The 121,896-nt window shown below is 40.3% G+C and overlaps 2 protein-coding genes across 6 annotated transcripts; one reads left to right on the plus strand and one right to left on the minus strand.

Moving 5' to 3' along the window:
- Window positions 1–3,469: 3,469 nt before the first annotated feature.
- On the minus strand, window positions 3,470–114,755 carry RALGPS2 (Ral GEF with PH domain and SH3 binding motif 2). Of its 5 annotated transcripts, none has more exons than XM_065744910.1 (20): window positions 114,732–114,755; window positions 85,097–85,228; window positions 83,436–83,543; window positions 74,064–74,114; window positions 68,513–68,596; window positions 60,746–60,835; window positions 58,377–58,469; window positions 55,238–55,364; window positions 33,392–33,529; window positions 32,392–32,482; window positions 30,035–30,102; window positions 29,575–29,710; window positions 28,538–28,689; window positions 20,552–20,606; window positions 16,914–16,991; window positions 15,301–15,406; window positions 14,730–14,822; window positions 8,502–8,607; window positions 7,330–7,421; window positions 3,470–5,125 (listed from the first exon to the last, which is right to left on the minus strand). In XM_065744910.1, the coding sequence occupies exons 2-20, from the start codon at window positions 85,151–85,153 to the stop codon at window positions 5,096–5,098; spliced, it is 1,755 nt and encodes a 584-aa protein (XP_065600982.1). In that variant the 5' UTR covers window positions 85,154–85,228; window positions 114,732–114,755; the 3' UTR covers window positions 3,470–5,095. The 5 variants fall into 5 exon arrangements, with proteins under 5 accessions (XP_065600982.1, XP_065600974.1, XP_065600992.1 ...); XM_065744902.1 differs by lacking the exon at window positions 114,732–114,755 and adding an exon at window positions 96,790–97,244; XM_065744920.1 differs by lacking the exon at window positions 114,732–114,755 and adding an exon at window positions 94,904–95,036.
- Window positions 36,061–49,389, plus strand: ANGPTL1 (angiopoietin like 1). Its single transcript, XM_065744769.1, has 5 exons — window positions 36,061–36,448; window positions 41,189–42,043; window positions 46,069–46,262; window positions 47,899–48,169; window positions 49,069–49,389. The coding sequence occupies exons 2-5, from the start codon at window positions 41,221–41,223 to the stop codon at window positions 49,254–49,256; spliced, it is 1,476 nt and encodes a 491-aa protein (XP_065600841.1). The 5' UTR covers window positions 36,061–36,448; window positions 41,189–41,220; the 3' UTR covers window positions 49,257–49,389.
- Window positions 114,756–121,896: the final 7,141 nt, after the last annotated feature.

A 121,896-nucleotide genomic window follows, 5' to 3' on the forward strand; every position in this document is an offset into this window, starting at 1 on the left:
TAAGAAATAAATCCCCTCATAATTACAGCCTCCAGTGTTTAAATCAAATGAAATGGGACAGAGAAGCATGCTCCTTTCTAAACACATGAGCTCTTAAGCTTGTATGTTCCAGGCCACGACTCAGACAATCCTCTTCAGGTTTATTTCTCCACTATTACATCCACTCAGACACATACCAATTAAAAATAAAATTAATTTAAGGAAGTCTGAGCTACCTCTGATAAAAGCTATACAAGGCCAAGCTACTGAACACTGCTGCATTTCTCCTAAAGAGAGATCATTCAATGACAGAAGAATACCACAGCAACTCAAGCCACAACTGTTTTACACTGGCCAAAGCAGCTAAATTCTTCTGCAGAAACAATGACTGTAAGGAATGCTACTCACTGTAACACCAAGGACACAGCACACAAGTCTGCTGCCATGGTACTTGCAGCACTGAAGGAACAGGATCTGTATTCAAGTTAATTATTAGGCACTGATCAATGCCCTCCTTTAACCTGAACACTCACCCTCCTTCTGATGCGTAACAAATTAGAATGACCATTTTAGAAAGAGAATAATCCCTACAAACAAATTTTATGCCCATTCACACAGCTCCTTCTGCTATAACTTTCCCATCCCCATCAACTTACCCACAAGCCATCTTCGGAGGAAAAAATGAAAGAAAAAGGGCAATATATAGATAGTAACAATGCTTTTAAAACTGACCCTGTAGGTAGGACAGGCAGTTAGCTGATGTGATTCAGTACCAGCACTGGTGTCTTGATGCTTCAATAAGCAGCACACTACAACCAGCCATGGAGAAATCTTCTGACTTAGCATAAAAAAAAAACAAAAGCAGAAAAAGAAAAATGCTGCTAGCAGAGCCATAAGAAATGACATCCCGTGATTTACCTTGACTTGGATAAGATTTGCTAAAGTTAATCCAAAGCTACAAGATGGATTTGCTGCCTATCTAAAAGGACCTAACCTAGAGGGCCTTAGCAGCACAAAAAGCTGCAATTACTTCTGCTGGAACGGAAAGCATTTCCTTTTAACATTTGTTATATCTCACAGAAGAGGACTGTACTGCTGGAAACGTAGAAATGCAACTAAAAGAGGCTGATGCTGCAGGAAAAAAACAGGCAAGACACTGAAACCCAGTGAGGAAGAGATGGCTAATAAAATCCTGCTGTGCTCTTTTATGCTGCTTACTTTCTTAACACCAGTAAGTATTTCTTTAAACGTTTTTCTGGGTAAAGGTGCAAGCACTCTGCAGATGAATTTGGGGGAGGAAAGTCAATCAGCTGATCCCCCAAAAGAGACCCCGATTCCTCAAGCAACAGGCTGCAACAGCATCACTGGGGGCTGCCCAACGTGCAAGCTGCTGAGATGCAAAATGTCTGCTGCTAGTTTCCTGATCCAGTCTCTCTCTCATGTAGGACATGATTTTAACAGTCATTTTAAAAAGCTAACAGTAACACAATTCCAAAGTTGAGTGCCAAAGCTTATTAAGTATTTACACGCATTCCTGTAGTGGTTGTAGTTGTAATGCTCACAACTGGTACCTAAATACTGAATGAATCTTAGCAGCTTGAGCAATGTGCCCGTGCCATGAAATGCCTGCAGAATGAGATATGTGTCTGGGAAGAGCTCTATTTACTCTAATTAGTGTTTTTCAAAACTGAACCTCCTTATTTGCTTTCAAAGAATACTGAAACAGCAGTCAGGTTTGTAAAAACCAGCAAATGAAGCCAGAAAGATAACAGCAGTAAGTAATCAAAAATCAGTACTGAGGGCAATCGTGGATTTCTAAAGCATTGCACCAGTTTCACCAAGCAGCTCCTCATTGCTCAACGTCCCCCAGGATGTCAGTGAAGCTGACAAAGCAGTCAGTGCCCAGCAGGTGACTCTCAGTTACAGGGAAGCCTTGCCATGAGGATCTACGCTCAGTATTGTTCATTCACATGCTTGCAATCAAGGTACTGTAAGGGACATCTTTAATTTCTAAATTGAAGTATTGTGGAATTAAAGTGACAAATATGAGCGTCATCAGTCATTAACAAAATAAAGAAACAGAGCATTATGAAACACACAAACTGTCAGCTAACTGAAATAGTTTAGATAACAGTCTTACCTGAATACCAGGACCTTGCTGCTGCCCCTGCTTTCTAAGCACTAATTTTAACTCAATTTTTAACCTTTTTTTTTTTTTTTAAACCATGAAGGAAAAAAAGCAAAACCAAAAAACATTACTGTGTTCTTTACAGTGTATTTGACTCGTCCAAGTCCCTCTGAAGCTTAGCTGAGGCAGCTTTCCCTCAGGGAACCAAACCACCACCTCTTCATGAGCACCATGCATGTCAAAGTCTATAACATTTCAGTAGCTGAGTTGCCCTGTAAAGCCAGTTGAGCAAAGATGAGAACAACCATAGGAAAGTACTGAACTACTCACTGCAACAAGTGCCAGTAATACTTTCTGTGCTGTCATTAATCACTTCAATTATGGCAGCTACATATTTTAAGACACTATTCCCCACTGTATTCCCACAGAAAATAGCATTATCTGAGGGAAGAAAACCGAAGACAGTAGGAGGCTTAAGGACAATTACAACTGGTAACAACAATTCATTAAGCGATGATTTGCAAACTGTTTTTCCCCCACTGTCCTCCTACCACAAAGCCCTAATTCAGAACAGCTGGAACAAACAAAAACCCAGTAATAAATGACACCTTCAGACCTGGCTCTGTCTTTAGACAAGCTGCGTGATGTCAGGCTGCGGCTCCCAGATGCATGCTTCCTTTCACTGCCTGAAGAGCAGATGCAGTTATGCTGCAATGACTCTCTAAGAGCTCATTTCAACATTCGAAATCCACGGGCTGTTATCCACAATGTTTAAAAAAGGACACACACTGCTAAGAAAAAAAATCTAGCTGTTGAGAAAACACACATTAAATAATTTTTAAAATGAAGAACCCAAACTGATGCTGTGCAAAGTCTACTACAGTAACACTGCTGGCTACAAAGATGTCTTCTCTATACACCCAACATGGGTTAACTTGGGTGATGTGTGAATTGAAGAGGGACTCAGCACAAGGAACCCCTTTTCAAAATACAGGACTTCAGGATCAGAACGGACTGTTCATTCCCCAAAGCAGGGGAAAAAATAAATGCAGAGGGACACAAATTCCCACACTGCTTGTGGTGTAACTGACAGAAATATCCTCCTACTGTTCTCTTCCTACCAAGAGCCAATTCACAAGAACAATTTTTGGAAACATACTCCAGCTTATTGCCATTTAACTCCATGTAACCAAGCGTGTGGGTTTGGGGTTTGATGTTAACTACAAGACCAGATTCTCCTCATTTTTTTTTCCCCCTAGCAATCAGAAATTAATCATTTCCATTAAGAGATGAATTTACCTCTGGGGAAAACAAAATGTGACTTCATAAGCTTCTACTCTGATGCAAGAAACAAACTGTACATTTTCAAAATAATCACTACTAGTAGAAAACTTTATTACACAGTCAGAGAACTCTGCCACAAACTGGTAGGTAGTTTGTTTCTTTTTAAAAAGGAGTGTTCATGGTGGAATCTGCAAGCTTATTTATGGCCACTAAACCACAAGGTCAACGAAACATTTACTATTTTTCCACAGACTTCAAAGTTCTGATATCTCGGAGTCATATTTTGCATAATGGTTACTCGCTTTACAAAGGTCGTGTTTTTGAAGATTAATTGATGACTAATTGTCCAGGAAATGCTATCTAAGTGATGTCAAGGAAACCCAAACAAAGCAAAAATCAAAGTTTTTATGCATAAAACACATGTATAAAGCATGTTTCCCTTTTTACAATCATATTATTTTTTTCTGAGTAATTTCAGTGACCAAGAATTATTCCTGTCAAGGATGTAACTTTGATAGTCCCATATCTTTTTTTTCTTTGTAGTATCCTACCTAATAAATTATTTGACCAAAGATCAAAAGAGCTTCTGGTATGTAAGGTCTACTTTAGGCTACATTGTCAATACCACACGATGTCATACTTTGACCAAGACAGATAGTAAAATCAATTATTGCCAAATGAGATCATGAAAGCCTGAAATTGTGCCTCTATCATTTTAAAATATAGACTGTAAGTGATATTATGAAACACCATACACTGACAGTGGTCCCTAGCTGATTAACAGAGAAGTAAAACGTCTCCAAGAACAACATCAACATGTTGGCATTGTTGGTGTTTGGGTTTTTTTTGTCATTCAACCTTTGTCTGCAGGAGACTGAGTAGGAACAAACGGGAGGAAAACACTCAGTTCTGAGCCAACAGTGCTTTCAAGTTTTGTCTTTCACACACACCCCAAGCACCCGAAACAGTGAACTAAGCTCTAACCAGGAATTAGGTAACGCACCAAAAGCATTCTTAGTGTGTAAGTGCCTGCTCGTAGGGAATGTGGCTCCCATACAGTACTACAGTTTGCAAGTTCACTGCTACTTTGAACTTGCATTTATTACATTTCATATACTTCGTAGGGCTGAGAGAATTAACAGTGCTCCAGGCTCAGTGTGCCTGGCACAAGAACTCCTGGTATAGTCCGATCAACATCTCCATAGAGCGTGCAGCACCTTTTACCCAGTTCATACATAGCTTCTGACACAACTCTTAAATACCAGTTCACTTGCTTCCTTAAGAATACCTAAAAAGGTGGGTTATTTTCAAAATTAGTATAAAGTTAAAAGAAACTCAAACAAGCTACAATCTATTTAACTCAAGCACAGCACCGCCAGAAGTTTCACACACACTATTTGGTGTTTCATTGTTGTTTTTCCTTTCACTCTTTAAGGCAGTGGTTTCCACAGGTCAGTTCAGAGAATATAACGAAGCATGGTCCATGGCAATTCATGTTGCAACTCCATTTTTCATTCGGGGACCCTAATCCCCAGCCTTTACTTGTTTTGTTCAGGGCTCCAGAGTTCAGATCAGATTGACAGGCTCTGTTCTGGCACAGAATGCAGCTGGCACATCTTCCATCAGGACCTCATTCTCATTTATGAGATGGTGCAAATTGTTCTTTTTTGTTGTCGTTGTTCTGTTTTGTTTTGAATTAGCCTGCTACTCAAACGTCATCAAGTTGGCAGGAACCTGAAAACAAAAATACAAATAGCTGATATGACTTAGGTAGCAGCTACTTACATCCTAATGTCTCGTGGATGATTCAACCTGTTTAAACACACATCCTAATGCTCATTCTGTCAAAAAAAATGGGGGGAGGAGAAAAAGCTGGGAATGCAACCATCATTAAAGCAGCACAAGCATACTTACAGTTGTACAAAATGCAAGAAACCCAAAAAGACTAAACTGCTGCACTGCTTCTAATTTTACTACATGGCCTTAGATCTTATTAACTCTGATGAAATTTAAGATTTGGAGTTGTTGACAAAACAACTTTAACATGATAAATCTCAGGACTGAACTACACGAGCAGAACCTTCCCACTCGAGCCCCATGAGTTCAAAAATATTTGGCACAGGTCAGTGACTGATGTAGGACCTCCAGCATTTTTAGGGCTGATTTACAAAAGCAAGGCATGAACACTTGGCTGGGCTTTTCCCATAGGAAACCTGAACGTGTGATGCAGACATCACTCCCTTTCATGAATATTAAAGGTAGCTTGCATTACACAGCTTACATCCCCATTTTCCTCATCAGGAATCTGCCTGACAGCAACAAACCCTGTTTACTCAGGGTACTAAAGAGCCACTGCACTCCCAATGACTGTCAATAAATGCACAGTCTGGTCAGGTTTGAAGCAGATTATTTCTTGCCTTGCATTTGCCTGCAGAAGCAGAAATGATAACTGAGTTAAAATTACACTATTAAAAATCATTATGTACGATTAAAAATTATATACATGAAAATAGTTCCCAATAGTATTCAATTTGGTAGATGTCCATGCTCTTTCAAAAGTATGTTAAACATTCAGTCTTCTGCAGTTATACCCTCCCCATAAGCAAAGATCTGTTTTAAACAGATCTCTAAGGCACCTCTCTAGGGGACACACTGGTCAGGGGTAAAAATCAAGATCAGGAGAAATAAATCAAAGGATTTTTTTTTCCAAAAAGTTTTTTAAAACTCAGTTTTGCTTACTAACCAATCTTTATTGCCTAATGTTTGCAGGAAGTGCTGCAGCTTCTGTGGGAGACTCATTAAGAGTAGCTAATGCTGCAAGAATGCTTTTCTTACAACAGCACTCAGACATACCAGAAAACAAAGTATGCAATGAACAACAGTAACTGAGACTGTTGGTCTTTTTTAGAGGCAGTTTATTTTCATGACCCCTCTCTTCTTTTTTCCCCTTTTAAAAACTTCCATCATCTTTTCCCCAGGAGGCTAAACCAAAGCCCCAAAGCTTCCTGCTCTTGCATAAGCCAGGAGCTAAATGCTTTAGTCAGGTTTGCATTGAAAAGTGTTGTTTAGCCTTATAAAAGCTGTCACCAGAAGGCAGTTCTGGGGCCTGCCTGCCAGTCACTGTGTTCCTGCAAACTCCTTGCCACTATTTGCTACTATTTCCACCTTCTCCAGCCAGGAATACGATTTTCACTCCTTTGTACTGTCTCAGACACATTTCTGCAACCTTCTTATTCCTTAGATTTCTGTCAGAAACAGAACTGAACAAGAATACACTGAAGGATTTGGAAAGTTCTTCAGTTTCCCCTTATTCTTACGCATATACATGTAGAAGCAGACCAGTTCAGCAATACTCTTGCTTCAGGAACCAACAGATGTGGAACGAAATGAAGGAATCCAAAGAAAAGAGCATTAACTTAAAGGTGCACACTTGAGCTGTTGAAAAATGTCAGTAACAGTACACAGGGGAACAGAATGCAGCAGGGCTTGGAACAGTCTTTTTTTTCCTTTTTGATTAAAAGAAAACTCTATTTTTCTTTCCAAAGTCTTTTAAATATAACCAGGACTAAATCTTTATGTTTTAGAAATATACACAATCAACATAACTATAAAATCGCCATTTTAAAACAGGCAGTGACAAAAATACTGCATCTGAGACTGAGATGTTTCATCATCTCTTCCATTTCCAAGCTTTCCAAATTGCTCTAAGGTAGTCTCAAGATTTTTCTTCATTACCACAGGAGCTCTGAGGATTCATTTTGAAAGGAGAAAAAGAGGAAAGCTAAGCCAAGTCAATACACAAGTGAAATCAATGTCCAGGTGGGTCAGAGAAGATTGCTGTTCATGTGAAGTCATCAATTATAGCTTGGTCCTCCAGAAGCTCAGTCAGCTCTGAGCTTTTAACAGCTGCTACTTCTTTCTCAGTGTCTTTTTCTCACCTGTTGTCTGTTGCTTTGGCAGGCAGCACTCAGATGTTTAAACCAGAGCATCGCATTCATTCTATTTCCAGCTTGAAATTTGTATGAATTTCCTATGTGAGAAAGGTAGGGGGGGAAACAACAAATACTCCATTTAAGTCACATCTACAGTCAAATAACTAAATTTGTACACTAAGAAAACATGTAATAGCAATAAGTTCTTGCACTTTGACTGGCATATGTGGAGGAGCTTGAAGAATTTGACAGATTGCAGGAAGTCTCAGTTTGTCTTCCACTTGGACATTTTAGATTATAACTAACACCAGTGTCAGCTAGAAAAACAACAAAACATTTCTCAGCATTATATAACAAAAACACGTCTTTGTTTAACGCCATTATTTCAACTTGGTATACCATCACAATGTTTTTATTAAGTGCAGGACAGCATAGAAATGTACTCTAGAAAGCTACATTTGAAAATCGTTCCTAAATACATTGACCTGATAGACTATCATTTTCTGTATCTCATGTCAGACAGCGCTTACTTGGATTCAGAAAGGCCAAGTATTGCAAAAATGTTTCATGCTGCTGTTGCTGAGTTGAAGGTGACAACCTTAAACAAGAATAGACACCCAGAAATAAAATGTAACTCAGACTGAGGGTAAACAAAAGGAGGAATGTGAAGCTCCTTTATCACAACTGCTCATAACGCTCTCTGAGCACGGTTTGAAGTACTACAGAGAAAGAACAATTCGGTTTAAACTGAAACCAGGGCACTCGCTATGATGGAATAAAATCATTTATTTATTTCTCCCCTCCCTCTGGCTTCTCAGTGCAAAATAGTGAACGTCAATGTTTTTCCTGGCAATGGCACTGCATTTGAATAGCTGTTTTGTTTTGTGGTTTATTTTTCATCTGGAGGGGAGAGGGGCCTGGTCAAGCATCTGGTGTTTGCTGAATAGTAAACTCATCTCATTGCTACTTACGCTTCCATGTGTGTGAAAATGCCTCTGAATGGCTACACTAAATATAGTTGGAAAGAATGAAGATGAATACTTAAAATGAAAACACAAGTTGTTAGTTTGGACAGTACCTGGAACATAACGAAGGAAGACGAAAGCACTCAGGTAAACCTCAACAAAACCAGTGTTTATTCTGGGAAGCACTGTGCTTTTGGTGTGAGTGCTGCCTACCTTTCTCAGAATCTGTCAATAAGAAGAGATCTGGATGTTCAGGGTCATCAGCCATCATCACCATCCAGCCCACGACTGACACATTCTTACTCGGGGTGGATTTGAACTGAAAATACAAGCAGAGATGTAAACTAGCACAAAGCCTTAGCCAGACTGACCGACCACACAGAACAAGTATTCAAGAGAGCACTTCCTCAAAGTGCCACTGTTTAAAGACTATCATCAGAGTAAGTAAGCATAGCACTTAATTTGAAATAAATTTAATATTACATGGAATTAGTGAAAACAGAACTGAGCACAGTGAAATGAATTCAAAAGAAATGTAAAGGAATATCACAATTCATCAAACCACGCACGCAACATCTAAACTGCACTGTGTGAATACCACAGCATTCCTCTCCATGCTTCTGCATGTGTATGAATACATTGCCACTAAAAAAATGCATTACAAAACGTGAAGTTAATCCCCTTCACTGGTAACGAAGAAGAATTTAACTACACTGTGCCACAACTATTCAAAGTGAGCATGTATATTTCAGTAAATAAGACATTTTAATTGACAATTGATATCCATAATGATGGGGTTTTTCAGTCTGAGATTACTCATACATTGACATAACTTGTACCTCCATGTCAGAGCATGACAACTGTCTCTCGTATGCTACTCCCTCTATTGACAACTTATTTATTTTTGCTCTCCTTTTCATTTAGCTGGGCAATGTTATTTTCTACTTCTCAGTACTCCTTTCAGTTCCAGGCAACTTTACATGAGAACTTTAAATGAACAAATGTTAGGTCCATACTTGAAATATGAAAAAGTATTTAAACCAAGTACAAAAGAATTTAAGAGTCCACCCTCTATCTTCTTAACACCGCATTTACGTACTGTCATCATTATGTTGCTATAGTTACACTGGCAGGAATCATTCCACAACAAGCTCCTACCAGCCATATTCAGCTCAACTATTTAAACATCAGTGGAAATAAAGTTTGGGTAGTTTGAACGGAAGCTTGAACAGATAACTTAAGTGTAAAAAGGATAAAGACTCTTTCTTCCAACAGACTTGCCTACCAAACTTCACATGGATGGTCTCTTTTGATACCACTATGGATAAAACTGTGGAAAAAGACCATTCCTTGGAAAATCTGTAACACTTCAGTATATGCAGTTCTGAGTCATTCTTCTGCTTCTGGGAGACAGACAAGTTCGGTAACAGCTCATAAGATTAGGAAGTTATTTACATGGTTCTATCTATATTTACAGCTGGGTAACAATTTCTTCCCACTGCATACTCAGGACTTGCAGACTCAAGCCCTGAAAAATAAGATGCCAATAGACACTTCAAAGGGATCTGCAAAAGCAAACTTCAAGTAGTCTTACAAAGCATTAACAGGTTAGTTTTAACAAAGTGGAAATCTGTGCCCCTAAGAATTAACAGCATCCATTTCTAGAGTGTCATTAAAAATGACATGCTTGCTCTTTCCTATCGGAATCATATGTTTCAACAGTAGGCCTGCAATATGCAAAATGATTGCCAGAGTTGCTTGTTTCATTTTTACTGCCATCTCAAGAATGCTTGACACTTTCAAAACAATCAGTTAATCACAATGCTTCTCTGGGAAGTAAAAAAAGCTCCACACAAGGAAAGCATTTCCTGCTAGCATCAATCCATCATCACGTGAAGCACGTGTCAGTTTTCCATTCGTCTGCACTGCTGGCTTTGTACTGCATGTTTACACAGTCCCCCAAGGCAGTTCTTTCTCCACTGCTGCGTGGAGCCATGCTAACAGCTAAAGCTAAAGTTTGCTTTGTTAACGTGAAGGGTATGAATGCTTCATTGTGATTTAATGTTCCTGGTTCCTTTGCTTTTTTATATATGCCATTGGAACGAAACTCTTATGATATGCATAGAAATCCATAGCTCCAGTGTAAGGCTTCACAAAACTAGACTTGTTGTCGCTGTTCTGAGCTCAGAATATTTTTACTTAAGTTTCCAAATCAAAAATTCAATCTCCTGTTGAGTTAATATTCAAATCATTCTCTCAGCCCCTGAGCAGCAAGTAACAAGTTTTCTAGGGTGCCAATAAATGGACACCATCCTGAATACAGAATGCAAGGGAAGGCTTGGAATGAACAACAGTTCATTCTTGAGTGCAAGCTCAGAAAGTCTCTGTTGCTTTTCCAAATACCTACAAACATGGAAAAATCTCTTATGCATGCTATGTTGTCACAGAAACTGGCAAGATTTTTCCATCTCGATCATTATGAACAGCTTTTAATGGATGTACTCGCATTTCTCCAGAATACTTTCTTTTTTTTTCAATACTAATTTTAAGTTGTCTATTTTTACTACTGTCTTTTTTCTAAAGCTGTGCAACTACTGGTTTGATCATGGATGTGTGTTTGTTGCAATCATTTAAGCAAATAAGATAAAACTTTCAGCTTCTTATGAACATTCCTCTGAGATTCTCCTGTACCTCACTGTCTGGGCTCCAAAGTCCACGTGCTCAGTATAGGCAGTTTTCTACTACTTTAGTAATGACTGAAACCCACTCCTTATTTAAAATACAAAGGTCATTACATCTATGAGTCTGCCTTAGTAGATGCAGTACAAGAAAACTTGTCACATCCTGGTATCTACAGTATCCTTTAGAGTAGATGCATATCTACAGCACATCCTACACTGGAATACTCTTTTGCCTTGGACCACAGATGTGAGAAGAACAGGCTTGCCTGTGTTTAAAAGGGAGGTGATTTCTTGCCCATTTTGCTAGATTACATGCCATTTTTATGAGGTAATTTTCCAAAGAGGTTGGCTACTTTAAGCTTGGAATTGCTTTCTCTGTCAGTACATTCCAAGCCCTCAGACTCAACTGCCTGAAGCAATAGCAGCAGGATAGTCAAAAGCACACCTCTAATCAAGACGTATGTGGCATGAGAGCTCTAGCCAGGAACTTTTATAGAGCAAGCAACTTGGGCAAGGAAGTTGCAATGACAGATGTTTACACAGCAATGGTAAATTTCTAGAATGTTTCAGCTAGGTAAATCTCAGATGTATCAGTCTTAGAAAAAGAAACCTTCCAAGCAGACAGCATCACTCCTTTAATCCATTTAATACGGACAGTTACAAAACACTACCTAGATATAGCCTCCAAGCTCTGTTTTGCAGAATGGACCTCTGGGGAATATAAATGGACAGCATTTGCATAGTGAGCACATAATGATACACCAACTATCTACAGCTGGTTGACCAACTACAATTTATTCTACTAAAATTAAAGCTGCTTTCTGAAATTGAAACCAAATGTGAACAAAAGCACAACACATGAGGAATTTTCCTCATAGACTCCAGAACAAAAGCTGAGGCTTTGTACCCTTTGCCCTCAAGTGAAACAGACACTCAAGCCACCAAAAGCTGTACTAGAAGTGCAACACAAGTGAATTAGCTGAACAAAGTTCCTGACCATCTCTGATGAGGCTTTTTAATAAACTGAAGCCTCTCCCCCTCCTTTGCCAACTTTCTACAGCAGTTATTAAGTAAGCTTTTGCCTTCATTTCACCTTAAGATTGTACTCAGAACTATAATAAGCTCTAGAGAGCAGAAGTACACGTGTATTCACTGTGAATAATTTGTTTAAAATAAATGACAGCCCAAGCTGTAGCTGATAGGTATTACGTTATTTTCATCATCCCTGCAACTGAGCAAGCAAATCAGAGACCCCCACTTTGCAACATGCTTTGCATCTGTGAACAGAACAAGCTGTGTTCACTGCCCTCAACAGATAAAAGCAAGACATCAGTCGTGCACAAACGCAGGGCCGTACTGGACAATTCAGTCCAGCTCCACAGAAACAATCACTGAAGTACACAATTAAACATATAATTAAGACCAAATCAACTTGCTCTAGCAATCATTTCTCTCTGCTACCACTATACTCCATCTCCCTTTCCTAGCAGCTCTACACTGCTCAAACTCAGCTCTGACTGCTATGAGCAATGAAGCTTGCCAGCATTATGATATTGAATATGTCCTAGCCTCAGTACATCAGCTTGGTTAGAGGTCTGCTAGCTCATCCTCTGGCAAATAAATAGGGGAAGAAAAGGATGTGAGATGTTTAGTGTCTCAGACACTACTCTGTTTGCTAGCAGTTTAGTTGTTTTAAGCATTGCAAAAAAAAATCACTGATTTGGGAGATAAATATCAGTCCAACAGGTTAAATTAATAATATTTTTTGGAAAAGCATTCTAAATGGGTGTGACCACATTCCAAGACAAAAGACTTCTGCAGTAATGGTGACTCAAGATGATTCGATATCAACCTTTTTTTTAATTATTATTATTTTCACATTTGCTATCTTTTAACTTCATTTACTCTTCCTGAAGTGATCTACGCTATCAAAATTGTTATTCTGAAGAAAACGGACATCAAACGTTCAACACCTTGAGTTCCCAAACAACACAATTACCAGTCACACAACCCTTCCAAGTTCTCTAAATCCATATGTCACTGAGACTGCTTTAAAATATTTATACACAATCTCGAAATAACTTCTGATTAAATAGGTACAAAGATGGTAAATTATTCCATCATTCGCTATTTTAACATACAGTGGACTAGAAAGACTTACAAGATGCATGCTCTGTTCTTGTATGAAAACAAAATGTTATTTTGGCACAAGGCCTAAAGGCATCACATCATTTACAAGATGGCAAAGTCTGACATTATGAAAATTTCTCTTCCATTTCTTTGTGTTTCCAGAAAAACTAGCAATTAATTGTTAGTGACATTACGCCATTGTGAGCTTTCTCTTGCTTTAATAATTCACGTTTCTGCTCATAACAGTTCACAACTCTGCTCTTTCCAACTACCTTTACTTTTAATGAGACAGTCCTGCCATATGCCTTCCACTGATACCAGAGGTAAATGCATTCGTACAGATGCACTAGTCTGAAGACACTCTGGAGACAGAATGCTTGGCTCACAGACCTTTGGTCTTACCAGTTCTGCCATTCTTCACTAACAAATTAGGGATGCTAAGTTTAGCTTTCACCTAAGCCATCAAAGAAGGCCCTGGAGCTGATTGATACAGCAAAGAAACCTTTCTACCAATACTTAGCTAACATTAAATTACTTTGAATATTAGAATACTGTTTCCTGATTATTTGCTTTTGGTATAAGTGGAAAACTTTCGACTGCTTTGTAGATTAAGACAATACTTAGATATAAACTTTCCAAACGGAACAGAAAATTCAAATATTCAGGGGCCTACAAGTCTGAAACATTAAGCCTCAAATCTCAACTCTCTGAACATAAATACGTTCAGATTAAATCTCCGTATTTCGCACCAAAAAGAAAAAAGACAGTCCCCTTTCTAGGATCCTATAGCACATCTCAGTTTCTAAAATTACATAAACTTTATGCAAAGCAAATGTTCTTCAGTGACAGTTGTCATAAATTAAACTGAAACACTGGCCAAGGCAACTATAAGTAATGGTTCCAAGCAGAGAACGAACTTGGAAAAAGCCTCAAGTATCTCAAATTTTATCCAGTTTCCTAGCAGAATCTCTGGCACATCCTCTTCCATTATAATTAACCAATGAAAACAGAAGTGAACTATGCACATCATGACATCCCTGGAACGGCAACAGAAAATTCATTTTATTACTTTCCCATATAAGCAAAGTATTTCTAGATTCTTTCAAATTAAGTTGCAGCAGATGAAGGGAAAACCAGCCTCATGTGATATGCTAACTCTTTGTGTAACATATAAAAGTGTTTTGTAGTCACTTGTAGTTGATGGGATGAGAAAAAGAGAGCAGTCTCATTTTACCACATATACAAAATCAGTTGAAACTGGTGCATGTTTAATTCCATATCTCATGATTTCTCAGTGACTGTTTGGTTTTCAGGTAGCAAACTCTTGCCAGATTCAGAAACCATCAACAGATATGACTTCTACCTTAAAAAAGCAGACAGACCCCATGACATACTTTCCATCCTTACAGACGTACAAATTCATGGCATATGCAAAGCAGATGTTCCTGTTGCAGCACATCAGCATGCATGATATCTTCCCTATGGCATATCCATATGAGGTGAACCGACTGACTGGAGGACAGGATAGTATGTGCTAGAAATCACACTAAAAACTTATCTCAAGGTTTACATCAGGAAATCGTATTCTAATTTTGTTAAATGATACTGAAATAATGCCTATTTTACATACATGTTTTCTCTCTGTAGCCTTCAGAGATTTTGCAGCATAGTAAAAGAGCTGGGTTCCACACAATGCTACCCAGTACTTTGTCCAAGATGCTACCTAGAGAGAAAGGAGAAAAAGTAAGCATAATGTATAAAAGAAATGTTAAAATATGCTTGAGCATGCTTGCCCCTTTTCTTTTTCATAGCATGTTCCTTTGACATGAATACCTATTTTGGTTTGTAATTCATAATCAGACATTTGAAATGCAATCACTAAAAGTTATTACCTATCAATAAACCATTCAGGAAGATGAAACGTGTCCATCATCTTTAAAGTTATCAGTATTCGTACAAACTTTTAAGCTGCACTGTACTTCCACTTCGTACATCATGGACATATCCCTATAAACTGAATAAATCCACCCTGATAGAAGAACTCAATGTAGCAGTGATCCTAGCCTTTATCAGCAAGGCAAAGGGGAACTCAGGCACATGAATCAATTGCATATTTGCCATTTATTGTACATATAATTGAGCAAAGGAAGAAACTGAGAAAATGAGGGTGTTTTTTTTTCTTAGGAAAAAAAAAATCTTACTGTGGGTTTTTTGCCTTCTTTCAACAAAGTCTTCCTCCTGAGAACACCTTGAATAGTAACTGCTCCTGGATACAAATGAACTGCCAAATCTTCAGATTCTAGAGAGCTGAAAGGAGCATGTGAAAAAAAAATGTGTGAAAAGAATATATTTTTCCTAGTGAAGTCCTCCAATTATTACCTCAAACTACTGCAAACGTCTGCATTTTAATTTATAATTGCCAGCTTCTTATTTATTAGACTTCATTGTGGAAAAAGACTTTGTCTGTTATAAGGAATTGCTGCAGTGGAATTTATACTCACAAGAAAAAGTGATCTGAAAAATTAGCCAAGCAAGTAATCTTTAATTAGAAAAAGAATTAAAGCTTAGAACAACTGAAATTCAAGAACAATTAATTTTAACTGGCAAACATTTGGAGTACTGTTGCTCTATGTGTTAAAACATCTCCTTCAGTCCTTGTAAGAAAGATTGTAAACTTCCTTTTGTTTTTGTTAGAAACACTGGAATCATTAGCACATCAAAAAACAAAGCAAAAGCTCAAACATGCACAGTCTTTAAAATATCCAAGAGCAAGAACAGTGGGAAGGAGCAGTAATAAAGAGCAGAAACCCAAACCACAGCTTTAAGGTGTTTTAATGCATCTGGTGTGCTCCTGATCTAACACGCATAGGATATAGGAGCAAAGGGCAAAGACAAATGCCAGCTACAGCACTGAAAAATAAAACTTAGTTTTATTACAGTTATGGAATCATTTCAGTGAATGTCAATCAGAGCACACAACTCAATGCTGAAGCCAGCAGCTTTCTGGAAAAGCCAAGAAGTTAAACAGTGCTTGAGACTTGTTTTGAAGTAAGCCAGCATTTGCTGCTTTATGTATCCTACACTTGTACTTTCAAAGTAAACTGGACATCCAGCAAACCTTTTCATTGCAGTACCTAATGAGGATGAGGATGTGGAGACAATTTTGGACACCGATGGGAACATGAGTTTAACTCAGTGAGACAATGCTTGCTTCTTAATGTGAAAAAATGCATAGTTATCTGCCATTTCTTTCCCAATTACAGTGCCACACTGCTGCAGACAATGTTTAATTACTCAGAAGAATTGGTCCTATTAGTAGCGTACCAGCTTTCAAAGAACACTATATATTATACAGAATTGGGGCCAACTTTAATGAGTTATTCAGTTTAACCATCTCACTTATCTTGGGGAAAAGAAATTCCACAAATAACCACTAACAAAGAAAACATTTTGAGTGCTATAGCCTTTAGCACAAGAAGGAACACTGCTGTCTGCAGAACTACCAGCACTACTACACAGTGGCACGCAGTTAAAAAGCTACCCATGGTAAAATACCTTTAAGCATGGATACAGAGACCCAGTGGTTCAGAATTGGGATTTGCAGACCAGAATGAACAAAAGCCCTTGTGATGATACAGATTAAGTCACAGAAGGAGAGAGTTTTAAGTCTGAAGAAAAAGGTCTTTACCTTTATTTATTTGGGCACGTGAGTTAAAAAGAGAACATCAGAAAACACCACTTAATAATTAAACCAAACCAAATCACCAACACCAGAGGGAAAGTTTGACACCTCTGTGTGCAGTGGGGATTGTACCTGCTGGCCTTCATGTGGCCTCGATAGCCATTTCGTGACACTCTTGTCCCCGGACCGAGGGAATGGTACAACCTGTTCCTGTTGGATTCCATTATAAATTGTATGCATTACATATACTTTCATTCACACAAACAGCACGACTGCTAAAACAGCTTAGTAATTTTCTTTTGTGTCCGTATCACAAAGCCAATAAAAAAATAGCCACATAAAAAAAAAAGCAGAGGATAATTTTATTTACAAAAACACATGCAGATACCACGCTTTTTATTTGATTAGGTGCTCACTTTGGCAATACTCATAATACTGAAGTGTTTTATCAGCACTGTAGGCAACTGCTGAGAGAAAAGCCTGCGTTTACTACTTAGAAACTACATCTCTGTAAGGAAGGCATATTAATTACACGTTGAGGTCTCAAAATTTTGACTAAAATGTTTCTACAAAAAAAGAACACATTCTTAATTCTGAGTAGACACACACAAGTTGTTGGGTTGAAGGGAATCAAAAGCTCTACCAAAATACCTTGGGATTGACTGACAAGCACTGTTGCTATTAAGATTCATTGAAGGAAACCCAAGCAATGTCTCAGTTCTCCAATTAATGTCAACGTTCATCTTCACACATAAGCTTCACATTCTAGACCCCATAATTTGATCTATTCTGGTGTCCAGGATTTGGGTTCTAGACCTCCATTTTGAATACTGCTTTGCTTTACTGAAAGTTTATTTTCCGAACTGAAAATTTACTGAACTCCATTTAAATCAACAGAAAAACGTCCACTTTGCTCCCACCTCCTTTTTCCATCCATTTTTTTTTCTAATTGAACATATGCTGAAACTCAATTCTGCAGAAAGCAGGTGGTTAACAACACGATCAAGGAGCTTACAAGCAAAATCTCTCCCGTAGCATAAACCTAATAAATAACCTGCCACTCGTCAGAAATGCTTTGCATTAGCTAAAAAGATGTTTTTATATGGGCAGGGCAGAGTTTCTGAGAACGGGAAGCCTAAAGAAGTAGCACTGTTGTGTTCCAATCAGGATTCAGAATAGCAGGCAAAAAAGCCCACAGAAGTAAAAGTCTCACAAAAGGGATCAGTAAAAGTCAACAGCGCTGAACAAGAAAAATTAATGAGCTCATTGTTGTCGTGGCTTTCTTTTGAAACCAGCTGAAACTATTTCTTCTGTTGTATGAGGAATCACCAACATGTTACTAATGAGTTATCATCTACAAGTAAAAGATATCTTAAAATGTACAAAGTACTTTTTGTTTTTAAAGTACATTCAAGATCTGGACAAATCAAACAGTAATTAAGATGAAAGAAAACCTGTAAGCGAGCTGTACATATAGACAACACAGCTATTTCACATGCAAATTAGGTAAGCTTTCTTAATTTTACTTTTCTTTTTTTGCATTACAAGGAGGGCATCACTCTTGGATTTGAGCTACATAAAGTAAATCTATTCAGACACCCAGGTTGACAACTAATGAGAATGGCGTGGCACTCCATACCCTTAAAACGATATCACTGCTACAACTGGAAGTTAAGTTCTTTGGAGTAATTTTGATTAACTTAAAGAGACTCTCCAATGCTGAAAGCTCTCTCAAGATGCAGAATCTGTTTACTCTCAAAAGTATTCAAAAAATAGCACAGAGACTCTAGTTCTCCTCCCTTCTGCGTTCTCCAGTTAAAAATAACAGGAGAGACAGAAAAAAAAAGACAAGAATATTTGATATTCCATCCACTTCCTCTTGCCACCTGGGAAACATGCATCTCGTTTCTTCCTGTTAGGCACATTATTTCTATTTAATTTCTATTATTATGCTGATTTGAGCTCTCTTATCCAAAGATCCTGTTTCTAAATGGGAATACTGAATTCCCACTTGCATGGCATAGGCATGTTCATTAGGAACACTGACTATGTCCCAGTTTGCCAGTACCTGTCAATTCGAGACAACTGATGCTTCTCTCTTAATTAATAACTCTTTTAAGAGTGGTAGCCACACTGATAAAAATTATAGGGATATTCTTTCTAGTTATCGTACATCTTAATATTTGCATTTCAGCATATTACCTAATTTCACAACAAGCTTCAGCATCATATAAACCAAAGGGCAGATGCAAAGCAGTTGCATATCAAGGAATTTCACATTTTCTGAATGTCAATTAAGAAATCAATCCTTCTTGCTGGAAGCAAAGGAGAGAACCAGTTGTCAAAAACATGGAACTTCAAGTGGAGTTACCAAACTGCCCTTCTCTGGAGGATAGAAAATACTGAAGGAATGGGGAATTTAGAGGAAAAAGATGTTCTGACATACTTGTGTTGGACATGAAGCAAGACTTTAAAACTAGGAGTCCAGGCCAGCCAGTTCTCCTCACAACATGGATGAAAAAAACTGCTTTATCTCACAGGTCCATGCAAACAATCCTGGAGAGCGTTGCTGTCCTCCAGAATCACAAGATACACATTAAGACTTACTGAAAATTAGGGGCTTCCCCATGCCTTTTTTGACTAAACAATATCTTGAATTTGATTAATTCCATAATACAGCTGGGAAGTTTAAGTATGATGAAAACCTCTGAAAACTGCATGCTGCATCAGAGCACATAAAAGTTACAGATCTCTTTTCTGACCTTCTTTCTATGCTTCCATGCAATGTTCTTATTTCTTACCTAATGAAACATTAAGGCTACTTCCTCGTGCATATACTCATATTTATAGCACGAGATATTAAAGTGTTCACCTTTGGCACTGAGGTATCTTCAAAACTTTCAGCCAAAAAGCAACACAACTTGAACTGCTTGAATAAATTCAAGCAGAACAAGGTTTGTGATACGGTTCCTGACTGCAAGTCTCTTCAACAAAATACTTATAACAAGCATGTCTTCATAGCATGGCAGAAGTCATCCAAGGCAGTTCTGAAGTTGATGGATAACCTGAAATCAAGTTACTGAAGCAAACTAAGCACTTCATGGCTCATCTTATCAAGCTGTGTGAAGATGAAACTTCCACCATTTTCTACGAGGTGCAGATATTAGTCTTCCACATTCTCAAAAGCCATGAGAAAGGACTACAGTGGGCAATATAGCCCGAGTATTTGCAGGTATTTGGATAAGGGGCAACATACTAATTCTGAACCACAAAAGAAGACATAAATAAGGTTTGTTACTGTGCTTTCCTATGTAACAGAGAGGCAAGTAACAAAGAACTCGAGAAAACATGGGAGAAAAAGCAAGTGACGATGTCAATGACAAGAACAAATGGAATTAAACTGGATGGAGTACCTCAGAGAAAGTGAAAATCAACAGGTTATATGAACACCATACACAAGATATGCAAATATATAAAAGTTGAAAAATCAGTTGGGGGTTAATGATACGCTGGGCTGATTTTTTTTTAGAAGATTTGTGCAAAGAGTAGGCATTCAGTTAGACAAAAGTCTGTTAACTACTAGTGAACAGAAGATACACCTCTGCTGCTTTACCAGATTCAGCAATCCTCACAGTTTAATAAACTTTGGCTCTCAAATTCTTACAAGTGATCCACAGATCACTAAAATAAAAAATCATTTTCAGGACTGAGAGATCATAAGCAGCAATGTCTCAATAAAGAAATGCAGATTCTGAGGCAGTTTTTCTTACCTTTCAAATGCTGGCCAAGAAGTCTCCTCACTGAGCTCAGAACCATCACTGCTACCTTGAAAAAGATGAGAATGAATGGTAACTTCATTTCATCACCCACAGTGTAACTTCTTCAATTATGGCTGTTTCTCGTCAGAATATTTAAGATTAAATATATAATGTACTTCAGCAAAACAGTACAGTGAAAATGGTTAAAGTTTACTTCACGAATTTCACATTAAACTGAAGTAGAGATTAAAACGGACAGCATCTAGGAGCATGTGAAGGGGTTAAATATAAGGGAACAGACATTTTAAAAATTCAAGGATGATCATAAAAGCTGAGTTCTCTGATTAACAGAATATGCACTTTAAAAAAGTATTTAAATACTGTCAACAAGTTTTGTGTGCAGTGTTCTTAAAAACAAAAATAATAAAAAAAAAATCAATACGTCTACAGTTCTGTGATCAGCTTTCCAGCAACCTGAAGGAAGTATCTGACAAATATCTGCTTTATTTCATGGCTTTAACAGGTACAATTTTAGCTGCTTCATAATTATAACTACTTCTGTCTATGCTGATCAAGTAACTTCTGTCACTCTTTCAGGTACTTTTGAGGACTTGTTCCTGAAGGATCTGTTGTTTTGGCACTCTAACTTGAAAACTTGCTTGCTCTCCCACCTGAATATATTAAAAGGAAGAGGTTATTTAGAATTACTTTCAAGCAAATTTAAAACCACAAAACAACTGGAATCAGCATGCCTTACTTAAGGGTTCCCACAGCAAAACAAAGGCTGAAAATAATGACAATTTCCCTGTGATTTCATGCAGAAAAATCAGCAGGGCTGTCGTGCCCTGAAGAGTTAAGCAGTACAAAGAGGCTTGGATATTTCTTGAGTAAACGCAGAATAAAGATGGAAGCAATTCACACACAGCAGGAGTAATGCAAGAGCTATGAAAATCTCAGCACTGGCTGTACCTCTCCCCATGCAAAATCTAAGAGAAAGTACATGCCTTTACCTGCCAACCAATTCAACTTAGCCTGTTTGCCAAACATGAGCTCAACATCTTACTGACACCATCTAGTGCAGTGCATGGGATACTAGATTACTTCTCACTCCTTGATTCTGCCCCCAAAAGAACATCCTAACCTGCATCACATTAACATGAAAGGTAACTTACAGTGGAAGAAGCTAAATGACATAAAAGTGGTGTTCTGGTGGAATTACTGGCTCCTAAAGCCAGGCACAAAGAGCTGCAAGAAAGTGGAGTATCAGACTTCGAGATGACTAAACATTTTCTAGGAGTGTCTTTAATATTTTATTGCTTACACGCTTCAGCATTTAACCACTTAAAAGTCACAGCAGCAGGCCACTTGCTGCTAGACAAGAAGTACAGCTGACTTCTGTGATTGCTTCTTTGCCACATTTATGAAGATTTCATATTTCCTGATCATTTACCCTCTACGTGGAATAGCAAATCAGCACAAATCCTTTAGAGTTGCACCTGTATTCTGCACCACCTCTTGTTTTACAATAGCTGAGTTGTAAAGGGACTTGATGGAACAGAAGCAGCTTAAGAAAGATTCCAGTCAGTATAGATGGCATTATCCAGAAGCTGTGAGAACAGTGCATCTAAGAGCCACTGTTACTATAGTTGAGTAACAGATCTTACTTCAAGTAACTGCACAACAAATTCTGTATTACAAAGGTTTGCTTTTTTAATAAATATTTAAACAGGATGATATGTTTAAATTTTATCTGAAATGACATTTTGATGCTAACTACATTGGTTTTGTTAAGGAAGTTACATATCAAACACCATGCTAAGCATTCTAACAAAAATATTCAGCAGCTAGTGCTGCTTTTAGAAAGGCAAAGCAAACTGCTGTCCAAGAGCTGGAAGGTCATCTTTCAGGAAGCAATAATCCTCGTGACACATCCAGAACAGTGAGAAAATGTGAAAGCATTCTGGGGGCTCGACCAAAAGGTGTCATTGATAAAGCTATTACACTTTTTAAAGCAACTTTAATCTAGAAGAAAGCAGAGTAACCATCCCAGCTATGTAGATGCCTATGCAGTTCTCCAAAGAACTGTAACACAAACCTGGAAACAGCTGAATTTTAGCACTCGACTTACTCTCTTTAACACCTACACAGAACGCATCTGATGGGACTTCCTTTACATTCTGAGAAACTCAAGATTTTTTGCACAAAAAAATACACAAAAAAACCCACCTTTCCTCAAAAGAAAAAAAAATTATACCCCTCAATTCAAAACAACAGAGGTGAAAGGAACTGCTTAACATATTAAAAATTAGATGCCTAGCCAAATTCTGTTGAAACATTAAAGTGCACTATTTAACTATCACCTCAACTGGAAATATTTCATTCATTCAGTACTTTAAAAATATATCACCTTCTTAAATTTTTCACAAGTATGTACTCAATATTTGTTTTTTTTTCCAACAACCTCAAGCAGGTCTTCAGGTTAAACTCAACAAGAAATTCTAGGCAGTTCAAATCATTTCTATTAAGTAATCCTCTGCACAAGTTCTGGTTTTATTTAAGAAACCACCTGACACATACCATTATCTTCCTAGTTTTCTTAATTGCTGTTAACATGAATACTGTAGAGCAGGAAGGCCTTTTCCTTCCCTAGGAAGGGCAGCAATTAATAAAATGGGTTTTTGCTAACTGCGCTGACGATCATCTGAGAACTTTCAGGATTGTTTACACAGTTGAATACAGAAGTGAATTTGCCATTTGCATTTCTAGATACACATATACATGTCTCTGCTGCAGCCACCCAGAGAGAGGGGCTAGGCTTCCACTTCCGTGATAGGGAATGCCTATACCATGGCATACCCATTCCCCCCACCAATCACAGCATCCATTCGTTGCTGAAAGTCTGAGGATATGGAACATTTAACACAGGCTTCCTTTATCCATAAGTTAGTCCCTGAAGTTAAACAGGTGTTAATATAAACAAACCAACCCCAAAGAGCTTAAAAAGTATTCAGACTAAAAATTCTTTCCCCTTCTCAAATCTGCAACTGACACTCTTTTGGCTCCAGTTACACAGTGTTTCCAAAGCTCTAGTCACTATAGCCAGCAACTGACCTGACGGAGCTTGAAATTCTAATGCAAAAGCACATTAAAAAAATCACTCAGTAGGCCTGATCCTTGTTTGTTGTAGCATGGTATAGTCCAGCAAACAGCATGGAGATGGACTTCATGTCCTAAAAATTATGTTCTGCCTTGTTAAATCTATTACTATAACAAAAATTCTAAGATGTTTTAACTTGTTTGGTATCACGTATTGTTTGATAGTTTAAAGAGCTCAACTTGGCTTTCTAGGCAACAGTAATGGTGTTAAGACTGACTGACAACTCAATATATGGACAGAAAATCAACAGGCATGTAACATCCCTAATAACTACTTTCACAATGCTAACAAAAAGAGCAGAACCTAAAGGATACAGATGGGGCAAAAACAGAGGCTGTGCACAGCTGCACTGATCACAAAACACAGAGCAGAAGCAGAGAGAAGGTCCTCCATCAAATAATATTTAAGGATGGGAGAAGGCCAGGGGTGCTGGATGTCCCTACTCTCCTCTCGAATCCATGCATCTAGATGCTCATTTTTAGCTTAAAGTACTTCACAGCTCTGCTTTTTTTTTTTTTTTGTTAAACCATATCCCTACAAAATAGTTCACAACAGCAGAAAAGGGGTAGCCAGAATCAGAGCAAGAGACTGGCATCTACAATGCCTGTTTGAAAGGAATATTAAATATTCTTGTCTGAATTCCTACCCAACTTTGATCTTTGATCTTCTTGACCTGTCCGCTGATGACCCAGGAGTCCTAAACACTTGAACAGTATACAGGGGTAAAATTCAAACGAACACTGGCTGAGTACAGTTCTTCCCTACTGTAAAAGCTGCTGAAAACCTGAAAATGTGTATGCTGTATATCTACACCTACGCCTCATTTACTCAAAGAGAAATAAAATCCCCTGTAGCATTCAAGTACTTCAAGATGGAGACTTAATAGAGGATTTCATTACAAAGTTGATAGCCTTGTAAGCATTTTACATCGGTTTAGATTTGCAAAAGGTACTGTTTCCACAAAGTCATCTTCTTGCATTGATTTGCATTGATTTCAAATGCCTTTCTTAGGCTATGGTATTAATTTATTTGATTGAATTAAAATAAAGGCTCAAGCTATCCTTGACCAACTGGAATACACAACTAAATGCAATTTTTTAGAGCTTGAGTTTTTCAGACCTTTCACACACAACCCTGCAGACTAGGAAAAGTAAGAAAAAAAATGGTCTAAGGAAAAAAGGACTAAGGTTAAAACTTAATTTGCACCTAAAACTCTTACAAATATAATCTAGAGTGCTGGAAATCCCACACTCCTATGAACATGAAGGTGACCACTAATCCAGAGCTACCTGAAGACACTTGAGTATGTGAAGAAATTATATATGTATCTTATGCTAGAAAACTGTAATCTTAAAAAAAAAAACAATAAACTTATGAATAAAATAAAGATTCTGACTACAGAACCATGATCTAGTTAACAGCAGCTTCATTTATGTCCTACTTTTAGATGAGAAGGAAACAGTGGGCAAATTCAGGCAGACAGCTGGTAAAGGTTTGCAGGTAGTTCCTTCAACCCAGTCTACAGTGATGCTTAGACACCTCTTTTGAAAGAATGGATGCAGAAACCACATCAAAACAGAGGGATCAGAGAACAAAACTATCTTGTAGCTTTAATGCCAACTGATAGCACGTTGTGCAGTTCTCAATAAGCTTCTGCTGAATAGTAAATGCATTCATCCCAGTTCACTAAAAACAAAAAACAGAAGTCTCGTTCAGTGGTATCCATCCATACTTTCATTTGTGTTAGCTGTCAAATCCATCTTTGCTATCCAGAGAACTAAAGTGTTTAAGGACAAAAGTCATATGTCCTGTTTTCAACTACCTCCTTGAGAATGAGATGAATCATACCCTTGAAGATACTATCTCTCTGTGTGATTATGAAAAGCTGCAGATGAGTATCTATGCAGATGAGTAGCTCAAATGCAGCAGTTCAAAACATGAAATGTCTAAAACTCAGATGAGAAATCTCTGTTGTTAACATTTCTGAGTTCATGTAAACATTTCCAATTTGATATTGGGTACGTGTTTGGCCTAGTGCTCCTTGAACTTAGGATATCTGTGGCACTGCTATAAAAAGATTTTGCTTTTGTTCAGATAACATGTTGTAAAACAGCAACAGAACCAGATGTACGTCTGGCTACCTTACTCTACCATACCGCTACTGCAACTGATCTCTTCCTTTCTGTCTGAAAGCTTCTATCACAGATAACTGGACAAATCCAAATGGAAGGGTCCTTACTTATTTGAAGAATTAGTACAATGAAGAATCTTTGTTTAATAATTGCTTTTCTGAATTATAAAATGACTGCAGTCATTTATCAATGGGAAAGGCGATTGGCACTAGGTATGACAAAGAAGATGCAGGAACTTGCATGCTCTCATGACTTAGATGAGGTATATCCAACCTGCAGGCCACACGTGGCCCAAGAGGACCATGAGCTTTTAACATTACGTGATTTTTAGCGATGTTTTTCACGAGATGACTGTGTGTAGCTTGAGCACAGACTGCACAGGAACACTGTACAGGGGAGGGGCACAGGGCGGTGTCAATTCTGCCTCGTGTCCACCACATACATTCAGTCAAAACAAAACACACATATAATACGTTACATGTGCCTGTGCCACTTGGCAAATAAAATGGAGTGACTGCCAATAATACTTCAGCCTACCCGTGTGCATGCCTGTGAAGACGTGTGTTTTTTTGTTATTAAGTGGGCATATAAGACTTTTTAAATTATCAGGACAAAATGCTAAAAAAATGTTATGATTTGCAAAATGAAATCAAGTCACTTATGGAATCAGAAGCATAATTTGTGTCAGAATGGCTCACAGTCAGCATTTTTTGGTGTATCTGACCACTCATTTGAATGAGTTAAATACATACATTTAAGGTGGAAATCAACTTATCTGTGCTATGTTTCAGTTATAGCAGCATTCAAAATTAATGTTATATTATGGCAAATTCAAGTTATGGGAAATAATTTTATACATTTCGATATGCTGCCCAAATGCAGTCCTGAACAGCAAAATTACGCAACCCTGCTTTCAGTTTTGATAAAGTAATTTAAGAACAGGCTTTAACATTCTCCCCCAAATCATCAATTTTTTTGTACATTCATTTTCAGTCGACATAAACACATTACCTGCTTATTTTCAAACAACGTATAGAGTTGCAATCAGACATTCAACTCAAAGAAAAAGTCAATCATGTCTCTTTACTAGACTTTTATAAGACCTGGCTTACCAGGTTAAAATATCCCTAGCTTCACAATCATGCCTTATTCACACTGTCACTTTCTGGCAATATATACCTTCGTGAAGAACTGTTTTCACAGATGAAGTACAGGAAGAATAAAATTATCTCTGACTATCACCTTGAGAACTCACTAAGAACTGCAACCATTTCCATCAAACCAGACACAGGATGCACCATCTTCACAAAAATAAGGTCATACATCCCACTAGCTTCATTGTTTTGTTGTCTTTTTTTACCATTTTAATAAAAATACATATTTTTTAAAGTTTTGTTACTTATATACATTAACTGTATTCTATATTTTGTATGTGGCACCAGAAAATTCCTCCTCACTCAATGTGGTCCAGGCAAGCCAGAAGGTTGGATACCCTCAGTTTGTAAAAAATACTACAAAGGTATTTGTGCTGCACACAAACATTCTATAAAAGCTGTTGCTACATTGCTGCTTTTTTGGATACTTGATATAGAGGCAGATGGCCAGATCCTCCAATGTGAAAGGATTGGAAAAGCTCAAACAGTTCTGAGCCCTCAAAACAAAAGAGTGATTTAAAGTAGCGGTGAAGGAGTAGAGTCATCATTAAGGCCACATTCAAGCTGCCAGCATATCAGAAACAATGGCCGCATTTTGAAGGGGAATTGTTTATCCAAAAACTTAAGTCCCATATAGGCTTTTATCTAAGAAAAGGCAGTCCTGTTTTCACAGCAACAGGTCTAAATCCACATTTATGTGCGGAGAGAGAAATAACACTCTTTTCAGTGCATACATTCAGAAGTTTTCTTGTCCATCTTTTGAAGTTGTGTAGATCCTGGTAAACCACCTCTGCTGCAGCGACTGTACCAATTCCAAGTACTGAGTAAACAGACTACTTCAAACCTGATGGAGGAACTTAAGCAGCTTCAATTGACTTCTTTAAACACTGCTGAGGCAGCAGTACAGAATGTCAAGACAACTTACAGTTCCAAGAATTCTCCATTAATAAATATTGCAAGCTGCTAGAACTTACTCTTACTACACACATATTTTTTACTTTATGTATTTCTCTATTCCTCTTTTGCATCACTGACATTTTTATAATCAAGAGGTAGCAAAAGCATTGATGACGCTGGACTCTGCCAAAGACTCATAAAAAGCTGAAGTTTCTGAACACAGGGAGATTGGAGGTGGAAGAGAATGTAAGAACTGAAGCACTAATCACACATGGTGATCTTCCACAGAACATTTAAGGCTGATGTTTTACAAATCATCTAATAAAGTCTTCTAAAGGAGCAATTCATTCCAGCCTGTAAGGGTGGAAGAGAGAAGAAACTATGAAATGGGGATCTCCACTTCATGAGGTAGAAGAGTGGTAATGAGGGGAGTATAATCTAAGAGGACACAAAAATAACAATCTGCTTTTTAATAGTTTGCTATCCTGTGGTTTGTGCTGTACAACTTATGCTACCTTTCCACACCTACATTTCTCAAGTCTGTTCTAAAACAAAATTGGTATTTTGGAATAGTACCTCTGCACAGAATGACCATCTAAACAAGCCAAAATCCTTATTGGAAGACCATTTACTGCACAGGTATGCTTACAGTTCCCACCTATTGAAATTCCACTAGAAAGGGTGGAGCTTTCTGCCTGCCCTCTTGATGGGACATGAGGCTCCATGACACTGTCATCCAGTAGGTGCCTTGGTCCTGCATTAGGGAATGTTGCACTTTTGAATTCAGCCGTATTCATCTTGTGTATGAAACTAGGAAGAAAAAAAAGAAGAAGAAAACTCTTACATTATTTCTGACATTTCAAAAGATGCTGCTTTAACACCCTGAAGGACAACATGCAGCATGCTCCAAATGCCTAACAAAAAGCATGGCTCAAGTCATAGATTGCTGCAAACAGACTTTTAGACAAGTGGCACAGGAGGCTGCACCACCACATACATGATAGAGAACAAATATTATTATCTGAAGGATCTCCTTAAGTCAAAACTACACAGCACTCTTTGAGCAAAGAGAAAATTAGAAGGCCTTGAACTACTTATTCTATCATAAGGTCTTATTGTTTTAATGTAACACTTAGGCAATTGAACTGAAGAATTTCATTCTTGCATATGAGCAGCTTGCAAGTAAACTTGCAGAATTAGAAGGTTAAAGATGAATTACAGAAAAGCTGCCTTCTTGCATTTTGAAAAGATGAGAAGGGAAGCAATGAGATAACTCAAAATACCAGATGCACAACTAAGATAGATACAGGAAACTCACACCACCAATATGCAAAGTCATAAAAATCTACAAAGGAGCTCTGTCAGTATAAAAACAGAAATAAGAATTATTTCTGTTTTAATCTTGAAGAGATATTGAAATGGCGTTGAGTTGATCTAAGGGACAGTTTTACCAGTTAGAAAATACTATTTTGGCTAATTTACCAGCTATTATTCTAGCAGACACACAGGCTTCCTATTTTAGCTAGCTATAAGTCATGACACTAGCACTATCATTTTGAATTTGCACTCCTGGCATGAACTGGTCTCCAATAACGAAATGCTGCACACAAATCACAACATTTTAAAACAAAGCCTTTACACTGGAAGATAATACAACACAAATCTCAGGATTTTCAGGTTAAATAAAATGCTGACTTGTATCCCAGACTGTGACATTTCCTGTGCCCATGTGGAATCAAGTTCCTAGGTGAAGGGGGTGTTGGTGGCAGCAAGGCTCCTTCAGCTGCAACATTTTTCCGTCCACTTTGTGGCGATGCTCCAACTTCAGAACCTGGGAACAAAGACAACATTACTTCCAAGGAATCTTAGAATTATTATCATGGTTACTTCGAAGAAAACTGGACGAGCTGCAAAAAACCTTCTAAACTCAATTAGCAAGAGATGTTCCATAGCAAAACTTACTGATGTACTCCTACAGACATTTAAAAACAAATACTTCAGAGTTTATTGTTTGTGCAGGATTAAAAATGGACAATTGAATGCGTGCTTTTGGTAGGAGGGAAGATTTTGCTTTGTAGAAATTTTGGTTTTCATGGATTTTTTTCATTCTATGGCGGCAAGAAGATTCGTGAAATGGAAATCAGATTAATCTTACCTACTAAATCTTCCCTGGAAGCAGCAGAGTGGGGGGTGCTGGTACCTGGTTCTATCTTTAACGAAAGCCTGCATCAAAGAAGAATTAAAAATTAACAGGAAACAGAGGTGTGCAAAAGGAAGTTTTTGATAGAGATGTATGTAGTTAGCAATTAGAAGTTTCCTGGCTCGGTCAATTCAAGAACCGATATGATGTCAACATCCATCTTGTAGTTATGTTTAGCACACTTTATTTACAAATGTTCTTTTTTGTTTCATGTGAGAAAATGACTGCAGCAGGCCTTAGAAAACTACATGCCAGGGCCTAAATGAATTCATCACTTTGACTCTCTATATATAGACCAGAACAAGCAATACCATGTTGAAGGAGGACCAGAGCCAACTGCAAAACTTATGTTACAGCAAAGCACTGCAAATGTGCAACTGTTCCCTGCCTAGAATAAAACATTTATATTCACTATACCTCCATTTTGTTTTTGCTATGAAGTGGGCCAAGTCACTTGTCTTTACTATTACAAAAGCTAAAATCCTTCTTTGTCATTTCAAAAAACGTATTATCAACTTGCTTGCATTGATGACTCAGGCTTTTTCTACAGCAGGCACTTTTAAATGCTATTCTCAATAACACTCCAAAGGAGGCAGACTATAAATACCCAACATCTTGTTTGCACAATTTGCAGAACTATAATCTTTGAAATTAGTAAGCATGGAAAAGCATCTATTTATTTTTGGGGAGGGTTACATTTGAAGTTTGACAGTTCCTTTCCCTCCCATCACCAGACTGCTTAGCAATGATTGATTACAATTCTAAAGTTTAAATAAAATCCTTCGGTAAGGAAAAACATGTTCTCAAGTCACAGTGACTGTTCTTTAGTGTCAGCCTTTTTGCAGACACTTTTAGAGATAAGAAGTAGTTATTTAGAGCAACAACAGCTCTTCACAATACACTCTTCTCACACAGGAAACGTTTAGTCTGGAGACATATATAACCCACAGGTGTAAAAAGTCTATTCAGGCTTTCTGAATAGCAGTCACGTTTGTGTACTACTTGCAATTGTCTCAGTTTCCCTGCTTGCTATCAAGATCTGGGTTGTGCAGGGTAAAGAGGCTGAAGCTCCTTCAGCAAAAAAATTCCCACCAGTACATATTCCTTCGTAGGAAAGAAGGAAGGTGGAATCTGAAGTCATGAGAAGATTCTGTCGATAAGAATCAGACACTGGAGTTCAATTTTAAAGCTTTATTTTTAATTGCAGCTCTTGACTGCAAAGCTTTACTCTGTGGTAAGTAAGAAACTCTTTCTAAATCAGGCTATAGAATATTCCAGTGGAAAAAATAAGGCTGGATGCTTGCATAAAAATGCACATAGCATGCTCCAGAGAACAACTCACAAATCTTAAAGGATTAAACATATGAAAAAAAGTCAGGTGACTGAGCTCCTGCCAACCATCCTTTGACACAAACTTAAGGGTTCCTATTTGCTGCCTTTTAGTAAAACCATGTTAGAACTGTAAACAGTTTACCATTTAATAAATTGTTATTTTAGAAAAGATAATCTGGCCCTTTTTAGCATGCATGCCCCCTCCCACCATTAGAACACAAGCAACTAATTCAGCACAACTAAGGTGACAAACTTCCTGGGCAGGCAGGATGGGAATGGGTGGGGAACCTCCTCAAGCAGATCAGCCAGTTGCAAACAGAAACCTTCTTCATGTGTAACAGATCTGCTTTGGGTTGCTTCCTATCCTCGGGGCTTGTTCCTATTTCTTGCCAGAGATTTCCAACCCCTAGTTTTGCTGGATGCCAGATCATTTAATACAGTAATAATCTTTTCATTAAGAAATTAGGTGCCTCTGTCTATGGTGGCATGCTTTCTTGGGAGGGGCAATCAGATGCACAACGTCTTGATTCTCAAGAATCAGGTGTTTACATTTCGCACTGTGTAACCTAATCCAAGGATAAAAATAAAGGAGGAGAATGCACAAGTGAGAGCCTTCAGTAAGAACTTCAGACCAGGACACACAGATTAGCGTGTTGTTTTTCATCAGAACAAAGCATTGCCCTTCTGCTCAGTAAGTAAGATGAATCTCATGAAAGAGTTACACGTGAGACATTAGCATGGGCTCTTCATTAATGAACACTCAGAGGACTGTGGATTAATTGCAGTCAGACACAGAAAAGGAAGAAACCATGCCATCCAACACGCTGAGAATTATCCTGTCTTAACAGGTAACCTCACTACTCGCAACAGACGCACTGGGGACAATTACCTGCTGTAAGCAGAATTTTACAGGTGACAGGTTTTATGTCCTAAAGTTATGCTGTGAAGAATTACAGTCAGTTACAGCATTTCACACTTACTTGTAATTGTCATCTTCTACAAACTTTTGTAGCTCTTCTATGTACTGAACTGAGTTTAGGTATTTCTGGACGTGAGGCAACAGAGGAATATCTGGAGAACAGATGACATTCATTATCACTGTAGCGTACAATAAGCAAAGTTCTTTTCCAGAAAGTATTTAAACAGAATCAGATCGCTTACCTTTTAATGTGAGACAGAGGTACAAACTACAGTCCCTATTGCTGTTTAATTTTGTAGACCTTCAAACTCTCATGCACTGAGTTTACATTCTCCGCTTTCATAAAGCGAGTATTTTTCCCTGGAGAGCACTCTGAGCTGCTCTGCTTATCAGATTATGTGGAAGGGAGTTGTGGGAGAGAACCCGTGGCCAAAATGAAGTCTCAAACCTGTAGGACTCTATCTGAGGACTCCTTCACAGACCACATTCCCATTATATTGAGCTTTCAGTGGAGCCACAATCCTGTGCTAATATCACATTCCACCATCACAAATGCAGCTTTATAACCTTACTAGAAATTGAAGAGAGGGACTGTGAGGGAGACCACCTCTGAAGGAAGCATACTTTTATCTGACGTATGAATGGCACTGTAAACGTCCAAAAGACAACTTGTACACATTTTATTATGTCCAGTGAAGGAAATACTCCAATAGCAATCTTACTATTTTTAGACATCATCATAAAGTTATGGAATGCAGAGATGCAAGTTATAATGTACGTACCAGCAATACTACTAATTAAATGCAACATATTCCACGTTTTTCTCCAGGAAGTACATACTGCAAACGTGTGTGATTTAAGAAAAAGAGAATTTTGTTCTTTCTTCTTATGCTGATACTCTACCATAACTAATGATACCAAAATAAACCTCCACTCTTTTGAACTGAGGGAGCAATGATGGATATGAAGGGTTATACCTTGCTTGCACAGCATTAAGGAAGACAAATACCAACCCTTTTGAAGTTGCTCTTTAACCCCACAATATTCATATGCCAGCTCACCATATTCACAAGACTGCTGTAAATCTGAGATGATTCGTAGGATGTTGTTCATTAAGTTTGTTCTTTGCTCGCTTTCCAGAATGCTCCCTGTCGACGGGTACGCAGAATCAATGTACGTCAAGTCTGACAGATAAATACCTGAGCAAGATTAGAATGAGAAATTTCTTTAGTGTCTCATATTTACCAGAAAAAGTTGCCGAGAAAATTTTAAAGAATTTATTGCTTTCATTGACAGATTACCACAGTATGTTATTTTGGATATGCCTGAGATATCACTGGCAAGATCTACAAGAGCTTTCAGATCTTGAAGTAAAACAGTAATAATGCCTGGACTTCCAAGAAGACACATCACCATACCTCCCCTATCTGGGATTGAATCTCTGCCCTGCTCCATGACTTTGTCCTTCATTTTGGTACCCCTACCTCAGCTGTATTTGTAGATGTCATGGGTAGAGGCACGTGGTTTTCTGGCACAGTCTGGATGACAAGTCTCAGCGGGACATGGAGGGTTCCTTTTCTCCTGCATTGTGCCAGGCATGTACTAGCTAACTGCCTTGAACAGCGACAGCATCTTCCTAAATTTAGAAGTAATTACAAGAACACACACAGCTACTCATGAACCTACTTTTCTGCCACACTACCAGTGAGGAATTCCCCTCGACAAATATGAAGCATAGTAAAGACATAATGCTAAAATACCTGATTAAACTTGCTGATGATTTTAGGAAGTCTACTACTTTAATTCCTTCAACTCAGCAAAAATAGCAGCAGAAGGAAAAAACATCTTATCTACAGCTCTTCAAATGGAATGAAAACTCAAACTCAATTTGCAACATGGGAAAAGTTAACTGAGTGCATGCATTGAAACACAATACGAATTGTGCAGTTTACATTCACTGTTACTGCTAAAATCAAACTTTATTTTTAGGTCTCCCAGTCTTATGCCTTTTCCTCACCAGCATGGTAAGCTCACTGTTCTTTCAACCCCTTGATTATGCAAAAGGGGAGAATTCTCCTCCTTGTAAGTTCACGTTATTGATACACTGCTTGTTTTAATTCTCCATCTCTAGAATTTCACCTAAACGTCTAACCTTTCTCAGCCCAATTAAATGAAACACCCTGAGCAACTAATCCTGCCATTAAAAAGCAACTGCTCTTCCACACCTTACACAAGACAGAAACCCTGCAAGACCTCCAAAATATCTAAACATGAAAATATCGTTGAAGAAAGTTGTTTCAGTCATGGGGAATTTCTAAAAGTGTATTTTTGCTTCACACTCAGCCTTGTATAACCAGAATCACAACAAAAAGCGTGGCTTTACAGGTGGAAGACTGTTAATACAATCTCACTAGAACAGCAGTTGTGTTTGTATAGCACCTAAACCAGTACAGCCCTCGAATGTGAGCTGGGAAACTCTGGGCATGGCTCCAAAATCAACACATACATGCGCGTGTGCGCACACACACAGAAACAAATTAAAATACTTGTGGTCGAAAGGTGACATATAAAAAAGTGAATTAAAAGGTATTACATATGACCTGATCTAATACTAAAATGCTCAGTTTTCCATTTGGCTAAAATCAGCTTATTAAAAATTGGAAAGAATAATCTGAAAGATCAGATATTCACATTTATATTGCGATGCTATCCTGACTGCGTGAACTATCCTGAACTCAGCTTTGTTAAGCAAGCTCCCAACCAGGCCTTAAAAAGCCCAAACCTACTCCATCTTCTGTAGAAAGAAAAATTAAGTAAATAAATAATGCCTACTAATTATAATTAAAGAAATTCTCTGTGAACAAGTACCTGCAGTATCATGCATGAGCTTAGAAGCCAGTGGTACCATTATCTTCCTGAATGACTTGAGCAATTCAGCATGGATTTTTCTTTTAGCTACGTCAAGAGAGAGCTGCTCCTTAAAATTATTTGGTATAATTTTATAAAGTCTAAAACAGGCCTGAAATCATCTGGAGGTCATTCTTTCCAGTGTAAGTGGTTTATCTTCTGTGCAAAAATGGATGACAGTAAAACAAATGCACTGAATTGCTGCCTGACTCAACAGAACTGCTCTCTGCATTCCTCACTGGCTGTACTCTTTCTACTTTTTCTACTTCTGACCCTAATCAGATGCTATCAAATATTCCAGTACCCACCCCAAACCAACAGACCCAGCTCTAACATCTCCCCCATGCATCAGTCACTCATTTACCAATGAGAACTGCTTCTTATTAAGGGAACGTCAAGAATTGAATGCGACATTCTATTAACATTCTTCTAGACTATAAATGGTTCATTTTTCCCTGTTGTATCCAGCCAGGCTGCCTCTTTTATTCCCAGCAACACAAATGGGAGTTTTATCAGCCTGAAAGAATCTTTCTTCTAAATGAAGCCCGGCACTGTAACAACTTGAAAGGCATCTTTAGGCAGCGTAGTAAAAATGTTTGATTTGTAATTGCCTGCTGAACTCTTGCACAGTCTGTTACCATATGGTACCCTCCCCTCAGCTGGCAAACAATCTTTCCTTGTTCCTGACTTCTCGGCCTCCCTGCCCCCAGTTTCTGGAGGGTATGGATAGGAAATCCGAAGGAGGAGTTTCTGCTGCTCTCCGTGTTGGCGGTGACATCATAGGTGGGCTGAACGGCGGAGCCTGGTGTGTTTGTTTAAAAAAAACTGCCCAAATGTGATGTATATGGAATCTGGGTCAGCTGTAGCTGCTTAGTGCACTTCTGCATGGCAGAGTACAACACTGCAGCTTCAAAAAAGAAAAAAGAAAAAAACAACACTGCTTTTTTTTCCCCCCCAAACCCCGGAATAAAGCATACTGGAACTTTTTCTTTCAGTTGCATTTAAATGATTTAAATCGTTTGGTTATCGCATGGAGAAACCCAACTCCCCAGCGCAGCCTGGATCTAACAGAGAAAGACAAAAGCAGTTTTCAGCTCCAACTGCAGCTTAACAATCCACAACATCGGGAAACACAGAAAGAAAAGGCATCTTGGCATCCGGATCCTCCACCTACAACAGAAGCAAACCAGCTGCAAGATCCTCTCTTCTTGGTAAGTTTCCACGTTATTCTTTCTTGTGAGTCTAACTTGGAGCTATATGCAAATTCTACATGCATCTACCATGCACACACAATTATGAAGGAAGGAATCTCTCTCAGGCTGAGAGCAGCTTGAGAAGTAAAATACAGACCTCGTTTTCGTGGCATTTGGTAGACTTTGGAAACTTGGAAAGAATTAAAAAGCACTCTGCCTAAGAGCAGCAACTAACTCATTCCAGTTGTAAGGATGAACGAGTTTCAGTTGTTCTGCTGTAAATCTTCTGTAATTTTTATGCTATTGAAAGTTATACTCAGGACTACTGGATTCTTTGTTACGCAGACAATTGGATATTGTGAACAATATTAATGTGAAAATCGGATCCCACCAGAAAGCAAAAGCCAAAACTTCTATTGGCTACAGGGAAGCTGGATTTCGCCCAGTGTTACAGCACAGACATAGCATTACTAGAAAATGGATACCTCAATCAAACTACTGTAAGAAACCTCCAGTAAACCAATGCACATCCCCTAAGTACAATCATTGTGTGTCCTTCCAACTGCAGCTTTATTTATGCTGCTTCGTAGGAGTGGAAGCAGTCAAGAAACCAGAGTCATTCACTGAACAAAATTCAGTTCGTAGCACAAGCGATTGCGGAGCTCAAAAGCCAAAGAAATCACAGCGATGGGCACTAGACTCTTCCTCTTACAATTTGTGTGAAGAGGGAAAAGAGTTGATCGTATTGTAGTTTCAGCAGCAGTTTGTTTCCAGTTTCAGAAAAATGAAATGCAACTGACAAGGCAACAGTTTGCCTTGGAAAGCAGAGGGTTTTGTTACGGTTCTTGAGGGGCTGGGAGGGGGAAAAGATGAAGTTACAAAGCAATGATTAAAACAAGAGGGCTGTTTTACAAAGAGAAGGCAAAAGTACAGGGAAAAAAAATAAAGAAGTTGTTAGAACAACTTGGTACTTCTGCCTTCGTTTACACCAGCTCTGAAATGAGAATATGGTAAATAATCTGGAACAATGGAAAAGAATTAAAGCTAGGCATTTGCATGAACAAACTCTCAGAAATGTCTGGCACGGCAAGAGAGCGGAGGGGGCAACTCTAAAGGGAGAGTTACAGAAGCAAACTTAATTAAAAGTTAGTAGCTATGGAATGAAAAAGTCTGAGGCAGCCTTGACAAGCAGAAAGATGGATCCTTTCCAAGATCTTGAGCCCTTTTTCTTTTCTTTCTTTCTTTTTTTAAACTACCCTTTTGTGCTTCTTGCACGCTGAAAGGAACTTAAGTCACAACAGCAACAACAACAAAACCATCTGACGCCCACAGCATATGCTTTGGATACCAGCCCCCATCCATTCATAACTCCCCACGCTTATGATTTACACTGCTTAGAACAATTCCTAAATCTTTTCCAAATGAAAACAGCTGAGTCAATAATTTTATAGCAGTAAAACGGTTACACGCAAGATTTTAACTCCTTGTCCTTTGCTGTCTTCCAACTTTGGAGTCCAAGTTTTGAAAAGCTTATTTTAAACAAATAATGGACTATTAATATTACAGTGTTGCCACAAGAGTGATCTGAAATGTGACAGAAAAATATGCCATGTAAACTTTGGCTAAAGCTACACGGCTATTATCAGGTTTTAATTATTGTTTTACTGGGTTTAATTGGTTGTTCATAACATGTCCTATTAGTCTGGACCTTGAAATTTACACAGCGATGAATGAAGCAGAACTTCCCAGAGCAAACGCTGCTAGATGCTTGACAGCTTCAGAATTCTGGAGGCTCCCAAATAACACAACAGGAGGCACCAGCCTACCGTGGCTACGTGATAAGATGCTCCATCAAAACGTGATAGGTACAAACATATGTAAACAAATCTCCATTAAAAGTTCAGCAACAAACGTGCATTTTAGTGTATTTTCAGAATATCTAGTATGATGTGGTCTACAAACCCCTCCTGCAGAGAATTTCTAAGAATCTATCGTTTCTTGAAGTGATAGATTTACAGTGAGTACTTCAAAAACACCTGCATATTTTTATTGCCTTTCCTAAAAGGAATCAGACTCCTGTTAATCTCTGAAGTAGAACTCTGCCACTCCATTCATCACCTATCTGACAAACAAAACCCAGGAACGTATTATTTCTGGACTCCAGTTAATACAATTGAAAGCAATGCTGTTATTCCACCAAAGACTTACTGGAAAAGCACTTGTTTACACAGGGGAAAGTAATTTACAGATGTACACAGATGCATCAGGAATCCATGTGAACTTTTTTCCTCCCTCATAGTATATTGCTATGGGGAAAATAACTTCTAATGCTACGGACCCTGATTTTAGCTGAAAAACACTGTGCTTATTTATGTGGGGGTAAGAGCATACGGATGGCTTTAATAATGTTAACTGCTTAGAGGATGCTTAAGAAACAACTTGTATGTATATAAGAAACATCAACAGTGGAGCTTTCAGATTAACATTAATCATTCTCATAGGACCTGCACTCTCACTATATCATTTACTTGCTCAAAAACAAACAAAAAACTCAGCTGGCTGTTTCTCTTCCTGTTGTACATTTATAAGTGGAGGCTTATATTAAAGGCTCTGGTTGGTATTTATCATCTGACCAAATCCTTTTGATAAATACTCTGGGTAAAGATAAGCACCGACACCATGCTTTCCATACAAAGGAGAGCCCATATTCACATTCACCTGCAACATTTCCATTGCATTCAGTCATCATAAGCTATGCTGCTCAGTGAGAGGTGGTTCTCATCAGCTCTGAAAGAGCAGATATCCTAATTAGTGCCGTGGGTCTGCAAATTCTACACCCTGCTGAACACTACACTCACAGCAGCTCAACAGAGAACACGGTTTGCAGTGCAGATAGTTAAAACAAAGCACTCTCAAACTATTTCCCATCTCTATTTGCCATTCTAATTTCTCACACGTTAGGCTATTGTTCTGGGATATTTGGGATAAGCAGTTTGGATTTTTTTTTTTTTAAGCTGCATGCCCAGAACATCAGGAAGTTTTCCTTCATTTCCTTCTAAGATCATTAAAGCTCCAGCTAAATATGTTACACAGAATCAACTCTTTTACAAGTTCAGCAGTAAGTCGCTCCAACACCCCAAGCATCACCTTAAAATGTTTAATTTTTTCCACCATCAACCTTTCTGTGGAAGTACACACTGCATACCAGGAAGATTCTCAGAAGAAACTCATCTCTGCATGTCATGAGTGAGTTTAATACAAGATGTCTCCACTATTTAAAAGTTCCACGGCATAATCTTGAGCAGCTGTTTCATTTGGTTATGCTACACAGCCCGTTTCATTCATTTTACGGTCCGACAGCACATACATTGACAAAGACCTTCAAACTTTATGAAACACACAAGCATAAATGCTCAAGATTAACATAATGATTAAAAGGTAACACGGAAAGGGAGCTGCTACAGGCTACAGTTTGGTTCCCCATGTCTTTACCACAATTCACACAATTTAAACTAATGAACTTTCAACCCCAAGCACCGCTCGAGTGATTATTACTTTCAAGTCTGAAACTGACAAAGAAAAATACACAACCTGTCCCAAATACAACACACTTTCCCGTATGTTTTTACTCTTTTTTTAACGCTTACTTTGAAGTTGAACAGACGTAGTGCACAGTAACAGCATTAAAGTCACTGTAAAGAGAACAGGGATAAGTAACTTGGTCTAAAAGTCATCACTTGTGAAGCAGAAGGTAAAGGAAGCAGTATTATCCTGCCTTCCCTTCAGGGTAACTTAACTGCACTTAAATTTGAGTTTGCCAGGAACCACATGAAAATTACTAACTTTCTTTGGGTTTACTTGACTCCTGTCTGTAACCATGCAAAGGACACTGCACGAAGGCCTTGTACAGCTGCTCACAGTAAGCTGCAAATGAAAGCCAGATCAGCAGTTGAGATGAGAGAGAAGAACAATCTGCTTGACAAGACAAATGAAACATGGGAAACAAGGTTTTCTCCTGACTTCTGTGCTACCTTTGTTAATTATCTCAAGTACCTAAAAGCAAATAGACTATTTTCTTAATATGTGAATGGAACACTTTAGTAAGGTATTTAAATTGACAAAACACCTGACACTTTAGTTACTGGGGTAAATACATCCTCAAAAATATGACAGTAGTCAGACAACAGAAAAGTCAATTAAGGAAGGATATACATGCACAGCACATAGGCTTTCTTTACAAACACTAATTAAATATGCTATTCTCATCAGCATTAAGACAACTGTTTGACTGATATCCTACCTAACACCGTTGCCCAAAGTGGATGCATAGATCTATTTTTCAAGTCTACCGTGTCTGTGTGTATACAAACTTGAAAAACGGGTGAGCATATTCATGGATATGTATGCATATACTACTTAACAGCAGTTATCCTAGACAGTTATATAAAACCAAAGAATATGGCAGAAAGGCCATTTTTAAGTAGTTCTCAAAAAATTAAAATCACCACCTCCCAACTTCCCTTCCACGAAAATATTCTGCAAGTAACCTGGTATGATCCTTAAGTTTGTTCTTTACTTACAGTGAGCAGGCAACTACGTACTTTGAAGCTAACCTGACAGAATCTCAGTTCAACCAGTAGATTCCAAACACTTGTCCACAGGCACACAAGCATGACGAAAGCCATCAGTTTAGGCAGTTTAAGCAGTACAGGAGCCTTAGTAATGGCTCTAATTAATTATATTTTATCTGTTCAACAGTCTCTTCTCTAAGTCATCACACTTGCTTCAAAATGAAGATACTGAAATGGACTTTGGGTGTGCTGTTGTTCCTACTGTTGTCTATCGGACGCTGTACAGAACCATCGACCCTCAATAAAACATCCCAACGGAGGCATCCTCGTTCCACAGATGGTGGAGAGGAAGGAAAGAAATGTGGTTACACCTTCTTGGTCCCAGAACAAAAAATCACAGGGCCAATCTGTGTGAATAACGAACCAGGTACTGGTAACAGAAAAGACGAAGTCACGAGAATGGACATAGAGAACTTGAAGGATGTGCTGTCCAAGCAAAAACGTGAGATTGACATCTTGCAGTTGGTGGTAGATGTGGATGGAAACATTGTGAATGAAGTAAAGTTGCTGAGGAAAGAAAGCCGTAACATGAACTCTCGGGTCACTCAACTCTATATGCAACTCTTGCATGAGATAATCCGAAAGCGTGATAACTCACTTGAACTTTCCCAACTGGAAAATAAAGTCCTTAACGTAACAACAGAAATGTTGAAGATGGCAACAAAATACAAGGAGCTCGAAGTAAAATATGCAGCACTGACTGATCTTGTAAATAACCAGTCTGTGATCATCTCCCTGCTGGAAGAGCAGTGCTTGAGAATCTTCTCACGACAGGATACCCACGGGTCCCCGCCGCTTGTCCAAGTAGTGCCGCAGCACATTCCCAACAGTCAGCCATATACTCCTGTTCTCCTGGGAGGGAATGAGATACAGAGAGACCCAGGGTATCCAAGAGACAGGGATGTGAGGCCTCCACCTGACCCAGCCACTTCTCCTACAAAGAGTCCTTTCAGAGTTCCACCACTGGCGTTAATTAACGAAGGTGAGTAACCTACCGCTATTTGGAAACTGTCCTAAGAGTAAAATGAAGAATTACAGGTATCTTGTGTAACTAACCCTTCTCCCAGGCTGAATTTCTGAATATTGGCTATTTCAACAAATGCATCTTCTGCAACTATAGCTTAAAATTGAAATCTGTGAAATAACTCCTTTGAGCCACAGAGCACTGGGGCTTGCATCTCCAGCTGGGTTTTACTTCCAGGAATGTAAATTCATTTTCAGCATACGCTTTCTAGTAACAATTACTCTTTCTTTGAAGATGCTTAATGCCTACGTGTTGTAATAACTAGCAACAGTGAATACAAGAGAAATTAATTCACCTTACACAAACAAAACAGTGTTAAGCAGACGTCTTCTAAGTTATACACACACACACTTACCAGAAGTTACTCCTGCTAGAAGAATTTTATTCCTTAAGTTCTGACCTGCTTTAAGACAAGCACTGCACAGTGGTGCAATGACTAAGGGCTTGGATGAAATACTTGAAAGTGAAACAATTTTGAAAGGGCAAATGAAGGAAGGCTGGGTCTAATGAAGATGCACTCTGCTTTGGAATTTCAAAATGAATAACTACATTTGCAGCCATCTGCTATTAGTAGGTTGTCAAGTTAATATCACAAATATTATGAAAATACATACAGGGGACTTCGTCACATCTTCATGTTACATTCCTCAGACCATTATGTAAATTCATTTTTCACTACAAACAGAACTACTGACAAGAAAATTTACTATTGAGACGCCTTGAATCCAATTAAAACTCTTACTGTATTAAACCTTTGTCATAATTACTATAAAAAAAGTAAGGATTTGGAAAAAACAAGTAATGTTATTCATAGACATCCATACAAACTCTTGCACTTGGTTTCTGTTAGCTTGCACAGCAAAAATAGCTACCCCTTCTGTTCACCTCTCAATTGCCTTTAGTTACAGCTGGAAATTCAGCTTGGTTCCTAAGTTGGAGACAAACATTTATTTGTGACTGTCCCACAACAACGGAAGCAACTAGCTGCTGATGTAAAGAATAACCACTTTTATTCAGACATGTTGAACATTCAGGCACAAGCCCAACTGAAATGCCAGATGTCACGAGAATTTAAGTCTCACGTCATGACACAACGGAAGCAGCTAATATAAAAGCATTAATGTCTGGTCATACAGCGCAAGTCTAATTCTAAAAAATAGCAATTTCCTGTTTCCCAGAAAACCCATGCTTCAAGGTTGTGTGTTTTTTCAGATGTATCATTTTCTCTCATTACACATTTGCTGTACATGTAACTTAAGGGAAATTAAACTATCTACTAGCTTTCATTAACCCGTTAATTCCCAGAAGTATGGAACTTGAATCCATTTTTGCAAGAGGGCACAAAACATGCTTAGGAACTTTAAGTTATTCAAGCAAACAATTGCATGCAACAAGTTTATGGAAAGATCATTCTTCTTCAGGAAGAACTTTCCTGTGAATTACAGCTGTCACAATTACCTAAATCCTTGAAGTAACAAGCCAGCATTCCCAAACTCTCCTGCATTTGCGTTAAAAAAAAAACAACTAACAAACAACAAAACAGCTACAAATAGAAATAGAATATAGAATATTTTAGAAATAGAAATATTTTAGAAATAGAAATAGAATATTTGAAAATTCCACAAGCACAACCCAATCTACTGCTAGTACACCTCAGCTAACGACGTAACTTAAGTATATATCCTGTTTTATTTCGGGATTTTCCTTTACCTCTGAAGATAATCCCCTGTGAGAAGCTTAAGCAAGCATAGTTTTGATGTGATCAACTCAAGACAACACGATATGATAGGTACTAAATCCCGCGTCTAAAATTTTATTTCAGAAGTAAAATACATAACAGATCTTATCAGGTCATTAACTAAGAACTGGTTAAAAGCTGTAACTAACAAGTCAGTTTGCTCCAACAGCTTAGTGAACACAGACTGTTACAAAACACACAGGGGAGCTGGGTTAGATGATCTCCAGAGGTCATTTACTATCCATGCATATCACATAATCGTAGAAGATTTCTAGCCCTTACATGGGTGACAAGTTTTAAACTAAACTTAAAAGCAACAGGATTTTGAAGTTCTGCCTTTTTTTTTCGTGAACCAGAGGCCTCGCACCCACACCCACACTACAGTGAACACTGCGGAAAATCTTTCACTTTCATAATCTCAACATTTGCATTGAACAAGAAATGGATCTCTCCTTAAACCAGGAATTTAAAATACTTGGATGTGACAAAATTTAGAAAAAATAACATAATTGAGACTGTGTGCCAGAAATCATGGGATTTGATAAACTTCCTAACACTAAAAGCAAAGTTTCTCAACTCTACTAGAAGACTAATTCACAATAAAAGCACAGACAAATCCAAGCATCAACAGGCAGATAAATTACATCCTATGATCCTAATGCCAGTTGAACTTCAATGGCTTTGGCTAGTACAATTTGTCTGCTGTAAAAGTTAAATCACTTAAAATCACTGCAAACATCTGCTCAGTTCTCTCATGCAAAAATGTGCCCTCCATTCCTCCTCAAGAGGAAATCATAGGAAATAATACATGGCAGATCTAATTGAGCTATTTTCAGTGTTTAATATTATTAAAAACCTACTTCTGTTTACACTTCTTCTAATGCAATAATTGCTTTACAAGAATATTTCTAGGGTGATTTCTGTGTTTGGTTACACAGAGCCCAATTTTACTCCAGGCAGTCCAAGGAAAGGAAATGACATCAAACTTAGCCCAGGAGATTATCTACCCGCTGTATAAAGAAGTCACAATGTACACAGTCTTCTTGGAAATTTGAGCTGTGAACAAGGGAAAAAGCACTCATATAGCAAAGCTAATGTACTAAACTATTATTGCAAGCACTAACGAATGACAAAAACATCAGATACTGACTGCACAGTATGTACAGCACTACAGCTCAGTGTTGGCAAGCAGGGCTGCAACCAGAAGCTTCAAGATGTGAAACATTCTACAGATTTCCTGCTAATTACAGTTAGAAAACAGGCAGCTAATATCTTAAAAATATATTTCAAAACAAAACAAAAATAGGAATGCTTTGCAATTTGCTTTTGTCTTGGAAACTTAATCCGCAATCAAGGTCACTTTCACTCAACCTCTGCTTTTAATTAAAGAATCTCAACTATCTTTTACGCCTCTTTGCACATTAGCTTCTGTGACTGATGAGAATTTTCTCTGAACTTCAAGCAGGTGTGAGAAAATGAGCCTTAAAAAAAAAGAAAAGCAGTAGGTAATTTATTTCCACGTTTACTGAGTTTGAGCTTTCAAATACCTTTAAGGTATCCACCCACCACTTACTAGCCATCAGAACATAACCTGCTTTTCATTACTAAATAGCTGGTCTCTAATCAATTTGACTGAAGTAATGATACATGAACAGACATGCTTCTCTAAAAAGAGCAGAGTAAAATAGAAAGTGAAATGCAAACAAAGCAAACATTTTAGAGGTGTGTCAGCTGCATGCTTCTTACTGTATGCACGTCTCTAAGTAGCATTTGTAAAACCTGTATTCATACACTCCTACAATTCATACAAAAGTGATGCAGCATAGGAATACTCCCTTTCCCTGGTTTCAACTGACCAGTTTCCAATGAGTACACTACGTCAACAAAATAAACTGCAATTTCAGTTTCTTGTTAAGTGGTAAAGGACAAAGCAGTTGATGCAAATCATAATGCACTTCTTGAGCATAAATCCTTGCCAGAGACGGCTAAAAATCACATGCTGATAACTGAAGCATATTATCTGTTTAGCAAAGTGATTATTTATTAAAAATAGGATATATATTTTTTATATTTTATATACATACACAAAAAGCTGCATAAGAAGCTGCTTTGCATAATAATTTTCTCTTAATTGAATTACTGACTCGCCATTATCTCCAAGCCCTTCACTGCAAAACCAAACGTTCCTGAACAATGTGCTCTGCATAACCAACCTCGAATGCTTACTGAATTTCTTTCCAAAAAGGTCCATTCAAAGACTGCCAACATGCCAAAGATGCTGGGTATTCCAACAGTGGGATTTATATGATCAAACCCGAAAACAGCAATGAGCCAATGCAGCTATGGTGCGAGAACAGCTTAGACCCTGGAGGATGGGCAGTTATTCAGAAGAGAACAGATGGATCTGTCAACTTTTTCAGGAATTGGGACAGTTACAAGGTAATTTCTGGAATGCTGAAAATCAGCACCTCCATTTTGATGTGACGTGTTATCTACTGCAGTCAAGGTGTTAACATTCCCAGTGCAGTTCCTCCTTCCAAACGTTTCCACCAAATGATAAGTACTGAAGAGATGAAAACAGTCACTTAAGTTAGAAAGGAAATAAACTGTACAGAAGCAGGAGGGGCTCTCCTCAGAGATGGATATATTTCAGTGAGAACACCCTATTTCCTTGAATGCATTACTTTGTATTGACTCAGTTTCAAACAGTCTGCATTTGTAATGCACAATACATTTGTGAAGAGATGTTACTCTAGACATTGAATGGCAAGTCATTAATTACAAGGACCTAACTGAACACATGCCTTCCATTAATACACAAACTACAGTAAGTACTCTAAAAAGTTTGTCTCCTCTATGAATAAGCAATTTCAGGCAGTGAAAATATGCATTTAAGCATACTAACAGATCTGTAGAATCTGAGCCTCATCTTAATGTTCTTAGTAAAGAATTAAAGGAAATCATCTGTACGCCTTTGGAATTACATTAGAAATCTCATAGAGATGTAGGGCTTGAGAAGGGTTCCTATGTCATGCTCTTTTGTGATATTGTAACTGTGATACTATCATGCACTATCAGGCAATACAGCTGGGCCAAAAAAAAAAACATACTGCTTTGGAACAATTAAACTCTCAGCAGAAAATGTGAAAATTTGTCCATTTTAAATAATCATGTGCTAACTTCCCAGATGCAGAAGTCACACCCCGTAACAATATGCTCACCTTAAATGGACCTCCAATTGTGGTTTTCATTTTACTAAAGAAGTGACAGTTAACTCAATCAGACTAAAAGTATCACCTATGCAAAGAAATGACAAGATTATAATGAGGATTTTCACTTTTTTTTTTTGCACTACGTTTGTAGAATTTAATGATGACTTTTTTACAGTTATTTGCAGTCTTTGCTTCTGAGAATGATGGGTAGGCTTTCCCCACATCTCCCAAAATATCTTAAGGCAGTTATAGCATCTTACAAAGCAAACAAACATTTTTAACATAACACTTTGGAAGTGTATTAAGAGTTAACAGTTGGTGTTTGACAGAAGGTCAATCTTGAGCAAGCTTGCCCCCAAGTGATTTCTCATTTTACTAGGCTCCAACGTTGAAGAGATAAGCTGATATCAAGCAATGCACCATTCAAATTAAATAGAGACATTCCTCCACTGCACTGGCTGAAGGTTCTATTCTTAGTATTCTCATTACCAAACCTCCAGTACTTAAAGACACACTGCTGTAGCTGACTTAAGCAAGCTGCAGGCTGCACTGCTGATAGCATGGATGTCCCCCACGCCCTTTGCAGACTTTTTTTTTGTGCCTGCACAGATACATTAATGAAACTGACAACTCTGCCACCTTTAATGACTCTGGTACTATGCCATTCTGGTAGCAGTTTAAATAGCTAGCAGTGAATAAATGGTCAAAGGCAGCAAAAGAAGCATTTAAATGCATGTGCTGAGTAGTCATCCCGAAGCTTAGAAGCTGTTCAGTATCCCAGTTCCATAGGTTTACAGAATTTCAGCTCATAAAAGTGTAATGAACAAGAAAAACCTGGAGTGAACATCTTATCTTTTGTACAGAAAGGATTTGGAAACATCGATGGAGAATACTGGCTGGGACTAGAAAATATTTACATGCTTACCAATCAGGATAATTACAGACTACTGATTGAATTAGAGGACTGGAGCAATAAGAAGGTCTATGCAGAATACAGCAGTTTCCGCCTGGAGCCTGAAAATGAATTCTACAGGCTACGCTTAGGAACATACCAAGGGAACGCAGGAGATTCCATGATATGGCACAACGGAAAGCAATTTACAACACTGGACAGAGACAGAGATATGTATTCAGGTAAGGCAACTACCACCTACTTGTAAAACAAATAAGAGTAGTTTCCAGTAGATATCATCCTTAAAGAAAAATACAAGATAAACTATGCAAGTTCTGATGGAGAAACTCTGCTAAAAGATGCTACAAATAGATTAAGAAAAATTGCATTGACTTGATTATTTAGGTCAGTGACAACCTCATCACTTGCACGTGACTCTTTGCAGTGAGGACATCTTCCCAAGGTGGTCTCCTTGAATCGTGAGGTCACATAAAAACTGCAGTTGCATACAGGCTCTCAGGCACAGGACAATACCTGAGAAACAGGCAGATCACTTCATTTAATTATCCTTAAAAGAACACTATGCTGTTTCTTTTTGACTCTTTGTCCAGCCTTCCCCTAAAGCCTTAGTGTTATCAAGTGGGGAGTGTAATAATTCAACCAGACCCAAGATTTAGTTTCTACTTTTTCCTCAGCTGTCAATAACCAGAAAGCTAGACGAACTGCAGACTCATAGGAGCCTCACAGAGTAAATGCACAAAGATGCAAGCAACGATGCGTGGAACTGTGGACCCAAGTGCTGCTCCAGACTGCATCGAGTCACATTACATCCACAGAAGTATTTCTAAACAGTACATAACCTAAGTTCTTTGAATGTTAGCTCACTGAGAAGCACTGCTAGTGTTCTGAGAAGAGTTCATTTCCTTAGCTTTCAGCTGTCACATTAAGCTCTGTGTTGACTACCTCTCTCCAGGCAATAGCAGTTAAAAAGAATACATAATTTAGGTAGAAGCAGCAACTGGTAGGACTGCAACAGGACACTGAAAATTCCCTCTGAGAATAAAGCCAGAACGTGCAAGTGCTTGCTGAACTCCAGCATTTCTCCTCTATTAACACTGACTTTACCTACTTCGTTCCACAGGAAACTGCGCTCACTTCCACAAGGGCGGCTGGTGGTACAACGCGTGCGCGCACTCTAATCTGAACGGGGTGTGGTACAGAGGAGGCCACTACAGGAGCAAGTACCAGGATGGAATATTTTGGGCCGAGTACCGGGGAGGTTCCTACTCCTTGAAAGCAGTTCAGATGATGATCAGACCTATAGACTGAGGAGGAAAATTCCACAGTGCTCAAGCCATCAAGTATAAACTTATCGGTGCTTGAGGTACAGAAAAATAAAATATTACTTCCAAATCATTATTTTGCACAATCTGTCCCTGCAAAATGCAGGTCTACTATTTTCCTTTTTTCCCCAGTTGTCCTCTGGCCTTTTTTTTTTTTATTTTTAAGAAACCTTTTCTACTGTAATAGACAGTGTTTTTTTTTAAACACACATTCAGCACAAGCAGATGTTCACATTTGTGACGTGTATTTATCTTTGTTCGAGTCCAACATACATCATGTAAACAGCCTTAAGGGCTGGTAAAAACCTGTCCAGATAAATGACAAGATATAAGCTTTTTCACTTAAAAAGCTTATGCTTTTTCAGACCAACTCAGCCCTGAAGTGTAAATATGTGAAATGACATTGTCTTGCTCTAATGTGAAAATTAACCAGTTATTTAACAGTTATTTAAAAACGTCGGCATTACTTGCAATGAAAATTTGACTTCACGTTACTGTTTAAGTCATACTCCCAGAAGCTACCTAAAAAACTGAAGGCATCCAAGCTTTCCAATGAAGGGAGACTTTGCTACAAATATATATAAATAAATATAAAATAATTATTTCAAAATGAAGTGGTGAATTAAACATATAATACAAAACTTTTCAATGGTGTAAGAATTCCCTTAGATCTGAATGTCATACCTTCTGTAGAACACTTGAAGTGTTCCCAGTGTGATTCTATGAAGTGGATGACAAAAACTCAAGACAATCAAATCATTCATTCCACCTAAAACCATCTTTGGATACCTTGAACATAGATGGCAAAATGGAAGAGCCCTGATGATAAAATCAGGGCTTTACACTTGGAGATTCTCCCCTGCTTCCATTAGGAGTGACGAGGTCTGAACAGACACCCACGTGTGTTAGTTTAGAACAATCAAGCCTTGCAACATTAACAAGTTTTCTACCTGTCAGCATACACCATACCAACACAGCTTCCTGCTGACATTGATCAGGAATCAACTCTCCATGCCACCCAAAACATGTGGATTGCTCTTATGCCATAAATATTTTCCTTCCCCTATGTATATACTACTCTTAATAGTATCTACATTAAAATTTTTGGCTTATAGATATCTGATTTCCACTGGGATTAATGTGTAATTTAAGAAACTGATTAGAAAATACTTCAACCTTTAGCAAATGCTGTACAAGATACTGCACCAGAACAATAAGCTTCCAAAATACAACATAAAACACTCACTGGAGTTATCAGAGTCTGAGGTAAAAATTCTTCTTCCTAGTATAAAGTTATTAAACAGCAATATCTAGCTATGCAGCTTCCATAATTTAACATGATATGACACAAAACTAAATATGCTGGTCTGAACCACAACCAAAACATTTCTTTGGCACTTCATATGCTTTAAAAGAACTCTGCCCCATTTAGCCTAAGAAATGCTATCAGCTTGAAAGAAGAAGCTAATATTATCATTGTGCCTAAATTAATCAACACCAATAGCTCTATAGAACATCATTTGTAATTCAGAGGAGAGTAGAGAGCATTCTGGTTTCAAAAACACATTCTCTATATAACTTTCATCAGTCGTATTATGGCTTCAAGGGTTGTGGTTAATCTTTTTAGTCAGGGATTGAAGCCAGTGAGTTTCAAAAATATTTAGCTGAGAGTGGGGGAAGGAGAAGAAATAAAAGTGAAGCAATTTCAGCATATTTCATTCCAAATTTGCAATATTAACAGATGCTATTTAAGATTACAGTTCTGAAATTGATCTTCATGTAAGGAGTACCTGTTTGTTACAGACGCTGTACAGACCTCATTGACTGAGTGTTCTATAAAGTGCTTTTTTAATCACAGATGCTTAAAATCCAAGCCACCTACAGTCTACTCTTTTCTTCTAAGGTAGCTAGTTATAAAATCAGTTCAGGTAAGCTTAAAAACTGAAAATGACCCGGGAAATGGCCTTTAATGAACACTTCTGTTAGCTTTAGTTACTTCAATTTACAAATTTCATCTGCTTGTAAGAGATCTTGTTTTACCACAAGAATCTACTGCCTGCTACAGAAACACCCCTGGTTTATCCAGCACAGTCAGTAGGTGTGCTTTGCAGAAATCCCTTTGTGAAATTAGTTTGCAGTCAGCCTTTAAATTAAACCTTACCAGACATCTAAAACAGCCTCCCTTAATTTAAACCTACAGAACGAAGTCAACTAAACATTACTGCAAATGTACCTCAAAGCTTCTGGTTGCACCAATGCCCCAAGAGGACAGAACTCATATTAAAGTTGCCAGTTTCTGATTACGAGGGAGAACATAGCACTTCTTTATCATGCTGTTTCACATCGCACAAAAAACTTCTACTTACAAATGCTTGCAATTTTATCTGTAATTTGAGGGCTGAGTGTTCTAAGCAGTGCACGACTAAGTTCGTGTTTCGTCTCTCACTTCTCTGAAAGTTTCCCAAAGAGGTTGTAGCATCCCTGAAGCTTATTGCACTAGACATTGAGAAGGACTCTGTCCCAGAAGGACAGAGCTTTCACCGGTCCTGTACGGTCAGTTCAAATATAACCAAACAGATGTTGAACATGTTTAAATTGTGCTAAAGCCTGAAACAGTTTGCAAAAATGTTTCTGGAGTTTATTTGCAAGCAACACCACTGAAGTAGCTGAATGGTCAGCAGATGAACACTCTAATAATCTGTCCTCTCGTTTCTGGATATAGTTCCTGAAAGACAGCTGTAAGGAAGTATTTCACATGGTAGTAACGCTTAGTTAAATAAAAACCTTACTTCTCAAGACGTGGCTCACTTGTTTCATTGCAAAACCTCAGGCCAGTCAGAATTCCATAAAACTTCTGAAAAAGTGCATTGTTTCAAAGCAAAACATAACATCACATACACAGTTCCCATTTGTTCTGCCTGCTTTAGTGGGTCAGATGATTCAGCAGTGATAACACCCTTGACCAGACAATGAGGACTTAACACTACAGCATTTACTGCCCTTGAACAGCTCTTAACTCTCATGTTTAGGTTAGGAGCCCACATACCACGTGCTGCCCTCACTTGCCATTCTAGCACTCTGGAATCAAGACATTTCTGGTTGCTGCAAAGAACTGAAAAGCTTTCTAGGATTTATTTTCCCCCCTTGGTAAGTATGGAAGAACGTCTTTGTCTTGTCCACAGTGAGCTGTGGTAAGCAGTACTTCTGTGACTCAGAAACCATCTCCATTGCAAAGGTTTACCCAATTAAGCATTTAAGCTTTAAACCATAATGCTGACAGTAAAAAACAAGAACAAAACAACAACAAAAAAAACAACAACATCCACATTTGGTTGCATGGACAAACCCTGAACTCTTAAGGGTACACTAACCCCTGAAATTGCAGCTACTTTCCTTACGACCTTCTGAACAGTGCCCCTCACCATCAGGGCCAGCACTACTCTGGAGAGGACTTCCAAAGGTTACTGTGGAAGATTTGATTCTCTGAACTGTTCTGAAGAGCAGGTTAGGGGATGACAGAAACCTCAGGACCTCTGCATCAACACTGAACACAGCCCCACTTCCTCTTTTTCTGCAGAAGGAAGGGACCTTTTGATTCATCCCCTCTGCAGCACATGGCATCATCAGAATTGCAAACAGTGGGATTTAGGTAGACTTCTGCACACACTTTGAACAAAGAGCAGCAATATGCCTCTATATGATTCTGATACCAGAATTAACAGCAAAAAACCCCACCTTCCAGAAATTACAACTTGAAGCTGAGAAGTTTAAAACAGTAAGCAAGCAAGTTGGGTTATTCTGTTCCATATCACTCTCGGATTAGTATAAATGCCTTAAGAAAGAAATGTTAAAAAGAATCTCTTGTAAATCTACTCGGGTGTTTCTGGAGATGAAAGGCTCTGGTCAGAGGAGAAAAACAGGACTTCAGTCAACCTTCCAAGATGGATGCAGATTTGTCATGACTGTAGCTGCAATTTTTTGTTTGTTTGTTTGGTCACATATTTAAACCTCACAAAAATAATTTTAGAGGGGCTCATGAGTGGGCATTTGCTTTTACATATGAGAATTATAGGCTCAAGGGACACTATGTCATTAGTGAGAATTCCTATTACAGGAAACCGGGTCACAAAACACTCTTAATTACAGCTGGTTGGAGCAGAGCTCTAAATCCTCCTCCTTCCTAAAAAATACTTGACTTCAATAAATAATTAAGTCAAGCCAAAAACTTAAACTGAACCAAAGTAACACAAAGTTTCTCATGTATAAAGAGGAAAACATCTGTAACAGAACAAAACCTATAAAAAACATCATAAAAATTCAGAAAACAATGTTCCAAATATAGACTTGCAGGTAGTAAGACAGTATTTTTTAAATGCCTGACAAACAGAGCAGTGTGTCAATGATACTCTTCACAGCAGTACGTCTTAGAAAGCCATAATGGCACAGGATGGAGCATCACGAGATTTGGAAAAATTCTAAAAGCAGGTTGGCTTGAGACTTTATAATTGGCAAGGAAACAATTTGAGCCTGGCTTCATATCTAATAAATCATAGCATATAGGGTAAAAAGCTTCTAGAAAGCTAGAAGTTCCATTTCAGAACCATACACAGCTCGTATATAAGCATACGGATGAATGAGTAAAGCACAAAATGCTGTAATTAATTACATTACACTCTGTTTGGCTTTTTTGCCCCCTTCTAATTCAGGCCCAGTTTTAATAGTTCTGTTAACGAACAAGGTTAGCATGTGGTAAGACAGCACACTGTCAATTCTCACACACGTACTTCAGCCACAACAGGCTCACGCTGAGTATTTGCAAGTTCCATTACAGGCATGAGCAATTACCAGTGTAAAATTAAAATAAAAATGAGGACAGAATGACAAATTCTATAGGACTGCTCTTAATAACCATTATTAGTTCTGCAGAGTAAAGTATTTCTTTCTATTTGAGTCCAAAGCACTATTTAAATAGAACTATTATGCATTTTTCAAGTATTTTAGATGCAAACAAAAATGATGCTGATGTGGCTCACATCAAGTTAAGAAGCAAATGGTGTAATACGATGAACATATTGATAACAAAGCACGAAGACCACCATCAAATTTTACTAAAAAAAATAGTATTAAAAAGTAGTGTTAAAACACAGCAATCACAGGAGGTCACTTTGAATTTAGGTGTGAGAGGACCCGAAATCAGGAAGAATGTAGCTTTTTTCTTTTCTCAAGAAGGAAAAAAGAGTAAACGTTTCCTTAATTTTTCCTTAATTTTATATAACTACTGACACCTTTCGGTACCAAAGAAAAGCTACATTACAAAAGTACAACCATCCTGAAGAAAATAAAACTTGGAGATATTGAGTAACACAAAATCATCTCGGCAACCAAAGCAATTCAAACCAAGCACTTATTGAGCTTTCACAGGTATGAAGGAATGTAATTTACTCGATTATCCCATAAATCTGAGTTATTAGTAAATATCCAGTTACGCATGTCATCTTAATATAACTAAAAGCAACAATAGTTGCAGATATTAGCATGTTCCAAACCTTAAAACCTGCATTTATTTATCAGAGGCTGGCGATTTACTGCTTCTCATAAATTAAAGCCAAGCACTGCTGTAGCATTCAAATATTTAGCTCTTCAAGAGTGCTATAGCAAGCATAATAGTTTAAGCACTTCTCCAGAAGCCAGTGTACCTATACAACGTATGGGAAAACCATTTACTAGCAAACTGATCCTGTATGTAAAACTTGAAGTGTTTGTGAGGTTTAATAGTAACTTTCTTCCTGAAGCTGGTGAAGTTATTTCTTGCCACACATAGAATACACAGAACCAACTAGTGGCTCTGTAATCTTTACTGAAGTATTAAAATAGTTACATACATGTTTAAGTGTTGGTGTCCAGTTTGTGTCATCACTGGAGAAGCGTTTTTCATTACTATTTCCCACTTGAAACACTTCAGCTTACCTAAATAGGGAATACATGGAGTCATCTTCAAGCTGCTGATGTAATCTCTAAGTCTTTTGTAATTATCTTCTTTACTCATAACGTACTCCAACTTTTCAAAAGTAGCTTTATCCTTCCGACTCAGTAACTACAAAAAAGGCAGAATCAGTTGAGATGAAGTTTGATCATTACGACTGCTCACAATTTTACCCTTAAATGCATGCATTTAATCCTTTTGTTACCCTCCTCTCCCTTCTTTTTTTTGTTACTTGTTTTTGTTACTGCTTCAAAACTACAGCATTTACTCTTTATGGATAGATACTTTGAGGATAAATAGAGAAAAATAGCTATTTCAGTGGTTAAGCTGAAATAAGCCTTTTAAAGAATTAGTCAAATATAAACTCTGGTGTCCTGGTGATCCTTCTAAAATAATAAATATTTTCCAAGCACTAATCCAGCTAAAACACATCACAATTTCATGTGCTGCCCACCTCTGCTGTATTTTAAAGTAGCAGTTTATTCACTGTAATGATCTTTGAAGTTTCCTTGTCAGAAGTACCAAGTTTTATATTAATCCAGTTTCACAAAACCCCAAATTCCAAAATACGTTCTTATTCTCAAACTGAAAAACAGTTTCAACAAATGAAATCTTTCAAAGAGCAAAATAATACCATTAAAACCTGATAAATATCCTTAGTCAAACTGCAATAAATGAACGCAGCTATAGACATCCACATACTTGATGCACTGGAAGAGAGCGTCAATTGGACCCATTTTTCTCTATAGAAGGCAGATGGAAGACTTGAATACAGGCTGCATACACTGTTAAATCATAGAATGGCCTGGGTTGAAAAAGGGCCTCAAAGATCATCTCATTTCAGCCCCCCTGCAGTGGGCAGGGTCTGCTCCACCAGCTAGCAACTTTCCTGGAGCTTATCATTAGAGTGACCCTCACTTAGAATACAAAACGAAGTCATCAGACTCCTCCAGTGTCTATTCTCCACCATCCCAATGCCTTCCTTCCACAGTCTTAACAGAACACTCAGCTCTCTTTGAGAGACTGAGAAACTAAATAACATCCTTTTGAAACATCTAACCACGCTACTGTTGCAAAGCCACATCAAAGGCTTCATTCTGACTTGGAGCCAAAATACAAAGGCAGGTGTAAGATGTTTACATTGAACATTTTGGCAGAAGACTTGGTGTCACAGAATCACATAATTGTAGGGGTTGGAAGGGATCTCCAGATATCATAGAGTCCATATCCTTGTCTCTTAATCACTTTTTCCCCCTCAAACATCCTTAACAGTACAAAAACTGCAAGGCACAGAATACTGTCTTTTCATTCCTTCTTCCCTTTCAAATAAAGATCAACTCATGTGACATGACAAAACTGAAATACTCCTTCAAGTTCTCACTTAATTATCAAAATAACTGCTTTTTCTGCATACGTCGTCTACATTTTAATCTTCATTAGGATATCTAACTCAACGTAGTCTTTCAAAAGAAAACCACCTCTAAAGAGGAATTTGTTTCCCAAGACATGTTGGTCTTCTACATTTCAGCAATTAATTTACACTGTTAGTTTTGGTTCCAATATTCTGATGAGCAGTAACTCACATTCCTTAAAACTGCAGACCTGTGCCAATCCCAGGACAAAAAGAAAAGCCAACAAAGAAAAACCAACAACAAAAGCAACACTAAGAAGTCGTGACTTATTCCAGCCACTGGGAGATGACATTTATCTTTTTAATGTTATCTCCCCAAAGATAGCTTCATTATAATCAGCCTAGATTAGTTTGCTTTCAATAATATTAAATATAGATAGATAGATATTCTGCCTCTATTTAATGTTTGGAAGTCTTTCTGCCTTTTGTGGACTGGAAGGTATGGCAAGTCTTAATTCAAACATGAATTAAACAAATCATATTTTCCTCAAAGCAAACATACAGAGCTGCACAATCTCACTGAAGCTGTTATGCCATTTCAGGCTCTTCAAACAGTCTCTAAAAATAAGTAAAGTCTATATGAGTTCCCCTTGTGCTTATGATGCAACTCACGTCAAGTCTAGAGTTCATGCATTACTGAAGTGCAGAGAACCCGACAACACAAACAGTATAAAAGACTGAGAAGGAAAGATATGAGGAATCTAAATGGTTTAATCATGGTAGCAGCTGACAAATTTATACTAATACAGATACAGTATACATTGACTCATGCACAAATACCTATTTGTCATCACCACTAAGTAAAGCCATTGAGGCACAACAATGACGAAACTGGAGAAACAGAAGTCTGCCTCAAGGACATTCTGAAGTGCTAACTTCATTAAGATTTGCTTGGAGAGATTTGAAGCAACACGTCTTTATTAATTGTGCATTTGCAAACTGTGCACAGAATTATAGATGAGAATCTTGGCAGGAGTGCTTCAGATTAATTTTTAGTAATCATCAAGTGAGCAACACTGTCACTGAGATTTTCCTTTTTTTACACGTCAAAAAAAAAAAACATTTCCCAAGAAGGCCTTTCTTACATAACTGTAAGAAAGACCACCTAAGAAATACAATGATCAGAGCAGCTGCAATAACTGTGAAAGCTCTGATGAACTCTGGGTCTAGGGAGCTGCTTTGGCAGGGGGGTTGGACTCCATGATCTCTAGAGGTCCCTTCCAACCCCTATGATTCTGTGATTCTGTGCAGATCACGACAATTAGTTATCAGTAAGAAAAACTGCTAATCTTTTTATGGAAAATCAATCATGAATTTCTGGATGTCTGTTCTCCATAGCAAAAAAAAACAAACCCAACAAAACCTCCAACAGTATAAACCCCTAAATGATTACAATACGACCCACTTTGGCATTCTTAATTTTCCAGCAACTAAATGCAAAACAGCTTCTAGCCAAATTAAATGCCTGTGCATTTAGCAGAGATCTGCAGGGAACTATTTATCAAAGGAAAATTTCTATGCCAGAATGGGAAAAAAAAACAAGAATTCAGCAGGAAACCACAGACTTCAGATGAAGCAGTTACATTACGTACACAGTACAAGAAGATTAGAAGTATCTGTAATAATTAGTGCGACCTTGAAAATAAGCTAGAGAATGCTGTATTTTTCTAAGAACACATTTAAATCCCTCCCACGTCCTGCTGCTCACTTACCGCCCACGTTTTAGTCAGTCTGAAGATAGGAGCACTCTGTAGACCTGACACAACTGCCATAAGAGCATGCAGATTGTTCAGCTCGTACAGTTTCTGAGAACAAAAACAGATGATAAACAAACAACATTCCAATTACTGTCCATCTTTAATACAAAATAACCCAAACTGAAGAAATCTCCCATGATCTAAAATGAGCATTTAAGTTACAGTGAATTGCTGATCACTCAAATCACTTTCACAGCAGTAATTTCCCAGTACTGCCTCTGTACAGTCTTGGATTAGAAGATACTGGCTATTGCACAGTCCAGATATAGCCCTTCCAAAAATACACGTTCCAAAATGTATACTACACATCACAAATGGCAGAAGTTTCCAAACCCAACAAATTCCTTTCATAGCATCTTCAAGAATTTTCAAACTTAACATGCCAAAAAAAAGGACAGGCTGTGTGAACGATGTCACCACGGCAGCATACAATACTGTAAATGCATTTGGCACCACAGACCTATGGGGCTACTGAGGCTGCAGCAAAACACCTGAAGAATTTGATACAGGATGAAGTCAAGCAGTGTCAACGTAGCTGGAGTACTTCTCTGATTGAAAGGCAACTTGGGGAGTATGAAAATGGAAACCTAATTTAGAATACAAGAATATAATGCTTATTTCTCAAAACACAGTGGACTAAGTCTTTTTCTTCCTTCAAACTCAACTTATTTTTCTTGACTTGGAGGTCATTTACGAGATAAGGCTATTTTAGAGAAGACTGATTTAACTAGATCCTGAATATCAGGGACCACCTTTTTAGGGAGTTACCCCATGGGGATGGCTTTCCAGCTCATGGCTTTGGAACTCAACAAATGATTCTCTACGCTTCACACTGGGCCAGAGAACCAACAGCTCCAAGGAACCAGGTCCTCACAGGTATGACTCAGGAATCCCACATTTAAAGCATACTATCAGATCACCTTAGTAGCAGTCTAGTCAGCTTAGACTGTGCGCCCAGAACTTCATGGTTCTAGCAAGTCTACTGACTAGCAGGGTCTTTCTATATCTAGCACTGGAACAGGCTGCACAGGGCTACCAGAAGATATTCAAAAGATGCGTGGACATGGTGATAAAGAACAGAGGTTAAAGGTGGGACTCATTAGGTCAGGCTGATGGTTGCACATGGTGATTTTGAAGGTCTTCTCCAATCCAGATGATTCTATATAACATAGTCCTACCAAACAGCATTACTAGTCTTTGTCCAACCACTCACACAATCATTCACATTTTTTTTCCCCCCAACTGGTTCCTAAATAAGGTAATCAACTGTCCTGAAGGAGGATGCAGAAACACAACAAGGCTGATTAAAAATGAAAAAAGTCTTCTCGCTGCTGCTAGCATTGAAACAGAAGTCATAACCAATCAGGATAGTCTGGGAACTTCATGGAAATGCAATTATGAAGTCCAATTAGTTTATGCATATATGGAATGAGATACCACTAAAGGACAGCTAGCTATACAACAGACAGGCAGCAGTCAGCATAAAAAGCTCAGCCTAGTGGATTTATAGTTTCTCTGAAAAGTTAATTAACGTGACCTCTGGCACCACGCTGCTTTGATAAAAGCTTTGGTGTAAACTGAAAATGGCAATACTTGCAGCAAGTTTATGTTAGCAGCCATATGTAAGCAAAGTCAAGGCAAAACAGAAAGTAAATTAACAGGCATAAAAACACCCCTCCACACCCCTCTCTCCCCATACTTTCCTGCCTTTTTTTTTTAATTGTAATTTCACAACTCATAGCTAAAGGGATGCTCAACTGACTTCAATTATTCTAGTACAAAATTCTGTCTCAGAAACAGTCGCATTTCAGCGAACACTGCTGTCCACAGATGCAATCAGACACACTCAGTGTGCCATGGCCAAAGCAGAGCCTAAAATATCCAGCGAGTCAAAAACCAGGCCTGGCCCCACTTTGTTACCCAAAACAGTTCTGCACTATGTTCACAACTGGAAAGTTTCCACCTCTACGTATAATGCTTGGATTTATTCAACATTAGCAAACATTGTTTATTAGATAATATGTTTTACCAAATATTTCAAATAAGTTACCATTGTGCTTCTTTATCAAATCTTTTTTTTTGTTAGCATTTTTCTTTTTGTCAGACAAAGATTTCTATTTCAGGACTTTGGTCTGTCATATTTCTGACAACTTTGTTACATGCATGAGATGAACATCTAATTATGTCAGGAGATAAAACCACAGCTAAACTGGGTATCAGATAAATATTTACCTAAGTGTTTTTCTGAACTGACCAATGTAATTATAAGATCCTTCACTGTGGCGAATCCCACAGTCCCCACCATCACCCCCCCAGTTTCTTACCTTTGCAGTTTTAATATAGTGGCTCAAAACCTCAGCTCTTATTTTTAAGGTTTGTGCATGCAGAATCTCTCTCACTACCCAGAAGCTTACCTGAAAAAGAAAATAAGGCTTTTTAAGCAGAGCACCAACATTACACGTGTAGTTAACACGCACTGAGTTGGAATCACCTGGACACTGGAGCTTGATGGAGGAACCCTGTGCTGCAACCTGGAGTTTATAACTTCTAATCTTATTGATGGCTAAGTCAATTTCTAGCTAACACAACACATGCTATTAGTTTCATTTGTTAAGTTTTATAGCGTTATCATCATTATGCTCAGAACAGCACAGAATGAAAGCTTGCTGCTTTTATTCATTACATGAGTGCCTCACAAAAGCTATACTTTGAAAACGTTTTGATAACATTTCTGATGTTTTCCTCTCCCCATATCCTCCCCCCTCCTATGCTTCAAGCATAAAGAATGATAGAAAATAAATACCTTCAGATCTGTAGTAAAACAGTAGGAAAAAATTAGCAAAAGGTGGTAAACACTGCAGCTTTTATTCAGGTACTCAGTACAGGTTAGGAAGACATGTACAAATCAGGAAGATACAGCAGAACTGCTATACAAAACTACAGGAGAAATGCATGCTCTCTTATGTAAAGATCTGTCAAGCTGTCATGCTGATGATTTTTAAAATTAATATTAAACTACTACTTGTAAACTAACATTGTGTACCTGCCCAAAATTTCAACTTAAAAGAAAACAATAAAATCCTGTTTATCCTGTTTGACTCTGTACAGTATGACAATTCTCCACACATAACAGCACCAGATCTGTGTCTCCAAACAATGAAAAAAAAAAAAAAGCTACATTTCCAGTTAAATTTGTCTGATGAGAGCTAAGATGTCCCAATCTGAGTTTTGGAACTGGAAAACAGAAGAAAACAGCTACAAAAAAAAAAAATCTAAAGCCCTACAAGCATCCTACATCACTCCTTTGGTCTGTTTATCCAAAGTCACATCAGCCAGGAAAGGAAAAAGCAGTACAGCTCAAGTTTTCTTTTTGCTTTAAAAAACAGAATAGTTAACAACAATAATAAAGCACACCACAAAGTGTCTCCTGAGAGACTGTTACACCAATGAAATCAAAAAGTTGGGTTTGTAAAAACAGCATTACTTCAACATAGTACTACTGAAGTATTCAGCAGTACTTCAAAGTATTGTCACAATAACTTAAACCTCAATGTGATGTTCTGCTGTAGTTGCACAGCTTGAGGAAAACTACCCTTGAATGATTAAGAAGTTTCTTTGGAGATGTTTTCCCTTTGAAGAACAAAGAAGTTTAAAGTCTTAACATCAGTTCTTGCATTGCAGAGAATCCCACAGAGATAACGTGCTCTACCTTACGAGCCTTGGGTCAGTGAAATAAGAGATTGCAGTGGGCTAGATTATGAAACTCCTGCTCAGAACGTGGGACAGTGCTTGAGTATGTTCCTAAGAATAACAATAAACCATTTGGCACGTTGGCCTGAACTTCTATGGAAGTTCATCAGTCTCGCTGTGACACAAGCTCTGTACCACACACATACTCCCTGTTTGCTCCACGAAATCTGGCTTTTGCCCCAGGCCCAGCCAGACTGGGGTCTCAATGCTTCCAAAAACTTACCAAAAAAACCCCACATAACACCAACACCAAAACTCCTCAGCTTCAGGCTGCCCAATGCCTTCAGTGAGAATAAACACCAGGAAGAAATAAATACTCAACCATTTCCACTCCAATGACCTCCTCTCCTCTTCCATGCATTTTCAGTGGTACCAATATTTCACTGGTACCGATACTGGTTTTTTGTGGTCTGTTCCCTATTGTCTTAACAAATCACCCCCTGTTTTTTTCAAATATTGAAAAACAATTTAAACAAAATGTTTTGTTTCAATCAGCCACACAGAATCACTGCTGTAAATTTTATTCAGGTTCTTCCTTCACATCAGCAGCAGATGGTTCCATAAATGCTGTGGTTATTTGCTGTGAAATCCTCTCAGTGCGTTCACACCCTATTGCCCCCATGTTGTTCACCCACCCGTTAAGATTCCTCACAGCTTTTGGGCATCCTTCTCTTTGGTATCAGCTCAAGACAGCACTTAAACCCCTACACGTATTTGTGTATTAACACTCCTTGTTATCATCATCATATAAAAACAGAATCAACTTCCGAATGCATTTTTCCTCAAATCAAAACAATTGCAGCTTTTTAAATTATCCCTTGCTTGCCATATCTAGAATAACAGCCTAGCTGTTCTGGCTCATTTAAGCTCATAGTCACTGCTTCCAAAACTAGTTTTGCTTTCTCTATTAATCAGTAGATAAATTCAAAACAATCTCTCTTTAGTAAGAGTTTCAGAATCATTATTCTGAACATTTAAAATGCTCTGACATGCTTCCTGAAAACTCAGGATGCATCACAAAACAGACAGTATAGACCATGCAGCTTCACAGATGAGGAAGAAACTCAGTCTTCCCAAGCCTAGCCCCCTCATTCAATTCAATTTTCAAAGGATGAATGCCACTCTCTCCTTCAAGTGTGTTTGCTTGTTTTTAATTCTGATCCCACAGGTCATTGCAACTGAGCAACACTACATCACAAGAAATATATTCCCCCATCTCTGGAATTTCTGTATTTGGATTAAAATAAATCAGTATTTCACACCATTAGTAAAACAGACATCATTTGCGTTCTTTAAGGAGGGATCTTTTGCTTTAAAAATGTTCCAGTGCACTGAATCTAGTTGACAAGTGGCTGTAATAATTGAGGCTCTGTGGCAGCACAGTTCTGCTCACATTTAAATGGGAGCCTCAGGGAAGTGGCTTTTAATACAGATACTCATATAATCATGAAAGTGACAGTTACCTTTTACGCAGACTATTTCCAAAAGAGAGAGAACAAAGGTTCAGTAAGTAGGTAAACTTGACAATTTTGTACTCTGACATGTTCACCAGTTGCATTAAAATATACAGCTAACTTTCAGAAAGAAAGCTCCAATAGGGAGGGATCACAGCTTAAAAAAAAACTATGCAGAGAAGCTGCATGCTTGTTTGCAGGTTTGTTTTTTTAAAGGAACTTAATAGCAGATGTGCAGACCTATGCAGTACTACATCACTACATACGCTTCAAGAATAAAAGGATCCTGGCATGGAATGATTCACTGACTTCCCTGGACTCGAACTGTTTTTACAGGCACCACATATAATTATCACATAACTAATGCTGGAAATACACTAGTTCATTCTCAGCTGACTGCAATCAACTGCACATAATCGTTAGTGTTTCCAAAATGCTATCAGCAGATCCATTTGCTGGGAAGCAGCTGTTACTGATTTAATGTTCTTTTTACTTACAATGTGAGAGCCTTGAAAGGCTCTCTTTTGGCAAGTTGGGGGAAAAAGGAAAGACAGATGCACAATGCCCAGCATAGATTACAAAGGTGAACAAAAATCTGATGAAATGGATTTGTGGCCAATAAAACCAAGTGTCACAATGGTTTCACTGAATGTATTTCAGATGTAAGCATTTGATCCCACAAGGAAGTAGGGCAGGTGCCCAATGGGAACTGCCTTCAGCTGAACACGAACAGAGAAGGTAGACCAGACCACTGTATCTTCTTATTCCAGCTGCCACTGCCTATGCTATTTCAATCCTTGGCTTTTCACTGCTCCCCAAAAGATGGCAAATCTAAACATAAACAGTCCTACTGGAACGAATGACTCCTCCACAATGACACACTCATTGATGTGGCCCATACCACATCAAAAGTTATCCCGAGTACTGTCTCAGTAAGCCAAGAAGTGAGGTACTAACACGAACAATTTCAATCTGCAACTGAAACAACACTTTTGCTGCCTCTGATCTCCTCTCCAGTCCCAGCATACGAAGGTAAGACTGAAGACTTCTCCTTTGGGCCAGAAAAAAGACTGATGTAAGCTTCCTGGAAGAAGTTCCTGCACGTGGTATGTCCCTTGGCCACCAAAGCTGCATGCTGCAGTTTCTCAGAACATTGGCTGGAGGCAAACTAACCCAGTGCATCAGTAGGCACTAAGTGCTTGGAATTGCTTCTTCTATTACCAATTCTCTGACTCTTCAAAGCAGCCTCTCTGACAGGCTAACAGTTGTCTATCAGAAATTCTTCAAATGGCACGTTGAAGAGAAACTAACAAGAAAAAAAACAACAGCAAAGAAAGCCTAGAGATGTCTCCTAATCTTCTGGCTTTAAATGTTGAAGAGACGAAGTGCTGCAACAATGGTGCCAACAATGTGAAAAACAGACAGAAAAGCTACTTTCCTCATTCCAGTTAATTTACTGGTGAATTGAAATGGCTCCATGTACTGACCACCTACCTGTTAAACCTGTTAAAAGAGGGACCCTGGAAAACTAGCACTGCAGTGGAACCCCAAACTGGTCTGTCCCAAATTTATTGGTGACTCCACGAAACTCAAAGACATGGCAAAGGTGCTCCAGATTTCAATAGCACTCTTATTTTATGGGTTCCCCAAAGACAATTTCTCATTACTGACAGTGTATGTCTTTACCCATCAGACACATCTGACTAACAGAATCTTCAGAAGAAGCCAACGCAGCTGAAACCCAGGAGGGAAACAAAAGTTAGGGACAAATACTTTCAGACGGTTAACTATGCTGGAGTAAGAAGACCACAGAAGAGAAAACCTTCCAAAACTAAGATGGCTCTTTAGAAATTGTTAGTGAAGGCATCTTCATCTGACTGAGTTGCACATCTGACCTTTACGACTGTACAGAAAGCACATACATAAGGAAAAGCTTACCTATCAACCTAAAACTTCTGACTAGAAAATCTGCAGCTCTACTTGCATGCAAATGTTCACATGAAGGATATCTGAAGAGACACACAGGCAGCCTGTCCTTGCATCAATCTGCCTGAACATTTATTGTTCTTCTGATGATTGCTCCCTTCCAAGAGAAAGGGAGAGTTCACCAGCAAATCTCAGCCCTTTCCAGACTGCATCATTAATGGTGAGGCCTCCAAATGCAAAGCCAAAGGGGCAAAAGGGGAAGGCAAAGAAACAGCACACGAGTCTCTGCAAACAGCAGCTCAAAGCTAGTCAGATTGCTGCGTTTTATTCAAGGTTCTCCTTCACCACATTGAAAAACTTGAATAACAGCGACAGACTTTCAATCTACTGAAGCACTGGACAAAGTCAGACACTGCAGAACTCTGAGTGTCACCTAGTTTTGATATTCCTTCTTGATCTGTCCTCCAATCAAAAGTAACAGCTTCATTAAACAAATGAAGTGTAGTTGAAAAAGAAAAGACAGTTGAAAGCACCAGTCACAATCAACAGTTATCTAACACGCACTGAAAATACACAAAGATCCCTTCAGCAGTTAGGAAGGCTCTCTAGGGAAAGGGGACTGCCAAATTATGAAGAAACGATACAGAAAAAGGCAGGTACTTCCAGCACTGTATTCCCTGTGTTGCATGCACACTGACATTTTTGTGTGAATCTTCACAAAAACTAAAATAGAACAAAGTACTGCGCATCGAAAGTCAATAATTGAGCAAACCTATTTGGTAAGTGTTCCACAGAAGAATGAAACATTGAAGCATCCTTTGAAGAAACAGCTAAAATCTAAACTGATCACAAAACCAAGAAGGAATATGAATGAGAGACAAGATAACATTACAGCAATAAATAGAAGGGATTTTGCTGGATGAAAATTTTATGTTTTATTCTAAGAATACTGCATTTAGACATTGTCTGAACATTACTTAGATGCTGCTAGGATGTTAATTCCATTGTTAAGATCTTTAACAACTGCTTTTAAGTCATTGATATCTACTGCTGGCTCTGGCCATCTTGCAAGGCAGGCCTTCCCTCCCTCTGTCCATAACATGTTTGACTGGTTAGGTACTTTTAAACTGCGGATCTGTAATGACAGACAGCTAATTGCTTATTCACATGATCTGGCTTCCCCTCCTTACTTCTTTCTAAGAAGTATATTATACCAATTATTTAATATGTTTGAAGCTAAGACTGAGAAACCTCGGTCTGTTCAGCATGGGGAAAAGATGACTGAGAGAGGATCCAATTAATGCTGACAAAGATCTAAAGGGACATGGGAGGCAAATGGATGAGGTCACACTCTTCCCAGTGGTGGGTAGTGATAGAACAAGCATCAAAGGCCTAAAAGTTCAACATATGAAGTTCTGTACTGACATGGGGAAGAAATTCTTTATGGTATGGGTGATGGAGCACAGGGACAGATTGCCCAGAAGGGGCTGTGGAATCTCCTCCCCCATTCAAGACTCAGGTGGATGCTGATCTGTGCAACCTGTTGTAGCATACCTGCTTTAGCAGGGGGTTGGACTCAACAATCTTTTGAGGTCCTTTTCAACTCCTATGATTCCATGATTCAGTTGACTGCTGAGCCTATTTCTGCAATTACTTACTACGCTATACCAAAACAAAATTATAAGATAGTTGAAGTACACTAATTTTGGAATATTGAGCAAAACAGTACGCGTCTCTGAAGAGACAACTTAAACAAATGAGAGCAAAACATTGGAATCTGGTTTATTGGTGTAGAACTAGTCTCAGGCTGGATATATAGTAACTTTTAAAAGTTAGACCAAGAAAACTTCAGCCAAACACTGAGTGGGGACAGGAAGAGATTGCAGATGATGTTACAGTCACATGAATTTTGAGGCATAACATCATGTCTTCAGCCAAGAGGTGAATCAGGCAACTTGTCCAAACCCATCCTCAGACATGGGCTTTAGATGGCTAAGTAACATTCTAAGTGTAGATATGTGATAAAGCTTGGCTAAACCCTGAATATAATGGATTATCTTGGATGGAATAATGGAAAGTGAAAAAGTATACAGTGAAAAACTGAAAAAGTTAAGAGGCTCAATTTGACTTTGAGATGATTAATGAAGATGTCTAAGCCATGATTTTGGGCACAGAAAATGGGTCTGGAAAAGAGTTTTTAAGTTTGAGACATTATTAAACATTTACAAGAGGAGAAAAGAGGGTAAGAGAATTACTTCATCTGCAAGAGAAAAATAAGGCATTACATAAAAAGACATTAGAGTTTTGAGAGGTAGCTGGCTAACTACATAGCTGTATTCTGCAGCTTTAGCAGAGGAGAATGCTAAAACTGTGATCTAAATTAACACAAAGAAATTTTTAAGAAAGCCACAAGTCTCGAATACGCATCTGAAAAACTACACAAAGAGAATTAAAAATAAAACAAGCATCAGACAGTCAGTGTTTGGAATTTCTGAGTTTGCTCAGAATCATCTTAAAAAGATAACTATACTGACAAAAGGCTTTTATTTCTATGGACAGATGCCTACATGAAGCAAAAGACACAAGAGTAACATGGAAATAAATATCTAATTATTACTCCAGAAATCCTGCATGGTAAGCTTTTGGTGTGAAATGATGAATCCCGCCTTTGTGAAAAGGACAACCAGTATTTCTGGGAAAAAATGCTTAATATTTTCCCCATTTTACTTAAAACAAAAAACAAAAAAGCAAAACCAATACAGCTATTTCTTAGCACATGAATCATGGTCTTTCTGTACTTGTTGAAAACAATCAAGTCCTTTAAGCAATTATTTGAAATGTCCAAATAGCCAGCTGTGATCAGCAATAAGTGATGTGCCAGAACACTTCATTCACCAGACATTTTAAACATATACAGGTAATTATGCTGAACTATAATTAAAAAACAACCCAGCAACTCACATGATTGAATCTTCTGGTGAAAGCAACCGCGTTCGGAGCAGAACTGTATTTCTCTTTTTTATTCCAACCACAGCTTGCCAGCTCCTGCAAGAACAAGGGTGAGAATTCACTTTCTGAATTTGTGCACGTTCAGAGATGTAATCATAGAAAGATGCATCACAAAGAAAGCAAAAATAGCACAGCAATAATACAATGACAATAAATACAGAGTTGCACTTTCCCTATTTTCTTCAGTAAACTGAAATTCCGTAAGTATTGTTTCCTAACTGTTTTGAATTAATAGATTTTAATTCATCCTCTGTTGAATTAAGACTTTTTTGTTTAAACTCAACTACTATTAGAAGCCAGAGAAATGTTCCGAGATCCATTTAGCTAGCACACAAAAAACACTGCTGTAAATATGAATCCGAACTAGGGAGAGGAATGTGTCTTCTGTCTTTCATTACTTTCTGAAGATGTTTTATAATCTAAATGGCTTTAAATGGGTTACATCAACCTAGACGTGTCCTGTAACTTGGCATGCTGCATTAACGAAATACCAGAACGGTCACCTTTTGCAGCAACAATAAAAGAAGCACCATTTCCAGTTTCCCCTTCCAAATGAGCCAATTTTACGTCAAGTTGAACAACAGTCAGCACTTAAGAAAGATTTGTGGCATGAAATGTGCAACTTAAAAGAAAAGAAATAAATAAAGCCAATTTGATGCTGTACTTAATCTGTAATGCTTCCTGTCTGTGAAACTTACACAGCAGTTGGGCATGAACACCATATTCACAGTTACTACCACTTAATTTCAATAAAGCATTTTTAACTAGGAGCCATAAAAATCTAAATATACTAGCGAGCTCCTGTATTCACGTACAGTAGCACACAGAACAGACCCAAATACACTCAGCCTACAACCTACTCAGCAATGCCAACAAACCATCAGGAACACTATTCAGTACAGAGACAGCTGAATTATTAAAGGGGCATAATAGCAAAGCACGGCCTGTAGTTTTCATCTATTGATGCTTTCTTTCTGCATCTTCCGCTCTGAAGTGCTCTCAGTTTTATTACTGTATTGATAACCACTTACTGAAACTGGTATTACACCATACATGGCAATTATATTATTTAAGTTTTTAAAAAAATCAACATGTAATTAATAATTGTACTGTTTAATGCAGTCATACATTAAAATAATCTAGCATCTGAATATTCTAAGCTCTAACCTCAGAGCAGCACGTTATCCTGATGAGCTCTGAAGTTAGTTTTTAATTAGAGCTTCTTAATGTCTTTCCAACCAACATCCCAAAGCTACTGAGGAGCTTCATGCCAGTTAAGAGAGATCTACAGTTCTTCCACTCGTTGAAGCCCGGCACGCTGGTATGTACTCGCTAGAGAAGGCTGATGCATTCTCTGTCCCTCAGCACCCCCAGTGATGCAGTTTCCATTAGAACAGTAATCACAGCATTGCACTTGAGGAGAACACAAATTGATTCATCCTTACTAGCATCTGATGATTATGCATTCTTAACAGCAGCAGAAGAAATCTACTTGCTTTTTCAGGTTTAGAAAAAGCATGGTAATTTGTTACTAATACAGGGCACACCTTCCTATCCTTTCAATCCCTCGTTACCAAACCAAAAAGCTACAACAGTTGCACATGTAAGTCACCATTTGTCCCAGCACTGTACATCTAAGGGCTGCACGAATGAGTTCTGCCTCAGAAGCAGACCTAGTTGGCTCTAGGGTTTAACAACACTGATGTGATTTACAACAGTAGTGGTATATTTTAAGCCAAATCTATTACAAAGAATCTTTAGACAGTATGCAAAGTATTCAGATTAGGGCCCAGTTTATAGTTATATGCTAATATCTGGTGGGCACAGGTGCAACATCTCACTCACACTGAGATATACACAGAATTATTTGAAAAAAGAGGTCTCCCTGTCTTTTCAATTTTAATTGCATACAGCTTCTTCTGACCTGTACGCCCTTTCTTTTTCCATTGAGAACTAACACAGCTTAGGTGTATGTCAGATACAAGGCAACCTGCCTCTGTCAACCTGTGAAGAAACACTGATGGACAGATATTACGTGCTGTCAGTGCCTTCAGCTTCTTTTGTGCAAATGTGAGAAATACTGAATTAGTTACAGATATTTTTCAGTGACAGCATCACGTGGCTTTTTCTTATGTAGCACAGATTTCTTAAAATGAATTTATTTCTAGCTACATTCATCTACTCTCACACCATTTTCTTTTTAGAAGTCAGTTTCTTATTTTCTTATGCCTCTCCCTTTTGTGGTGGACACTATCGAGGCAGAACAGACAACAAGATTAAATATGTTTTCTTGACATTTCTCCTCATCTCCCAGTGATTTTCTGTAGCTTTGCTAATACAACATAAGCTGAGATACTGGAGAGGCAACATTAAAAGAGCATCAAGTTACAAGGTATGGAGTACTGGCTCAATGCCACTATATCCAAGTCACTTGATTTCTTGCACTCGTTATGCAGCTGACTGCTCATTCTGTGCAAGCAGATTGGGAAGAGCAAACTACCATCAAGCTCAAAGAGTGGGATTTCTGTATTACCAGACCATCAGGAAAAGTCCTATTTACACTTGTGATTTCATTTTTTGATACCCAGTCCTCTGAAGCTCAGTGAGTAGAGAAGAAGTGTTGTGTAAAAGCATACAGAACTGCAACAATGATATGTGGGAGGATGGGGGGACAGGCTGATATGATACGACCTATATAGCAGTATAGCTTTAGAAGTACATGCACACAAAGTATTTCAAATGATCAGATAAAAAGGTAATAGACTTTAAAGATTTCAAAAAGAGCTAAAAAATATATATATCCTACTGGAAGGATCAGAGTAAACATATCCTGCCAAACAAAAAGAATAAGGATGTCCCAAAAAGAGATCAAATGGGAGGCTCTTGGAAGGATTTAGGGGAAAAAAAAAAGAGGGGGGAAGAGCTTGTTGAAATCATGAAAGCTAAATCATTGAAACATTTTCAAGTACAGATCAAAAAGAAGCCTTTGAAAAAAAAAATCTGTGAGCAGATAAATGATCAAACCAGTAACCCACAGCTAAGATATTCACAGCAGATGCATCTAGTGGAAGCCAAGCATTCTTCAGTGATCCACACAGAGTGAAATGACAAGAGCCTGCTTTCACTAAAGCAGCTTGTGGTGGTCTAAAGGCAACTGATGAGCTGAAAGAGAATGCCACGCTACTGACATAGCAGACAATAAAATGACAAATAAATTTGAGCTTGGAAAGTGTGAAGTAATGCCCACATTGAACCAAAAAAAAAAGGATAAACATCTGTAATTTATGATAGTTGCTATGAAAATTCTGAAAACGTCAGCTCAAGACAGGCTACAATGAAAAAGGAATACAGAGTTATTTAAAAACAAAATAGAGAACAAATCATCCGTATATATTATCCCAATACATAAACTGATCTCACATCTTGAATACAAGACACAGTTATAGACGTTTTTCTTTTTACAAAAAAGATATGAATCAGTCAGAGAAACAATGGGATACAGCCTGAATTCATTTCCTCTCCCATATAAAAAAGGAAAGTAGAGTTGCTTTTTCAAATTAGGTCAGAAGAGATACAACAAAAAGACAATTAAAAGATGCGTGGTACAGAAAGGGCAAACAGAATTTACTATCAAACAGAACAGCACAAGTTACATAGAGAGCAACATAAGCAGCACGAATAAAGGGAGCATTTTCATATTATATACCAGAAATAACAGTAAAACATGAAGACCTAACATACAATTAAGATCAAAGAGGATTAGCCAAACGTCAAGGAAGAAACGCCCCACTATGAGCTGTTATGCATGTTACAAGGGTGCAATTTGCAGCTTCAAGTTCCCAGCTTATGAAACTAGAAGGATTTATCCATGTTTTGATGCCCTGTTTCTCATACTGTCTCACAGCATCTACTGCTGGCCGTTTGGAGAGGCTAAAAGAACTGCTGACCATGCTCATCTACATTTTTCTGAGGCAAATGATGCATTTCATTTCAGCAGTACCTCCTGCTGAGGTACCCCTCTTACCCTGTTCAGAATCAGAGCCAAGTGTGCACTTACAATAACCTTATAAATCACCTGTCCGTGCACATGTACAACATTTATTAGAGGGTTAAGACTGAGGCCATAGCTGTGTATGTAAACACACACATGACAACTCCATAATTTTTAGATATGCAAACAAAAAAAAAACATGGCTAATTATCAGCTAAATTAAAGTTCATATAGGACTGAAAACGTAGGTGAAGTAAATGTTCCACACTGTTATATGGTAAAATCATCCCTAGCCCTGTTACACACTGTACAAAGATGGTAAAAAAAAATGTTACATCAAATACTGAACAAAGCTGATCAATTCCAGATGAACTCCTTGTTCTGTGAAGTTGAGTCAGTATCGCTGAACCTCATTATTGCATAACGAGGTGTGTGTGTGTGCTCTGGGTAGCACAAAGAGCAAAAGCACAGAAAAGCTGCCATATTATCTTAAGATAATATAATGGACAAATTGTGTTATTCAAACTCAGGGGTTGCTATTGATTTTGGCTTTGATTCAATAGACACTGAGGCCCTGGAGTGTGTCCAGAGAAGGGCAGCTGAACTGGTGAGGGGTCTGGAGCACAAGTCTTACTAGGAGCAGCTGAGGGAGCTGGGACTGTTCAGTCTGGAGAACAAGAGCCCAGGGGAGACCTTATTGCTCTCTACAACTTCCTGAAAGGAGGTTATAGTGAGGTGGGGTTGGCTTCTGCTCCCATGTAACTGGTGACAAGACTAGAGGGAATGGCCTCAAGTTGTACCAGCAGAGGTTCAGGTTGGGCATTAGGAAATACTTCCTCACCGAGAGTGGTCAGGCACTGGCACAGGATGCCCAGGGAGCTGGCAGAATCACAGTCACTGAAGGTGTTCAGGAAATATTTAGATGCTGTACTGGAGGACATGGTTTAAGGGGAAATACTAACCATAGGTGGACAGTTGGACAGGATGATCTTAGAGGTCTCTTCCTACCTTGGTGATTCTGTGATTCTTCCTTATCATACCTTTAATATATATTGAGGTACACTATCAATTTTATGGTAACAAGGCAAGCACTGTAGCTTATTTGTTAAACACTTTGAAAAAAAAAAATCACAAAAAATGTCAGCTCAGACTATAAGACCATGTTTCTGGGCATACCACCTGCAATCCATCCTATTACTTAGCTTTTCATTTGGATCTATTAGCAGCTGGAACCTACAATGCCCTGATCAGAATAGTCAAATCAAGATGCATACCAAACAGACACTGAAATCCAGAGACCTCACTTCCAGCACTAGTTGAACATGTTCAAATGTTCATTACTCAAACAATTAGTTCCAGATATTTCTGCATTAAAAAAAACATCTGCTTCAGATCTATACAAACTGTAAAAGAAAATGAGATTTACTGAACATACTTACACTTTGCAATTCCAGAATGTATGCACAGACATAACCTTTTTCATTTTGAAAAGCAAACCAATGAATGACTCACCTCTGGCTGAATTGCTTTAAATACAGGGACATCCATTAGTGTTATCTGACCCTGAAATAAGAAATCACAAGTTAATTTCAAAATTAACTTTACATCTCATTTAATTGCTACACTGCAGGAAAACAAGTGTACTTGTACTATTCTGTTTTTGTCTGTGATTACATTTTCACCTAGTAGCAAGATTCAGAGGTTTTGGCTCTCACCACACAGCCATCCCACAGAATTAAAGCACTTTGAACTTTATATTTAATAAGATAAACAAATCATGACAAATTATTCTCGGGAACATAATCCTGCAGTTACGTATGCAAGTCAGAGCTTGAATTTTAAAAGTTTTCTATAACCATCTATCCAAGAATACAAGGATCTCACTTCAGTAACTCAAGCACAATTTCTCTTCAAACTCTAAACTACACAGTTCTACTAAAGAAACCACCTAAACCTGCAGTTGATAATCACACCATATATGAACCACATGATAACAAAGCTAAGTCATTGCTCAGTTACAGAGCAACAGTCACATTAAACAGAGCTCTCACCTCCACTGTGTCAGAATCACTAAGTCCTTTTTTACTGTGAGATTTTGGTTCAGCTTTGAACAGGGAAAAGTGGGACTAGCAAAAATAGCCAGAGACTGTGTTTGGTATTTTCAAACACATTCAGAGCCTCACGTGAAGCATTCAGGACTGCTGTCTCTTTATAAATCCAAAGAAAGAGATCACCTCTTCCCTAAAGTGTCCAGATAGCCCAGAAATTCCACTGCCTCCAAGTAAATTGCAAATACCCCTTTAACAATGAACCCAGAAGCTTTGTTCAGCTGGCCTTGCAGAAAAATTTAGCTAGTGTGCCCTGGTTGAAAAAGAGCAGGTGTAAAGAGAGGCACCTGCTCTAACAAAATGAGCATGTTTTCTCCTAGAAACAATCACATTTACATTTTGCAGCAGATCTCCTTGACCTCTACTTCTCTTTCTAAACTCAGACAATCAAACACAACCATAAGAGATTATACAGATCAGTCCCAACTTCTGTAAACAAACCACTGGACACAAATTAGCTTTCCTGGGCTCCACTTTAATCAGCTGCTGCTTCTCCTTAACAATATCTTAAACCCACACTATATAAACTTTTACAACAATAAAATGTTCCTGGTCTTGTAACGTGAATATACTCATACCTGGTATGAAGCATTGAACATATCTCCCATTTATTAATATTCATCAACCATTTAAAAGCCAGATTAAAATCAAGTCCCTCAGACTACTGTCTTAAAACATGGCTTAGCATTCGATTGATCAGCAACAGTATCAGTCTCAACAGCAGCAATTATATCACAACTTGGAAATTTCAATGAAGTCAAGCATATCAGACACAGCTACCTCACCTCAAAGTTTGCTTTAAGTGGCAGTGATTAGTAAGAGCAGAAATTCAGGACTATAGCAGTGCAAAACATTCTCTGCCTTCAAAACTAATTCTCTATTCCCTTGGACTCATAACAAGCACAGTAAAAATAAACTTCTGTCAAAAAACAAAGAATGCCTTTTGAATGCGAAGCAATCTAAATCAAGCTATTATTGTGAAGTGAAAAAGTGACTTACTCTTGAAGGAAACAATGTTTTTTTCACACTGAAGTTGGAGACTGATTCAGCATTAAGTTTCAGCATTGTTTTGAAGATCACCAGTCTCACAAATGCAGAGGTGCTGGCATGAAGCCCCTTTCCTAGACCCATCATTGTAGCTTAACACAAAAAGTACTGACAGCCCTAAGTCACTGCTGGCAAGGTAAGTGGGCAAATCTCTCAAAAGAGAGCTGAGGCAACATAAACTCTTCCAAATGTGGTTAAGAAGACTTTGCTTTCGAAGAATTCAAAATGCAGGCACAGGAAATACCGTTCAGTTTTCAGGGCTTTTCCCACTTTCCTATAACTGGAGCAGAAGGAGGTCAAGTTGAGCTGGGAAAGGATGGGAACCCTTGGACAATGACTGAAGTACCACCTTCCCAAAAGCCTCAGCATGCTTTATGACTTGCAACAGGTGAAAGGTGCAGCTGGAGCTTTACAATACACACAGAAGAGCATCAGAAACTTCTAAACATGTCACAGACTTCATTCTGGGTTATGTTACACTGTAGCTGGGTCAACAAATACAGTGTCAGCTTGTCAGTTTAAGGGCATGCACTCCCCCTGAGAAAACCTACATTCAAAGCTCTTTAGAGCTAACAGCTGGGGAAGGCACGCCTTGGGTAGGGAAAGATGTCTGACAAGGAGGCAGCACAAAGACGCTTCCCAAGAAATGTGATATTTAAAAAGGGGATGGGGAAAAAAAGTCTTGAACAGATTTCTAGTGTTAAATCAGACTTGAAACCAATAGCAAAGATGTGTTAGTAGAAAGCTTATCCTAAGAAGTCGAGAGACCCCGCATTAAATAAGTCAGATTTCACAATAAGTTTTAAGCATGAAGCTTTCCCTTCATTCTGAGAGTCCCAAGTCTAGACTCTGGTTAAGTGGATTAGTAAAATAAAAGAGACAAATCCAGGTATTCCTAAATCTTACTTAGAAGTTACAGAAACTGAGCATGCATAAGCTTCACTATGAGAACAGGATGTTTCTAGACACTGCACAGGAAGTCTGTGCCACAAAACAGGACAAACGTGCCTGACATCAGGAGAGCGTGTTGGTGGCATGTTTAAGCTCCTGATTTCCTAGGACAGAACAAATCTGTCCCAGTCCTGTAAAGCATCTAACCATGTAACAACTCCTAAAAGCACAACTTCCAAAGGATTATACTTCCTTACCTGTAGAGAAAACACAAGGGATTAATGGGCAGAAGGGATGACTTCATTTCTCTCACACGAACCAACCCCAAGCACAGAGCAGACACGTGCTGCAGCAAGAGGCAACCCTTCCTTTTGATTTCCAAGGTGAAAAGCCCAGCTCTGTACCATCAGTTCACAGAGCTCCATCTTCAGTCTACCCTGTGCCTTCTAAACCATGCCCAGCCTTTCAGGAAATACACTGTTTGAAGAAACTACATGTCAGAGTACATCATACTGCTCCTCAATAGAAGAAATGAATGTGAGAATGGAGGGATGCGCTGTAATCAAAAGAATGGGCACTTAAGGTTAAAAGCAGCAGAGAGAAACTGCTTGGAAGACTTTCTGAAACAATTAGTTCATCAGATTTGGGATATTTTCAGGTGATTTTTTTTTTTAATTCCTTTTAAGCAAAACTGAAATAACTTTTTATAAATACATACTAATGATACTAAAAAATCCTTACAAAAGAAATGAAACTATCACTCAAGTTCAAATCCTGCTCACCAAAACAAGTCTGCAACGTTACAACAGAAATGGACCACAAAAGCAATTCATTGCTCATGCAAAAGCAATAGAGAGCATGCAAATGTTTTGCTTCCCAGGGTACACCTGATCACCCAGGTATCACCTGGATACATGTTGGGTTGTTTTGTTGTTGTTCACTGGTTTGTTGGGCTGTTTTTTGCATGTTTGTTTTGTTCACACATTTGATTGCCTTTGCTAAAAGCATCATCCACCTTCTGCAATACCAACGTTTTACACCACCTGCTCAAGAAATACTCCTCCTGTTTAAGGGTTCCAAGCACTTCAACTGTTCACAAATCCAAAGAAACTGTTAGCTGAATAGGTAAGATGATGGACACGAAGCTGTCTGGGTTTGTAGACAAAGCTGCGTGTCTCATGAGAGTTTTGTCAGAGGTGTTTTTAAAACAAGTTGTGCCATGTGTAAGAAACAAGCAATAACATCCACTTGTAAGTCCAGCACCTCACTGTATTGTTAAAGCATCTTTCTGGAGGTGCTTGCTCGCTGTGAAATAAAAAAACCAAACAGTTGTCATTCTAATCAGTTCCCTTGAAGTGATGAAACCAGAAAACAATTTTCTGTTGGACAGCACCACTCAATTCCTTAATAGGAATAACTTCTGCCATGAGCAAATCATGAGGAATTTAAACCCCAATTAAACAAAGTCACTGATTTGGTTTCTTCAGTGAAGAGAGACAACGTACTGACTTTTCTCAAGCCAGCTCCTTAACACAGCCAGTACAAACTGCTGGGTAGCTTCCCCTCCTGTACGTGGTTTCATTTTTTAATACTCAAGCTAAAAATTTCAAGCATGCACATCACTTTGTTATGTGAAGCAAGCCAATAATAAGCTCTGATTGAGTTCTCAGCTGTGTGTATTATAAAGTTGCACATGTAATAGAAAACTCTGAGCTTCTTCACAGTGCAGTGACAGAGCACTGGCACAAGCTGCACAGAGAGGTGGTAGAGCCTCCTTCTCTGGGGATGTTTAAGACCTGCCTGGACACCTACCTGTGTAACCTGAGCTGGGGAGCTGCTTTGGCAGGGGGTTGACTCGATCATAACTATCTTTACCTAAGCTCTCTGATTAGACCAAGACTGTGAAACAGTATTTTCTGCCCTTCCAGAAGTGATATGGCTAGAAACTTCGTCTGTGTACTGTTCTTCATTTGAGCACACAATGAACGTACTTCCAGACCCTCGGCCACACGAGGAATCCAACAAGAGAAAACCACTTTTATGAAACAGCAAATTCTCACCTTGCAGTTAGGACACGGGAACATTAGCTGGAAGGTAGCCCTCTCACCCCTGCACAAGCTGTGGGAGTTTTTGTACGTAGTGGAAAGATACAGGCTTCGAACAGTCCTCAGCAACAGAGTTTAAAAATACTTTAGCTCTCCTGGGTGTTGAGATGCTGGACTTGTTAAAACTAAGTACTTCAAAATACTAAAATGACGACCGCATCACTTCACGTGAAGATATTTACCCCTCTCTCAGGCAAGGCTGTCACGCCATACATTTTTCATCCATGACTAAGAATCACACCTCACAGTGCTGCTCCTTTGAATATGCAGGTCAACCAGGTGACATTTTAAAATGCTCCCTAACTCCTTCTCTCTTTTCTGTGAGCCCAGGACTACCCTCCTGCCAGAACACCTGTAACTTCACATCTAGCTGCAGTTAACACCACTGCATCAAGCTCTTCTCTGAGCCCTACATGATAGCTCACATTTGATGATGCAGACTATATCCCCCTTTTTCCATCCCTTTGCAAGCATCAGCTCCTCCTGTCAGGCTGCATGCTTCCTTCAGGCTCTCCAGTCATGCACCTACCCTGCAAGGACCCTGTGCGTCTCAGAGCTCCTGGACAGAAACCCTCATTGTGAAAAATGAAAACTAAGTTTCTGTCTGAAATGAAAAAAAAAGTCTGCATTCTGGTTCTTGAAGAACATTGCGATAATCTGATTTTCCTTGAAGCCATGCTGGTTCAAGCAGCACTTCATAAATTGTTTCTTAATCTGAATTTTTAGAAGGAAATACATTTGAGCCTTCCAACTTGGCTTAGCACTGCCTCTGCGGGCTGCCAGAACACTTTTCCTCCCTGAAAAAAATAGCTAAGCTTCTGTTAGAAGCTGCATCAGTAGTAAAATAATTCTGCTGCCCAAAACGAACACTGGGGAATTCAAGTTCCTGTGTTGAAACTCTACTTGTTTTCTCACAAAGTCCACTCCAGAAACTTTTATCAGTAATGGTTCTCCTACACTCTACAATTTTTTTGCCCTCACTGCAAACATACTCGTTTAATATTCTTCTGTAAAACAGAGCTAACAGGAACACATACAAGCTTTTGTTTGGTTGATTTTTTGCAATCAAATGCTCCCGGGGCCCAGCACTGTGCTTTATTCAGCCTGCTCTCAGGTGCAGACAGGCAGACTTGCCTCAGGCTCTCGAAGGCACTGAAACCCAGTGCAGGAGATGGTGAACTTGGAAGAGTCCTGCACAACAGAGAAAGATGCCCTACAGGGAACCTCGGGCCAGTCTAAGTTACTTCTGTCTTGTTCCAAGCACGGGGATTCAATGAATTCAAGATCTATTCCTGCACAAACAACGTGGTTGAAAAAAAAATTAACAAATAAGCTCGTTTTAAAAGCAGTATTTCTTCTGATATCCATCTGACAAAGCTCACAACAAATCAAAATGAGAAATGCATAGGCATATGAACCCAAACCTACTTCACAGCACTTTCAGAGACTAGATCACGGAATAAAGAATCCTTCTCAGATAACTAGGTAGGAAAAAAAGCAATGGATTTATACAGCTGTGCTCCCCTTAATTCGACCTCAAATATTTACACCACCGTGGCTAAGTTGATGAATAAAATGGAAAAGCAAGTCAAAAACAGTCAAATAATTAAACAGTTGCTGCCTAAGGAATACAAATTTACCGTAAAGCAAAAAATAAATATTTCTTCAACCTGAGGTTCGCCAGCATCTTAATTTGGAGCTCAAGCTCCCAAAGCATTTTTCTTTCTTCCTCTAGTCCCACCAGCCCCCCTCTTCCTACTGCCACCATCCCTCCCCCACAGATTGTGCCTGTACACTTGAAACCACAGTTCTCCCTTCAAAGAAAATGGGCAGCATTCAGCAGAGCAGTGTCTATCCTGTAAGCACGTGGAACGGCTGCAACTGCAGGGCCAGGCACCAGTGGGTAACGCTGGCACCAACTTGCTTTGTGGCTTTCAGCTGTTTAATGAAGAAGTGAGCAGTGATCGGCCTAAACATAGGTATTTGAGCAGAGACAGACTGCCATCAGTTGCAGCTAGAAGGCTGTCTGTAGGATCTTTAGCAGAAGACAAACATACCCCGCTTATACCCACTGAATGGCATTCTTTTTTTCCTGGAAACCTTGCTTTGAAGGTATACGTACAGCAAACTGCACATTTCCAGCAGCAGCTGATCTCACCAATTCCAGCTGCAGCATGGCCCCTTCCAAAAAGGCCTTTAACCTCACAGACAGCCTGCAACTCCCCGCTGTTGCCAACCGTGTAACTGAAACATTACACCTTTGTTACAGTAATCATTCCTGCTACTGTTCAAACCAGAGCCCTCGAAGGGACGGTCCTGACTTTATCACTTAGCTCTCTCCTTCATGGCAATTCTTAAGAGTCAAGACTCCCTGATTATTAGCTACCTAACTAGCTCTTCTGCAGCAGCTCGTTTTTATTGCTGTTTTACTGCTTCTATCACATTATTTTTTCCTCTGTGCATATTTACTTCACAAGTTATTTCCACAGTTCACTACTTGAGAAAATATTTTAAAAAGAGTATTCATTCTATAGCTGCTTACAGTACGTAGCCTTCCCTGAATCAGATGCCAGTAGCCTGCACTGCATCTGTAGTACAAGAGACTAGAAGCTTTCTCATACTTTCCAAACCCATTTGTAACATATCCACATCCATTCTGAGATGTATGTACCCCTTATTATGATGAAAGCCTTACTTTTTTGCATTCCCATTGATGCTGGCATCCTCAACACAGAAAAACAGATGACAATTGTACACTTTTCCTTTATGGTAAGACTGAAAACAGGCAAAATAAGGAAGTGGCCAATAAAACAGAGACAAGTGTAAGCAGTCAAAGGGACATTTCTGCCAAGGTAACTAAATTTCTGGCAAGTCAGCCTATTTCCACAACCTTCAGTAAGAGTGATCAGGATTCAAACAAGCAATCAGTAGTGTAAGATCAGATGACCTTGCCCAAAGAACCAAACATCAACCAGGAAGCACACCTGCATACAGAAACATTACTGAAAAGGAGTTGAAATGAATTACAACCTTCCTAAAGGGTTATACACTGACTACTGGAAATCTTGCCCAATTGGTAAATAATCTTTGAGATACTTCAGATCTATTTACAGCAAACAAAACCTGAAATGTACTATCCTGGTTGCTCTGAAATTAATGCCTCCTATTTACTTCCATGGAGGCTATGATAGATACAAAGAGCAAAATGGTACTATCTGAAAGAGCAAATTATCAGCCACAAAACATCGTTTTTCACCTTTGTCACCACCATTAGCAATCCATTTTCACCAATGATAAAGAAGAGCTTGCATGCTGTGCTCATCAAAACCTGCACCAGTGGAGGTGACCCACTGTCACTGCCATCACTGCTAAAACGCAGTGCCCAGCCCTCACTGTGCTCACATCCACTGTTTGGCCTCCATAAACATCCAACAAGCATCAGTGAATGGCAATGGGCATCATTTTTTCCACATGGAAAAAATGCAGAGCAAAGCACCTTTGCATTTTGATCAAGTTACTGAGAGCAATTCTGCATAGACCAGCTCACCTACTGTTATTCAACAGCTCCCACCACTGGCTACACACTGCAGCCATTCAAAGGAACCCATAGCCATTCTGGACTGCTACATAACTCACCTGAATTAAAGAATCCAATGGCTCTGGCTCTGCAGAACACCTAACTGATATTTCTGTACCATGGCACTCAAAAGAAAAACACAGTATTGATGCATGCATTACAGACCCAAGCCTGAGAAGTACTGGAAGGGAGATGATAGTCATGTGTTACCTCTAAAACAAGTTCTTGCAACGTAAGTGCCACGAGAAGGCACTAATTAGAAAGTATGAAGTTCTGTGTTTACCTCCACTATGAATGTCTACATGAAGCCAACAAGCTCCTGCTTTACTTTATTACCGAGCTTAAGAATTTCCACACTGTTGAAGAAATTAATCCAGAGAACCTATAATCCTGAATCGCAGCCACCAGGTGTCCAACGAGACTATCTCAAAAGTTATCTTGCTGGAGAAGAGTTGAAATGCAACAAGCTTGACTGAACCTCACACAGGCCTTCTGTAACATAACTGAAACACCAGCTAGACAGCTCACATGCAAACCAGTCATGAGTGTTTTTCTTTGAAAGCGTAAAAAATTACTACAACCCCTTCTAGGGTGGGCAAATTATAAGCAGTTTTTATTATGTCATTTCCTATTTTAATATAGGACTACACTGTAATAATAATAAAAGTGAAATTTTCTGGTCCAGCTAAATGCCATCAAAAATTGTTGTTAACTTCAGCTAGGATGTGTGTGCATCCTTTGCCAGCATCTGCAACTGCCCGAGCAATAAAACCAGGAATCTGTAATTTCATTACCCAATTAGCATATATTAACGAACCTGAAAAGGGTTTAAATAAAATGCCTCCATAAACAAGTTCAGATCAAGTATATCCAGCAACTAAAATATATGTCAGAATCAAGCTGCATCATACAGAATTAGGAGTCTCTGATCTACGCTGCATACAACACTGAAAAAAATGCATGGAGAGCATAGCCCCAAAAGACTACAACATTAACCAGAATCTGGATCCTGTGCTGCTCTTCACTGTCCATTTCTGAAACCAAAGGATGAAGGAAATTACTCACAAAAGCGAGATCTCCTACGGGGTAGGGAAAGCTACCAAAAAGCAAAACCAAAAAGACCGCCGCACAAAGAAAAATTACTTAAATCACTTACTGCATATTCTTCTGGTGTAACCTTCAGAACATCAAATACCACTGCATCAAAGCTCTTCTTCAGTTCAGCTGAACCTTTGTCACTCAGGGATTCAGAACTGCTGCTCTTCTGCAGGAACAAACAAAAACACTGATGATATTTTGGTTACCTTGTCTTTTCTGTTTTTACATTGCCACGAGCAAAATTTCTTGTTAACCACCACTGTTGCACTTCTTTCCTGTTGGGCAAATTAACAATTAAAGAAGCCACTAAAATTGCTTTCTCCTGACAAAAATCATCACAGTCAGAGGTCTCAAATTGGCTCCAGTGGACTTCAAAGGTGGTCCTCAACACACACACCTGTTTTAAAGTGTAATTGAATTCCAATGCTTCACTGGGAGAATAGTTCAAAAGAATCAAAATCTGATCACAACAAGCAAACAACAGACCACTGAAGGAGGGGGAAAAGAAAACAGTTTGCCCTAGAAGAAGAGTTAAAGGACAGTATCAATCTCTTAGAAGCTTTAAGATGAACAGAAATTGCACTGTGAGCTATGTTACATGCTTGCATTGAAGAGGCTTATTATAAGCAATTACGTATCCCTTTTTAAACAGTAACAAACTTTGGAAGAAAGAAAGATGCAAATCCAGACTTGTTCAATCATGGCACTTTTATTCCCCATGGAGGTTCAGATGTCACATCCAGACGTACAGTACTCAAACATTAATTTCAGAGATGCAGCAAGCAATCACCTCACTGCCCCACACCTTCCTCTGAAGACCTGAAGGGCTAAACATATGCTCTGCTTAGTTTTAAGTGTAAAGCAAACTCTTGATTAAAAAAGGAAGAAATGAGATGTGACATGGATAAAAACATCATGAGATAGCACAGTTACAATCAATAACCATATCAGCTTTTAATGCTTCTTCAGCAGTGCTTGCCTTCAGCACAGTGAGCGTTCTCACTGGTTATGGAAGCCAAACTTCACTGCACTGCCAGCAGCAGCCACGTATGCTGATGTTAGGGCAGGAGGGGAGATATCACAGCGTCACTGATGCAGGTGAACAGTTACCTTGTTCTCATCTCTTTCTCAGAACCTATCAAGATGTGATTTTATGGCTGTGCTGTGCTTTTTGACTTCAGCTGCCATCAGGGCTGAGAATTTATGAAACAGTCACAACCCTCAACAGTTCTGGCAAAAAGAAAACCTCCATGTCCTGGTACTGACTTCATTCTCCAGTCTCAATAAGTAGACAGCAAATGGAAAGCTACAATAACTTTGAAGCAGGAGAAATAAGTGTCAGACTGCCCCTACACACACACGACTGCCTATCAAAGGCAAGAACATTTCCACAGGCCTTACCAACCTAGCTTCATGAATTAAGGGCACCTATTATTGTTCAAATTTTAAAAAGTGCTTCCTTGTCTAGCTGGTGATGGAAGAGAGCACAGAAAAGGCAGTTTCTTGCTAAGGCAGTGCTGTCAATGCTAGCTGATGCTTTCAGTTGGCAAACAGAAGTCAGAGGTTTAAGTTATTTGCATTTAAACCCGGGTTTATAAAACAAACACATCATAACCTTCTCATGCCAGACCTGCTGAAATAAGCAATTACTTTTTGGTGAATTTAAAAAAGCCTTAGTATTCATGGTATTAAGTATCCACAGAGTTTCATAATCCTTACCTCTGAAGCCGTAGCTGCAATATTAACACTGCTTGACTGTCCGTTCATTAGGGCCATACTGCCCACAACATTAATCTCCAGCCCTACATTTACAGCAGAAGGATCATCTCCAAGGCAGCTGGATGATCATTCCTATAAAGAGCAAAAAGTCCATTAGAAACTATTTTGCTTGAGCATTGTAAGCAAGATTCAGCATTGGAAAAAATAATCCATAACAAAACAAGAAGCATTTCCAAAATGGCTATAGCACACTGAGGTCCAAACCTCAGATTCAGAGGCATATTCTAAAATGACCCACTTAATGTCTGAGACAAGCAAATGAAGGCTCCATTGCAACCAGTTACAAGCTGCCTGCGTAGACTTCCACAGCCATTTCTGAAGAGCAGTTATCAATACATAAGGTAAATTAACCCGAACAAAGCTCAGCCTGCAGCACAGTCCATGTAATGTTCTTTTCCATTGATACCAACTTAAAGCACAGTAATAGTATAGTAAACGTATGTAGGATATACTTTATTTCTTATAGGAACCTATATACCTATTCACCAGCTTCAACTGAAAGTTATCCCCTCAGAAGCAATTTCAGAGTACAAGTGCAATCTGGAGACTCAATAGTGACAGCAAAGGAAATCCCACTAATTTTTTATGCACTCCTGCATCACGTTTAGTTTCCATTCCTGCAGAGAAAAGGTTGGGACAGAAGTGGAAGCTTTTGACAACTGCTACAAGACAAGCCGGACTACCCAATACGTGCGTGAATTGAGAGCTAGAATTGGTTGGGGCTTATATTTCATGAGATACTAGTGCCCTCTAGCGTGAAAAAGATTTGTAAATCCGTTTCCATAGGCACACGTTCGTGACAAACAGGACTGTTCCTGAATGTATTATTTATGGGATCCACTTGAGGTTTGTAGTTTGACTCTGAACTGTTACACAGGTTGCAAGCAAATGGCAACGACAGGTAGCTGAATAATATCGAATGACAATGCATCAAATATTTACCACCTCTACAATAATGAAACAAAGAAATTAAAGTAATCTGGAAAGCTCTGCTTCCAAGTAAGCTGCATCAGGTATGCCATGCTAACAAGCCTGGAAGGCAAGAAACCACTATAACTAAATAATAAAATAGCCTCCAAAAAGCAATAACTTTAAAATGTCATTGTAAGACTGCAATACATGAAGGAGGTCAACTGAAACAGAGAACCACGCTGTGAATTCCAACCAAACACTACAGCTGCTAGGTATTTCTGGGCAGTGACAGCCGTCGTCTGACCTACATCGTACTACATTTCAGAGCAACCATTCACACGCTGGGCTTTTGAGTTCTGTCTTACAAGAAACATTGATATTGTCATCTCTGCACTCCACTTTAATGTTACGTTCTCAGCCCATAGCCTATACTTATGTTTCCCCCACTAAAAATAGCAACTAAAATCAAACTGCAGTGAAATGCATTATTGTAACAGTCCATGCAAAAGGGAAAAAAAACACCTCCTGCTTGGCCTGCAACTCTGTTTTGTCCCTGTCATCCTTCCCAATGCCAACTGCCTTCCACACTGCCTCATCAGCATGTTTCCAAATGCTCAGCTCCCTGCTGCTTCTTTCTTACACACTTTCCATTTACTATTGTCCCAACTTAATCTTATTCTCTGCTCAAAATCTAGCCCTTAAGAACACACATTTATAATGACCAATTAGAAGGAAAATTAAACTGTACAGTTTCATCATATTACAGGGCCTACACACACATCACATAAAGCCCATTTTAATCTAAGGACTTCACATTTGACTGCTATCCCACAGATACTTCACTTGTTTTTCTTCACTGAGGACAAGTAAAAAAAATGGATTAGGGGAAAAGAAGAGCTTCTGGAAACTAAAGAAAAGTGAAAACTAGGTTTTGTTTATTTGCTCCACGGATGAAATTGCAGGGTGCTCTCTGTTTCTGTTAGGGTATGGCATAATTGGTACTTTTAAAGAAACTACACATATTATAGAACCCCGTGGAGTTGGCAGAGCAACCTGAGATGAGAGGACTAATTCCACTATTAGCAATAAGGTCGAAGCCCAGTTTCCCAATGATTAAATCTCACACAACCCATGCACACGCTAAGATAAGCTCTAGCAGCCTTGCCCCCCCCCCCCTCATTTCCTAATGTAGGATCTCAAACCTTAACACAACACCTTTAACACAACACCTCCAGATTCATAAGTTCATAAGTTCATAAGGTTGGAAAGGACCTATAAGATCATCTAGTCCAACCATCCTCCTATCACTATCTCTACCCAACTACTAAATTAAGTCCTTTAGCACCTCATCTAAACGCTTCTTGAACAGCGCTAGGGATGGTGCCTCAACCACCTCCCTAGGCAGGCCATTCCAGTGCCTGACCACTCTTTCAGAGAAAAAATGCTTCCTCAGGTCTAATCTAAATCTTCCCCGGCGCAACTTGTGGCCATTCCCTCTCGTCCTGTCGTTACTTATCAGGGAGAAGAGGCCCACCCCCTCCTCACCACAACCCCCCTTCAGGAAGTGGTAGAGTGCAATAAGGTCTCCTCTGAGCCTCCTCTTCTCCAGACTAAACAATCCCAGCTTCCTCAGCCGCTCCTCATAAGACTTGTGCTCCAGACCCCTCACCAGTTTTGCTGCCCTTCTCTGAACACGCTCCAGGGCCTCAATGTCCTTCTTGTAGTGAGGGGCCCAAAACTGAACACAGTACTCGAGGTGCGGCCGTACCAGAGCTGAGTACAGGGGGATGATCACCTCCCTGCTCCTGCTGGCTACACTATTTCTAATACAGGCCAGGATGCTGTTGGCCTTCTTGGCCACCTGGGCACACTGCCGGCTCATGTTGAGCCGAGCATCAACCAACACCCCCAGGTCCTTTTCCTCTTTACATTCTTCAAGCCATTCTGCCCCAAGCCTATAGCATTGCATGGGGTTATTGTGGCCAAAGTGCAGGACCCGGCACTTGGTCTTATTGAACCTCATCCCATTGAGCTCAGCCCAGCTGTTCAGCCTATCCAAATCCCTCTGAAGGGCCTCCCTACCCTCAGGCAGTTTGACACATCCTCCCAGCTTTGTGTCATCTGCAAACTTACTGAGCATACACTCAATTCCCTCATCTAGGTCATCAATAAAGATATTAAACAAGATGGGCCCCAAAACTGACCCTTGGGGGATACCACTCGTTACAGGACGCCAGCTGGACTTAACTCCATTAACCACTACCCTCTGGGCACGGCCCTCCAGCCAGTTCTCCACCCAGAGAAGAGTGAACCTGTCCACACCACGGGCTGCCAGTTTCCTTAGGAGAATACTGTGGGAGACCGTGTCAAAGGCCTTGCTGAAGTCCAGGTAGACTACATCAACAGCCTTTCCCTCATCTACCTGTCTGGTCACCCAGTCATAGAAGGAGATGAGGTTGGACAAGCACGACCTGCCCTGGTGAACCCGTGCTGGCTGGGTCTGATCCCTTTATTGCCATGCACGTGTCGTGTGATCTCCCTCAATATCATCTGTTCCATAACTTTCCCTGATACCGAGGTCAGGCTGACAGGCCTGTAGTTCCCCGGGTCTTCCTTACGGCCTTTCTTGAAGATGGGAGTCACATCGGCAAGCCTCCAATCTTGTGGGACCTCTCCAGATAACCAGGAATGCTGATAGATGGCAGAAAGTGGCTCGGCAATCACCTCTGCTAGCTCCCTCAGCACCCTTGGGTGGATCCCATCTGGCCCCATGGACTTGTGGCAGTTCAGATGGAGGAGAAGATCTCTGACCATCTCTGCTTGAATCACAGGGGGTGCATTATGCACCCCGTCCCGGACTTCCAGGTCAGGGCAAGTACCATGTGGATAACTGTCCTGTCTATTAAAGACAGATGTGAAGAAGGCATTGAGAACCTCAGCCTTTTCCTTATCATCTGTGGTTATATTGCCTGCCTCGTTGAGTAAAGGAGGGAAATTTTCCTTAGTTTTTCTCCTGCTGTTAATATATTTGTAAAAGGGTTTCCTGTTCTCCTTTACAGCAGTAGCCAGCCTAATTTCAAGCTGGGCTTTAGCATTTCTAATTTTCTGCCTGCAGATCTTGGCCAGTTCTCTGTAGTCACCCCAAGTAGCCTGACCCATCTTCCAGAGGACATAGACTCTCTTTTTCTCTCGGAGTCTCAACAAAAGATCCCGGTTCATCCACACTGGTCTTTTGCTCCTCCGGCTTGACTTACAGGACTCCGGGACTGCCTGCTCCTGTGCCTTTAAGATTTCCATCTTGAGGAGCATCCAGGCTTCCTGGACCCCTTTACCCTTCAGGAGCAAGTCCCAAGGGACCCTTGCAACAAGCGTCCTGAACAGGTCAAAGTCTGCCCTCTGGAAGTCCAAGGTAATAGTTTTGCCAGTCACCCTCTTGACGGCACCCAGAATAGCAAACTCCACCATTTCATGGTCACTCCGGCCAAGACAATCTCCAACCTTCACATCCCCTACTAGTCCTTCCCTGTTAGTGAAAAGTAGGTCAAGCAAGGCATCTCCCCTGGTAGGCTCTTGCACCAGCTGTGTCAGGAAGCAATCATCCACACATTCTAGAAATCTCAAGGACTGCTTCCTCTGCGCAGTATTGTATTTCCAGCATACATCAGGGAAGTTGAAGTCCCCCATGAGAACGAGTGCTGGCCATCGTGCAACATCTACGAGTTGTTTATAGAACATCTCATCTATTTCTTCATCCTGACTAGGTGGTCTATAACAGACCCCCACCACGATGTCACTCCTAAAGACTATCCCCCTGATCCTTATCCATAGACACTCTACTTTGTCATTTCCAACCACTAGTTCTTCAACATCAAAACACTCTTTGATATAGAGAGCTATGCCACCACCCTTTCTTCCCTGTCTATCCCTTCTGAAGAGCTTGTAGCCATCAATCCCAGTATTCCAGTCATGGGAGAGGTCCCACCATGTTTCTGTAATAGCTACAAGGTCATAGTTAGCCTGCCTCACAATGGCTTCAAGCTCTTCTTGTTTATTGCCCATGCTGCGTGCATTGGTATAGATGCACTTCAGCTGAGATATCTGCCTCACCCCTTTTTCCAGCACAGCCTCCTTAGGCTCTTTACTGGAGAGCCCTGTTTTATCCCCTTCCCCCGTCACAGCTAGTTTAAAGCTCTCTCAATGAGTCCAGCTAGCTCCTGTGCTAGGATTCGTTTCCCCCTTTGGGATAGGTGTGTCCCATCAACAGATAACAGGCCAGGAGCCGAGTAAACTGTCCCATGGTCAAAAAACCCAAAGTGTCTATCTCTACACCAACCTCTCAGCCAGTTATTCATCACTTGTGTTTTCCTAGCCCATTCTGTGTCCTTCACCACCCCAGAAGGTATGGAAGCAAACACCACTTGTGCTCCCACCCCTTGAACTAATCGCCCTAATCCCCTGAAATCTCTTTTCATAGTTCGCAGACTTCTCTGAGATATTTCATTGCAGTCTGCCTGAACTACTAGTAATGGGTAGTAGTCGGTGGGGCGAATCAAGTCCGGGAGTCTTCTAGTAATGTCCCTGATTCGAGCCCCAGGGAGACAGCACACTTCCCTGCGGTTTGGGTCTGGTCTGCAAATGGGGCCCTCAGTTCCCTTTAGAAGGGAGCCACCCACTACGATCACCTTCCTTTCTTTCTTAGTAGCAGCAGTCTCAATGCACGGAGGTGACTGCCTTGCCATTGGTGACCTCCTGCGGGAATCTTCCTGCACTTCACCCCTTATCACCTCTTCAACTTCCAATGCTGCAAATCTATTGCTTAGGGGTATCTGGGGGCACTGGGGAGGCAGAGGGGGTAGATCGCCCACGGCACCGAGCAGGGACTCTGCCAGCCCTCCCTATCCCTCAGATATCCCCCTTCTGCCCTACGGGGACAGGTCAGGGAGTCCACCAGAAACTGTGGGGGATCTCCCTGGTACCTTTCTCTCTGGCACTCTAGGGAGTTACTCCACCAGTCAATCTCCCTCTCACAGTCCCTGATGGCCCTCAGTCTCTCAACCTCCTCTTTCAATTCAACCACCATGCTAAGCAGATCTTCCACCTGCTCACACCTTGCACAGGAGAACTGCTTAGCACCCTCATCTAGTAGTAGCAGGCTCTGGCACTCCTTGCAACCAGAGACCTGTGTAGCCACACTTCTAGGCAGACCTTCTGTCTGGGTCGCCACAGCCTTCTTAAGGCAAGCCCTCTGTCTTGTAGAGACCATGACAGAAAAAAATAAAAACAAAGAAACGAAAAAAATTGAGAGTAAATAAATAAATAATGGTTTATAATAATATATATATAGATATGAATTGTAATGTGATACTTCGCGGCCCTCCCTGAGCCCTTCAGGGATATACCCCTTCAGTCCTAATCAGCTGAGGAGTGTGGGTGAGGGCGCTGAAACCCTGGCAACGCCTATGCCTCGTTAACACCTACCTCGTTAACACCTGCGCCTCGTTAACGCTTCGTTAACCTCTCCCGAGAACAGCCGTTGGGACAGCTGCTCTCACTCGGTTCCCGAGAGACTGGAACCTCCCGAAAACCCACCCTGTACCTCAATCAGCCACTGCAGCTCCGGCTGTGCCGACTCCAAAGCAGTTGATCACGAGGACTGAGCGGTACTTCCGGGTTCTGATCGTTTTAAATCCCCCGCCATTTCCCTGGCAACGCCTACGCCACGTCAGCCTCTCCCGAGAGAGAGCTGCCGGGGTCTGCCGGGACTAGCTGCTCTCACTCGGTTCCCGAGAGACCGGACCCTCCCGAAACCCGCCCTGTACCTCAATCAGCCACTGCAGCTCCGGCTGTGCCGACTTCAAAGCCGTTGATCACGAGGACTGAGCGGTACTTCCGGGTTCTGATCGTTTTAAATCCCCCGCCGTTGCCCTTGCAACGCCTACGCCACGTCAGCCTCTCGCGAGAGGGAGCTGCCGGGGGCTGCCGGGACTATTCCTACCTGCATCCTAAGTTACTACCAGATTTGTTTGCACCTGCCCATTCCAAGAGCCAGATGCAAAAGCACTCGCTGCTGTGCTGAAGGAACACATCACAAGCTCATTCACTTAGCAGGATAAACAGAACAGGTAAATGTGGAAAGTAGGAGAGAGACTTTCCACTGTACAGCTAGAGCACAGAGATGGTGCACACTGATCTGGGTTTTTCTTTTCTAACCAGTTAGTGTGCTGGAACTTGCAGGAACTGGGTCACCTGATCAAGTATAGCTGAAATCACACTAAAATGAGAATTGCCATGAGACTGGAAGGCAGAGAACAACCAGAAAACTAAACACGTCTTCCTTCTCTTCCCTTTTCATTGCCCCAGCTATGCCACACTAAATCAGGCTGTACAGGCTACAACCTGCTCTCCATCCAGAGCAGGAGGTAGGAACAGAAAGCATACCTAGCACACAGGCTGATCACAGAGCAGGGTCCTCCTGCTGTCCTATGTCACACCAGCCCCACTGAGTTACAGCCAGTACTGGATTCAGTTCTCATCTTCTGTTTTAGTGAACAACACCTCTGGCAGTCCGTGCAATGAGGGACTATGTTTAAGTTCACATAAAACCTGCTGACTTTTTTTCCTTTTCAATAAGAAAAACACTTAGGAAAGCCTGTGTTAGAAAGAAACTGAGCTCAAAAAGTAAACCATTCGCCAACTAGGCTGTAATGTATATAACAATGCTGGTCCACACGGTCTTAGTTTTTGTACCCATTGCTACATTCCAATATTATCTATGAATATACTTACACATACTTCTTTCCCATGTCATTAATAGCTAGTGAAGGGGCAGAGTTAGTACTGAACTGCTATTAACTAGCATTCATTGACTTTAAAGTTCCAGAATTCACATTAAAACTGTGCCTACGAAAGCTGAATTTCATATGAGATCATCATACTCCTCCCACAACAATAAGAAATCGCGGCAACAATTTCAGTCTGTGTTTCATTCAAGGCAAACCAAAAGAAATCCCAACCTGAAAATAATTAAGTATTTTGCTTACTATCCTACCCTTCTGCTTCACACTACAGGAAGCAGTGAACAGCAATATCACAAAGTGATTCACAGTGTGAAACAATGTACCACACTGCAGCAGTGAATCACACATTAGTTTTCAGCACGTACCCAGTATATCCAGTTACAAAAAATGAATTACATTGAGTAATTTGAACTTTCAATATAACAAATGCTACTGTGCTCAGAAATGCATTAAGTGGGAAAGTGAAAGATTTATATGCAGTATGAAACACTCAGAGATGCAGTTAAGCCAGTCTAAAGCCTGGGCTATTTGATACCATGCGTGATATCTTCCCACCTACTCATGCCACACATACCATATTTAAACCCCAAAATACTGAAGATTTGTCATATCCAAAGAAGGAAAATGTCTACACTATGCAGGGATTGCTATCTTCAGAGAGTCTCAGTGTTTCTGTAGACTCATCCAAGGCAGCATTAGATGACCACTCCATTACAGTAAGATGCCCAACCTGAAGTCCCTTCCAGTACAGAATCCATTTTGGTAAAATATTAACTGGAAAACATACTGCTCAAACAACACTTTAAAAGATAAACCTATCATTACATTAAAAAATTGTCTGCTAAGGTCAGCATCCAGACCAGTACAACAGCTTTGAGGAAGCATATCCACATGGCAATGTAATGAATAACTCAAGAGTCACTGTGACCGACATCCTTTTTGTTACTAGTCATACTGGCTGTACTGTATCATTGTTTTGTTCACAGATTCCCATGAAAGAAAAAGAAATGCTCCCTGCATGGCATACGATCAACTATGAATGTGAAGCCACTACTAAGGACTTTGAGGACCAAAGCACTGCAGGGCCCAATGACCTGCTCAACACACGACCAACCTAAGCTCCCAATCTCATTGAAGCCCTCAATGGTATTTTTGACACAACAGGAAAAAAAAAAAGCTAGCTCTTTCTAAACAAGGAACAGAAAAATATTGGGCTTCACTGTCTTCCGTTCCCTATGCAGACAATACAGCCTAACCACATTTAGATATTCCATACCATGCCCCCGAGATGCTTTGATGAAATCTTGTGGCTGCTCTGGATCCAAGCCCTTAGATTCCCAGTTATGATTGTATTTCTTCCAGTATCGCTTGGCACTTCTTAAAGTAACATTCATTTTTTACCACTGAACACAAGACAGAGGCTTCAATGAAACAAACTCAGGTTCTTCAAGCAACTTCCACACCCACCTCATACGTGCAAAGCCAGGTCTTCATGCCTAGAAGTACTTCATGGAACTGCTTCTGCATTTGGGATGTCTCACTGCCCTTTTGGCTTGAATGTGCTAAGTATAAAACACATCAGTTCATCCCTACTTCCTTCTTAGCATACATAGCTACAAGAACCTCCATTGCAACCACTCACCCTGCACTCCAATTTCTACTTTACATGAAGAACACCTAGAAGCGTTTGTTGTTTTGGGTGTTGGGCTCCTGTGGGTTCCCCAATTCCCATTAAGCAATTTGAAAGTAAAATCTCTGCTGAAAGGTCACAAACAGTACAACCAATGTAAAACAAACAACACTAAAAACACGGAAGAATTAAAATACTGCTATCGTAACGCACTCTCCAGATACTTTTCCCTCGATCTCTATAACATTACACATTCGTGAAGCACCTTTCAGTCCTTTTTTAAGACAAATACAGATTATAGTTCCCGTAAGATCACCACAGTGACTCACTCAGGTAATGTACTGCTTCCTGTTCAAGGCAGAGCAAGGAATCCTGCTGACTCAACCCAACTCAGCACAAATGCCTTACGTGCTGAGGCACCTCCTGCTATCCATACCAAGGTGGCAGGTGGAGGTCCTGCTACGTGGTGGTGCTGCCTGACAACAGCTGCCTGCAGGCTGCTGCACACCCAGCTTCACTCTGCCTGCAAGTGGTTGGAGTCAGCCTGGGGGCACACAGGAGCCAACAGAGTACAAAGTACACTGGCACACAGGCGTGACGGTCACCACAGGATACCAGAACTGGCACCAGCTGCCAGCAGGGTGAAGGCTGATCACACTGCTCTTCCTTGCCATTTGGTGCAAATGCATCTCAGCATGTTTACAAGACCTGTATGTAAGGACTGTGGTTAGTGAAGGAACATTTTATCTAACAGTGAAGAAGTATCACTTATTTGCTAGGCTGTATGTTGTCTGCCCCGTAGCAGAAACAACTCTGGAAGCAGCAAAAGGCTGCACTGTGATAACAAGCCATGGGATGGGTTGGACTAGAAGTCATTAAACACGTGTTTTAATACTGCTTACAGCAAGCATGATACTACTAAGAGATAGTAAAACCTGTGAAAGCTGCTGAGTAGAAACAGTCGTGGAGGTGAAATGAAAGCTTGAGCAACTTAACATAACCCCATGCACCTGGAAGAAATTTTAACTGAAACGTTGAAATCCCAGACCTAAAACTTCACACACTAATAAGTCTCCAGTCAGACATATGAACCTTGGCAATGCATTTGAAAAGCTGACACAGCTGGCAAGGACTGAGATAAGAGACCCCAGTAGAAGACACGCAAGTGGATAACAACATGACAAAAATCTGAGATACAGAGAGTAATTCTGATGATAATTTTAGACTAGGAAGAGATTACTAACCGTTATTAAACATGCAACATCAGTACAAGTATTAGTAGAATGATACAAGATTGGGAAACAGAGGAAAGCAGCATAATATAGGAAGAATAAAGCCAGCTGGTGGACAGGAAAATGAAAAACGAAATTCAATCGTTACAGGATAGTCACTATAAAATTTCTGCTATAAGTCTAAGCATATCATTTGGAAATGACTAATGCTGAGTCAAACACTACTGCCAGTATACTCCATGAGACTGACTGCTGTACTCTACGTAGTTGTGGTCACTCAGCCTCTAAAGGATTTGAACCCAAATATGTGGGAAAGGGTTCCAGGTTGATGCAAAGCTCCATTAGAGAAGAGGCAACAGAGAGCTCAGCTTGCTTACACTAACAAAACTGATAAAACAATCAGGTTCTTGAAAAGTGTCTGGAAAACAGTATTAGAAGAGGAAAAAAAACACCATAGCTGTTTAAGTTGATAGCAGACTCCTTCCTGAAAGAACTTGTGCAGTACTGCACCTGCAAGAGCACTACAGATGGACGAGTAACTCCTTTCTTCAGTGGTTCAGCTGGGCCTGCTGCAAACCCAAAGCACTTCTATCCTCCTCACATAACCCAGCTGCTCCAAGCTATGCCACACATGCACTCGTTCTCTAAGCAGCTGTTGCACAACAGTCAGGGTGGTATCAGCTGTTTAAGCTCTATCACTGACTAAATAAGAATCTACAGAACAGCAACAAATAGAAATATATATATATATATATATATATATGTTAGATTTTACATCTACAGTTAAGTTTTAAAGTACAAAACAATGCTTTATTCAAATACAGTCCTTAACTTAGATACCCCTTCCTTACCCTACAAAGAGACAAGTGAAGTTCTCCTTTTTTAAGCAAACACTATCTACAGAGTGTTTCCACCATCGTGTGCACTCACGTTCTGGACAACAAAAATCACTGTTTAGCTCTAGGGAAAAAAAAAGTAGTAACATTAATGTGTATTACCTTAATGTGTATTACCTTAAGGTGCTGTCTCACATCTTCCTCAATTTATAACTACCAAGATTACCTCTTCGTGGTGCTCTGGTAGTCAGTGCTCTTATCTTGTGCTCCCAGCTGGCAACACTCCATAGCTTCAATTTTCTCAGGTGAGATAAAGAAAAAAAAGCACCTCACAAATCTAGGAGAATATCCCTCTTCTGGACAAACTGCTCATTTACCAAATTATAGTGCAAAAAGTCAAACTATTAGTTCTGCCTGTAATAAACTTCAAACAACGACGAAGCTCAGCTCAAAATTGCAGTTCTCTAAAAAGAGTTACACACAAATAGGAGATCCTTACTGTTCTAACCTCTGTCACTCACACACTGCCCATGCCCACCAGCAGAGATGACTAACTCAACCGGGAAGATACAGCACACAGCACATGGGAGGTACCTTAGCATAGAGCAACACATTCTTGCACTAGCACTGGCACACAGCTGCCAGCAACAGCAGGTCCTGGTGCTCCCACAATGCAGGCAGGAATGGAGCAGAAGGAAAGCATCATTGCAACCAACGAGTGGGCCAAAACCCTGAACGTGTGCTTCATGTGCTATTTAAGTTCAGCCTGAATTTGCTTTCCTTTCACAAAAACGACTGGCCAGTAGAGTTACAGAATTTCAAGGCAAAACAAGTTCATAGCACAAGAACTTAAGAAGTTCACTCTCAAAAATAACTGGATCTCTCAAGTCTGTTTCTTCAGGGAGCACCTAGTAGCCTCCCTTCCATTCCGTAGGTGTTCAGGAAGGACTCTGCATAAAGGAGTGTTTTATTCCTTTGGGCTTGGCTATTATTTTATAGCTGCTGTCAGAACATCCATATTGTTATTGTTCCTCTCTATATATATACTTTTAATCAGGCTGTTCACAAAGAGGAACATCCTTGGACAAGAAAACCAACCTCCCAGCCTGCTTTAGCATCCAGCTTTCAGGGAGATGAGTACAGCCTTTACCTGTAGCACCTGTGATGACACTTCAACTCTCTCTACAACTCTTTTTTAACATCACGCACCTGTGTGGAAATCTGTACAGCTGCTACAGAAGCAGTGCCAAGGGAAATAATCTGACAGACTCTCAATTGCCTACATTTGGCACGATGAACACGACGTGGAAGTACAACAGGCATTTGGGGAAGGGAGCTGAACTTCCAGTGCCAGCAAGTTCTGCCTGTGCCACTATCCCCTGCATTTGTTTATGAACGTTTGTCAGCTTTTTCCAGCTTCTGTAAGCAAACAACACAAAAATAGTTGTTTTCCATCTGAGCAGACATATTTTCTGCATTTATCACTCCTCTTGGAAGAACCTCAGTAAACCAAGCAACCGATAAGTGTATAAAAACTCCAACACCAGCCATTAATATTAAATCCTTTTCTCCACCCGCAAGCAGCCACTGATTACTGAGTACCAAAGCATCTGCCTGAAAAAAGTGAAATGTGACACAGAAACCGAGCAAATCCAAGTTATGCAGGACTTCAATAAGCCCAACAGATGTTACTGATACTGGAAACCAAGCATGCTCATTTCAACTGCTGTGATTTAGAGTAAACACTTTAGTGAAGGAGGATCGTATATTATTATTGTGCATTATCAGATCTTGTCATCAAAGACTGCAGGAAAAATCTCATCTCTTTCGATACTCAAGGCAGATAGGAATTTATTTGGAAACATGAAGTTCTGGTATAACCACCTTGTTTCTCCTGCACTGACAACAGCTGAAGCACCAGAAAAAAAAGAACTGAATGCAATTTTAGGGAAATGGAAAGTACAAATGAGAGCCCTGCTGGAGCTACTCCTAAGCCACCTATCTACATTATTGATGAAAGGGCTTGCTCTAAAGAAGGAATGACATAATAAATAACCACATAGTTTGTCCAACTTGTATAATTGATGTAGAATGCAACGTTTTCCAGAAGGCATCAAAAAGACACCAAGGTATAACACAAGCATTCATTTGAAAAGTAAAGCCAGCAAAGTGCAGGAACCAAGTGAGCAGAAATATCTGCACACCTCTAACAGTAACAGAGGCAAATCTCGAAGTCTGAGCTGCAAAACAGAGGGAGAAATACTGCAGGAGAAAGAGACATAGTGGAGCTTTTAACAACACGTGATAAATTTAAAGGAAGATGGGACCATGGCAATGAAATGACTTCTTGGAGTACTTCCTACAGAGGAAGAAGCACTTATAAAATAGCAGCACTTGAAAAGAGTGGAATTTATTTTAGCTGCTAAAGGTGCAAACATCCTTTTGCTCTGTATACTAGACTGAACAGCAATATTATCAACATGCAGTAACAAGTCTGGACTCAGTTTACTGGCATTTCAGAAATAAATGCAAAAGATGCATATATATATACAAGGATGACTGGCCCGTGACGTTTGCTGGCACCTGAAATAAGCAGTAAGATTTCTACAGTTTAAAGATGCCTCTAAATGCATGACAAGCAAGAACAGAACAGCATTTGCTGGTATTTTCATCACCTAGGAGTCAACCCCAGATCATCTATCCCGCACACGAAGCCTGCTCCAGCATGCTTTCAATGAAGGATTTTTAAGATTATTGCTGCACTATGAGCTCAGTACAGTAAGATCACAAGTGACATTCTGTCCAAGGGCTACTTGGAAATCTGAAATATTCAAGTGGATGATTGGATAATTACTACTGAAACATACTCTTCAGTTTAAGATTGGCAGCTGTGCCCATTTCTGCCAAATCAATGCATGCATTAAGATCCGACTGAGTTACAGAGAGGTAGAAGCTGAAATCCTGGATCCAGAAGACAAGACAGACCATAAGTAGTACAATTTCAGTAAAGCTTTGGAGGAGAAGGACATTTTGAATGGAAATGCACTGTTCTACAGCAAATAAAACTTTATTCTTTAAGAAATCATGCTGTGTTTAACTAAAAATAAGATTACATTCATCTTTGTGTCAGTCTTCCCAGCTCATAAAAGGTAAATCTTGGATGCTACAATGCATGGAAGTTCTCGGCATGACATGGCAGAGCATCACAAGTATGAATACAAACAGCATTCTCGTATCATCACTTGGTGATGCTAACTGCATCTTTAAAAAGCCCAGTCTGACACCAAAAAAACCCACCAAAACACATAAGAAAGGAATCTACCAGAAATCATAAATTCAGTTGCTATTAAAAACTGAAGTCTGTGATCTTAGCATGCCAATTCGTAAATGTTCTGCTTTCCTTCACAGTGCAGTGACAGAGCACTGGAGCTGCACAGAGAGATGGTGGGGTCTCCTTCTCTGGAGGTGTTACAGACCCACCTGGACACCTACCTATGCAACCTGGGCTGGAGAGCTGCTATGGCAAGGGGTTGGACTCGATGATCTCTGGAGGTCCCTTCCAACCCCTACAGTTCTGTGATTCTTTCCAGGATCTTCAAAACCTGCACAGTGCTAAAATAAATGAATAGTGCAGATCCTGGGGACATCATTATTGGATGAAAGTAAAAACTCTCAGATCCTAAAACTTATACTATGTAAGCTCTTCTACTCTCTGGCAACTTAGGGCGTGAAAGCTCTTTCCAAAAAGATTTCACACCAATCTTCTTCCTTGCCTTCACTGAGGAGAAGTCTCCTGGCCCAGACTAATTAATGGCACTTGTTTTAGTCATGAGCAATGGAAATTAGACACTCCAGAAAAGCAACGAAAGCTAATTCTTGAGTTCACCTAAATGAAAATACATTTGTTGAGTTCCGGTCATACACTGTATCGCTGATTTAAGAGTTCAAAAATACAAATACATTAAAAAAATGATTTAACCACCCAAAGAAACACACAGCTTGGCCAGGACAAATATTTTTGATAACACAGGATTCACTCTGAACAGGAAGGAAAACAGAAAACACGGCACCTTTGAGAAAAGCCTTCTCAGCATTTTAAAACGCTTCATGATTTCAGAAAGTCTCAAACACTGCTCATATTAAGGAAAAGTATGAACTGCAAATAAGCTCAGTGAGGAAAAAAATAGAAAATAAAGACCAGATGCCTTTTTCTACAGATCCAAATAAGATGTTTCAGTTCTGTCTATAGCCAAGACGATCCATTTTAGGGAACTCCTCCCTACCTGCAGCCTTCCCTGTTGGTGTGAATTATCAACCTCCTGCTCCATATACAATCTAGCAATTTGTTCTTCCATACAGTACCATAAGCAAGTTGCCTTTTAAGTAAGGGCAAAAAAAAAGCCAGTAACTTGGTAGCAGTTGGAGCCCACTCCATTTTTGAAATTAGCTTCAGATTCAGCTTGTGAAGCTGAGAAGGCTCGTTCTCATCATGCTACCAAAACATAAATGAGAGTCAACCACCTCAAAGGGAATATCAGTACCTCGTGGAACAAAAGCCACAACAAGGTTTGAGTGGTTTTGGCAGGTACTATTCTTTGGACACAGCTTCACCACTTAAAAGCTGAGAGATCATAATAAGTCACACCAACTTATCTTCCATCGCCTCTGAGACCACAGAGGGAAAACCACCTCAGCAAGAAGAGCACAAATGCAGCCACCAGCTTAAACACAGTATTCTCACAGTGATTTGCAAGACAGCTTTGTGATCCATTTTCTTCCACCAGCAGCAGAACAGGGTTTTGCAGCAGAGCTGTGCACGGCATTGCTAATAACCACTACATCTGACAAAGCTGGCAAGTAGCAGCCAGCAGAGCTGTTTCACCACACACCCTGGCACATCAACCTGCTTCCTCATCACTGAGGAACAAAGCAAACTCAGTATCTGTTCACTCTTGCGACCCAGCTGCATGCTCAACCCAGCCCCGTCCTGAAACGATGAGCAGAATTCACCAGTAGCATCTCCAACTGAGGGAAGATATATTTACTAAGTTTGAGGATCCTTTCTAAAAGTGTTGGTTTTCCACGGATTAGAAAAGATAACCAACCATGAATTCCCAAACATTACCACTTTCTTCTGGTAAGCAAAGCACTTCAATCAATATTAGCAGCCATAAACACAGAGAAAGACACGAAGAAATAATCTTCAGTTATTTGACCAGTAAGATCATAGCAACACACTCTCTGGTGTCCGAGGGAAATAAGATACCCAATTCCATTAAGGACGTGCAACACAATAGGGAAAGGAGACACCAAAGAAAGTGTGAAACCAGCAACAAAAACTTCAGCTGCCGAAGCACACTGCTTCTGCTCATCTTCCCTTCCTTGCTCCTACAAGCAACATTAGAATGACAGCCATGACACTCTGTGCCAGTCCAGAAAGCTGACACCCAGGAGCCACAGCAACTCCACGACACCACAAGGCAGCAGGAGTCCCACTTCTGCAGTCTAACTTCACTGCTGCTTGCTTCTGTGTTGGCACTTGAGCTTATCACTTCATGCAAAGAACACATATAGCCATAGATTATTATTATTTTTAGATCATGAAAATAAGAGCTAGCTTTTTTTCCCTAGTCTCTCTCAAATAAGTACAGCTGAAATACTTAAAGTTTCCAGCTTTTCTATGGTATATTTTAATGAGGGATTTAACATAAGAGTGACAGCAAGGCATTTTTCATGTTAGCCAGCTGAATTATCAAAAAGTTTCCCTCTTTAGCAATATCATTTAACATTGGCTAAGTAGATTTTGTTTTCTCATTTCACATAACTACATCTGAGCTAGAATTACTCCTTGTCAAAGCAGTCATCCTCAAATCATGAAGGTACACTGCTGCAAGCCAAAACTTGATGTCAAATCTGCACACCCAAGGTTTGGGCTTTTAACAAGCACACACCATAAATGTACAACTCTGCTTCCACACCCACAGGCATTGCAGTTTTCTCCCATGAGCTGATCACACTGCACAGGAACACACACCACTTTGGGGGTTTCTCTACACATCCCTGCATAATGCCAGCTTAAATCCTTTAAAACTTCGAACAAGAAATAATTTGGGATCACACAGTAACAAACACACGAGCGTTGTGTGTTCTCCCCCTCCTATCACACAGCATTTGTTCACAAAAAGAAATTAAAGCAGTTCAGAGTGTTGAAATGCACCTAAAAATTATTGGGGACCAGGAAAACTGAAGTCCCTGAAGCAGATTTAATTGAATACTTCTTTTAAGAGGAGTTACATGACCTTCCCTAAAGCATGAGCTAGGTCCTAATGAAGAAACCTTTCCACCACTAAGACTGCAAAAGAGTCAAGATCGACTTTTCTGAAGCATTAACACAAGTCCCAGCATGAAACCCAGTTTGAGTTCAGTCATAAGTTCATAAGGTTGGAAAGGACCTATAAGATCATCTAGTCCAACCATCCTCCTATCAATATCCCTACCCAACTACTAAATCAAATCCTTTAGCACCTCATCTAAACGCTTCTTGAACAGCGCTAGGGGCGGTGCCTCACCCACCTCCCTAGGCAGGCCATTCCAGTGCCTGACCACTCTTTCAGAGAAAAAATGCTTCCTCAGGTCTAATCTAAATCTTCCCCGGCGCAACTTGTGGCCATTCCCTCTCGTCCTGTCGTTATTTATCAGGGAGAAGAGGCCCACCCCCTCCTCACCACAACCCCCCTTCAGGAAGTGGGAGAGTGCAATAAGGTCTCCTCTGAGCCTCCTCTTCTCCAGACTAAACCATCCCAGCTCCCTCAGCCGCTCCTCATAAGACTTGTGCTCCAGACCCCTCACCAGTTTTGCTGCCCTTCTCTGAACACGCTCCAGGGCCTCAATGTCCTTCTTGTAGTGAGGGGCCCAAAACTGAACACAGTACTCGAGGTGCGGCCGTACCAGAGCTGAGTACAGGGGGACGATCACCTCCCTGCTCCTGCTGGCTGCACTATTTCTAATGCAGGCCAGGATGCTGTTGGCCTTCTTGGCCACCTGGGCACACTGCCGGCTCATGTTGAGCCGAGCATCGACCAACACCCCCAGGTCCTTTTCCTCTCTACATTCTTCAAGCCATTCTGCCCCAAGCCTATAGCATTGCATGGGGTTATTGTGGCCAAAGTGCAGGACCCGGCACTTGGTCTTATTGAACCTCATCCCATTGAGCTCAGCCCAGCTGTTCAGCCTATCCAAATCCCTTCCTACCCTCAGGCAGTTTGACACATCCTCCCAACTTGGTGTCATCTGCAAACTTACTGAGGGTACACTCAATTCCCTCATCTAGGTCATCAATAAAGATATTAAACAAGATGGGCCCCAAAACTGACCCTTGGGGGACACCACTCGTTACAGGACGCCAGCTGGACTTAACTCCATTAACCACTACCCTCTGGGCACGGCCCTCCAGCCAGTTCTCCACCCAGAGAAGAGTGAACCTGTCCACACCACGGGCTGCCAGTTTCCTTAGGAGAATACTGTGGGAGACCGTGTCAAAGGCCTTGCTGAAGTCCAGGTAGACTACATCAACAGCCTTTCCCTCATCTACCTGTCTGGTCACCCAGTCATAGAAGGAGATGAGGTTGGACAAGCATGACCTGCCCCTGGTGAACCCGTGCTGGCTGGGTCTGATCCCCTTGTTGCCATGCACGTGTCGTGTGATTTCCCTCAAGATCATCTGTTCCGAAACTTTCCCTGATACCGAGGTCAGGCTGACAGGCCTGTAGTTCCCCGGGTCTTCCTTATGGCCTTTCTTGTAGATGGGAGTCACATCGGCAAGCCTCCAATCTTGTGGGACCTCTCCAGATAACCAGGAATGCTGATAGATGGCAGAAAGCGGCTCGGCAATCACCTCTGCCAGCTCCCTCAGCACCCTTGGGTGGATCCCATCTGGCCCCATGGACTTGTGGCAGTTCAGATGGAGGAGAAGATCTCTGACCGTCTCTGCTTGGATCACAGGGGGTGCATTATGCGCCCCGTCCTGGACTTCCAGGTCAGGGCAAGTACCCTGTAGACAACTGCTCTGTCTATTAAAGACAGATGTGAAGAAGGCATTGAGAACCTCAGCCTTTTCCTTATCATCTGTGGTTACATTGCCTGCCTCGTTGAGTAAAGGAGGGAAATTTTCCTTAGTTTTTCTCCTGCTGTTAATATATTAGTAAAAGGGTTTCCTGTTCTCCTTTACAGCAGTAGCCAGTCTAAGTTCAAGCTGGGCTTTAGCACTTCTAATTTTCTGCCTGCAGATCTTGGCCAGTTCACTGTAGTCACCCCAAGTAGCCTGACCCATCTTCCAGAGGACATAGACTCTCTTTTTCTCTCTTCCTTTCTTTCTTAGTAGCAGCAGTCTCAATGCACGGAGGTGACTGCCTTGCCATTGGTGACCTCCTGCGGGAATCTTCCTGCACTTCACCCCTTATCACCTCTTCAACTTCCAATGCTGCAAATCTATTGCTTAGGGGTATCTGGGGACACTGGGGAGGCAGAGGGGGAGATTGCCCACGGTACCGAGCAGGGTACCGAGCAGGGACTCTCTGCCAGCCCTCCTTATCCCTCAGATATCCCCCTTCTGCCCTACGGGGACAGGTCAGGGAGTCCACCACCAACTGTGGGGGATCTCCCTGGTACCTTTCTCTCTGGCACTCTAGGGAGTTACTCCACCAGTCAATCTCCCTCTCACAGTCCCTGATGGCCCTCAGTCTCTCAACCTCCTCTTTCAATTCAACCACCATGCTAAGCAGATCTTCCACCTGCTCACACCTTGCACAGGAGAACTGCTTAGCACCCTCATCTAGTAGTAGCAGGCTCTGGCACTCCTTGCAACCAGAGGCCTGTGTAGCCACACTTCTAGGCAGACCTTCTGTCTGGGTCGCCACAGCCTTCTTAAGGCAAGCCCTCTGTCTTGTAGAGACCATGACAGAAAAAAATAAAAACAAAGAAACGAAAAAAATTGAGAGTAAATAAATAAATAATGGTTTATAATAATATATATATAGATATGAATTGTAATGTGATACTTCGCGGCCCTCCCTGAGCCCTTCAGGGATATACCCCTTCAGCCCTATTCAGCTGAGGGGTGTGGGCGAGGGCGCTGAAACCCTGGCAACGCCTGTGCCTCGTTAACGCTTGTGCCTCGTTAACGCTTCGTTAACCTCTCGCGAGAACAGCCGTTGGGACTGCCTGCTCTCACTCGGTTCCCGAGGGACAGGAACCTCCCGAAAACCCACCCTGTACCTCAATCAGCCACTGCAGCTCCGGCTGTGCCGACTTCAAAGCCGTTGATCACGAGGACTGAGCGGTACTTCCCGGTTCTGATCGTTTTAAATCCCCCGCCGTTGCCCTGGCAACGCCTACGCCACGTCAGCCTCTCGCGAGAGAGAGCTGCCGGGGTCTGCCGGGACTAGCTGCTCTCACTCGGTTCCCGAGAGACCGGACCCTCCCGAAACCCGCCCTGTACCTCAATCAGCCACTGCAGCTCCGGCTGTGCCGACTTCAAAGCCGTTGATCACGAGGACTGAGCGGTACTTCCGGGTTCTGATCGTTTTAAATCCCCCGCCGTTGCCCTGGCAACGCCTACGCCACGTCAGCCTCTCGCGAGAGGGAGCTGCCGGGGGCTGCCGGGACTAGCTGCTCTCACTCAGTTCCCGGGAGACTGGAACCTCCCGAAAACCCACCCTGTACCTCAATCAGCCACTGCAGCTCCGGCTGTGCCGACTTCAAAGCAGTTGATCACGAGGACTAATTACATCTGTCATTACACAGACCTTGTCTGCATTAAGAAGTCAGCCAGCTAATTAAGTACAAGGGCAAGCCATTACACGTAGGCACTGAAGAAACGCTATCTACAAGTAGGTCCTAAAGCATGCTATCTGCTTATGAATAGATGCCATTCTTCAAAGGTAAAGAGATGCTGTGCCTCAGAAGCAGTTTTTCTACTTCTTTAATATCACTTTAATATACCTTCAACTTTATAAAACATCACAGACCTGGCATCCACTTCAAGTGAAAACAGTATCGACTATTTTCTTTGTTTGATCTCCTGACTATGGTTTGGTTAACATCATTTTCCTCCCCGAATTCCCTTAGAAGCATTCTGGGTAGGCACTTTGAGCTCTTCAATACATATAGCTGCTCTATTTATGCAATTTGCACAAATAAACTTTCTGCCAGCAGAGCAAGACTTACACAATGCTATTACACAGTGTAAGAAATAACCAAAGAATCACGATTTCACACTGTGAATAAACGTGGCACTGAAGACCTTGTCTAACCCAATACAACACAAGCTTGCTTAAAAAATATCTGCTATTACCACGACTAAAAAAGCTATGGTCTAGACTGAATCAGAAACAAAGTTACTGTGCTCCAGGAATGAGAAAAGCTCTCCCAGCAGGGTATTTCACTAAGAGCAGCAGAACTGATCTGGCAGAATTTGTTCAAAATCAATCCAAACCAAGACTAGGCTTGGGGGTGGGGAGGACTTGATTAGAAGAAATTATGCATCATTAATAGTGTAAATAACCAGAAAAGGGGCTAGCCAAGCACTTTGCAAACAGGAAAGGGGAAAAATGTGCTGTAGAGGGACATTGGGCATTACTGTACACTACAAACAGAACACAATTTCATGATGAAAGTGCACACCTAACAAGCAATGTTAATTAACAAACCTAACACACAGCATATTAGGAAGTAATAACAATAAAGCTTTCTACCCAGGCTACCTTTATCCTCCTCCTACTTTCAGGCAGGCCTGCAAGGCCTGGGTTGTGACCCGACAAGCAAACAGTTTGAGTTGCTCACTGTCTACCACGTTATCAGCTCTCAAATACAAGATCAGAGTGGACAGCTAAGCAGAAGTCTTACTACGCCTTGACGAGCTCTGTGCTCTGATCTCTAGGAGGTGCATGAAGATCACCCCAACCACATGGGGCGACTGAGCCCAAGAACTACTCTTAAAACATCTGGCAGCTTGGAAAGGAATCACAGGTATTGCCATAAAACTCATCGGTGAGTGTACCACAATTATCCACAGCTATCTGTAAGACGCCTGATGCCAAAACCGACTTGTCATTCTAAAGATATGTGAGTATTATTCTAAATATTCTAAAAAGAAATGAGATGTCTTGAGCAAGGAGAGACCACCACTACTCAGATAAAGCAGAGGGAAAAACCAGCTGCTAACCAAAGACAAGGCTGTCAGCAGATTGGCCTGGACTCGCTAGTATACCAGCACCCTTCTGGTGCGCCTTAACCACACAGAGAAAACTAATTGCATGACAGAGTAGGGCAGGAAATACAAAGATTAAGTCATCCACTTAACTATATGCTTTATCAATATATTAGAGTTACTAATTACTAACAGCACAAAATTGCTATGTATTAATGGAAAAGAAAAGCAACCAGAAAAAAAACAACAGTCCAAATCATTGGGCTATCTTTCACTGACTTAGCCCTTCACACTACTAATGCACGTTCTGAAATCCAAGATGTCCACCCAAAACTTAACACACACAGGCTGATTGCAGATGCTTTTGGAAACCACAGAAATACTTGGAAGCCTTCTGGATTAGGTTTTGCATGATCAGACAGATGTCTCCATCACTGAGTTCCCAGTAACATCCTCATTTCCACTCTACCAGCCTACTAAAAAAGATGGGACAACTACAAAACCGAGCTTCGATTTGGAGCAATTTGCAAAAGCAAAGCAAAGATCCTATAATGCCTCAAATGTATCTGAATGAAATCCAATAGATACTAAGTTCACAAAGTGGATAGAGACTAATACATTTTTACCCAAGCTCCTACACTTGCAAACCCTACTAGCGTACTCCAAGGTGGAGTACAGCTTGTGCTCTAACATCAGAGATGAATGCCCCACAAGCTATAACCAGTGGAACAAACAACCCACTTATGATTTCAGCTGGTTTGTGGGAACTCTCATCTGCCCTTTGCCAGCTGTCTCTGCCACTGATCACTCTTTTCCATTCCTTTCTCTGCCATCGCTGCAGCACAAGACTTTGCAGAGCTGCAGAAGAAACAGCTTAGAGGAAACTCACACTGAAAAATAAAGCAAGGGAGGAAAAAAAAAAGCTTAATTTCTTAGCTGGGTAAGTCTTCTGATGCAGTTCACCTCACCAGCATTTCTGTTAAAACAGTGTGGTAAGTGAGTGGCAAGAAAAAAGCTGCCACTGAAAAATGCATGAGGTCAAAACCTGATTTCAATTACAAACCAACCTCAGCTGGTTACAAGCGTGGAGAACCCCAATTTTGTCAAGCAAGTGACAAAGCTCAGCAGCAATTACAAGATCAACCTAGCAACTTGTCAACGATGAGAACTCAAAACATGAGGTAGCAAAAATGTTTACACATTTGAGGTTTATGTATGACTGACAAGTCAGAAGTCCACCCGTGGTTACGTGACTCTTCACAGAGCACAAATTCAGACATGAGGCTTAGCAAGAAAAGCTTTGAAAATCTAGACTTCTAGCTTTTCATTGCAGGCTTCAGTCTGCCTGTACATTAATATGAAGAGCTTATATCACAGCAGAAAATGTGCCTTGCACTAGACCTGCTTATTCACTTCTTGGTCCGGCTCCAGTAATTCTGCAACGTTATACTGCTTACTCTAAACCTAAATGAAAATATGATACTATAGTTCAGGCAATCATCCCAAGCCCTGGGCACCTTAATAATGTGATAAAAGCAAACTAATTTACAAATTGCATTAAGATCACTTTCTCAGGATCTCTGCCAGTTTCATCTAGCCACTATTATCTAAGAAATACACCTCAACTTTAAAACAAGATCAATACACTATTTCCCCAACACGATCAATCTGAGTCAGCCTCAACAAGGACAGCAAACTCCATACTCTGAAAGCTGTTTCTTAATGAATAATGAGGGAGGCTCAAATCAAACAGCTTTTAATGCCATACTGCTGCAACAATGGTCAGAATCCTGATTCCTAAGTAGCCAGTCCTAGATCGCTTCAGACTTAATTGACTGCAGACAATCTCACAGCTCCACTAGGAGAGAAAGAAGTAACACATATATATCCCAAAGCAGTCGTGCTCCTGACTCCTGTTGAGATGGTTCCCAAGCAAGACATTCCGCACCAGATGATGCAAACATCTAAACTGCTTTAAAACAGAAATTCAACGTGAGAGACAGTATCTCAAACTTCTCTGCAATGAGTATTGTGCACCTCTTCCCTCCCACGGAGAGCTGTGGCCTCAGACAGCCTGCCGACATATGATACAGACAGCGTAAGTGAAGATTGAAGAGCTCCCTGAAATAACACAATCAGGCTGGTCCCCTTTCAGCAGAGGAATCCAGAGCAAGCTTAACCATCACTCTCTCTGTGCCATTTCTGTTTATCCCCTGGCATGCTGTTATTTGTTCCTTAACTGACCCATGCTTTGCCCCCAAGTTACACTTAATTATTTGCACCCAAGTTACACTTAATTATTTGCACTAAGGACTGCAATGGTGACAACTTCTAGTCAAATTCTTGTCAGCTCTAGTCAGATTAGGAGCTCTCAATCTTTAAGACAGAGACTGAAAAACCCGATTTTATTGCTCCGCTGAGTGCTAGCAACAACTGAAGTCACCAGAGGGCACTAACAGTTATCTAATGGCAAAGGCACTCTTCAATTAGGAAAGTTGATAATTACATCCACATCATCATGTATATTTTATCTGGATTGAACTACAGCCAGCTTGTTCTCATCCACATTCAAATCTCAACTACATGCTGATGAGGCACAGAGCTACGTTAATTGCTGTGGGTCACACTTGCAATATGTGGGGAAGACTCAGAGACTCCTCAGACAAACCAGAGAAAATAGAGCAGGCACATGCCTCGCCCAGGTCACCTGGGATTCAAAGCTTACAATGCCCATTAGATGTATTTGCATGAAGGCATACTGAAGTAAGCATGGAGAATAGATCAAAAGACCTAACCTCAAAGAAACAAAAATAAACAAGGATTCTTAGGACTCTGCACCAAGATGAATCCTGCTATAGGGGTCCACAAGCCTTCAAAGGAAGAAAAGATGAGGGGGACTTTCAATTCAACCACTTTCAGTTTAACCATCGAGCAGCAACAGAGGCATTGCTCTCTCAGTTTCGGCATCACCTCAACTGCCATGGTACATACTACAACAAAAGAGTGCAGGTTTGTTTTAACAACTGAGAAAGAAACAAGTTTTTAAACCACAAAGACAGCCCATACACAGAGCTGACAAGAGTATTTCTTAGCATTTGGACAAAGAAGCCCTTCAATTTCCCAGTGCTGGAGGGTTACACCCAGAGATCTTTCCTAACAGAAAACTCCAACTTGTAGGTGCACCTGATACAGTTACAGATAGCCATAACACAGCACGCTAAGAGCAGTCCTGAAGCAATAAGGGCAAAACCTCTGAGATCTGCAAGGTGCACAGCCTCTTTTTTCAAGCATTATTGCCCTGAGGTTCTACCTACACAGCCATTCTTGTAGTTGAAACATAAGACAACGCAGATGGGGAAGTAAGGGGGAAGCCTGTCCATCACCTCTCAGCATAGAGGTTACATCTGTGGAAGAAGATGCACTGACAATAAATAGAGGACAGCAAAGGGCATTCTCAAGACATCTCTGTGAGTTGAAGGAAGATACCACAGAACAGCTTACAATTCATCTCAAAGCCATTAGGGAAGTTGGACAAGACTAGTCATGACTGTATTAGAGCATGACAAACCTCAGACTGTACTTCAGGAAAATGGAATTTCAAAGTGTTTAGCTGGAGCAGCAAGAGCTGCAGAACCTCTGGCTGATGCCTTGCACTGCTTTGCTCCAGCTCTGGCTGCAGATGTCCTCCTTCTGCTTGGCAGAATACAGGATGATAGCAGCTCGACCACAGGCAGGGTTCTAACACCAGCCCCCCTGGAATCCTACATGGCCCTTAGGGATCTTTGCAAGAGAAAAAAATTGCAGTCACACATCTGCACATACCAGTTAACTAAGCATGAAGAGCATCTACTTAAAATACCCAACACTGAGATTCTCTTGCTTCAGCAGTCTTCTAAGGTGATTAGTTCATAAACAGACAAATGCGAATCCCACAGAGCTCTATTTGTGCAATAAATACTACCCACGAATGCATATTAAGAGATGACTTCTACTGCAGCAGTTCCAAGTATCTAAATGTAAAGGTATTAACACAAGTGCTTTCTTGTTAGTTTTAAAATACATTTTTAAATATCTTCTCAAACATTACCCCTCCCAAGGGCTGTAAAACAACATCCAAAGCAGGAATATACTATGCCTTTGATGTCTTACAGTTAGGCAAAACACAACTGTGCTCCCCACCCTTAAAAGCAGATTTTCAACTCAGCTTTATTTATTGAATGAAAGGAGGATCCCAAATGAGTCAGCTCCAGGGAAATAGGAAGGAAATCTCCAATTTCAATCAAAAGAAAATAAGGAGGAAAATAAGATAGAGGTCTGTCCTTATCAAGTCTTTTAATAGTCAAATTTATGTGAGCCAGAGCATTAGCACACCAAGATCATTGTGTAGGAAACCTGCTCTGGCAGGGGGGTTGGACTCGATGATCTCTGGAGGTCCCTTCCAACTCCTATGATTCTGTGATCGTAAGCTTTGTGCAGCCTCAATGTTGTCTATCTTCAGTAATTGCTTAACACCTAAGTTCACACAAGTAGCTGAAGCTGAGTTAGCCATGCACCTTCACACTTGTTTACTGGTGCTCAGCAGCATCAGGATCAGCAAAATCTACACTGAGAGAGCCCCCTCACCCCATTAACTAAGGAATCCAACACAGCTCCTCAAAACGCAGGCAAAACACAAGCTGGAGTATTTCACAAGATGAACAACAAGCTCCAAGCCACCGCTGTGCGTTTTCCACTTGTATCCACAAGTGACTGCCCTTCCCCTCGCTCAGACACACACCTGAGCCTTCCTGTGCTCCAGGAGGAGTGCTTGAGCTCAGACCAGTAGGAGCGGCTTTTTTACACACGCTCTAAACGCGGATGTCACCAGAGGGCCCTCTTTCAATACAAGTGACCTAGCTTAGCAAACTTCTGAGCACGCCTACAGATAGCCCGCATCCAGGGATGTATGGAGACTGGAGAAATTAATTAATTATTTTGTGTGTGTGTGCGCGGGGGAGGGGGGGGGAGGGGAAATCCCTTGCAGAAGCAAAACCAAACGCAAACGAAGCGTGCACATTTATCCCAGAAAATAAGTATTTCAGAGTAGCCAGAATGTTAGGACCACAAGCCATTACCCCGTGCACCAGCTGCTATCAACTCATTCAAACACTTTTGGCACCTACGTGGATCATATCAGCTTACAGAAGCAGGACCCAAGCCAGGAGAGATCATGCAGAGATGCTTACAGCTGTACCTTACCAAGGCTTCTGAACCTTACAGTAGCACATGAAAACAAACAAACACACACACACAAATCATCAAGAGAAAGCTTTGGGGAACAACATATGTCTTCACTGTTTGCCATTCTGTATTTGATGCTGTTTTGAGCGTAAAGAATTAGACCGTTTGCAATAAGACAACAGAAAGGTATCAGCAACATCAGCAGTACGGTCCACGTATTATTTCTAAGGGCCTCCTGAGATGTAAACAAGATTTAAAAAACCCAACCTGTTGAGTTGGAATTCATTGAGGAACGTACACAACCACTGACAAACGCAATCGGGCTGCAAATCAACAAGGCTTGCAGAGCACTTCTCATGTGAAAGGTAGCATCCATTTTGTCCAGAAATAAAGCAACCCAGCCAGACTCAGAGGTGGATAATGATAACAAAAACACTGTGCTGCGTGCCACGGCAGTTTACAGTCTCGAAAGAAGATCAAAAAACCTATAGGCCTACAAAACACGCTCTGCCTGCTCACGCACCTATCCCGTTTGGAAGTCTCCGTCCCCTTTGTGTGCAGCCCCATAGTTTAGCATAGACATGGGGGGAGGAGGGGGGGGAAAGGTCCGTGTAAAGGCACCTTTTGTCAGCACGGGGCTCTCGGAAATAAACACATCCACCCCATTTCGCCAGACAGCAGCCGCCGTTAGCACACACAGGTAGCAGCTAAAACTACTACCTACCGTCACCGCTCATCTCGGTTTGAGTTACAAGCGGTTTTCCAACGCCAGCTGCCAGGAAAGCAACGTGCCAAACGTTTCTGCCGTCAGACAAACAGCATCTATTTACCCGCTCTCCCAAACAGCTGCCTATCTGCTGCAGGGCACCCCTGCCTGCTGGAAAACCATCTCCGGGGCGGCCTCGCACCCTGCACAGCCCCCGAGCTCTGCCCCACGCATGTCACGGCCACTCGGCCGTCCCCGATATCGTCACCCGCACGCCTCACTGCGATAAGCAGCCCGCTCCCCCCCGCGACACGCTCCTCGGGCCCTAGCGCAAGTAGACGGAATAAAATAACAGAGAAAGACAGCGGAGCAGCTCCGGCCCGGCGCTCAGCCCCGCATCCCTCCATCTTGCGGCCCCGCAGCGCAGCCAACGCCGTCCCGCACACACGCACACGCACCCCGCGTGCCTAGGGGAGGGGAGGGGGCGCTGCCGAGCCCGGCCCGGCACCGCCGATGGCGCCGCAGCCGCGGAGGGGTGGGGAGCGGCCGCAGGTGGGTGCCGGCCGCACGGAGCCGGCCCGCGACCCTCCCCGGATCTGGGAGGGGACCGGGCGCTCCAATCCCCGTCCGGCAGCGCTGCGGAGCCCGGCGCGCCGGCCGGAGGAAGCCTCCTTTTTCTCCTCCTCCGGACAATGAGCCGCGCCGCCTGCCTCACCTGCGAGACGGGGGCGAGCGGGAAAGGCGCTCCGGCTGCCGGGCTGCGCTCGCTGTGCTCGGCGCCGCTCACCGCCCGCGACCCACGCACGCACACGCTCACACACATACACACACACACACACACACACACACGCGTGTGCGGGGGCGGCGGCGTGGGGGGGAGCCCCGCCGGCGCCGACCTGCGCATGCGCAGCGAGCGCTCCCGGCCCGCCTCCTTCCGTGCGCGCGCACGGGGCGCGCGCCCTCTACTCATCCTCCGCCGCCTTGTCCTCACTGACTCCCCCGGGCCTCCCAGTCAGCTCCGGCCGCTGACCCTCACCGACGGCTTCGTCCGTTCCTCCGCTGTCCAGTGTTGCAACGCTCCTCGAGGGAAGGACGGGGAGAGCTGGAATGGAGCGCCGCTGGTGGAGGGTGCTGCTCCCTCCTCTCGCGGCTGGAGGTGGACTCGATAGAAAGAGCACCGCTGCACTGAGAAGTTCATGCGCTTCCAAGCAGGGCAATGCGTGGGCTTCCTATCATTTCTTTAAGAAACGATGAGCGTGGAGAGCTCTTTGCGTCACCTCAGGAGTGAAAGCAGTCAGAAAACCACCAGGTTTTGCAAGAACTGCCATGAAGTGCAAGCGCAGCTGAGACCGGGCCTGGCACTGCTCGCTCTTCCACTTAACGCCCCTGCCACAGAAGCTCCAGCCCCACTGAGTTACTGCAGTAATTAATAGCACTTACACACAGTCAGGATGTTTTACAAATAACACCGAACCTCACGACATCACGAGTCGCCGTGTTGTCATCCTGTCGTGGAATCAACCCCGCTTCCTCCATGTCCCTGTGGGATGGAGTGAGTCTGCCAGCACAACCTGGAGCTGCCACCACATAGAGAGCACGTGTAGCAGGGTCCTAGGCACATCTGAGCTGCCCAGATGAAATGTGGGCTGCCTTCAAGAGCACTCTCTCCTCTTGTGTACTTGTCTTGATCCAGGATAAAAGGAAAAGAAATTGAACACCCAACGCCATCCTTCCACAGTTTGGTGCACCTCTGGTAGGTCAGTGAATGGAAAGAATGCTTCACTGGCTTTGGAAACACCAAATTTGGAACCTCGGCGATGCTTAATGCAGAAATAAAGGAAGATTCTAGAAAGATAGTAAAAATAAAAAGGAAAGCTGACACCTCAGAAAGAGGAAGCAAAGGTAAATGCTCAGTGAGCGACTCTCCTTCTCTAAAGCAGAAGATAGATGGGCTAACTTGTCTGATAGAATAAGCTTCTCACTACTCGTTACCTAAGTGGCAGATACAGGGGGGCTGGAAACACAAATTTTGAAAGACACTGTTCACATCTTTCATTGAATCTTGCAAAGAAACTTCATGGTGGATTGTGAGGAAAGAAAAACAAAACATCACGGACCAAAACCTAAGAGAGATGAAACAGGAAAACAGTCACTGAAAATCAGAGTGAAAAGCCAAAGCAGTGGAGTGTTTTTAAGATTTTGTGACTGAACATGTGTTGTAAACATCCTTACAGACTGTCTAAAAAAAGGGCTGGACCAAAGAGAAAAGCATTTGTAGAGGACACGAGAGCGTGGGGCACATGGAGAAGTTAATCAGTGTGAACCAACTGTGCAGGTGGGCAATACTGTGAGAAATCCAGTATGGATAAGTTATCATCAAACCAACAGAATAGATACTGGAGGAAAGAAATCTGATTATACATCTAAATTAAAGGGAATAGGTTAAGCAGAAAGTTCAGCCAAAATTTCTCCTCAGCGTACGTGCATAGTCATGCAAACAACATGCCAAGATATGGAACAGGGAGTAACACACAATGCTGGATGCCATGTCATCATCTCATGTCAAAAAGAGTTTTAAACAACGAGTGGTAAAAGAGAAACGATGAGAGGGAAATGTAGGTTTTGACTTCAAGACATATTTGCCTAAATGACCAATTCTACCTCATTTGTACACTGAAGCCCCATGGTTAGGTGCTTTTCCTCTAGGATTCCTCAGTCTTTTCCAATATGCCACCTTCCAATATCCAGCCACCTATTCTATACACAGAGCTGGTGTTCCTGATTATTTTATAGATGCTGTTTTTCCGCATTATATTTAGTGTTGCCTTTAAAATTTGTTATTAGTCAAACACTGCAGCTGTGCTGTTAAATATTCAAATCACAGGAAGCGTCATAAAGAGGAAATGGCTAGATGAAAGCGTGTGGCAAAATAGCTGATCAGAATGAAGAAAGCTGCTGTCAGAAGTACAAGGAAACCGCTGCCACTTGCGAGTGGCAGACTGTTAGGGAATGTGTGCAGATGGTCAGTCCTGAACGAGCCTCTTTCATTCCAAATGAACGAGGCTGAAGATTTTACAGCCCGCAGGACATCACGTTTGTCATCGCCACTTTTGTGTGAGAGAACAGAATTAGAAGTGATGGCTGCTTGTCCATCCTCCCTGCATGTGCATACTCTCCTGCATAATTATTTACTATAGATCTTAGAAGTTATTTTTAAGATGCTTTTAGCCCAAATTTTATTAGCAATGATTATTTATATAAGCTGCTGCCTCAAAGAGTTGCACTTCTCTGCATGAGTGTAACAAACTTCGCTGTTAACTAGAAACCCCTCTAGCTACCTAGCATATAAACAACTCCTTTCAAAAGCTCACATCTTCCACATTATCTACCCACTGACATGTTGGAAATTTATCAGTATATTTCTAATTTCACAGATGAAAAACATTTTTCCATTAGGCAGCATAAAAGACTGTGCTTCCATATGCAAACTTTAATATGTTTGCAGGAGCAGCTGTAATAAAGCATAGAGTCTGTGAGCCAAAGCACTTGCTATAGCAAAACCTAAGTCTATAAAAACGTCAGTGGATTAAAGTCACTGCTTATTATATGTTCCTTAACAGAAAATAGTGTAAGCATCTTATATTAAAAATTCATAATGCCAGTTACTTTAATCAGATTTGCTTGTATAGATTGCAATATTCTAGAAACTGTAAGGAGAAGGAGAACTGGCATTTGTTTCTAACTGGTCATATCATGCCATGGGCAGTATAGCTATACATTAATATAAAATCAAATGAATTTAGTTACCTTTAAGACAAGATTCCTGAGTACTGCAGATCTTAGTTTTGGTAACTGAGGATTGGAAAGAGCATAGCTTTGTGGCACTTAGTTAGCACCTCCTTAATTACTAATTACGTGGCACTAGATAAAGTTCTTCTAACGAGTTGTGAATGTAAAAAGAGCCATTATCATATGAAGTTGTTAGTTAAAATAGTTTGATATGAGATATCCCAAAAGATAATTGCTAAAACATACTGTTCCCTTCAGCAATGAATAATATAGTAGAATATGTTTTAATATTTCTATACATTTCTATATAGTAGACAATATTTCCATAGCTTGTAATTCCTATGTTTTATTTTTCTTCTTTGGGTTAAGTTATTCCATGGGTTGATTTGCATTTAGTTCATACTACTCCGGGCTGAGAGATGCTAAAGAAATGAAAATATTGCTAAATTGACATTTTATGAGAATTAAATTGTTTTGCTTTGTTTTCCTCTGGAACTGTACAGTCATTTCTCAAGACTGCATCACTATGCAGCCGTGGTACCTGGGTTTTGTTACTTCCTGATGTGACAGTGCTCAGGTATACAAATCTGGCTTTATAAATGTAGTGCTTTACATTGTACAAGTTAATTTTGAGGTTTAGTAAGACACAGTCTTCAAACTTCCTCGTATATATTCCTATTCTTTTGATCTGTCACTCCCTCTGGTGCCCTTTGTTGTAGGTAGAGTCAGAACTGGATAAATGTCATGTCACTGTATCTATCATCATTTTCCTCTTTCCTCAAAATGTTGTATACACACCTTTTTTTCCTAATAAGTGGATGCCATTCCTGCTTCAATCACAATATGAGCTTCAGTTGGATCAGTTAAATGTGGAAATAAGCATAAAAAGTATTCTAAAGGATAAAAACACAAGACTCAAATAGACACTAGAGACACAGTGTTCAGTGTTTTCAGTTGGAGAAAGGAAACTACTGAAGAGCTGAATACTACTGAATATGTTTCATGGCTGCTCTAATTCAGTACATTCAACATATGCACACATATCTGCTCCTGAAAGCATTGTGATTAATGTAAGAATACCTCCTGAGGAATTCCTATCTGCTTGTTTCTCAGTTTGAGCAGTAATGAAAGGATGAGCTAGAGTCACCATCGCAGCAGCCTGTACTGGTTGTTCTTAACATTTTCAAGATCACCACTTTGTGAAGAGTATATTAAAACAGCAGCTTCTGAATTCACCCAAGCACACATGTGCATTTGTACACACACACACATGCTTTAACAGGACTTCCTCTTCACATCTGCAAAGCATTGTTTTCCCAAGGTCAGCAAAAGTTCTTCCACTCCTCTGCCATGAGGAGGCTGCACACAGAGCACATGTTATTTCCTAACTGCTGTATATGCAACTTATGGATGTTTCCACAGGAAGAGAATACAGTTTTTCCTGTGTTGCCTTCCTACACTCCAGATGTACAAATGTCAGGCTCCTGGTTTATGTTAGAGTCCTATGAGCAGCTTTTTCTGGTAGGAACAATGCTGGTAGCATCAGGGATGGAGCCTAGGCACAGAGTGGATTGGTGGCACAGAGGCAGAAGGATAATGTCCTTCTTTTTGTGCTTTCCTAGCATCCCTGTAAATCACTGGAGACTGTGTATCATTAGAGACAGTACTTGCAAACAGCTTAATAGAAAGCAAATCCCTCCACACTTGTTTTTATGCTGTATAATATCTATCTAGACATTTCCCACACAGAGTGGAGATGCTGAGATACCTATATGGTTCATACACAGACTGTAAGCAGCACAAACACGGTGATTTACAACAGGTTTCAGTGACCATCTGAAGGGAAAAGATCCCAAATATGGACAGCAGCAACTGTTAATTGAAACTAGTCATATTTCATCTATGTAAACAAAGTAATGATCACGTCTGCCACAAGACTTGAAGAGATTTATCTTCCAGGCTCCCTAATATGGACACATCTGTCCCTTTCTTAAATCCTATGTTCTTGCCATCTGCTCCAAGACGCTTTTTTCAACCCCAAGCAGTGATTAAACAGCTACTTGGAGAAGAAACAAGTATGATTTTTTTTCTTAACCAAAATGTCCAATAGCTAAAAAGAAATTAAAAAATCAAACAAAACAACATAAACCCATATCCCTCTTGGATCTCCACTGATTTTGTTACATGAAGTGTTATTAATCAGATACTCAATTTACAGATCAAGGTAATGTTTACATCTGACCATACATCACTCCCACAGGTTCTATGCAGTTTCATGATAGAGGTTAATAAATTAGGAGCAGATTAAGTTAATACCATTTAGCTAATAAGTCAAAATATGATTAAGAGGTAACTTGACATGGGCAAATAAAGAAATGCTCTGCTCTGAAAGGTATGAATCCTCCTAGAATTATTTACTTCTGCAGTAGAAAATAGCAAGTCATGCTCCTTAAGCTGTGCTGCATACTTACCTCTCTACATCCTGGATGGCAGAGAGGGGACAAAAGAGATGCAGCTCTCTCTTTTCTGCATGAGAAGAGCCAAGAAGAGCAATTGGGTAGATTCTGTCCTGCCTTCTGGGCAAAACTGCAGCCTGCCCAATCCCCATGTGGGTCATGTAAATCGAGGAAGCTCTTTATTTTGCATCCCTCATTCACCGCAGTCACAGAAGGATCAGTCGTGATCCTTCTCTTATTGCTCATTCGATGCCATGAAATCTTTGTGAACTACTAGAGATCTGTCAAGCATTTTGTTACTTGTTAAGATAATGGTGTGGGGTGATGATAATATAGCCATAAATATACTAAACATTTTAACTTGTTCCTTTTACTATGAGTTCCTCTATAGTTGGTTTTTTTTTTTCCTTTTTTAGATTGCTTCTTCTTCCTGTATACAAGAAATGATGGATTTCACCTCATGATTCCCTTGAGCTACACAGGAGGTAACTAGAGTCTGTATTTCTTTCTTAGCCTTTGCTCTCTTGTCCTGCTTGCTGTGCTTCTGATAGCCTCTGCAATTATAATGAACAGCTTACATACATGGGAAAATAGGTTTGTTTGTTTGTTTTGCACTGTCTTTTCAGAAATAATAAAAAGCAAAATCTAAAATGTCCAGTATTATCCATCAATCCGTGACAAGAATATTATGTCTAGCAGTCTAAGGAGGTAGAGATCCATTGAATCCTCTGGAGGCCTTGCCATTTCTTAGTGAAGTGCACCTCAGTGAAGGATGTGGATGGCTCACCTGTTCAGCTTTATATTTAATAAATACATTGCTTAAGTTACTTCAGACAAACAGAATATATTGTTTTATAGGCAGTATTTTCAGAGTTATTTATATAAATATTCTGGGGAACGCTTTTGGGATGAGCAAAAGTGGAAGACATCATATTCTGTAGCCTTGTGCTGGTAGGTCTTATATGCTGGTAATCACTTCAACAACATTTGATAATGCAGTAACATGTCTTTGAGAACATTACTGCATGTAACGTGGCTTGTCAGAAGCTGAAGTTTGGTGATGAACACTACACTGATGATACGCTCACGTATGAAAATTAGAAAGCCAGGTTATAATACAGCTTTAGATTCTCATTTGCAGGTGAAAAAAAAATAAGAGGTAGAGATAATGTCTCAGACACTCCCTTGTTTTCCATGTTCTTCCTTTTTCCCCCATGTATCAGGCAATATCAATACGAACGAGTTTAGTTACAGAGGCAGGATATCTATGGAATGCTGAATGTTAGGACATAGCAAACACTGCTCAAGGTCATTTGCATCAAAAGGAAAAGATGAAACAACATTTAGTAGAAGACCAGAACGTTTCAGTATTCTTTACTAGAACTGTCTCAAAAACCCGAATTCTAGGTCTGAATTCTCTATTAAGCCATGAAAGAATTTTCATACCAATATAAATACTATGGGGAATGTAGAGACATTGCAAATTTTCACTTTAAACAAGCAAACAAAAAAAGAATGATGCCACTGTCACTGCTCCGTAACATCTCTGTTGAGAATCACTTTAAAGTATACTCTTAAAATAAATAAAAAGTCAGTCTCTATGGAGGCAAGGCTTGTTTCATGAGAAAGATCATCTGACATGTAGCACTTGGACTGGAAGGTCTCATGTTTATAAATGTGTCTCAGCTGGAGACAGCTGCTGAACTTTTGAAATTTCGAAGAGATTCTTCCTGTATACTCTGGAAAGGCTTCAAAGTACACTCAGCAAGCAAACTCCAAAAATACAATGGGTGTTTTTTAGCAAGTGTTCACCTAAACTACTGCTCTATGCCACATAATAGCAGAAAAAAACACATGCCCGAGAGTCAGAGGAGTATTACATCTCAAAAAAATTGCACATCCATTTTAAATCAGCCTTTGAGAGCTGCATGAGAAAATACTTTGACAACAATCATT

The sequence above is a fragment of the Cyrtonyx montezumae genome, unplaced genomic scaffold (genome assembly GCF_038088225.1).
Source record: "Cyrtonyx montezumae isolate F1298 unplaced genomic scaffold, pur_monq_1.0 scaffold_1, whole genome shotgun sequence".
NCBI lineage: Eukaryota > Metazoa > Chordata > Aves > Galliformes > Odontophoridae > Cyrtonyx > Cyrtonyx montezumae.

What these genes read in the sequence shown, in the direction of transcription:
- ANGPTL1 (XM_065744769.1), top strand. Translation starts at nt 41,221, where the DNA reads ATGAAGATACTGAAATGGACTTTGGGTGTGCTGTTGTTCCTACTGTTG. An exon ending in ACTGGCGTTAATTAACGAAG is followed by an intron (nt 42,044 to 46,068) that starts GTGAGTAACCTA and finishes CTTTCCAAAAAG; the next exon opens with GTCCATTCAAAGACTGCCAA. An exon ending in GGAATTGGGACAGTTACAAG is followed by an intron (nt 46,263 to 47,898) that starts GTAATTTCTGGA and finishes TCTTTTGTACAG; the next exon opens with AAAGGATTTGGAAACATCGA.
- RALGPS2 (XM_065744910.1), bottom strand. Translation starts at nt 85,153, where the DNA reads ATGGCCCTAATGAACGGACAGTCAAGCAGTGTTAATATTGCAGCTACG. An exon ending in TCACCAGAAGATTCAATCAT is followed by an intron (nt 60,836 to 68,512) that starts GTGAGTTGCTGG and finishes TTTCTTTTTCAG; the next exon opens with GTAAGCTTCTGGGTAGTGAG. An exon ending in ACTATATTAAAACTGCAAAG is followed by an intron (nt 58,470 to 60,745) that starts GTAAGAAACTGG and finishes TTTTGTTCTCAG; the next exon opens with AAACTGTACGAGCTGAACAA.